We start from the raw sequence: 135,686 nt of genomic DNA, 5'->3' as shown, positions 1-135,686 counted from the left end.
TCTAAATCCTTGTACTTGATTTTGAAGGTCACTAATCACTTGAGACTTTAACTTCAAGGCCTGTTGGAGTGCAAAAATAGTGGCATCCCTATCGGCAATGGCGCTCTCAGCAACCTTCAAAGCTCCCTCCATAGCTGCGTAAGTAGCTGCGTGACGCTGGTGTGTGGCTGCTAAATGCTCTGCTCCAAGCTCAATGGTGGCAATGGCTTGCCTAGACTCCTGCAATATATCCTCAAATAGCCGAAAAAATGATGTAGAGTCCGACCCTGTGGAAGGTCCTGTAACAGTGTCAGGGTGAAGAGAGCTAGCAAGTGGTACAGCTGGTGGGATTGCTCATGGTGGACTGGGCGCATGCCTCTCTGTCGGAGTAGAGATGGTGGGAGTGGTCGCAGCAGGACTAGGCATAGGAGAAGAAGCAACTGCCATTAGGACGTGGGAGCTAGTCACTATGGTAGGGGTAAAAATAGCAGCAGTAGAGAGAGGAACACACACTATAGAAGCCACAGCTGTGACATGCATAGTGTGATCTGCACCACTTGAACTTACCATCGAATCAGTAGCGACCGTATGCGAGGAACGTCGAACAGGTTGCTTCAATCGAAGCTGTTGGCTTTTCGAAACTGGCAGGGATACTAAAGATTCTACTGTATCCTTCACTACCTTTGCCCTCTTTTTCTTTGGCTTTTTAGGGAGATCCATTGTCTGTTCAATCTCTTTCCCTTTTCCCTTAGAGCTTTTATGCCGCATCCACATCCATAGGACTAACAGGTATGTTAATGACCCAGGCCAACATCGGAGCTGCAAAGCATTGAAAGCTAGATTGCACATATTGCACCTGAGCTCTGAATCTTTTTGCCCACGACTGTAAAGAGGTAAATAAAATTTGATGAAAGCCACACGGGATGGTGTGGATGAGGCAGTATAGGCCTTCGTAGTGCGAGAATATAGTAGGTACGTCACATCTGCCCTTGCCCTTGCCCTTGCCCTTGCCCTTGCTGACTTTAGGATCTCTGACCAAAAAGTAATACTTGAAAATGGCCTAGAGCTTTTTATTCCTTGCATAATCAGCATCACTCGTACTAAGTAGCTCTTTGCATGCCTCGATTGTTGCATATTTCGAAAGTTGTGAATAGGTTCTCGAGCTGGTTTGACTGCCGGAAAGGTTGTCATCCCCAAAGCGTTACCAATGCGTGTAGTAGTTAGTGGGTGTCCTCTGACTTTGGGAAAAAACTTGAGAACTGCATGCACCATATCCATGGGAATATCCGAAGGTAGATCAGTGTCTGCTAATGCTGACAGACCTAGCGTATGTAGCTAGTCTTTTGATAAGACTTCTCGAAGAGACGGATGAGGCTGCTGCAGATGGAAGTTCAAAGTGAACTTGGTTTGGGTCTTGGAAGAAGGAGGCCAAGGAATTTGATGACTCAGTACCTGCATGCTGGCTTTCCTCTTCTTTTGGTTCTTTACAACTTCTTCTTCTTCATCCTCTTCCTCTTCCTCTTGTTGCTAGAAGACTCCGAGTCGGAAGCAGAGCCTGAGTCGGACGCCTTGTAATTTTCATCACTGTGATCAGTGGAGGACACATCGGTGAGGCCATGGTTGGAGGTATCCACATCCTCTTCCTCTGCAGAACTTTGAGATGTCTCAGTTGGCCTCTCTGGAGAGAGAGTTTTCTTCTTCCTAACTTGTTTGCTTGTACTAGCCATCGTAAAGCTAGCTACCTGGCTTGGCAGTGTGCAGGGTGAACTCTGGAACTTCCACATTCAAGATGTAGAGTTGTACTTGGAATAAAAAATTTCACAAAACAGTTTGGAAAAGCTGTACTTGGAAAAGCTTAATTACACAGGAGGCTGCACTTTAAAAAAGCGATGATTTTGCAATAAGCGAGTAGGCGGCACTTTCAAAAAAAGCGATGAGCAGGCGGATGGATGCAGGAGGATGAGGGTGGGCGAGGGGATTTGTGAGGACGAGGGCGAGGGGAGTAAGAGGAGGGTAGGTCGAGGGGTTGGGGTAGGGTAGAGGCGAGGGCCGGAGCAGGTAGGGGCGAGGGAGTAAGGGAGGGTAGGGGCGAGGTCCCAAAATAGGAGGAGGGTAGGGGCGAGGGGGTGTGGAGAGGGTAGGGGTGAGGGGGTTGGGTAGGGTAGGGGCGAGGGAGTAAGGGAGGGTAGGGGCAAGGGGGTGTGAGAGGGTAGGTAGGGGCGAGGGGGCTGGGATAGGGTAGGGGCGAGGGGGTGTGGAGAGGGTAGGGGCGAGGGAGTAAGGGGAGGGTAGGTAGGGTAGGGGCGAGGGGTAGGGTGAGGGTAGGGTAGGGGCGAGGGGGTGTGGTAGGGTAAGTAGGGGTGAGGGAAAATTGTGTAGGGGAGAGGGTGGGTAGGGACGAAGCAAGTAAGGGGAGGGTAGGGGCGTCAGTTAAAGTCTTTATGTCAGGAAAGCACCACATACAGGGAACGCACCACTCAATAAGCAGGGCAAAAAGAAATATTGGGTAGGGGCGAGTGAAAAAGCAAAGCTAGAAGTAAGCAAACAGGAAGCAGTAAGTGAAAGCACAAAGCAATATAGTAAGGAGCAACTAGTTGCAGAAGCGGCTTGGAGTCTAAGGTAGAGAGAGAGAGAGAGACATAGAGAGGGAGAGGGATCGAGAGTGTAGATGCTACAGAATTAATAGCCAATGGCCTATTAGGACTTCCACCTGATAGAATTAGAGTGTGGGAGAAGCTACTAATGACATTAGTGTGTGTGAGCAGTGTGAGAGAGATGCGCCAGAATATCGGGAAAATCCATATTCTATCTGATTAGAGTTGTACTCGCCATTTTGAAGAAATCCACAAGGAGAGGGAGAGGGGTCAGTAGAGAGAGAGCTGCAAGCTCTAAGGACCAAAGATAGAGATACCCAGGATACAGATAGACACGGAGATAGAGAGAAACAGGAAATTGATTATCCAATCAATTTGTGAATTCCAATAATTAAAAAGAAAAAATTCGAGAGTAGCTGGAATCCAATTCGAATTATGTCAATGTGAGGTGAGAAGGAGGTTGATGCATGCATAAAACAAGAGAATTTTTACGATAACACAGATTACAACTGAGATGAGAACTTGAGATAAGGTAAATCTGAGAAGAGGAAAAATGGATCGATGGAGAGAGCCGAAAATTGAGACGGGGCAGTCATACAGTTGTATGTGGGAGTTATAACACAACCAGATTCTATAGAGTCAGGCAAGCGAGTGATAGCACTTTATTCTTGATCCATTTACCAGTGGCAAAGGAACGCCTTCCAAAGTGACTAACTGCACAACACCCTGTGGCAAAATCTCTTGTACCTTGAAAGGCCCTTGCCAGGTTGGGATCAACTTCTTAGCTTTCTTCAGATACTTAGCTTGATAGAGTAGCACCAGCGAGCCTTGCATTATTTTCGGCCTTCGGAGATGGCGATCATGCCACGCTTTGCGACGAATCTGCTCGGCTTGGAGAGCATGTGAAGCTAATCTCCTGCTTTCTTCTAACATTGAGAGACGAGAGAGGTTTTTGGAAGCACTCCCAGCTATGACACGAACGCTTCCCACTCTTGCTGAACCTGAGTTGAACTCATATGGTGCAATTGCCTCTAAGCCAAAAGCTAGTTGGAATGGGGTATAGTTAGTGGTTGCCTTGAAGGAGGTGCGATAAGCCCAAACTGTGCCGAGGATAGCCTGAGCCCAAGAGGTTGGATGCAGATGACAAGCTTTCTTAAGACGCGCGATTAGCACTTTGTTAGTGCTTTCAGCCTGCCCATTTGCTCTAGGATAGTAAGAGCAAGATTTGTGATGAAAAATCTTGTAATTCGTGAGGAGGGTGGAGATCAAGTCGTTGACAAAATGACTACCTCGATCACTAGTGACTTCCAGAGGACACCCAAACCTGCAAAAAATATTTTCATACAAAAAATTTGCGACAGTGGCGGCTGTGCAGTCGATGGTAGCCACCACTTCGGCCCATTTAGTTGCATAATCTGTTGCTACCAAGAGATACTTATGATTGCCTGGTTGAGCAGATGGAGTAACTGGACCAACAAAGTCCAAACCCCATCTCTCAAAGGGCAACCACGCCATAGATACCTAGAGAGGGCGATTTGATTGCTTGCTAGGCTTAGGCGCACATCGCTGGCAGACATCACAAATCTTGACATGAGCAATAGCATCTCGAAATATATAGGGCCACCACAAGCCCGTCTGTAAGATTTTTTGTGCCGTGATGTGACAAGGGTAGTGTCCACCTGTAGGACCACTGTGTGCATCCTCTAGAATGTGGTCTACTTCATGAGGGGAGACGCACCTGCGCAACACACCATCTGGCTCGGATTTGTAGAGCTGTCCACCAATCAAAGAGAACGGTCTAGACTTCAACAAGAGTCTTCTTTTTTGCAAGGGAGAAGCATTCTCAGGATATAGGCCAGTAGAGAGGAGATGTAACACATCTCCATACCGTTCTGGGGTTGTGTCCACCTTAAAAAGATGACTGTCAGGAATATCATCATCAACCCTAGTATTGGGCTCACCTGTGTGTATGCGAGAGAGATGGTCGGGCATGACGTGCCGCTTGCCTGGACTAAGAACTACTTCGAAGTCGAACTCCTGGAATATGAGTGGCCATCTCCACACTCTTCTTGCAACTTGGGGTTTATTTAGAAGATAGCGTAGCGCATGATGATTTGTGATGATAGTGAAGTGAACCCCTAACAAGTAATGACGAAACTTTTGTAAAGAATACACCATAGCCAAACCTTCCCTTTCTGTGGTGCTGTAGTTGCGCTCTGCTTTGGTGAGCAGGCGACTTGCATAGTGAACAGGGTGATCCAGGTTGTACTCTTTACTAGGCTGAGTCAGCACAGCTCCCACAGCCAGTTGACTGGCATTCGTATGCACATGGAAAGGAAGAGACCAATCTGGAGCCACTAAAATAGGTGCTTCAGTGAGGCGCTTTTTGAGGTATTCAAATGCTTCAGCCTCAGGTTTTGACCATGTAAAGGGTACTGTAGCACTAGTGAGTCGGGTCAATGGTTGAGCCACCTGTGCATACATTCGTATGAACCTACGATGATATCCTGTGTGGCCTACAAAGCTTTGAACACCTTTCGGATTGATAGGAGGGGGTAACTTCAAGATTTCCACGATCTTCTCTGGGTCTGGTGCTAAACCTTTGGCAGACACCACATGGCCTAGAAGTGTGCCTTCAGTGACCAAAAAGTGACATTTGTTAGGATTGAGTTTTAGCCGTGCCTCTCTGCACTTGAGGAAGACAGCAGAGAGCTGAGCGAGGTGTTCCTCTAAATTTTCCACTGGGGTGGAACATTGAGCACCTGAGAAGGTCGAAAAATCGTCCATGAAGATGCGAAGATGATCCGTAAGCAAAGGACAAAAAATGAGATACACCGCTCAATTGAAAAAAGGTGGAGCGTTTTTCAACCCAAAAGACATTCTAGTGTAGATAAAAATACCCCAAGGAGTCACAAAGGCCGTTTTCAGCTGATCACCTGGATGGATGCCCAACTGATTGTATCCACTAAACCCATCCATGAAACTGTACAATACATGCCATGCTACATCTTCAAGCACACGCTCAATGAAAGGTGTTGGGAAACCATCTGGGATAGTTACCTTATTCAGATCACAGTAATCTACGCACACACGGATTTTGTTGGACTGCTTCTTAGGCGCTATCACCATGGGCGATAACCACTCAGAGTGCTCCACAGGTACAATGATCCCTGCCTCTTGCATTTTTTCCAACTCTGACTTGACCGCCTCAGCATACTTCGGGTTGAGCTTGTAAGCTCGGCCTCTTACAGGCTTAGCCCCTTCAACCAGAGGTATAGTGTGGACACCCAATTCTGGTGGGATCCCCTCCAAATCCTTGTAGGACCAAGCAAAAATATCTTTAAAAGAGTGTATGAAAGAGACTACCTGATTGAGTAATGCGGGATGCTCCCATAACCAAGCTGCTAAGAGGATGTGCTGAGGGTTGTCAGGGTCGCCCAGGTTGACTTTTTTGACAGGGTCAGGAGGTGTAACTGTGGAGGGTACTTCAGAAGCTGAAACATGAGCTGCCTCTTGGAGCTTCGAGACATCATGTGCTGACGTTTGATCAATTGGAAACTCCGCATACTCTTCTTGTAACCATCCAGGCGAAAGCTCATCGAAGGGTAAATCTTCAGACACAGACATAACCGGGTGCTTTAGAGTGGGCGGGGCATCCGACCTGGGAGATGTTAGAGGAAGGGGGAAATCATTGGTGATTTCATGCAGAGGAGATTTTTCCCCCCTTCGGTGATGTGTGATAGGTTTCCCGAGGCCGAGGGCTTCCATAGGAGGATCATCTAAATCTTGAGAATTTGGGGTTGACCCACTTACTGCTTGGACTGGTCCACTGTCTGCTATAGGACTGCTGTCTAGTATAGGACTTGTGACATCTCTGTCCGCCTGAGAAGTTGGAAGAGAGAGTGTTCCCAACACATGTGAGTTTTGAATAGAGACCATATAGGATGGCATCGAGGCGGTAGCTTCCAACCATTGCAGTAGGTCGTCGTCATACCCGTCAGGTGGGATGGGCTACTCAAGGTCGGGGTTGGACTGTACTGACAATGAGCTGTGATGAACCACTAGATCCATACCTCCTTCGAGCCGAATTGGTTGCATGGGGGAGCCAGGGGTATGTATCCACATGGGATCGTTGCCCCAATCATGAAGTGCCTTAGTATGCCTCAACCATGGTCGACCAATCAGCAAAGGAAATCCTCCCTCCACCTGAGGAAGACTGACCACCACAAAATCCAAGCTAAATGTGAAGTCTTGTATCATCAGAGGCACCTTCTCTACTATGCCCACAGTGTAGACTGTCCTCTGGTCTGCCAATGTAACAGTGAATGGAGCAGGGCGGGTAGGCTACAGGCCTAAGGCCAACATAGTAAATTATGGCATCAGATTGCTCCCAGATCCACCATCCACTATGACGCCTGAGAATTGATGCCCAAGAATAGACATAGTGAGATGAGGACTTTTATAGTCGGTGAGGGGAGCAGCTCGATATGAAATCATGTAGGACTCCAAGGGCTGCACAGGTAGGTGCCCGCTACTAGGCCCTGCACTAGGGTACAGAGACTGGATGATGGAAAGGGTGTCACTTCTTAAATTTGCATCAAGTCGAAGCATGTCGTACAGTGACACTTGTTGAAAAGTGTTTTTCAAGATAGACTCTGTTGTGGGCTTGTTTCCTTTGATTAGAGCTTGCTCTGGTATGTTAAGCTTCTGCAAGTCCTCTACTGCTTCGATGAAAGCACCATCAATATCTGATAGAAGCAAGGTAGGATGGCTCTTGATACTACCTGCTCGTTTGTCAGCTACTACTGGAGGTTGACTCATTTGTGTGACAGGAGATGGAAAGATTGGACCACCAGGGAGGCTGAGGCCAAGAGTAGCTCTCTGTGCCCCTGTGAGCACCCCAGCCGGCTCTTCCACTTGCTTCAACCCTTCTTGAGAGGCAACTACAAGAGTGGAAGGCGGTGCCTGTGGAATGGATCTTACTGTGATGAGGTTAAGCTTTGGAAATGTAAACTCCTGTTGGCTTGTGCTTGCAGATGTGGACGCTCGTTGTTTTGGGCAATCCTTACTATAGTGATCCTTAGCTTCAGGGCAATGTCGGCAAGGAGGGGACCCTTCTGGTAAGGGACATTTGCTATGATAGTGTCCATACTCCCCGCACCTGTAGCACAAAATTGGCCTATTTGAGGGGCGAGGTGGTCTCTGCCCTTGCTGCATGGGACCGGAGGCTGACGTCTAGAAGCTTTGGGGAACTGAAGGAGTACTAGCATGATAAAAGCTGGGAGATGCAAAGTTATTGTGCATACCTTGCTGCATAGGAGGTGTTGTCAGCAGAGGTGGCAATGGGTTTTGATGGCCATAGGGTGAGACCATGTTCGATGCAGGTGCTAGCCCTTGTTGGAGAGAAGGACCTAGACTTTGTTGTATTTGCCTCAACCCCTTGATATAGTAGCAATCCTTGTCTTCGTGCCCAGATTTTTCGCAGAAGTGGCAATAAGCCCGAAGGGGACAGTCCTATGGAGGATGCCCTGGAGAGCGGCACGAGCTGCACCATACCATAGCCTTAGTCTCTTGTTGAGACCGAAGCTCTTCTAGCTCTCTCTTGATTTGATCCAAAGCCTCAAGATGTGGGGGTTTCTCCTGGCGAAGAGATATATTTTTCTCCTCTTGAAGAGCACGTTGTAGTTTTAGGGCTTCAAGTTCTCTACGTAAAGAAGTCAATGGATCAGCAGGACTTTCCGGAAACCAGAGGAGGTCTCTATGTGAGGGGAGTTGTTGAACAGCTTCCTAGCCCCCTCTATCCTAGTAGCAGCTGCGATGAACTCCTCCAAAGATGGCATCGGGCCGGAGACTCTCTCGGAGTTTTTGTTGAGAAGTTTTGGGAAGCGCCTTCTCCACCCACTTCTTCACCATGAATTCACTGGGTTGCTGAGGAAGCTTGGCAACCAGAGACTTGGTCTTAGTCATAAGCTCTGCAAAAGTCTCCTCTGGCTAGAGCACCATGTCGGCTAACTCATCCGGGCCTTCTCCTGGTAGTCACCGGGCCTGAAAGCTGCACAGGACTGTTGCCTTAAGGCTGCCCAAGTTGCAAAATGGTTCTCTGCAAACTGGCTGTACCATTTGTCTGCTAAGCCATCTAAGGTGGATGGAAAGAGTACCAAGTAAGCATCTTCCCTGTTAAGACCACGACCCCTACAGAGAGATACAAACCTCCTTGCATGGTCGTTAGCATCTTCTGAAGAGAGTCCTTTGAATGTAGGGAACTTGATGTTTACCTTAGCCAAAATGCTAGCCAACAGCTCCATGGCCCCTTGCTGAGCCTGTAGCTCAGTAGCCTGTAGTAGAATAGGAGAGAGCTTTATTGGAGAAGGTGATATGGAAGATGTGGAAGCGGATGAAGGAATGGGTGATGTGTGTGGAGGGATAGGTGATGAGGTTGATGGACTTCTACTCGGCACCAAAGGTCGTCTTCTGTTAGAGTGCTTCAGAGAGCTCAGTAGTGCGCTTTGACGCTCGACTGACCGCCTTGTATGTGTCATGCAGTGACCACCAATCCAACCAACCGTTGGGCAAGAAAACCTTGAACTGGCTGAAGATTGGTCTAGACTCTACTAGACCAGGCAAGTGACTAGACCAGGGTGGACCAGGGACGAGGAGGACTAGACCAGGGTCGAGGAGGTCTAGACCAGGGATGAGGACAGGTTGGACCAAGGCGAGAGAGGACTAGACCAGTTGGACCAGGCGATAGGAGAACAATGCAAGGCAGGTCGGCGAAGCTAGGCAAGGTAGGCGAAGCTAGATAAACCTAACTAGCTTCAAGATTTGCACCTCACAGAGTGAGATTTCAGTTGAGGTCCCACCGTGATCGCCAAAATGAGAGCACCTGTAGCGAGGATAATGTGTCGTGCTCTCTACAGTGGGTGGTCCTCAATGCAATGTGCATGACAATCTCACTCAAACAGATTGAATCTCCCTCACACAGACTGAACAGAAAGGAAACAATAGACGCCAACAGAGCTCACAAAGACACAACAGCAGACTAGAACATATGACTCGACTATCTCAAAGACTGATATAGACTCTGGCGTGGCAGCACACTCAGCTCCAGCCCAGGACTCACAGGTACAATGGGGGTGTCGAGGCTCAGATGTGCCGGGATGGTGAAGACTGCTCTGTGTAAGACCCACTCTAGACGACTACGTACAAGATAATGCCACCGGCCCAAAACGACTACTCATAGGTACAACCATAAAGAGCCACCAACGGCTCATAAATGTCCAGTCAACTAAGTCTATCTCCAAACTGAGTGGTGGTGGTGACCTGGCCACGATGTCCACTAGACCACCGTCGGTATCCTACCACGTCTCACCCCCCAGCCCAGAGGGTCCGTCCAGTGTGAACCAGACCAACTGTAACTACTATCCAACTGTCTCTCTGTCCTGTGAAGTGACAGTGTAGCCCTGCTACAAGAAGTCTCAATTGGCAAAGACTTTATGGCTCATTTTGCACCCACATAATAATCGATGATCCCTCCCCACCCCCTCGGAAGTCCTTCACTATCATCCACTTTTCAATGCAAAACGTGCTACGTGCAGGTTGAACTCGTGCTAATGCATGCACAAGCTTCAACCCCGCCTTGAGGTATATGCTCATTAGTTTAGAATGAAATTAAAAAATACACAATTTATGATGTTGCCGCCTCTTGTGAACTAGGGGGAGGAGGAAGATGTAAAGCTAGCTAGCTCTTTGTCACCGGACTCGTTTGAACTTGGCCTAAGACCCATACTTCTATATCTAAAATATTGCACAAATAGATAAATGTGTGACTTTTTTAAAATCTTTATCCCTTTTTGGCCAGCTCAAAAAGGCCTTGGTGAACAAGGCATTAGAGAGTACATTCATAGAAGTTTGATAGCATGATATGTGAGATATCACAATATTTTAATTAGTGAAAGAATCTTTTCATTTAAGGACATTTCATTAAATTGTTGTATTATTCTTTATGCTTACTAGACCTACCTTTTCTAATGAAAACAATGAAATAGTATTTTGGTTTAGATTATCACGAGTTTCTTTATTTTATTGTTTTTATTTCACTTTTTTTCTTAAAATGCCAATGTGATCCTTTCACTTTGTTGTTCAAGTGGGTCCGTTGTAACATATAAAACATTTGTGATTACATGTGTATTTGGACAATACAATTTTGTATTAAAACACAACAAAAATGACATGTGATTGTACGCACTCACTAAGACATACTCTTAATTACCCATTAACTTCAGTAGGCCTTCATGACTTCTCACCTTTTTTTAAATATCTCTCTTGATTAGGGTGAAATTAACTCTCCACCTATGTTCACCACGTTTTTTAAAGCAATGCTCAACTTATTTGAGATTTTATAATTAAAAACCACCCAATCTCATGCATGCATACATCATGCCATGAGAACAACATAAACAAGAATCATCTGCTTTTACAAAGAGCTTTAACCATACAAAAAGAAGAATAACCTATAAATTTTTGTCAAAGAAGCCGCGTCCAGGAAAAAAAAAAAAAAGGTATGCCGCATCTCCTCAACAAAGAGGGGAAGCATATCAAAAGAGGAGAAGGTAGCACCTTAGATACACATGAACAAAAGCCCCAAAGGAAAGGTCTAAAGAGTAAGCCGATGCACTCTTATCACAACACACTAAGACAAGAGCCACCAACCCGATGGTGCCACAAAAGCCCGCCACTCTCCCATAGACAATGATCTCACCCCAAACATTTCTTGGCAACATTTATTCCCCTCCATGCGAATGGTGGAGGAATGCCACCTCCTTGGGTCCAAGAAATAGGTGACAAAGTAGGAGAAGGGAGCCACATTCAGACCAGTTATTACAACAAGGGAGCCCCCACTTGAGGTTGATCCCTATTTGTAGGCAATAGAGCCAACCGCATCAACATGACCTCCACTCCTCCGCAGATCTGCTTGAATACCTACCACCATGCCTACCCCCTTAAACCTCCCTGCTCGTGGGTAAGGGGGCAGACCAACCCGCTCAGACAATAGCGGACTTGCTTCACAAAGGATCCTTAAAAAAGGAAATTTTTTAAGCATCACTTATTAATATGGGCCAAATCATGAAGTCAAATTTATTTTTGACAAAAGTTAAGATCCTTCACCTTCTCCCTACATAGACCATTGAAGGACTGGCTTAGAAAAAGGGGAGAATTAGATTACTTAAATCTCTCTCTCTCTCTCTCTCTCTCTCTCTCTAGCACACAACACATACACAATGTACATTCACAAAAAAAATTTGAAAGCTTTACTGAAGGCTAGAATGAGTGAGGGGTGACTTATACTATCTCTCCCTCCCTCTCTCTCTTTCTCTCTCTCTATACTTGTGAGCACATGCATACACACACAATTTTCCTCTCCTTCATCTCCTCCCTCTCTGTCTCTACCCCCCCCCCCCCCCCCCCCCCCCAATCATATAACTATTACATCGTTTTTACTTCATCTAGGTTTCATCCCCTCTAGATAAACATATGCACTATTAAATCTATGGTTTTGTCTCATGAGCCATCTTGGCATTTTAGAGCCAGGATACAACTCTGTGCGCGCGCGTGTGTGTGTGTGGGGATAGTTTCCAACGATGTTAAAATTCTCTTCTTCTTCTAAGACAAACAAGACATCCAAGGGTCGAACAACAATGCCGTAGGAGAGGTGAAGAGAGAGGAGTATTCAGTTAATGTGAAGATGCAACTGCAACTTCTAAGATGGCAAACATCGTAAGAGAAACTCCCCCCCCCCCTCTCTCTCTCTCTCGCATTTAGAATAGTGAGCACATTAGTCCACAAAGACACTAAAGCCTTGCTCTTGGATAGAAGAGAAGAAGAAGAAAATCAGACGCACGACTCTCAATAAAGAAAATTTCTATTAGTGGCCAGACATATATGGCCACACTTTTGTAGTAAAGATCGAAATAATGTTATAGCAACTGTTCTCGGCACTACCAACAAACACACCAAAGTAATCTATCCTTTGTGTAATTGAAGCTTGTATGCCTCTCATGATACCTTTGCTGAGAACCCTCCATCTAAGATCTCTCCAACACAAGAGCATTGCTTAGAACCCCCTATGGTATGCGGAGTTATACACTTCTCTAGCCATCTAAACCTCCTCAAATCTCGTGAGATCCCGCGAGGACTCCAACTCTGAACTCTACATACACAATGTGCTCTACACACCTATCCATGCACGCAATGTGTGCTGCATAGTCTTGATGCTATAGATGATGTGACATTAGCTCTCTCTAAAGCAAAGCTTATGTCCTCTAAGCCTTCTCAAATCTCGTGCAAACTCCACCTTTGAATTGTACATACACAATCTACTCTACACACCTATCCATGCATGCCATACGTGCTCCACACTCTTGATGCTATAGATGATGTGACAATACCTCTCTATGAAGAAAATTTTATGTCCTCATAAACATCTTGAACCCTTAAGGAAAGAAAACCAGAAGGTTAAAAACTCTCCTTCACTAAGTTCAACTTATAACTCCTTTCCTTCTTTTATTTTATTGGAGAGTTCTCACTTTAAAAATTCCCTGTTACCTAGTGATTTTAATACTCATGAGTTTAACTACTATAAACTCCTTACTTCTTTCTTGAGTTCAAAGTTGTGAATTTCAATAATATATTGAATGGTAACTTCTAACCTTTTAAGTTCTTTTTGTGAAAAACAATCACATGTGGCACCTTAGTGCCCAAAATACATAAAAGCACTCCCATATTTGTTAACAAAGTGTCTTTGGGTGTCTCAATAGGCGTTTCAACTCTACGTTTTGACTGAGGGTCCTAAGTTTATAGACCTTGTCATCCTTCCATAGCCCGAGAGAGTTGGATACAATTGACTTGAAAATTAGTGTCGAGTGAGGTAATGTCCCATCATCTATAGTATTGGAACCATGGAGCACGTATGGCATGCACGGATAGCTGCGTAAAGCACACTATGTATGTAGAACTCAAGGGTGGAGTTGTCATAGGATTTGTGGAGGTTTAGATGGCCACACCGAGTCTCAACACATCGCAAGCTTGGGTCATGTCTATCCAAGTGTGAATGGCAAGTAGGCTAGGATTACATAAGCATAGGACTCTTATGGTTGGGTGGACAATTCTAAGCATTGCTCCTGTGTTATAGAGCTCTTAGATGGAGAGCTCTCATCAAAGGTCTCATGAGAGGCGTACGATGCGTATATTACATTTGGCCAGTGGTTTAAAGATCTCTAAAGACAAGCAGGTGACAATTACCTAAGAGGGGACATTACACAATCCAACCACATAGTGTCTATTTATCGACTCATTCGTGTTTCTATGTGTGCGTGCGCGTGCGCACACACACACATCACTTTATATCTGTATGTGTGTATACACATACATGCATACACACACATAAGTATATATATTGCAATAGGCTGGATGCAAGAGGGTAGAGAGAGTTGTTTGCAATAGGAAGGATGAGAGAGTCATGATAGAGATCTACCAACTCAGTCAAAATCAGTGGAACGAGTGATGCTAGCAAAAGCCTCCCATGGCCATTATGAGATACATATGGGAGAAGACCAGAAAGGATGCTCAATTTTTGGCTTACATAAGGCCATAGGGGGAAGTGGGGGTTTTTGTTGCAATTTTTCGGCACCTGGATGAAACAAACCAACTGACACCTCGTGTGTGGAAGGAAGGGCTTCTTTAGGTTTAGGTTTGATGTTGATATTCCTTTTCGTAGAGCTAGGTGTGGCAACTACCCTTTTCAAGCCCAAACATTATCACTCATAGGCTACAAGGGACCGAGTCGAGGTTGGAACCATAGCGCACATCTCTCCTGCCATGGAATGTGTGTTTGCAACTCTGTTTCTCCTACCCCAGGCTACCAATCAACAACAGACTATGTGCGTATGCGTTGAAAATCGAATGGTGGAAAACAACCAATTGTGCATTTGCGCAAAGCTGGGTATTCCGATGGGTGGAGATTGTGGCTTCCACATCGACAGGGGAGATGCTTGTGCACCCTCTCTCTCTCTCTCTCTCTCTCTCTCTCTCTCTCTCTCTCTCTCTCTCTGTGGCTATGGTCACACGAGGCATAGCTATTAATTACTTTTTTTTGATAGGTCACGCGAGCAAATGGGGATAACATAATAGAACTATGCATGTGCTTTTGTAACTATGCCAAAATCAGCATAGTTCCGCAAGGTAACATGGAGCAAAGCATTCAAAGCTGCGACAACTTTATGTGAAAGCTTTGAGTGCATCGACATGGGCTATTGCGATTGGCAATGCTCTCTCGCGAGCGACTCTTAAGCGAGCAAGCTAGGTCCCATCACACCCGCTCACACTAGCTACACACTACTACGACTAGATCTCCAACTGGCTATTACCATGCGAGCTTTCTCTGCGCGTGACCATAGCGAACAAGCCACTGCCTGTTAATTACATGAAGCTTCTACGGATGACTATGCTCACGGGACCACTGCCTTATTAACACAAGTTGGAGAGATGCCAACATTGCCAAATTGCCCTCTCATGCTGTTCGTGAAAGTTATGGCGCGGGAAAATAGGCCAGCCTATCAGGTGCCCAAAAAGTCACTGAAGCTCTCATCAGCAGCCAACCCCCTCGCGGGCGCACGCCCGCGCTCTGTGGCACATACACAGAGAGAGAGAGAGAGAGAGAGAGAGAGAGAGAGAGAGAGGACTCAATTTCCTTCCGTCGATATTGTTTTTGTTCGAATCTGCAGATTCAAGCACATGCAAACACGAGGGTTGAAGACAAAAAGATCACCTCAAGGCTCAAGGTGCGAGCCTACTAGCCTGCGCTCTCTGTCGCTCTCTCTCTCTCTCTCTCTCTCTCTCTCTCTCTTTCACATACACACGACAATCCTGTTCAGCACCTCCCTGTAGCCCGCACTGCCACTTCTGCAGTCTTGTCTCCTCTCTCGTGGGACTTGTTGCTTGCGGGCCGCCCACAACCCCCCACCCCCCCACCCCAACGCAACTCAAACAACACATACACATGGAGCGACACACAATACACCATCAAAACGTAATCCAATACCTTTGCTTGTAAACGTTGACGTGATCTTCATCTTTCTGTAAGATTGTTGACCTGATGCTTACCAGCTCTACCTAGAAAATCGCTCTGCATCTACATGTGCGCTTGTTTAGTAGAGGATCATGACACAATGCAGGGGGTGTTTTCTGAGTCCATTTTATTAGCGGCTCTCATAGACTCATATACTTCACCGGCACCCACTTCGAGCTTCTGTGACCCCGCATTCTTCTCTTGCTTGTGACGACCCAGAGTATTGCATATGTACCTCAGATTTTTATAAAGCTGTTTTAGGTGGAGGTGAATGTAGAGCAATGGAAAAAAGTCCTTCTTCCAGACAGAGCACAGAATCTTCTGGCTTGAGTTCTCTCTTGCACTTTGCTTAGCCGTTCCTTGGCCATATATTTTCTGTCAACAAGCGAACACAATCGCTCTCTTCTTCTGTAGGTATCGTATTGTTGGTGGAGTGAGGTTTTATGCTCTTGGAGAACAACTGACTAGCGACAAGAAATGAGGATAATGCATTTTGGAAACTGAGTGTTGTATGGCATGGTTAATCTGCGTTTTCAATGTGGGGTTTCTTATTGTCTCTCATTAAGAGCTTGGCCTGCGTTTTGAACGTGTGGTTTCTTATGTTTCTTATACATAGTGAAGAAGGCCAAGCGGGTTCATATAACACAGACATAGTGAAAGCAAGGTGTCCACAATTGATCTTCTTAAGCGGATTCCTGGTAACTTGAAGTTTTCCTTAATGACAGTCCTCCTCAAATGAGCGTCATCTCCTAGTTGAGGGTTGGGCTTATAAGATATTCATGCAAGTGAGCCTTGTTGCAATCCCAGCAGTTCAAAAATGCGGAAAAACGAGTCACTGTCTGCCTTTGATGGGCATATCTACACGAGTGAGGATGAGATAATTAGAGGAGGCGATAAGGGTGAGACGTCTGATTCATCATTGTCTCCTCCAGACTCTCCTGTGATTAGAGGGCGATCCCAGGGCTCCTTCAATCAAACGCCGGTCTGGCCTCAAAGCTACAGGTGCTATTCTCCTTTCTCTTTTCTTAGTGGCTGCAGCTTCGCTTGTCTCATGATAAGATAATGTGAATCTGTTCATGTGCAATGTTTCTGATTGGGTTGTTTCTACATAGTTATTTGTGGAAAGCAAGCATTGACCCAATTCATGTACAAGCTTTAGGCCACAAGCCAGGACTGACTGCAAATGAATTAATATTGGAATGTGCTTCCACAGTACAAGGGATAGATTGTGCTCACTGCATACATGAGTGTTTGTCTGCTTTGCCTTCGTTAAGATGGGAAACTGTTACTTGAGGGGATTCATAGCTTATGCCCAAACTGTTCTAGAACCAGCATTAATCACCCTTGATGTGCACTAGTAGACTTCTAGTAGGGTTGAAGTCAGCTTTTTTCTGGTATCTCAATAATACATTGTTCAATCAAATGTTAAATTTTGGCCTCCGTCTTGGTAGACTTTTGATTGTGCAGTCGTATAGGAGAGTCCATACCCGCCTTTTTGTTTTATCACTCCCAAGTACAATTAAATGAAGCATATTTAGGTAGTTCTGTTAGCATGATCATGCTACAGTGCAAGTGCAATGGACCTTTAAGAAATGTGAGGCCAAGTATAGATAACGCCCCAACTTTAATCACACTTTCATCAGATATTTCCTATCGAACTTTCTCGCACCAAATTTTTTGAACTGATTTATTGTGCCTGTTATATTTTTGCCGACTGATATTTTTATTTCGTCCAATGGTAAAAGCTTAAAAAGGTTAGCTCTGACCTATGAGTCCTGAATATAAGGAGAAGTCAGTCTTGTTCATAGTGCAGCTTTTTTGCTAAAAAAAAACAGGTATGTGAGTGACTTAAGTCATCAAACAAGCTCTGTTACATGAGCTTGTACTACAAAGAAAGCCAATGATGAATATTTATAAGCATAGAAAAGAGATCATCGAGGACTGAGTAGACAATGAGGGCGACTTTAAGGGATGCTTTGAATGCTGAGGCCAAGTTGTTCCACTGATAATGGTTGGGCTCTTGTATGCCACCTCGTGGGATTCAACTCTCACATAACATGAACTCTCCTTCATAGGAGAATTTTGTGGTCATTGTTGGAGGACAATGAACTTATATCTACATAGAGAAGGAATCAATAGGGACTGAAAAGATAATGAGAATGACTTCAAGGGATGCTTTGAATGTAGAGCCAAAAGTGTTGTTGGTCATATCAAGTGGCCTGTAGATACATACTGAGTGGAGGCAGTAAAACATCAACATCAAAGTGGGGTTTGTTAAAGGAAGCTTAACAGACTCAGAATTGAAATGGAATTGAAGAGACCTAGACTTTTGAGCACCACATTCACACTATGTGAGACAATGTAACAGGCCGGCACCAGGTGCCAATGGGAAATTTACTTGAGCAGACTTTACAACTGGAAAGAACTGAAGCATTGTTAGCACTTGCTGATGACATAGAAGAGGCATAGTTCCCCTTTGACGAAGGTTGGCCCCCAAATAGGTGCCCCTGGAGGTACTTCTTTATTTCATTAATGTTTGTTGAGATTACAATTGGACTGTATGACCTCACACAACTGATCTTCCCTTGGCCTTCAATTTATAGGCACTTGGCCCAAAGCAGTTTATAAATCCATCTGCTATTTGCAGCTTTACTTAAAAGCATGTAAAACATGAGTTTTTAGTATACTGGTGCTCAAAAAGCTTTTCCTAGTGTAGACTTTGCCATGTCAGCACCGTCCGTACATCTTGCTGTGAATTGTGCAGCGAATTGCGCTGCAGTTCATGGGCGGCTAAACTAATGGCTCTGTCACAGATTTGGAAGCGTGTACTTAATACTTTAAAACTAATTTACCATTTCACGTGGAATTTTGCATGACATAAAAGTGGGAAAAACAATGCAGAAAATCGATATAACACTAGGGACAAGAAGATGGGCTGGTCCCCCCCCCCCTTTGAAGGATATTCTTATTAATTTCTAAACTATTACCAGCACGTGAACCTGAAACAGAATTCATTGATCATGTCCCGAATATTTTTCTGATGCATATAAATGTATGGTTTCATAAGCCTATAGGCTGAAATTCATCATACCTGTAGCTGAGAAAGGATAGCTATGTCTGCTTTGTACTGGGATTTTCAGCGTGGGAGAAGCGCCTACTGATATCTGCTTGTGTAGGGGTTCCCCACAGGAGTTCTCCTTGGCTGAAATGTGCTTCTGGAACGTGTTAAGAGTGTTGAAATTTTCGCGGACAGCCGGCGCGCTTGTCTGAGTGCGACTATTCCCCGCCCACAAGCTCCTATGGCTGCAATCTACCTCCGCCGTGCGCTTCGCTGTCTTTGCATGGCCTTCACAGACACGAGTAAGAAAATCGTGAGGAGAGAGAGAATGTGCTGAACTGAGAGTTGAGAGAGGAGACTCTGTGTGGGTGGAAACTGCTGCAGAACCGGTAGCTCTAGGCCTTATGTAAGGTTGCGCATGCTAAATCCTTGCCACAGAGAGAGAGAGAGAGAGAGAGAGAGAGAGAGAGAGAGAGAGAGAGAGAGAGAGAGAGAGAGAGAGAGAGAGAGAGAGAGAGAGATGGAGATGAAATGAAATGAAATGTTATATTAACATCTTCAAAAGGCCAAAGTGACCTATGAGACCAGAAAGTTACAATGTGATGGATTTGAACAAAGTCCGAGTAACAAAAATAAGAATACCATGGAATCTTAAGCTGCTAGATGTGAACTAAGCAGCGTGATGGGTTAGCCAAATCACAGGAGATCCAACATCGGTCACTGGCGGATCTCATCAATCTCCTCCATGGTCAGTAGTCTGACCGGGCGTCGTGCATGTCGGGCCAGAGTGATCCGAATCCTCTGATGCAGCCTCCTTCAATATTGTGTAGTCCTCCGCAGTCGTGGGCGTCTGGATCTCCCCAGCTCAGTCGCTCGGTTGATCAGCGTGCCTCTGGTGAGAGGCAAATGTGGGCTTTGTTGTGGTAGTAGCTCCTTCGGGTGTCCAATGTCTGCTCTAAAGAAGTCTGTGGTCTGTCTCTGAGACTGGCTAGCCTCTCCTCTCATCAAGTTCTCTCTGTGTCTTCGCAGCTCGAGCAAAACCAAACCCAAGCATCTCTGGTCCTCGTACCCCATGACTCTGGAGAGTAGTCCAAAGCCCTCTCTGAACAAGCAGTGGAAGCGGCCTCGTATCTCATAGTAGACTTGGCAGTGGCATGTGTAGTGCAACTTTGTCTCAGGCTCTATGTGACACAGGGGGCATGTCATGGCCTGTGCTGTATCTCCCAGTCTCCACTTGTAGCTGGTGTGAAGATGTGCGTATCTGGCCAATAGCACATCGTATCCCATGAGTCAAGTGGGTATCCATGTATCTGGGTCTCGTCACAAAACCGTCCTCTGTAATCTGGAGAAGGTGCTCTTTGTAGAAGGCCATCTTCGTGTCTAGCTCATGTGTTGGCTGTATCCATGTCCTCCTGGTGTCTAGCTGAGTCAGGTCCTAGCGGACGAGCTTGGTGATCTTGGACTGTGTAAGAGTCAGAGAGGGTGCATCCAGTGAGTTCTGGAAGGGGGGAAATCTGTCTATGCTGAACCCATGCGCCTGAAACCATGATGTCATCTCCCCATAGTACATACCAGCATGCTGTATCTCCTTGCATGTCTGACTGTCGAGAGGACTCAAGTGCAAGACGGGCATATCTGTCCTTGGGAAGTTCCCGCATGCGGTGTATGAAGGAGAGTGATCTGGTGAGCGCCTCAACCACTAGTGGGGGGGTAGCGCCTCAACCACTAGTGGGGGGGTAGCTAGCTCTGCTCGGATAATGTCACATGGTATTGAAGCCTTGGCTCTAATGAGCCCCGATATCATAGATATCAGAGGCTTCTCCATGTTCCCCCATCCATCAGTGCGACCCGACCTCCCGTGATGATCCAATGAAGGTCCCCATTTCTCAGCTCCATAGAGCAATGCAAAAGCCACCAGAGTGTCAAAGAGCCAGAGCTTGAGCTTCGTTCGAGACTCTTGAAAATGAAGCTGTGAACATATCCTCTCCAATCTACCCAAATTCTGGATGGGCTTTGGTCAATCTAGTCTCTGCTGCCCTCCTCAATGAAAATGTTGGTTTACTAAAGATCACTCCAAGGTAAGTGTAAGCATCTGTATACTCCACTGTCTCTTGGCCGTATGTGAATTTGGGTGCTGACCTCCTGATCCACTGTGGGGTGGTATTAAACACCATAACCTTGGTTTTAACAAGGTTGACAGACAAACCACTTTCATGGGCAAACCCATGCAAAGCATCCAAGTGACGTTGCATCCCCTCCGGAGAGTTAGAGATCAACATAATATCATCAACATATAACAATGGTGGAATCCATGTCCCTGCCAGCTGTGCACCTCTATCACCATCTCTCTCAATAGTCATAAACCTCATCCACCTACATACCAAATAGAGTAGGAGAGAGCAGGCAGCCTTGCTTCACCCCAATAGTGGAAAGAACCGGTGTAGATAGACCCTCTGAGGTGCGTACATGCCCCACTACTGACCTGCATAATGCCATGATCCCCCAAATGAGCTCTGTGGGTACTCCCATCTCCTGTAGTTTACGCATCAATCTAGCTCTGGATACTGTGTGAAATGCTTTGCGGAAGTCCACAAGGCTACAATAGATCCGTCTCCCATGTGATCTGCCCTCCTCAATAATGGCTCTCAGTGTCAGGATATGGTCAAGAGTAGAAAAACCTCTCCTAAACCCTGCTTGCCCGGTTGCGCGTATCCCCTCCTTCTCTGCCCATCTACTTAGCTGCTACTCAAGAATGGATGCGTACAACCGTGCCAATGTGTTTCCAATCATGATAGTGTGATAGTTCTCAGGCTCCATAGGGTCTCTCGACTTGAAGATAGGTACAATAGTAGATAGGCTCCAAGTATCAGGCATGCCCTCACACATGGCACGTTTGAACATAAATGCTAGTAGATCTTTGGCATGCATGAAATGCTCAGCCACTTAGCCATCATGATCATATGCTCTCCCAGTATCCTGTCAATGGCCTTCACCATCTCAGTGGTGAAAAAAGCACTTGTGTGTGGGCATGGATCGGGGGGCTAGGAAGGGGCGGCTGTCCAGGAACTGTGTACAAAGATGATGCGTATTGCCCGAGGCCTCTGTAGAGGTAATGGCGAGGGGGGGGGGGGGGAGAGTGCGCATGAAAGAGCCGCCATGCCTCACGTGAGTCCTGACTCAAGAAAAGCTGGTACAGATCCTGCTCTAGTCGAGCCAAAAAAGCCCTCTTGTTCCGCCGCACTAGGTGTAGGAAGTCATCTGTGACTATCTGTGAGTGATGTCCCCTAAAAGCATCTCCCTCTAAAGTCTGACTCTAGTCTCGCGGCATTCCTCATCATACCAGCTGTTCTGGGGCATGCTCCTAGACGTCGTCTCTTCTCAGGCTGGGTTTGTGTGCTCAGTTTGGGGGTGTGGGTATGCCTCTGCTGCTGCATTATGTAATGTCTGTGTCAGTATAGCAGTAAGCTCCTCTAGAGGTCGCCGCGTCTCCTCAGTGAAAAGGCGCCTATAAATCCCATCTATGTATACAGAGTCCGTCTCTCGCTGAAGGTGTAGCGAGTAGGGACCGTTGCCCGTGGCCTGTGTGCTACACTAAACTGGAAAGAGATGGTCATCGACACAAGGGCATGATGCACTGCCACACCAACAGGTATGGGTCCAACCGTGAGATCGTGGATTCTAGAGATAAAGCTCGGCTGTGCCATGACATAGTCCACTGTGCTGGCTCCATGTCTGTGTCGAAAGCATGTAAAACCTCCCGCATTGGGAAATCTTTGTAGGCCATTCAAGATGGCCAGTCCATGTGTAGTCCCCATGTCTATCAAGTGTCGTCTATATTCAGTATGTTCCACATCCTGTGATAGTCTAGACAGGTCCATTTCTACAACATCCAGCTCTCTCAGCATCTCCTCTGAAGTATTATTAAAAACTGTCTAGTGATGGGCAGTCCTAGCATTGAAGTCCCCTAGAATGATAATGTCACTATCTCTAGAGAACTCCCATATGCCATCATCCAAAATAGAAAAGGGGGACTGTCCTCTAGGTGGTGCATATACTGATGAACTCGGGGAAAAGTAGCAAATAGCAATGTAAGATATTTGCCTGTCTCTGCTCTCAATCTCACCCACATGTACCTAGCCTGCTCATCCCTGCGGGCTATATGCATCAACGGCTGCAACTCCTCCCTGAATAACACTGTCACTCCCCCTGAGCCCCGCCCTCTGTGCTCTGATCGTGTCTCCTGTCTGCAGGCTGTCTCCCATGTGTCCACTGATGTGAGGCATAGACTGTCCAGGGGCCTGATGTGTCTCAGTGTAGAAGATGATGTCTCTCCCAGTAAAACTATCCTCAAAAGCACCCACATCAAGGCGCATAGATCCATGACAATTCCAGGTAGCAACTTTGAGTTTGGTCCCATAGGTCTCGCACCGTCATGGGGAGTGTCGCTCCAATATTACCACTCTTCCATCTCGTAAAAGGCAATCTTACCTTTTTCCCTTGCCGCTCTAATCTCCGGCATTACCTCCTGCATATGAGCGATCATCGAGAGGGTAAAATCATCCCCGAGAAAGATGCCCGTCTTCTTAAGAGTTTGTCTCTTCTTCAAAAAGTCCTTCGCTTCCATGGATGGAAAACGAAGGATGAGTGCCCTTTCTTTCGAGGTTTCTCCATTGCTTCCATTTTTCTTGTTGCCCACTCTCCAAGCTCTTGTGTGCATCGGCTCTTTAACCCCCATCAAAGTCATGAGCTCTTTTACCTCTTCGTCCACATTGTCTTTGTCTTTAAGGCTACAAATTCTCACATGTAAAGCGCGCACATGTCTTCTTTGCTCCTCTTCTAGTGTCAAGTTAATAATGGTGGGCGTGGACGTTGTTCCTTGCCTTTTCCTTTCTTTGCAACCTCAATCCATTTCTCGGCCTCATCCGCCTTCTGTTGAGTTTTTGTAATAACATCCACCCAAGAAGTCCTCATTTCTTTGTGCTGCTCTTCCACCTCTTTGATGGCCCGCACTTGCTCTTTAATGGTGTTGAGTTCGTCTATTACTGAGGGTTGCAATTCTCCCTCTTCAAGAGTGTTTCGTGATCGTATCTCGGTGAGATCCTTCTTGTGTGATGCAATCTCTTGATCTTGGGCCGTCACACGATCTTCTAACTTAGTTATCTTGCTTTCTTGGACCAACACGCTTTCTTCTAGCACCTTTATTGTGCCCAGTAGGTTTCGGTTGATCTTGTTAATGGTTTCGGTCATTTCTTCTTTGCACATTTGAACGACATCCTCTAAGGGGTCAGGCTTTTCTTTCTGCTTCCCTCATGCTTGATGGCCGCCAAAAACAAGAGGGTACGAGAACTTATGGCAGTAGAAACAAGACTGCACTATACGCAAAGGCGTTTCCACATTATGTATACATATTCTCCCACATCAAGCATACATGTGAAACATGCATTTTTGCATACAATTCCCCCCCCCCCCCCCCCCCCCTGCAATTTCTGCAATCTGAAAATTTCCTGAAATTCTGTGATTTTTCTGAATTTTCTGCAGCTCTGTGATTTCTGCAATTTCTGCAATCTGAAAATTCTGAAAATTTCTGAATTTTCTGAATTCTGCGAGTCTCTGAAAATTTGGAAAACTGAAAACCAGCATGCTGGATGTGTGGGCGTGTTTAGGTGTGTGAGTGTGGCTGGGTTTGGGGGGATGGGCTGGGGGAGGTACAACACGCGTGGGTGGTACAACACACACAGAGAGAGAGAGAGAGAGAGAGAGAGAGAGAGAGAGAGAGAGAGAGAGAGAGAGAGAGAGAGAGAGAGAAATGAAATGAAATGTTATATTAAACGTCTTCAAAAGGCCAAAATGACCTTTGAGACCAAACTGATACAATCCTTCTGGATCTAATCCAATGTCTGGGTACAAAAATAAAATGAAGTAAAGTGAAAGATTAAAACTAAAAGACTCAAATCGTCAGCTTGAAAATCATCATCATCATCATCCATGCCCGGGATGCCCGGCATCGGGCGTTGTCTGAGAAAGTATTGCGTCGGTCGTACTGAAGAGCTTCGTCAATGTCCGCCCTGTAATAATCGTATTGGGCGTCTCCCATGTCGTGCTATAATAGTCCCGATTCTTTGGTGAAGCCTCCGTTGATGTCGTAGTCGCCCTCGTAGACGTGGGCGTCTAGCTCTCCCGAGCTTAGTGGCTCTGTCCACTAATATACCTCTAGTAGAAGTGGGCTCTGAAGTCTGTTGCGAAGTGCTCATCCGGCTGCTTAGTCCCTGCTCGAAAGAAGTCGGTGATCTTCCTCTGTGAATGTCTCCCGCTGCTTGGTCTCCTCAAGAGACTTTCCCTGTGTTTGCACAGCTCTAGCAAAAACAACCAAAGGCATCTCTGATCCTGATATCTCATGACTCTAGCCAACTGTCCAAAGCCCCCTTTGAATAGACAGTGAAAGTGGCCTCGTATCTCGTAGTATACCGGACAATGACAAATGTGATGTAACTCTGTCTCTGGCTCTATATGACATAATTGGCATATCCTGGCTTGTGCTGGTACTCTCCTAAATCTTCCAGTCTCAATCTCTTGCTGATGCGATGATGTGCGCATTTGACCAATAGCACATCATATCCCATAGGATAAATGAGTGTCCATATAGGCCGGTCTGATCACATATCCATCCTTTGTTAGTTGGAGGAGATGCTCTCTATAGAAAGCCATCTTCGTGACCAACTCTTGTACCCGCTGTATCCATGTGCTTCTGGTATCTAGTTGAATCAAATCGTGACGTATAAGTCTAGTGGTCGTGAGAGAAAGGGAAGGCGCATCCAAGGAGTACATGGAATGGAGGTAGTCTATCCATGCTGAAGCCATGTGACTGAAACCATGATGTCATCTGCCCATACCAACATGATGTGTGTCCCCTTGTAACGCTAGCTGTCAGGATGACTCAAGTGCTGGCCAAGCATATCTGTCTCTGGGAAGGTCCCATAACTTATGCAGGAAGGAGAGTGATTTAATAAGGGCCTCAACTATGAGAGGAGGTACAGCTAGCTCAGCCCGAATAATCTCATGTGGCATTGAGGCCTTAGCCCGAATCATCCGAGAGATCATAGAGACTAGAGGCCTCTCCATACATCTCCATCCATCATTGCTACCAGATCTGCCCTGGTGGTCCACCGAGGGCCCCCAAATATGAACCCCATAGAGCATAGCTGAAGCCACTAGAGTGTCAAAGAGCTACAGCTTTGTTCGAGGTTCTTGAAACTGAACCTGCGAACACATCTTCTCCAAACCTCCCAAGGCTGCATAAGCTCTTGTCAATCTAGTCTCTGCTGCTCTCCTCAATGAAAATGCCGGTCCACTGAAGACTACCCCAAGATAGGTGTATGCATCTATATACTCCACTGTCTCCTTGCCATATATAAAAGTAGGTGCTGACCTCTTGACCCACTGTGGTGTGGTGTTCAACACCATAACCTTGGTTTTCCCAGGTTAACAGACAATTCACTATCGTGGGCAAATGTGTACAAAGCATCTAAATGACGGTGCATCCCCTCCGTGGAGTCGGAAATCAGCACAATATCATCAGCATATAACAGTAGTGGGATCCATGTCCTTGCCAACTGTGCTCCTCTATCACCATCCCTCTCAATGTAGTCAGCAACCTCATCCACATACATGCCAAATAGTTTAGGAGATAGCGGGCAGCCCTGTTTCACCCCAATAGTGGAATGAACCAAATCATAAATCCCCTCTGGAGTGCGTACATGCCCCACTACTAACATGCTCCACTACTGACTTGTATAGAGCCATGATCCCCCAAATCAACTCTTTTGGAACCCCCATCTCTTGCAGTCTATGCATCAATCTAGCTCTGGGCACTGTATCGAAGGCTTTGCGGAAGTCCACAAAGCATAAATAGAGCCGTCTTCCATGTCATCTCCCCTCAATAATGGCTCTGAGTGTCATGATATGATGAAGAGTAGAGAAACCTCTCCTGAAACCCGCTTGTCTTGTTGCCCGTACACCCTCTCTCCTTGCCCATCTACTCATTTGCTGCTCAAGGATGGATGCGTACAACAGTTCCAATGTGTGTTTGATCATGATAGTGCGGTAGTTCCCAGGCTGGATGGGGTCCCCTGACTTGAAGATAGGTACAATCGTGGACAAACTCCAAGTATCAAGTATGCCCTTGCACATGGCACGATTGAACATCATTGCTAGAAGCTCTGCAAGAAAATCTTTGGCATGTATAAAATGCTCTGCTACCAGGCCATCGTGATCATATGCTTTCCTAGTCTTCATCCTGTCAATGGCTTTCTTTACCATCTCGGCGGTAAAGAAAGCACATGTATGTGGGCATGGCTCTGGCGGATCCGGAAGAGGTGGTTGCCCCGGGACGGTGTAGAGAGATGATGCATACTGACCCCATACCTTCGTAGAAGTGATGACCGGTGGGGGGGAGTGCTCATAACAACTGATATAAATCCTGCTCTAGCCAAACGCCGAGAAGCAATCCATGACTGCCTGTGAGTAATGACACCTAGCAGTACCTCCCTCTGAAGGCGGGCTCTCGTCTCTCTACACTCCTCATCATACCAGCTATTTTGGGCTGTGCTCCCAGAATGTCGGTGTTGCCTAGGCTCAGTATGGGGTATGCCTCTGCTGTTGCATCCTATAGTGTCTCTATCAATATATAAGTGAGCTCCCCTAAAGGTCTTCCCGGATCCTCTGTGCATAAGCGTCTGTAGATACCATCTATGTAGACAGAATCAGTCTCTGAAGTAAAAGTGTATGGAGTATGCATAGGTGTCTGTGCTAGTCAAGCTGTGCTGAACTAGAATGAGACGGTAAACGTGAGGAGAGCATCATCTACTGCTACCCCAATATGCCTGGGCCCGATTGTAAAAGTCATGAATAGAGGGTATGAAACTGGGTTGAGCCAAAACATAATCCACTGTGCTGGCCCCATGTCTATGAGGAAAGTAAGTGAACCCACTCGGCGCTGGAAATCTCTTGAGGCCATTCAAGATGGCGAGTCCATGTGCAGTCCCTAAATTTGTCAGATATCCCCCATATCTAGAGTGCTCTTCATCCTGCGAACACCTACCAATCCCATATCACTGACATCCAATTCTCCCAACATTTCCTCTGAGGTATCGTAGAAAGTTGTCTGAGACTGACCTAGCCTGGCATGAAGTGTCCCAAAAGAATGACATCTCCATCCCTAGAGAACTCCCATATGTCCTAATATCATGTAGAGTGACTCTCCCTTGGGCGATGCATAATGAGATGTGCTGGGGGCATAATAGCATATTGCAATGTAGATTGGCCTCCCTATCTCTGCTCTCACTCTGACCCACATATATCTGGCCGGCTCATCCCTCCGAACAATACGAATGAGGGGTTGGAGCTCCTCCCTGAATAGGATTGCCACACCTGCATATCCCCATCCTCTATGCATTGATCTCACTTCTTGCCTACAAGTAGTCTCCCAATGGTATCCCGTCACCCTAGGTAATGTGCCACCAGGAGTTTGATGCGTTTCTGAGTAAAAAATAATGTCTCTTCCCTTAAAGCGATCCTCAAATGTGCCTACATCTAGCTTCATTGATCCGTTACAATTCCATGCTGCCATTTTAAGGTTGGTCCTTTAGGTCTAGCACGGTCATGCAGTGCGTTTTTCCAACAGCACCACTCTCTCTCCCCTGTAGAAAGCTATTTTCCCTTTCTCCCTCGCCGCTTTTATCCCTGGCATCAGTTCTTGCATGTGTGCTACCTGTGTTAGAGTGAGGTCATCACCCAAAAATATCCGAGTTTGCTTGATTGTTGGTCTCTTCTTCAAGAATTCCTTCCTAGCTTCCAGTGTAGGGAAACGTATAATGAGTGCTCTTTCCTTGGGCCTTCCTTGTGCGAGTGCGCGTGTGGAAGAGAGAGAGAGAGAGAGAGAGAGAGAGAGAGAGAGAGAGAGAGAGAGAGAGAGAGAGAGAGAGAGAGAGAGAGAGAGAGAGTAGACCACAAACACTGATGTAGGGAAAAGGGGGCGATCAGCCCCCCATGACTACCAGAACAAGAGACCTTCAATACAATGATCAAATGATGGAAGTGGGTACCTCCCTGGCCCCATAAACATGTGCCCAAGGGGAGGTAGGGCAATGCCTGGAAAAATCCCCCACGACCCAACAAGAAAAATAAATATATATGAGGGCGCCCGAACAAGGTAGCGGCTGGCCCCAAACTTGACTATGGGTGGCCCACTCGGAGACATACTAGCCGTACAAGTATGCCCTAGATCTATGTGAAGCAGCAAAGTGGTGTAAGTCTAACACTTCCTCTCAGCACCTGATGCTGAACAAACCGCATGAAGCCAAAGATGTGATGAAGATGTCTGCTACGATGTCTTTAGCAGTCTGGGGTGTCCCAATGTCCAAGAGATCTCCAAGAGATAACTTCATCCTCTGTGGAAAACACAAGCCAAGAGGCTGCTGTCCACCCAAAAACGCAACTGCGAGGTGATGAAAACACTGCTGTCCATCGATTTTCAGCGTGATCTTTTGGCTATTGCAAAAAACGTTGGTTGATCGAGCTTGGGGAGAGAACCTTTCAAAAGCGCTGGTCCCATGGAGAGCGTGAAGCTGTTGATACCATGTGAGAGAGAGAGAGAGAGAGAGAGAGAGAGAGAGAGAGAGAGAGAGAGAGAGTAGATCACAAACGTTGATGTAGGGAAGAGGGGGCAATCAACCCCCCATGACTACCAGAACAAGAGACCCTCAATGCAATGATCAAATGATGGAAGTGGGTACCCCCCTGGCCCCATAAATAGGTGCCCAAGGGGAGGTAGGGCAATGCATGGAAAAATGCCCCATGACCCAACAAGAAAAGAAATATATATGAGGGTGCTCGGACAAGGTGGGCGGCTGCCCCCAAACTCGGGCAGCCGAACCAGGTACAACCTAGACTATGGGTGGCCAGCTTAGAGACATACTAGCCGTACAAGTATGCCCTAGACCTATGTGAAGCAGTAGAGTTGTGTAAGTCCTTTCTCATGATTTCCCTTCTTGCCAACTCTCCAAGCACCTGTGTGTGTGGGCTCAGAAATACCCATGCGCTTCAAGAGCTCTTGCACTTCTTCTTCTACTTTTTTAGTGTCTTTGAGACTTGTAACACACACATGAAGAGCTCTAGTCTTTCTCTTTTGCTCCTCCTCAATTGTCATATTGATTATAGTCGATGTCGATGTGGCTTCAGGGCCCCGGCATCTTATCTTTTCCTTTCTTTGTGTCGTTGATCCACGTTTCAGCTTTATCAACCTTCTCTTGTGTTCTGAATAGGTGCTCTGCCCACAAAGAGGTTGTTCGTGCCTTTTGCTCTTCCTCTTCTCGTAGAGTTTTCACTTGCTCCTTAATGCTTTCGAGCTCCTTGATCATTGAGGGTTGATTTTCTGCCTCCTTTGCGGGGGTATTTTTGCAAGCTACAAGGTCTCCCTTAAGTGCTTCGATCAATGTATCCTTTTCGTTCATGCGTTCTTCCGCTTTTGATTTCCAGGATTCAAACATAGCGAGTGCATCGTCTAATCTTTTCTGTGTCATATATTCCATTACATTCACTTTTGCCCTCACAATCGCTTGCATTTCGGCCTTCAATGATGCGTACATCTCGTCACGCTTTTTAAGCATCTCTTTGTCCAATTCTTTCCTTGTATCTACATACATAGCTTTTTTGTAAGTTTCCGCATTTGCATACATCTCTTTTTCAATGTCACCCCTCAAGAGGCTCAACTCTGCCTTAATCATCACGTGTACCTTCTCATATATTAAGTCATCTTTGACTCTAGAGAGTTTCTGTGCTCTCACAGAACCTGGCGATAATGTGCTCTCTCGAAACCTCTCCCTAAATGTTGCTTTTGATTTAGGCGGGTTTCATAAATGCTGTCATCCTCGACATCGATTGGTTGGTCGATCCCCAAGCACCCGAACAAATCCTTGCGATGGGATCGCCTGGGCTTGTGAAGAGAGAGAGAGAGAGTGGCGACCTGCTGCTGTGCGCCGCCTTCGACAGCGCGCATTTTTTTTTTTTTTTCGGGAGGAAAAGAGATTTAACAAGATGCGGGCTTCACCTGGGTCTACTTGCTTGCGTTTATGGACGCTTGTGTGATCTGTGTGTGTTGTGTGTGTGAATTCGTGTGAACCATCCCTTGGAGGGAGAGATTTTCACAATAGAACACTCTCTAGCCATAGAAAACTTCTTCAACGATAGAAGACTTCTATATGAATAGAAAGGGCTGCTTACGAGAGTCGCGATAGAAGACCTTGCTAGAGAGAGAGAGAGAGAGAGAGAGAGAGAGAGAGAGAGAGAGAGAGAGAGAGAGAGAGAGAGAGAGAGAGAGAGAGAGAGAGAGAGAGAGAGAGAGAGAGAGAGAGAGAGAGAGAGAGAGAGAGAGAGAGAGAGAGAGAGAGAGAGAGAGAGAGAGAGAGAGAGAGATGAAATGAAATGAAATGAAATGATATATTGACGTCTTCAAAAGGCCAAAATGACCTATGAGACCAAGCCATTACAACATAGTGAATCTGATACCATGTGCGGAATCAAAAAGAACTGAAACAAATTACAATGTGTAGTACAATGAAAGGAGGAGGGAGAGAGAGAGAGAGAGAGAGAGAGAGAGAGAGAGAGAGAGAGAGAGAGAGAGAGAGAGAGAGAGAGAGAGAGAGAGAGAGAGAGAGAGAGAGAGAGAGAGAGAGAGAGAGAGAGAGAGAGAGAGAGAGAGAGAGAGAGAGAATTGAATTGAAATGAAATGTTATATTAACGTCTTCAAAAGGCCTATATTGCCAAAGTGACCTATCAGACCAGAAAGTTACAATGTGGTGGATCTGATACAAAGCCAGAGTAATAAGATGACAAAATGACAGAAATGACAAAATAAAATACTATGGAATCCTGAACTGCTAGGTGTGAACTAAGCAGCTAAACAGCTAGCTGGGATAGCTAGATCACAGGAGATCCAGCATCGGTCGCCGGCGGATCTCTTCAATCTCCTCCATGGTCCGTAGTCTGACCGGGCGTCATGCATGTCGAGTCAAAGTGATCCGAATCCTCTGATGCAGCCTCCGTCGATGCTGTGTAGTCTTCCGCAGTCGTGGGCGTCTGGATCTCCCCAGATCAGTCGCTCGGTTGATCAGTGTGCCTCTGGTGTGAGGCGACGAGCTCTGCTATGGTAGTAACTCCTCCGGGTGTCTAGTGGCAGCTCTAAAAAAGTCTGTGATATGTCTCTGAGACTGGCTAGCCTCTCCTCTCATCAGGCTCTCTCTGTGTCTGTGCAGCTCAGCAAAAACAAACCCAGGCATCTCTGATCCTTGTACCGCATGACTCTAGAGAATGGTCCAAAGCCCTCTCTGAACAAGCAATGGAAGCGGCCTCGTATCTCGTAGTAGACGGGGCAGTGGCATGTGTAGTGCAACTTTGTCTCAGGCTCGATGTCACATAGGGGGCATGTCCTGGCCTCTGTTGGTACTCCGCTGTATCTCCCAGTCTGGATCTGCAGCCGGTGTGAGAATGTGCGTATCTGGCCAATAGCACATCGTATCCCATGAGACAAGTGGGTGTCCATGTATTGGGCCTCGTCACAAAACCATCCTTCGTAAGCTGGAGGAGATGCTCTCTGTAGAAAGCCATCTTCGTGCCCAGCTCCTGTTCTGGCTGTATCCATGTCCTCTTGGTGTCTAGCTGAGTCAAGTCCTGGTGAATGAGCCTGGTGATCTCGGACTGTGTAAGAGTCAGAGAGGGCGCATCCAGTGATACTGGAAGGGAGGCAATCTGTCTATGCTGAACCCATGCGCCTTAAACCATGATGTCATCTCCCCATACCAGCATGCTGTATCTCCCTGCATCGCTAAGTGTCGAGAGGACTCAAGTGCAAGGCGTGCATATCTGTCTCTGGGAAGTTCCCACATGCGGTGTATGAAGGAGACAGATCTGGTGAGCGCCTCAACCACTAGTGGTGGGGCAGCTAGCTCTGCTCGTACAATAGCACGTGGTACTGAAGCCTTGGCTCTAATGAGCCGCGAGATCATAGAGACCAGAGGCTTCTCCATGTCCCCCCATCCATCACTGCGGCCTGTCCTCCCGTGATGATCCAGTGAAGGTCCCCAAATCTCAGCTCCATAAAGCAATGCAGAAGCCACCAAAGTGTCAAAGAGCCAGAGCTTCGTCCGAGGCTCCTGAAACTGAACCTGTGAACACATCCTTTCCAATCTACCCAATGTTGCATGGGCTCTGGTCAATCTAGTCTTTGCTGCCCTCCTCAATGAAATTGCTGGCCCACTAAAAACCACTCCAAGGTAAGTGTAAGCATCTGTATACTCCACCTTGTCCTGGCCGTATGTGAATGCTGGCGCTGACCTCCTGATCCATTGTGGGGTGGTATTAAATACCATGACCTTGGTTTTACCAAGGTTGACGGACAAACCACTTTCCTGGGCAAACCTATGCAAAGCATCCAAGTGACGCTGCATCCCCTCCAAAGAGTCGGAGATCAACACAATATCATCAGCATATAACAATAGTGGAATCCATGTCCCTGTCAGCTGTGCACCTCTATCACCATCCCTCTCAATGTAGTCAGAAACCTCATCCACATACATACCAAATAGAGTAGGAGAGAGCGGGCAGCCCTGCTTCACCCCAATAGTGGAGTAAACCGGTGTGGATAGACCCTTTGGGGTGCGTACATGCCGTACTAGTGACTTGTATTATGCCATGACGCCCCAAATGAGCTCACTATGTGGGTAATCCCATCTGCTGTAATCTGCGCATCAATCTAGCTCTGGGCACTGTGTCAAATGCTTTGCGGAAATCCACAAAGCTACAAAAGATCCGTCTCCCACACGACTTGCCCTCCTCAATGATGGCTCTGAGTGTCAAGATATGCTCAAATGTAGGAAAAAAAAAATGAGAGAGAGAGAGAGAGAGAGAGAGAGAGAGAGAGAGAGAGAGAGAGAGAGAGAGAGAGAGAGAGAGAGAGAGAGAGAGAGAGAGAAATGAAATGTTATATTGACGTCTTCAAAAGGCCAAAGTGACCTATGAGACCAGAAAGTTACAATGTGGTGGATCTGATACAAAGTCAGAGTAACAAGATGACAAATGAAGAGAGAGAGAGAGAGAGAGAGAGAGAGAGAGAGAGAGAGAGAGAGAGAGAGAGAGAGAGAGAGAGAGAGAGAGAGAGAGAGAGGAGAGAGAGAGAGAGAGAGAGAGAGAGAGAGAGAGAGAGAGAGAGAGGCGAACCCTAGCAGCGCCGCCCTGCTCTGCCGCGAACCCTAGCAGCGCCGCCCTGACCTGCGCGCAACCCTGCACCTTCCGTGACCTGCGCTGATTAGCCCTGCTCTTCCGCGTGAACCTGCCTGCGCGACCCTGCAGTTTGCTGTTGCCTGCGTGCAACCCTATCAGTGCCACTGCCTGCAACCCTAGCAGCCCGAACCCTAATCGCCCAAACCCTAACTGTCCGAATCCTCACTGTGCGAAACCCTAACTATCCTCTGCGCACATCGATCTACTGCCTGAGAGAGAGAGAGAGAGAGAGAGAGAGAGAGAGAGAGAGAGAGAGAGAGAGAGAGAGAGAGAGAGAGAGAGAGAGAGAGAGAGAGAGAGAGAGAGAGAGAGAGAGAGAGAGAGAGAGAGAGAGAGAGAGAGAGAGAGAGAGAGAGAGAGAGAGAGAGAGAGAGAGAGAGAGAGAGAGAGAGAGAGAGAGAGAGAGAGAGAGAGTCCCAGCTTCACCCAGAGTCTTGCTTCTACCGTTTGCCAGTCTCGCCCATTCTTCATGGCGGCTTTGCCGGTCTCGAGTGCTATACATGGCGCTCCATCACCACTTGCCTGTCGCGTGGACTGCACTGGCTACCTGTTGACATGCATTGAATCTAAAGTACACCACTTGGCATAGCATGCCTTGGTTGGTCGGATGATTGGACAGTCTCCTCGATCTTCTATACGAGATTGGTGTCAGACTGCATTGGGCACTACCCAGGGCCGGATCTCGGAGCTTACATTCCATGGTAGGGGCATCTTCATGGTACGTCTTTCAGATCCCGCCACTGCCTCAGCTCTCCTGGCTCGCTCCCCGATACTCTTTGATCGCAGGATGATTTACTTGACGAGGTGGTATCCCGAGTTTTCCACTGAGGAGTTTTACAGTCGACACCTTATTCCCAGATTTCCTCTGACGCTCTCTTTCCCGGATATGCCTCTCCATTTTATTGATGAACATCTCCTTCAGATGATTGCTACTCATTTTGGCATGGTAGTTCCAGGATCCTGCATCTTCTCATCTGGCCCACCTCGCATTCTGGTTTTGGTGTTTGGGGATTCTTCATTACCAGATACAGTTACTATGGCTGTGCGCGACCGCGACTACTCTCTCCGAATGGTAGTCACTGGCCGCCCAGGACAGTGCTTACGCTGCCACGAGATGGGACACTTGGCGCGAGATTGCCCCACCCTGCCACGCCATCGATGACAACAGCAGCCGGCTCGGGGCAGTCATGCTCAGCCACGTGGTCAACGTCAACAGCCGGTTCCTCCTCCTACTAGTAAAGCACCTTAGCAGCCTACAGGCGTACCTCGAGCTCCGACCCTCCCTGTTCATCCCTCTGCTTCAGCTCCCACTGAGGCAGCATGGCAGACAGTGGGTCGTAATCATTCTTTCCGTCCTTGTCAGCAACCAACAGCACAACCAGACCTCAATGTTACCTCTCCTGCTCCCTCTCAAGTTTCCACCACCCCCTTGCCCCCTGCATCTCCTCGCCATTCTTCTTCTTCGCCACAAGATCACTTACCTCTGCTCCCTGCTCCTCCTTCACCTGCAGTTCCCCCACCCGCTCCTTCCCCTCTTCCTGAGGTCCCCGTTCCCATGTAGATGGATCATTCACCGCTACTACCTCTCCCTCCTCCTCCTCTTCCTCCTGTCCTTACTCTCCCCCCTCCACCTTCTGGTCAACCCCCTCCCTCAGCAGCTCATACTTACGTCCCACACAGTTTTCTCAGCTCTTGCCCTCTTTCCTGGGGCTCTCATCGGGCTGAGATGTGCGGTGACTCAGACGGACCATTGCGGGTACAACTCTACCTTATGCATCACAAGACAGGTTGTGTTCCTTCTTTAATTGGCAGTCGCTCTCAGCCTACACATTCCTTTTTCCTTCCATTCCACGCTGCTCAGGAATGGTCTGAGGATCAGGTTCTCCATTTTGTGCATGCCCAGACTATGGCTCAGCTACATTTATGGTTGTCTACTTCCGCTCCTGATGTTTTGTCTCCTCACTATCCTTCATGTATTGGTGCTATGGAGTGGAGTGATGTTTATGCTTGCTATTCATTGCCTATGGTCATTCATGTATCCTCAGATGTGTTGCTTCCTATGTCTATGCGCATTTGGGGTGTCAAGGCTGCAGCATCGGTAGTGCAATGTAAACAAGCTGAGGTTCGCAGTTGGTGCAATGAGACACCATATTTTAGAGAGGGCTTGCGGGTTGCTTTCCTACCGCCTGAAGCTCACCCCTTGGATGGTCCAGCTGCCTCCAAGAAGATGCGCAGTTAGTCAGATACTATACATACTCTTTCATGCAGTCTATGGATTTACATGTACTTTCTTGGAATGCTAATGGTTTAAAGACTTCTCGGGTAAAAGGTTCCCGTAAGCTTTTACTTCGCAGAGATTTACACACTCATGTAGTGGGCACTGTGGATATACTAGTAGTACAGGAGCATAAGATTGCCACTCCTTTTGGCAATCTCATGCCATCGGGCGCCTGCACTTTTTGGGAGCCTGCTCTGGGCCTTCATGGTCAGAGTTGCGGTGTATGCATCTCAGTGGGGCCACGTTACTTAGCCTCAGTTCAGCAGCATGGCACACTTGTCGCTGGCAGAGCAATTTATGTTTCTATTCGGATTCGGGAATCTATCATTGGTTTTATGTCAGTCTACGCACCAACTACCCCTCGGGAGAGGGCTGCTTTTTGGTCCTCCTTGGCTGCTGTTCTACCTGCTGTAGACTCTTGGGTTGTTGGAAGTGACTTCAACAACGTTGAGAGCGACTCTGATTGGCGAGCCACCACACCTCCCGTTCTATCATCCATTTCTCCCGATGAGCAGCCAGCTTGGGATCGATTTCTTCTAGCTATTCAAGGTGTTGACGCCTGGCACATACCCTCTTTTGGTCATCACCCTGCTACACTTCATTACTCTTGGGGGTTTCAGCGACAGCAGGGGAGATTATTAGAGCGACTGGACCGTTTTTACATTGGCCCTTGGGCGCTCTAGGCACTATATGAAGAGGGACCAGCCTCTCAGATCATTTTCCCACATCATTGTTTATCTCCTTCACTAGATCCTCTGCACAGAGACGAGGCTGCCGCATCCCTGACAGTGTTCTCACCACTCAAGTATTGCAGTAGCAGATCCGTGACTTATGGTCCACGGATGCTTCTTATTGTGGACCCCCTGGAGAGTTTCTTGCTCATTGCATTTCTCAGTCTAGTATTTATTGCCGTGATTAGACTGCTATTATTCATCGTCAGTTGAGAGTACGCGAGTCTGATCTTCACATCCCTCTTGGTTCCACTCAGCGCTTGCTTGAGGGGTGGCCTCAGGATGCTTATCTCGTTGCTAGATAGACAGAGCTCACAGAATAGATTCGTCGCGTACTGGAGGCTAGGTCTGAGTTCACGCATCATGCTTCAGTGTCTCATTGGATAGCTAAAGCTGATCGAATGAATAAAGACTTCTTCGTGGCGCATAAAGAACGTCCTCCTAGCACCACTTTGCGGACTTTGTGCGATTCTCAGGGGACACTACATATGCATCCTGATGTTTTTCTTGATATGTCTGCAGATTATTTTGAGACAGTGTTCACTATTGATGTATGCACTCTTGAGGTTTTACTTGCCCGTGAACCGATGTGGCAGCAAACTCGACATCGTTGTACAGACACTATGGCAGAGATCTTGTTGGCACCCTTCACATTTACAGAGCTCCATGCTGCTATAGAGAGTCTTGATCCATCCTCCTGTCCAGGCGAGGATGGTCTCACTAGAGCCTTCTTTTTGACATATTGGGATGTATTGCATATACCACTGTTTCGCGGTTTTCAGGACATCTTTGCATCAGGATATATGCATCCGGCTCTTTGTTCAGGTCTCATATCTCTTATTCCGAACGGGGTGACACCACTCAGCTCCGACAGTGGAGACCTATTACCCTACTCCCTTCGGTCTATAAGATATTAGCGTTACTGATCAGCCATCGCTTGCGGCCGTTCTTACCAGATATTATTCATACTTCTCAGACAGGCTTTGTCATGGATCGATGCATCCTGGATAATATCTTCACTTTTTATGAGGCAGTAGAGTGGGCCAGATCATCTTCTGAACCTCTCGCTTTTTTCATCCTTGACTTCGAGAAAGCATATGATCTTGTTGACTGGGACTTTCTCGAAGGATCTTTAGCCAGGATGGGTTTCCCTTTGAGATGGATTTCAGGTATTTCCGCTCTCTTCAGAACTGCCAGTAGCGCTATTACTATTGGTGGCCGTGTCAGTCGCAGTTTTGAGCTTTCTCGATCTGTCCGTCAGGGATGTCCTTTAGCAGCATATCTGTATCTGTTTGTGGGAGAGACTATGTCTGACTTTCTTCGTACTCAAAGTCATGCATTTTGTGGCTTGACCATGCTAGTACCTACAGCTCCAGACCTTATCGATCAAGAGTTTGCTGATGACACTATGCTCATGTTACGCTATTTGCTACCCGCTCTTGACGCAATGCGAGAGGCCCTACAGGTTTTTTGCATTGCCAGTGGTGCACGCATTAACTGGCATAAATCCTATGGTTTATTGTTTGGCAGTGATGACATACCTACTTGGGGGGTAGCTAATGGTTTCACATGGCTGTAGCAGCCGGGTCAGACATGCAGATATCTGGGCTTCCAGGTTGGATTTGATGTTTCCTCACAGCAGCAGTTTGCACCCGTACTTCAGTCTATTCACAGGAAGCTATGCCATTGGTCTTCACGTCATCTGTCGTTGGTTGGCCGTGCATTGGTCGCCAACCAAGTCATTCTGGCTACAGTATGGTATACGGCCTCTTGTTGGATATTACATTCCGGTGTGATAACTCAGCTCCACCAACTAGTGAGGAACTTTTTATGGAGTGGCACAGATGGGACTATTGATACTCATGCTCGAGTTCGTTGGTCCACGATCATTCGTCCTAGGTCAGAGGGAGGCCTTGGCATTATTGATCCATAGTTACATAGCCGTGCACTTCTTAGCAAGCTTATTGTTCGGGGTCTTTATCCCGGCCAAGAACCTTGGAAGATGCTTCTTTAGGCTGCTCTTTGCACAGTGACTCCACGACTCGGCACTAGAGACGGTCATACTTGGCATTCAGGGTATCGTTTTCTCTTTACGGATGCCCCCTTGTCCACTTCCACCCTCTCACCCTTTCTCCGATCGCTCCTTCAGATTTGGGTCTCCATGCGACGGGCTATCGTACGCTCACCTCCCTCATGTCGTGAGGAGATTGAGCGCAAGCCTCTCATTTGGAATGCTACAGTTCTTGATTCTTCGGTTAATCCACCTCGTCAGCTTGGAGAGAGGACTCACATTGATTGGGCTGCTTGGGACTCTGGCCCTGCTGCCTCTATGGAGTTGTTTCATGAGACACGTATGCTGGATGCAGATTTTGTGGCAGAACATTATGACATTGGTCGCGGGGTGACAGACAGATTGCTGGAGATTGATTCTGCCGTTCCTTCACAGTGGGATGCAGTCATGCGAGGCACGGTTCAGATGCCCCCTCATTGTGGCTGGGAAGGTCTCTTTGATCAGAGCACTCTCTTATTAGTTCGTTTGGACACCATGCTATTCACAGTTGATACTGACAACTCTCAGGGGATTCATGCTAGATTGACATATGCTGCCACTTCTCCACTACTTATCTCCCCCGGCACTCGATGGGAGGCCATACGAGTAGTTGGCTCACGCGAGAAGCGTCGTTGTGTTGACCCCCGTTTTGCTTCCGCTGATGCTGCACTTTGGAGGCTTTGGGTGTGGGAGGGTCGTGCCCTATCGCAGCTTTATTGGGACCTAGGAGAGTGGCATTGGCCTCACTCAGACCCCACAGGTGCACCTGTATCCTTCTTTGAGTACACTGTCAGGATTAGAAGATTAGCACTGATGAGACAACAACCACAACAGCCCACTCGTATGTGTTTCTGGTTACACTCAGGCCTCTCCCATGCCAATCTGCAGCAGTTTTGGTCTGCCATCTGGGATTTACATGTTGCTCGTTGTATTTCCTTTTTCATGTGGATGATTGCTCATGCGGGACTAGCAGTTGGGACTTGGCTAGCTACTATGGGTCATGATCCGTTATGTACTCGCTGCCCTTTGGGCCAACTTGAGTCAACTGTCCACTGTCTTTGGTCATGCTCAGCTTCCCATGTAGTGTGGCTTGCAGTTTGCTCTCTACTCAGCAGAACAGGTGTTCAGCATGGATTTCTCACTTGGGGATCTGTCTCATGGTTGATGCCGATGCCCGGCCCGCATCTTTTCTACGAGGGCTCAGCCACAGATCCAGCCTTCATGCTTACCTCGACTGGTTATCGGCGAGGGACTTTGGCTATGCTACCACAGATTTGGCAGGGGGATACTCAGACACGTGACACAGTTTTTTCAGTCATCACTAGTATTACACTATGGAATATTTGGAGAGCTCGTTGTCTTCACATTCTCAGTGCGGCTCCACAGCTCCTTCAGGATATCCTCACTGCCATTTGGCTGGACATCATTCACACTCTGATTTGGCAATGGGATTCGTCCTCCGGTACATCTCGAGCAGCCGAGGCTCGTCGATTTACCTTCCTTCAGCGTTGGGCAAGATCCCCACTCTTCTTCACACTGACAGGTGGTCAGATTACTTGGCATTATGCCCCTCCTCAGTGGTTTCTCCTCCACTCCTCACACCGACCACCATGAGATTGTTCTAGTCGAGTAGTCACTATAGTGGCTCTCCTCCTTACATTCAGCTTGTACACCCCACGTGAGAGGCTATTTTGGCATCCGCTGGGATTATTTTGTACTCAATAATATATAGCCCTGACTTTTTCCAAAGAGAGAGAGAGAGAGAGAGAGAGAGAGAGAGAGAGAGAGAGAGAGAGAGAGAGAGAGAGAGGAAGGAATCAAAAGGCCAAAATGATCTATGAGACTAGAGCGTTACAATGTGGGGGATCTGATACAAAATCAGATTAACAAAATGAAATGACAAAATGATAAAATAAAAATATATGGCTAAACTGGTAGGTGTCAATTAAGCAGCTAGCTGGGATAGCTAAATCACAAGTCACAAGAGATCCAGTATTGGTCGCTAGCAGATCTCATCAATCTCCTCCATGGTCACCAGTATGACCGGGCGTCGTGCATGTTGGGCCAAAGTGATCCGAATCCGCTGATGTAGCCTCCGTGGATGCAGTGTAGTCCTCCGTAGTCGTGGGCGTCTGGATCTCCCCAGCTCAATCGCTCGGTCGATCAATGTGCCTTTGGTGTGAGGTGACAAGATCTGCTGTGGTAGTAGCTCCTCCGGGTGTCTAGTGTCTGCTCTAAAGAGTCTGTGATGTGTCTCTGAGACTGGCTGGCCTCTCCTCTCATGAGGCTCTCTCTGTGTCTTCGCAACTCGAGCAAAAACAAACCTAGGCATCTCTGATTCTTGTACCTCATGACTTTGGAGAGTTGTCCAAAGCCCTCTCTGAACAAGCAGTGGAAGCGGCCTTGTATCTCGTAGTGGACGGGGCAGTGGCATGTGTAGTGTAACTTTGTCTCAGGCCCCATGTCACACAGGGGGCATGTCTTGGCCTCTGCTGGTACTCCCCGGACCTCTGTATCTCCCAGTCTCAATCCACAGCTGGTGTGAAGACATGCGTATCTGGCCAATAACACACCGTATCCCATGAGACAAGTGGGTGTCCATGTATCTGGGCCTCATCACAAAACCATCCGCTGTAAGCTGGAGTAGATGCTGTCTGTAGAAAGGCATCTTCGTGCCCAGCTCCTGCGTTGGCTGTATCCATGTCCTTCTGGTGTCTAGCTGAGTCAGGTCCTGGCGGATGAGCCTGGTGATCTCGGACCGTGTAAGCGTCAGAGAAATGAAATGAAATGTTATGTTATATTAACGTCTTCAAAAGCTCAAAATGACCTATGAGACCAAATTGTTACAAAATTGAGAATCTGATACCATGTCTGAGTACAAAAAGACTTGAACAAAAATACTACTACTAGAATCCATCCGAGAGAGAGAGAGAGAGAGAGAGAGAGAGAGAGAGAGAGAGAGAGAGAGAGAGAGAGAGAGAGAGAGAGAGAGAGAGAGAGAGAGAGAGAGAGAGAGAGAGAGAGAGAGAGAGAGAGAGAGAGAGAGAGAGAGAGAGATGAAATGAAATGAAATGTTATATTAACGTCTTCAGAAGGCCAGAATGACCTATGAGACCAGAAAGTTGCAATATGGTGGATCTGATACAAAGTCAGAGTAAGAAAAATGACAATGACAAAATAAAATGACGGAATAAAATGCTATGGAATCTGAAACAGCTAGGTGTGATCTAAGCAGATAGGTGCGATAGCTAAATCATAGATCACAAAAGATCCAGCTAGGTGGGATAGCTAAATCACAGATCACAAAATCCAGCATCGGTCGCTGGCGGATCTCATCAATCTCCTCGATGGTCAATAGCCTGACCGGGCGTCGTGCATGTTGGGCCAAAGTGATCTAGAATCCTCTGATGCAACCTCCGTCGATGCTGTGTAGTCCTCCGCAGTCATGGGCGTCTGGATCTCCCTAGCTCGGTCGCTCCATCGATCAGTGTGCCTCCGGTGTGAGGTGGCGAGCTCTCTTGTGGTAGTAGCTCCTCCGGGTGTCCAGTGTTTGCTCTAAAGAAGTCTGTGATCCGTCTCTGAGACTGGCTGGCCTCTCCTCTCATCAGGCTCTCTCTGTGTCTGCGCAGCTCGAGCAAAAACAAACCCAAGCATCTCTGATCCTCGTATCGTATGACTCTAGAGAGTGGTCCGAAACCCTCTCTGAACAAGCAGTGGAAGCGGCCACGTATCTCATAGTAGACGGGGCAGTGGAATGTGTAGTGCAACTCTGTCTCAGGCTCCAGGTCACATAGGAGGCATGTCCTGGCCTCTGATGGTACTCTGCTGTATCTCCCAGTCTCGATGCGCAGCTGGTGTGAAGATGTGCGTATCTGGCCAATAGCACACCGTATCCCATGAGACAAGTGGGTGTCCATGTATCTAGGTCTCGTCACAAAACCGTCCTCGTAAGCTGGAGAAGATGCTCTTTGTAGAAAGCCATCTTCGTGCCTAGCTCCTGTGCTGGTTGTATCCATGTCCTCCTGATGTCCAGCTGAGTCAGGTCCTGGCAGATGAGCCTGGTGATCTCGGATTGTGCCATTGTCAGAGAGGGTGCATCCAGTGAGTACTGGAAGGGGGGTAGTGTGTCTATGCTGAACCCATGCGCCTGAAACCATAATGTCATCTCGCCATACCAGCATGCCGTATCTCCCTGCATGGCTAACTGTCGAGAGGACTCAAGTGCAAGGCGAGCATATTTGTCTTTGGGAAGTTCCCAAATGCGGTGTATGAAGGAGACGGATCTGGTGAGCGCCTCAACCACTAGCGGGGGGGCAGCTAGCTCTGCTCGTATAATGGCACGCGGTACTGAAGCCTTGGCTCTAATGAGCCGCGAGATCATAGAGACTAGTGGCTTCTCCATGTGCCCCCATCCATCAGTGCGACGTGTCCTCCCATGATGGTCCAATGAAGGTCCCCAAATCTTAGCTCCATAGAGCAATGCAGAAGCCACCAGGGTGTCAAAGAGCCAGAGCTTCGTCAGAGGCTCCTGAAATTCAACATGTGAACACATCCTCTCCAATCTACCCAATGCTGCATGGGCTCTGGTCAATCTAGTCTCTACTGCTCTTCTCAATGAAAATGCTGGTCCACTAAAAACCACTCTAAGGTAGGTGTGAGCATCTGTTTACTCCACTGTCTCCTGGCCGTATGTGAATGCGGGCGCTGACCTCCTGGTCCACTGCGGGGTCGTATTAAATACCATGACCTTGGTTTTACCAAGGTTGACAGACAAGCCACTTTCATGGGCAAAGCTAGCAAAGCATCCAAGTGACGTTGCATCCCCTTTGGAGAGTCGGAGATCAACACATATCATCAGCATATAACAATAGTGGGATCCATGTTCCTACCAGTTGTGCACCTCCATCACCATCTCTCTCAATGTAGTCAGAAACCTCATCCACATACATACCAAACAGAGTAGGAGAGAGCGGGCAACCCTGCTTCACCCCAATAGTGGAATGAACCGCTGTAGATAGGCCCTCTGAGGTGCGTACATGCCCCACTACTAACTTGTACAGTGCCATGACCCCCCAAATGAGCTCTGTGGGTACTCCCATCTGCTGTAATCTGCGCATCAATCTAGCTTTGGGTACGGTGTCAAATGATTTGCGGAAGTCCACAAAGCTGAAATAGATCCGTCTCCCATGTGATCTGCCCTCCTCAATGATGGCTCTGAGTGTCAAGATATGGTCAAGAGTAGAAAAACCTCTCCTGAATCCTGCCTGCATGGCTGTGCGTATCTCTTCCTTCTCTACCCATCTACTCAGCTGCTGCTCAAGAATGGATGCGTACAACTGTGCCAATGTGTGTTCGATCATGATAGTGCGATAATTCCCAGGCTCCATAGGGTCTCCTGACTTGAAGATAGGTACAATAGTAGAAAGGCTCCAGGTACGCATAATGTGGAAGCACCTGTGCGTGTAGGCTAAATTTTCCTCGTTTTTGACACCGATCAAGCATGAGGAAGCAAAGTGATAAGGCTGACCCCTTAGAAGACGCAGTTTCAAAATGCAGAGAAGAAATGGTTGAAACCATAGACAATATTAACCGCCAACTTTTAGGGACAATAATAATGCTCGAGAATCGCGTTAATGCCCAAGAAAGCAAGATCGCGGCAATGGGAGATCAGATGACGGCCTAAGACGGAGAGATTGCATCACTCAAGAAGGAGCTCGCCGAGGGACGCTCACGAAACACGCTTGAAGAAGGAGAATTGCAACCTTCAGTCATAGAAGAGCTCAACACGATCGAAGAACAAGTGCGAGCCCTCAAAGAGGGGGAAGAGCAACACAAAGAAATGACGACCTCTTTGGTGGACGTTATCACAAAGACTCAACAGAAGGCAGACGAGGCCGATAAATGGATTGAGGTTGCCAAGAAGGGGAAAAGCAAGGAAACAACTACCTCCACACCCACCATAATTAACCTGACACTAGAAGAGGAGCAAAGAAGACGTGTGCGCTCTCTACACGTGAGAATTTGCGGCCTTAAAGACCAAGATAATGTGGACGAAGAGGTAAAAGAACTCATGGCTTTGATGAAGATTCATGAGCCGATGCACTCAAGAGGAGAGTGGGCAACAAGAAAAATGGGAGCAAGGGGTAAACCTCGAAAGAAAGAGCACTCATCCTTCGTTTTCCCTCTATGGAAGCGAAGGACTTTTTGAAGAAGAGACCAACTCTTAAGAAAACGGGCATCTTCCTCGGGGATGACCTTACCCTATCACAAATAGCTCATATGCAAGAGGTAATGCCAGAGATTAGAGCGGCAAGGGAAAAAGGTAATATTGCTTTTTACCGAGATGGAAGAGTGGTGATATTGGAGCCACGCTCCACATGACGGTGTGAGACCTATGGGACCACACTCAAAGTTGCTACTTGGAATTGTAATGGATCTATGCGTCTAGATGTGGGTGCTTTTGAGGAAAGTTTTAATGGGAGAGATATCATCCTCTACTCTGAGACACATCAGGCCCCTGGGCAGTCTATGCCTCACATTAGTGGATACAGATGGGAGACCGCATGTAGACAGGAGACACGATCAGAGCACAGAGGGCGGGGCTTAGGTGGAGTGGCAGTGTTATTCAGGGAGGAGTTGCAGCCATTGATACACATAGCTCGCAGGGATGAGCAAGCTAGGTACATGTGGGTGAGATTGAGAGGAGAGACAGGTATATATCTTTACATTGCTATTTGCTACTTTTCCCCGAGTACGTCAGTGTATGCACCACCCAGATGACAGTCCCCCTTTGCTATTTTGGACGATGACATCTGGGAGTTCTCTAGAGATGGTGACATCATCATTCTAGGGGATTTCAATGCTAGGACTGCTCATCATCAGATAGTTTTTTATGATACTTCAGAAGAGATGCTGAGAGAGCTGGATGTGGTAGAGACAGGCCTATCCAGAGTATCGCAAGATGGGGAGCATACTGAGTATGGACGACACTTGATAGACATGGGGACTGCACATGGATTGGTCATGTTCACAAGAGAGAGAGAGAGAGAGAGAGAGAGAGAGAGAGAGAGAGAGAGAGAGAGAGAGAGAGAGAGAGAGAGAGAGAGAGAGAGAGAGAGAGAGAAATGAAACGAAATGTTATATTAACGTCTTCAAAAAGGCCAGAGTGACCTATGAGACCAAACTGATACAAAAGTGGTGAATCTGTTACAATGTCTGAACAGTGTGAAAATAAATGTGAAAAACTAAATACAAAGTATTAGATAGACTTCTTAGGAGCATTCTGGGTGTGTGGCTAGAATGCTTCTAATCCTTTGTTGTTGTCTCCTCCGGTGAAGTGTGCTTCTACATCTCGATCGTGGTCGTCTCGATTTCCTAAGCTCAATTGCCCTGTCAATGAGGGTGCCTTTGGTATGAATGTGGGTACTCCTTTGTGCTCGCTGCTGGCCTCTTGCTTCTCCTTCCATTCCTGCTTCTCTCGATCCGAAGAAATCTGTGATCTGCCTCTGAGGCTGTAGTGCTCTTTGTCTTCTCATTAGATTATCCCTGTGCCGATGTAGTCCCAATAGATACAGGCCTAAGCACCTTTGATCTTGGTATTGCATGAATCTATCTAGAGGTCCAAAGCCTTCTTTGAATAGGCAATGGAAACGCCCACGTATCTCATAGTATACGGTGCAATGGCATATGTAGTGTAATTCTGTCTCCGGCTCCATTCCGCATAACTTGCAAATTCTGCTCTCAGGTGGGATTCCCCTAAATCTGCCAAATTCAATTTCCAGCTGGTGTGAGGATGTACGAATCTGACCAATAGCACATCTCAAACCATGAGACAGGTGGGTATCCATGTAGCTCGCTCGAATCACAAAACCATCTTCAGATAGCTGTAGGAAGTTTTCTTTGTAGTCGGCCATCTTTGTGCCCAATTCTTGTGTAGGGTCTACCCATGTCCTCTTAGTGTCTAACTGTATAAGATCTTGGCGGATGATTTTATTAATCTCCGTTCGTGTGATTGCCAGTGATGGAGCCTCAAGAGTGTATTGGTAGGGGGGTAATCTTTCCATACTGAACCCGTGTCTCTGAAACCACGAGGACAGTTGTGCATACCAGCATGATGTATCTCCTTTCATTGCTAATTGTCGAGAGGATTCGAGGGCCAATCTAGTATATCGGCAATTATTTGTATCCCATAAACCATGTATAAAGGACATTGATCTGGTAAGAGCTTCAATTTCTATCGGAGGGGCAGCTAGTTCCTCTCGGGTAATCGCGTGTGGTACGGAGGCCTCAGCTCTAATCATTCGGGAAATCATAGATACCAAAGGTCTCTCCATTGGCTTCCAATTATCCTGATCCACAGATGGTCCCCAAATCTGGACCCCATAAAGCATAGCCGAAGCCACCACAGTATCAAAGAGCCAGAGTTTTGTTCGTGGTTCCTGAAACTGCACTTGTGAACACATCCTCTCCAACCCTCCCAAGGCCGCAGAGGCTCTGGACAATCTAGCATCCGCTGCTTTCTTAAGAGTAAACTTCGGTCCTGTAAATACCACACCAAGGTATGTGTATGCATCTGTGTACTCTACTGTATCCTGGCCATATGCAAATGTAGGTGCCGATCTCCTAACCCACTGCGGTGTGGTGTTAAACACCATAACTTTGGTTTTACCCAAATTTACCGACAGTCCGTTGTCCTCCGCGAATTTATGTAATGCATCTAATTGCCTTTGCATTCCATCTGGTGATTCTGCTATCAATACAATATCATCTGCATATAACGACAAAGGGATCCATGACCGTGCAAGTTGAGCACCTCTGTCACCCTCTCTATCAATGTAATCTAATACCTCATCTATATACATACCAAATAAAGTAGGGGACAATGGGCATCCCTGCTTTACTCCAACGGTGGAATGAACAATGTCGGAATCCCCTTCTGGAGTATGTACATAACCAGTTACTGACCCATATAAGGCCATGATCCCCCAGATAATATCTTTGGGGACCCCTAACTCTTGCATTTTGCGCATCAATCTCGCCCTTGGTACTATATCAAAAGCTTTCCGAAAATCCACAAAGCAACAATACATCCTTCTCCCACTTGCTCTTCCTTCCTCAATAATGGATCTGAGCGTTAGAATATGATCTAAAGTGGAATAACCCCTCCTGAATCCAGCTTGTCCTGTTGCCCTTATGCCCTCATTCTCTGCCCATCTACTCAATTTTTGTTCCAGAATGGATGCGTACAGTCGAGTCAATGTGTGACCCACCATAATGGTACGGTAGTTCCCGGGTATCATAGGATCCCCTGACTTGAAAATAGGTACGATAGTAGATAATTTCCAAGATTCAGGTAATCCTTCACACATGACCCGATTAAACAGACGAGCAAGGACTTCTGAAAGTAGATCCCTTGCATGGATGAGAGAGAGAGAGAGAGAGAGAGAGAGAGAGAGAGAGAGAGAGAGAGCTCCACCCCTGCCCGAACTGCTCCTGCTCGCCCTCTGACCTGCACTAACTTCAGACCTGCGCGGTTTTCAGCACCTGCGTGCCACTGAAACCTTCGCGAGATAGCTGTCCAGAGCATTCTGCACACTCTCTTCGCAACAGGCGGACATCAGCGCTGCAGTTTGTTCAAAATGATACTGGATACTGATGCAATGGCTGACTGCTGGTTCTACTGCTGATGATGCTTGTCTGCTATGCTGAGGATATTGCTGCTGCCAACGCTAGGGCTGAATTCTCTCAATGCTGGAACTGCAACAACTCAGCTGTGCTGCTAGGTTCTGATGGTGATCAACTCGCAACTGGTATCGCTGGCTGAAGATGGTCCTAACTGATCGCTGGACACTAGAGAGAAATGAAATGAAATGTTATATTAACGTCTTCAAAAGGCCAAAGTGACCTATGAGACCTAAAAGTTACAATGTGGTGGATCTGATACAAAGTCCGAGTAACAAAAGTAACAAAATGAAATGAGAATGACAATATGACAAAATGACTAAATGACTACTATGGAATCCTAAACTCCAAGGTGTGAACTAATCAGCTAGCTGGGATAGCTAAAATCACAAGAGATCCAGCATCGGTCGTTGGCGGATATCATCAATCTCCTCCATGTTCAGTAGTCTGACCAGGCGTCGTGCATGTTGGGCCAAAGTGATCTGAATCCTCTGATGCAGCCTCCATCGGTGCTGTATAGTCCTTCGTAGTCACGGCGTCTGGATCTCCCCAGCACGGTCACCCGGTCGATCAGTGTGCCTCTAGCGTGAGGCGGCGAGCTCTGCTGTGGTAGTAACCCCTTCGGGTGTCCAGTGTCTGCTCTAAAGAAGTCTGTGATCTTTCTCTGAGACTGGCTAGCCTCTCCTCTCATCAGGCTCTCTCTGTGTCTGCGCAGCTCGAGCAAAAACAAACCCAAGCATCTCTGATCCTCGTACCGCATGACTTTGGAGAGTGGTCCAAAGCCCTCTCTGAACAAGCAGTGGAAGCGGCCTCGTATCTCGTAGTAGATGGGGCAGTGGCATGTGTAGTGTAACTCTGTCTCAGGCTCTATGTCACATAGGGGGCATGTCCTGGCCTCTGTTGGTACTCCGCTGTATCTCCAATTCTCGATCTGCAGCTGGTGTGAAGATGTGCGTATCTGGCCAATAGCACATCGTACCCCATGAGACAAGTGGGTGTCCATGTACCTGGGCCTCGTCACAAAACCGTCCTCCGTAATCTGGAGAAGATGCTCTCTGTAGAAAGCCATCTTCGTGCCCAGCACCTGTGCTGGCTATATCCATGTCCTCCTGGTGTCTAGCTGAGTCAGGTCCTGGCGGATGAGCCTGGTGATCTCGGACTGTGTAAGAGTCAGAGAGGGTGTATCCAGTGAGTATTGGAAAGGAGGCAATCTGTCTATGCTGAACCCATGTGCCTGAAACCATGATGTCATCTCCCCATACCAGCATGCTGTATCTCCTTGCATGGCTAACTATCGAGAGGACTCAAGTGCAAGGCGGGCATATCTGTCTTTGGGAAGTTCCCACATGCGGTGTATGAAGGAGATAGATCTGGTGAGCGCCTCAACCACTAGTGGGGGGGCAGCTAGCTCTGCTGGGACAATGGCACGTGGTATTGAAGCCTTGGCTCTAATGAGCCGCGAGATCATAGAGACCAGAGGCTTCTCCATGTCCCCCCATCCATCAGTGTGGCCTGTCCTCCCGTGATGATCCAATGAAGGTCCCCAAATCTTAGCTCCATAAAGCAATGCAGAAGCCACCAAAGTGTCAAAAGAGCCAGAGCTTCGTCCGAGGCTCCTGAAACTGAACGTGTGAACACATCCTTTCCAATCTACCCACTGTTGCCTGGGCTCTGGTCAATCTAGTCTCTGCTGCCCTCCTCAGTGAAAAAGCGGGCCCACTAAAAACCACTCCAAGCTAAGTATAAGCATCTGTATACTCCACTGTCTCCTGGCCGTATGTGAATGCGGGCGCTGACCTCCTGATCCACTGTGGGGTGGTATTAAATACCATGAACTTGGTTTTACCAAGGTTGATGGACAAACCACTTTCGTGAGCAGACCTATGCAAAGCATCCAAGTGACGTTGCATCCCCTCCGGAGAGTCGGAGATCAACACAATATCATCATCATATAACAATAGTGGAATCCATGTCGCTGCCAATTGTGCACCTCTATCACCATCTCTCTCAATGTAGTTAGAAACCTCATCCACATACATACCAAATAGAGTAGGAGAGAGAAAGCAACCCTGCTTCACCCCAATAGTGGAGTGAACCGGTGTGGATAGACCCTCTGAGGTGGGTACATGCCCCACTACTGACCTGTATAATGCCATGACCCCCCAAATGAGCTCTGTGGGTACTCCCATCTGCTGTAATCTGCGCATCAATCTAGCTCTGGGTACTGTGTCAAATGCTTTGCGGTAAACAATAGATCCGTCTCCCATGTGATCTGCCCTCCTCAATGATGGCTCTGAGTGTCAAGATATGGTCAAGAGTAGAAAAACCCCTCCTGAACCCTGCCTGCCCGGCTGCGCGTATCCCGTCTCTCTCTGCCCATCTACTCAACTGCTGCTCAAGAATAGATGCGTACAACCGTGCCAATGTGTGTCCAATCATGATAGTGCGATAATTCCCAAGCTCCATAGGGTCTCCCGACTTGAAGATAGGTACAAGAGTAGATAGGCTCCAAGTATCAGGCAAGCCCTCACACATAGCACGGTTAAACATAACTGCTAGAAGCTGTGCTAGTAGATCTTTGGCATGCGTGAAATGCTCAACCACTAAGCCATCATGATCATAAGCTCTCCCAGTCCTCATCCTGTAAATGGCCTTCCTCACCATCTCAGTGGTGAAAAAGCACATGTGTGTGGGCATGGATCGGGGGGGTCGGGAAGGGAGGGCTGCTCAGGAACTGTGTATAGAGATGATGCATATTGGCCCCAGGCCTCTGTGGAAGTAATGGCAGGGGGGGGAGTGCTCATGGAAGAGTCGCCATGCCTCACGCGAGTTTTGACTCAAGAATAGCTGGTATAGATCCTGCTCTAGGCGAGCCAAAAATGCCCTCTTCTTTCGCCGCACTAGGTGTCGGAAGTCAATCTGTGACTGTCTGTGAGTGATGTCCCCCAAAAGTACCCCCCTCTGAAGTCTGGCTCTAGTGTCCCGACATTCCTCATCATACCAGTTGTTCTGGGGCATGCTCCCCGAACGGCGTCTCTGCTCAGGCTGAGTATGTGGGTATGCCTCTGCTGCTGCACCATGTAGTGTCTGTGTCAGTATAGTAGTAAGCTCCTCCAGAGGTCGCCCTGGCTCCTCTGTGCACAGGCGTCTGTAGATCCCATCTATGTATACAAAGTCCGTCTCCCGCGTGAAGGTGTAGCGAGTAGGGGCTGCTGCCCGTGGCTTGAGTGCTACACTAAACTGAAAAGAGATGGTAAACGACACAAGAGCATGATCTACTGCCACATCCACAGGCTGGGTCCAACCTTGAGATCCTGGATATGAGAGATGAGGCTTGGCTATGCCATGATATAATCCACTGTGTTGGCTCCATGTCTGTGTGGAAAGCATGTAAACCCCCCCGCAGCGGGAAATCTCTGTAGGCCATTCAAGATGGTCAATCCGTGTGCAGTCCCCATGTTTATCAAGTGTCGTCCATACTCAGTGTGTTCCCCATCCTGTGATAGTTTGGATAGGCCCGTCTCTGCAACATCCAGCTCTCTCAACATCTCCTCTGAAGTATCATAAAATACTGTCTGATGATCTGCAGTCCTAGCATTGAAGTCCCCTAGAATGATGATGTCACCATCTCTAGAGAACTCTCGAATGTCATCATCCAAAATAGAGAAGGGGGACTATCCTCTGGGTGGTGCATAAACTGACGTGTTTGGCAAATAGCAATATAAAGATATTTGCCTGTCTCTGCTCTCAATCTCACCCACATGTACCTAGCTTGCTCATCCCTGCGAGCTATATGTATCAATGGTTGCAACTCCTCCCTGAATAACACTGCCACTCCTCATGATCCCCGCCCTCTGTGCTCTGATCGTGTCTCCTGTCTACAGGCTGTCTCCCATCTATATCCACTAATGTGAGGCATAGACTGCCGAGGGGCCTGATGTGTCTCATAGTAGAAGACGATGTTCTTCCCATAAAACTATCTTCAAAAGCACCCACATCAAGGCGCATAGATCCATTACAATTCCAAGTGGCAACTTTGAGTGTGGTCCCATAGGTCTCGCTCCGTCATGTGGAGGGTCGCTCCACAATCACCACCTGACCATCTCTGTAGAAGGCAGTCTTTCCCTTCTCTCTCGTCGCTTGAATCTTTGGCATTACCTCTCTCATATGCGCAAGTTGTGTGAGAGAGAGGTCATCTCCAAGGAATATGCCCGTTTTCTTAAGTGTAGGACGCCTCTTCAAGAAGTCCTTCTTTGCCTCCATGGATGGGAAACGCATGATGAAAGCTCTCTCCTTGGAAGTCTCCCCATTTCCTTGCGTCTTCTTCCCTACCCTCCATGCCTTTGTATGAGTAGCCTCACTCCCCATCATGCGGAGAAGTTCTTCGACTTCCCTCGCCACATCATCTCGGTCGTTTAGACCGGTTACTCGTATATGCAAAGCTCTAGTTTTCCTCCGTTGCTCTTCTTCTAGAGTCATGTTGATGATTGTAGGAGTGGGGACATATGTGGATTCTTTCCCTTTCCGTTTCTTAGCGACTTCTATCCATTTCTCGGCCTCATCCGCCTTCTTCTGTGTCTTCGTGATCACATCCAACCACGAAGACGTCTTTACCACATTTTGTTTCTCCTCCTCTTTGATCATCCGCACTTGCTCCTTGATGACCTTGATTTCCTCTATCACCAAGGGCTGGAATTTCCCTTCCTCTATTCCACTGCTTGCTTTATGAGAGAGAGAGAGAGAGAGAGAGAGAGAGAGAGAGAGAGAGAGAGAAATGAAATGAAATGATATATTAACGTCTTCAAAAGGCCAAAATGACCTATGAGATCATCAGATACAAAGTGGTGAATCTAATACAATGTCTGAAGTACAAGTACAAAAAGTATTGAAAGTAAAAATGAAAACTGAAAATGAAGTGTGAAATGTGAAATCTGAAAATGTAGAATAGGCCCTCAATGACAATTTGGGTGTCGTGCTAGAATGCCTCTGATCCTCTAGTGGAGTCTCCGTCGATGTAGTGTGCTCCTGTGTCTCGGTCGTGGTCGTCTCGATCTCCCAAGCTCAGTCGCCTTGTCAATGAGGGTGCCTCTCGTATGAATGCGGGTACAACCCTGTGCTGGTGGTTGGTCTCTTGGCTCCCTCAATCCAAAGAAGTTTGTGATCTGTCTATGCGACTGTCGTACTCCATGTCTCCTCAACAGACTATCTCTATGTCAGTGTAGCTCAAGTAGATATAGGCCAAGGCATCTCTGATCTTGATACCTCATGACTCTATCTAGGGGTCCAAAACCCTCCCTGAATAAGCAATGGAAGCGCCCTAGAGAGAGAGAAATGAAATGAAATGTTATATTAACGTCTTCAAAAGGCCATAGTGACCTATGAGACTAGAAAGTTACAAGGTTGTGGATCTGATACAAAGTCAGAGTAACAAAATAACCTAATCAACAGTACAAAACAAAGATATATATTATGGGATTCTAGATAGGTCGATGTGAGCTAAGCCGAAAAACTAAGCAAAAATGGGCGGCTGGTTGGGATAGCTGAATCACAAAAGATCTAGCATCGGTCGTTGGCGAATCTCATCAATTTCCTCCATGGTTAGTAGTCTGACCGGGCGTCGTGCATGCCTGGCCAGCGTGCTCTGAATCTTTTGACGTAGCCTCCGTCGATGCTGTGTAGTCGTGCGCAATCGTGGACGCCTGGATTTGCCCAGTTCAATCGCTGGGTCAATCAATGTGCCTTTGGTGTGAGACGGGGGGGGAGCTGTGTTGTGGGAGTGGCTCTTGCGGCTGTCCTGTGTCTGCTCTGAAGTCTGTAATCCGTCTCTGAGACTGGTTAGCCTCGCCATTCATCAGGCTCTCTCTCTGTGTCTGCGCAGCTCGAGCAAGAACAAACCCAGGCATCTTTGATCTTCGTATCCCATTATTCTTGAGAGTGGTCCAAAACCCTCTATGAACAAGCAATGGAAGCGGCCTCGTATCTCGTAGTAGACGGGGCAGCGGCATGTATAATGCAGCTCTGTCTCAGGTTCCATGTCACACAAGGGGCATGTCCTAGCCTCTGCTGGTACTCCACTATATCTCCCGGTTTCAATCCGCAGCTGGTGAGACGATGTGCGTAACTGGCCAATAGCAGACCGTGTCCCATGAGACAGGTGGATATCCATGTATCTGGGTCTCATCACAAAACCATCTTCCGTAAGCTGGAGAAGGTGGTCTCTGTAGAAAGCCATCTTCGTGCCCAGTTCTCGTGCCCAGTTCTTGTGCTGGTTGTATCCATGTCCTCCTGGTATCTAGCTGGGGCAGGTCTTGGCGGATGAGCTTGGTGTAACCGGCCTGTTCAATCCAAAAAGGGCGGTAGACTTTACTTTAAACCTTGATTTAGCTTTCACCCATTATTAGTCGTCTATTCTACCTGTGCTATAATGACACAAGAGAGGGGAATGGGATACAGATGCTAGAATGCACGTGTATGAGAAGACCGACACCAGATTGGCCCCTAACTTAGGCGCCCCTTTCGGTATTTCTTTATTGTTCAAAAGAGGGAATAAACGCTGTGGTTCTTTCCAAGCTGCCCCGCACAACCTTGGCTGAATTTTGACTGTTCTGGCCTGATTTCGGCAGCATAATTGTACTAGAACCCTTCACGGTCAGTATTCTCACGCATTAAATGACTTTCCCGACGCATACGGGCACTTTGCAAAACCCCTGGCGAGAATCTGCAGCACGCTGAATTCTCTATTTTCAGCCCTGAAAATGCGCCAGATCGCCTTTACAGCGGTCCCCTTGCGTCCCCGAACCTCCTGGGGGTATTAGGGTCCGTTTAGGGCCAAAACCCTAAACCTGCAAAAATACACAGCAGGCTGTAATTTACTGTTTCGGGCTCCATTTCGCGTGCCGGTCGCATCCGTAGCAAGTCCTCGAGCTCCCGCACCTGTAAGGCTACTTGCCCTTTGAATCGGATGAGATTTCTGGCGTGAAACCTCTCCGAATTCACCTGTACCTACGGGGGGATTAGCCGCTAGCTAATCCAGTACCTGTGCAAGAGGCTCTTGCCTCGGCAATCGCGCATGAACCCACAACTGTACATTGAACAATTGAAAAGCCCACTAGTGGGGCATAACATACTGCCATAGGGGAGAGAGAGGGCAGTGCGTAGCGTGCAGGGCATCACTCCTGGCACCGCACTATGCATAAGAGGGAAAGCAAGCATTCCATAGCTCTTAACCTGTGACCAAAAAACTGAAAATGAGCCTCTTTGCTCTTCAAATTCAGCGCCACTTCTTGTTGCATGAGGAAAGTGCACCAGAAGGTGCCACTTGGCACATTTACAAGCATTTTCCCGTTTCGGGGTTGCCGCCTAAAAATCTCCCAACCGGTTGCCCAGTTGACTTCACGGCAAAGTAAGAAAATGTTCTCCTTGTCATTCCGGAGGTAATGACGCAAACACATTTTCAGGTCCCAAAATAGTAGCTCCCTAAATTTTAGGAGATGCTGCCATTGTATCTTTCTAGGTCATCTGACCCTCTTTGTACACTGTGGCCACATCCAGAACTGAAATGTAGCCTCTGTAGCAAAGGATTCGCTTTGGCTAGTCAATGACCCCACTTTGGCTAACCATAGTTCTTGTCCAACCTTAGTGCTCTCTTGCCCTCAGGCTTGGACTCCCTCTGGACAGTTCCGCACTAGCTATGTAATGCAGGGCAGCTAGATTTCCCGAGGGGCGTTTCCAAAAAGTGAAAGTAAATAGATAATAAGAAAGAAATCAACAAAAAGGATAGATAATAGTCACACGCTGGTGACATACCCCCCTCTTGAAATCTCAAACGTCCTCGTTTGCATCTATGTCGTACATTCTCCTAGTCAACACTGATGTATTCAAAACCTGTCGACACATGTACGACACATACATGCTCATTGTCAACCCTGGTGTATTCAACACCTCGTCGACACATGTATTGCTTGCGTGTGAACCCTGTTCCAATGACATAGTGGTAGCTTTGCACTCTGCCATTGCTTTGAGTCACCAACTTTCCAATGACAAAATGGTAGCTGCACATTTTGCCACTGTGTTATAGTACACGTTGGATCCCGTAACACTTTCGAGCATACCCAAACCGACAATTTAAGAATGCAGTTACACATGTACTCTTTAATAGAAGCAATTGCTGTATCCTTGACAAACTGACAAGAAATACTCACTTCTATAGCACTAAGCACACTTTTGGACATTCCATAAGAGCAATTGCCAAATTGACAATCTGTATAGCTCTAACATTCATGTAACAGGTATTTCATTTGAGCTCACTTTAAATACCATGTACATCATTTGTTTCAAAAGCCATCGCAACACTGACAATCCATGTAGCTTTGAAACTCATGGGGTCAAGGTAGGTTGCAAATCGAAGGCTTAGGTAAAGTGATAACATAGTTGGTGACTCTGCAAGTTCACCTTCTTCCATCCACTTAGCATCCATTGGTGGATAGTTTCTGAACTTTACCAAGTAACGCCTAGCAACCTTGCCTTTCACTTTTCTTTCTTTATGTGCCAAAATCTGTTCCGGGACCAAGATCTCGTCAAGTTCCTCGACTTCCAGCTGATCTTCAGTTGGCATATCTTTTGGCACATCACCCACATAGGGTCTGAGAAGACTCACATGAAACGCATTGTGAATCTTCCAACTGTCAGGCAATTTCAGCCTATATGCAACATCACTGATTATGTCGCACACTTGAAAAGGCCCATAGTAACGCATGCTGAGCTTTGGAAACAGTCTTTCCTTGCCCTTCATCTTCTTTAACCTTGCCTTTTCAAAGCGTAAAAGCACCCAATCACCAAGTGAATATACCACTTCACGACGGTGACGATCAGCTGCTTTCTTTTGCTTTGTCTGAGTCTTTTCTAAGGCCACTTTGACCTTCTTGTACATTTCATCCATGTCCTGAACATACTTATCTGCTTCAAATATCTTGTCCTTTGTATGCAGTATGGGAGGAACTTTCTTGCCACCTTCAACTATCTCAAAAGGTGCCTTGCAAGTTGATGAATGCACTGTATTATTGTATGCATACTCCACCAATGGCAAATACTGCTCCCACTTTCCTTTATGCTCTGACACATAACACTTCAGCAGATCTAGGACAGTAGAATTTGCCTCTTCTGACTGCCCATCTGTTTGAGGATGAAATGACGAAGAGAATTTGAGCGTTGTGCCCATATTCCTAAACAAGCCTCTCCAGAACAAACTTGTCATGCGTGGATCACGGTCGCTAACAATCGACTGTGGCATGCCATGATACTTGAAAATATTGCTCATAAACAAGCGTGCCATCTGATCTGGCTTTATCTTCTTCCTGACAGGAATAAAATGAGCCTGTTTGCTGAATCTGCAAATAATGGTCCAAATACCATCGTTTCCTGTCTGCGTTCTCGGAAGATCAAAGATAAAATCCATAGCAATACTTTCCCATGGTTTATCTGGAACAGGTAGTGGTTGCAATAACCCTGGTGCCTTTTGCCTGTCAAACTTAACCTTCTGGCAAATTAGGCATTCTCGCACAAAGGCATCCACATCTCTTCTCAATGTAGGCCAATAGAAGAATGTCTCAACCGCTTTAACTGTAGCATCGATACCTCGATGCCCTGCATACGGTGGGACATGACTCTCTTCTATAACTTTGCGTCGCAATGGCTTTGTGACACACAATCTGCCATGCATCATCATGAACCCATCTTTGAGAAGATAGTGTTCATGACGTTGTCCATCCATTAGCTGCTTGAAGACCCTTGCAAAATCTTCATCATTTGCATACTGTTCTCTCATATCTTCAAGTTCATGATGATAAGGAATTGACACAGCTGAAATTTGTGGCTTCCTTGACAAGGCATCAGCCACAACGTTCTTCTTGCTTTCCACATGCACAATCTGAAAATGAAACACGGACAAGATATTTGCCCATCGCATATGCTTCTCAGATAACTTTGTCTGTGTCAAGAAGTATCGCAAGGTCTGATGGTCCGTTTGGACAACGAAATCTGCACCTAGCAGGTAGTGTTTCCAACTTAAGAGAGCATGAGTCACAGCCAGTAACTCTTTCTCATAGACCTGCATGGTCATCTCTGGCCCTTGCAAAATTCTGCTCTCATAGGCTACTACCCTGCCATCTTGCATTAGCACTGCACCAATGCTACTACCACAGGCGTCACACTGGACCACAAATGACTTCCTAAGATCTGGCAACACAATAACTGGATCTGAAGTCATCTTTTCCTTTAAGAGATTAAAAGCTGAAATCTCTTTCTGTGTCCATCTAAAGGTGACTGCCTTCTTTTGAAGAGCATGTAAAGGTGAAGCAATCTCAGCGAAATTTCGGATAAACCTTCTGTAATAGGAGCATAGTCCCAAAAAGCTTCGGACATCATGCACCGTCTTCAAATTTGGCCATGATTTGAAGCTTCAACTTTTGCAGGATCCATTCTGACACCATCCTTTGAGACGATGTGTCCCAGAAAGTGGATCTCTTCCAGAAAAAACTCACTTTTCTTTGCTTTGATGAGCAACCTATGACTCCGTAGCTCTTTGAACACAATGGCAAACTGATGCCTATGCTCCTCTTCATTCTTTGAGTAGACTATCATGTCATCAAAGAATGTACCAACAAACTGTTGGTGTGGACGGAAAATTCTGTCCATCATCCTATTAAACGTAGCAGGAGCATTTTTGAGACCAAAGGGCATCACTAAAAATTCGTAAAGGCCAAACATCGTTCTAAAAGCAGTCTTGTGCACATCCTCTGATCTAATGCGGATTTGATGGTACCCACTCTTTAGATCTATCCTGCTAAACATAGCTGCTCCTTCTAATTTGTCCAGAATATCATCAATTCTAGGTATAGGAAACCTATTCTTGATGGTATTCTTGTTCAGTGCACGGTAGGCGATGCACATACGCCATGAGCCATCCTTTTTCTGCACCAACAACACTGGAGAACAGAATGGAGATGAACTGGGCTGAATCAGCCCCTTTTCTAACAGCTCGTGTACTTGGCCCATTATCTCTTTCTGCTGAGCCGCACTAACCCTGTACGGAGGCTTATTTGGTGGGCGATTGCCTGGCACCAAATCTATCGCATGGTCCTCGGGACTCTCTGGCGGTAATTGAGACGGTAATGAATCGGAAAAACAGTCACTATACTGTTGTAAAAACATTGACCTTTCTTTATCTAGCATAGATAAATTTGATTCATCACAATCTGACACTTCACGTGCAAAAACCAAGTATGCAGAAAGATGCTTTTTCATTACAGAAGTAATAGCAGAAGGTGATACAGTGGGAATAGACTCCCCTTTAAGCTTTACATCCAAAATGTGAGTCTTTCCCCTGCTCTGTATAGTGATCTTTTTGTTGTAGGCATCCATGATTCCCTGTACACGAAACAACCAAGGAATACCTAACAACACATCACATCCGTCCAGTGGCATGATGTAAAATTCTTTAGCATCTACATAGGACTGGATATGTAGGCGTAGCTTTCCAATGATGGGTGTCACAGCCTCTGTATGGCCAGGACATGCCAAACCTGCCTCTGTTGTATACCCCATCTCTTCATGTCTGATTCCCAACTTTGAAGCCAATTCTGGGGAAATGAAGTTGGCTTTGGCACCTGGATCAAAGAAGATAAGCACTGTTTGATCTCTGACCTTTCCCCATGCTCTGCAAAGCTCACTTGCATCTGAATTTGGCTTGTCGCCCACCATATCTGGCACTAGACCGACCATGGGCTTCTTTCCTTTCCTGTCCTCCTTGTCTTCAGAATCAGCTGGCCTTTTCTTTGTAGGATAGTTGTAAGCAATGTGGCCAGGCTGCTCACAGATAAAGCATTTGTTCTCTGACCTCAGGACCTTCTTTTGCTCTTCCGACTTGCGAGGAAAACGTCTTTTCCATTTCTTCGCTGGTCCCTTTTCTGATTCAGCCGTAGCTTTGTCTTTCCCTGCGTTGGCTGGCTCCTGAGTCCCTTTTGGAGCCTCCTTGGGAACGTGCTTCTTCGCTGAATTTTTCTTGGCTGATCCTTCCTTGACGCCATATTGAATTCACAGTCTTCTCCCTTGAGCAAACCATTGCCAGTGTTTGCTACCTCGATGAGCTGCCTCAAAGTAGTGACTTTGGTCTTCGTGCAGTATTTTCTCAATCCTTTGGGTAGGCCACAACAGTATTTTTCAATCTGTTCTGTCAATGGCACAAACCTATAGGAAGTTACTGGAAGTAGAGCTTTCCAAAACTTCCGATTGTAATCATCCAGATTTCCTCAAGTGGCAGCATTAAGCTGGTGCCATTTTGTCATGACATCTGCTTCAAAGTCATCAGATAACCATGCTGCTGCAAAAATCTGCTTGAAGTAAATCCATGTGGACGGAGCTTGCCCTTGAAGCAATAAAGTTGTCCACCATTGTCCCGCATTCCTTGTCAAGAAAGTGGCTGCCTTGCGGACCTTTGAAGCCTCTGTAAAGTTTCCCCCTGCATAGGCCTTATCAAACTGCTGGAGGAATGAGAGAGCCTTCTTCTTGTCATCAAACCCTGTAAAGGTCGTGAAAGACACACCTTTGCCACCTTCTTTGTACGGAGTTGGCCTCTCTAGCGGCGTTAAATTGTCATATGGAAGTGACTGAAACATGGGAACACTGTTAGGGTTCATTTGTGTTCTCTGACCGCAATTAAGTTGACCTGGAAATGCCATATTTGGCTGTTGATTTGTAATTCTAGCCATACCAAAATTTGCATGTGGCATCCCAAATTGGCCCTGAGTGCTCTGAAACCCTGGTAGCATGCCCGTGACACCATACATGGGGTTAGGCATCATCGTTTGAGCACCCCCGAACACTGTTCTTGGCGTGTAAAAACTGATTTCCAGGTGCATGTCCAGCTATGTTCTGGAATACCGATCCACCTCCAAAATAGCCAGGGTGTACTAAAGGTGGTGGGAAGACTTGTTGCATAGCTTGTAGGTTGCTTCCCTGCCCATTAGAACCAGCTATAGGCTGCGGAAAGGTTGCGGGCTGAACTGGTACAACATGAAAGATTGGCATCTCAACCACCTGTTCTTGCACCTTAGGCACAGGTTGTGGAGACTGCATGTTCTCCGTGAAGTGTACAGGTGTTTCCATTGAATGTGCAGTATGAATCACCTGTGCTCGAGCCTTAACAGGCTTTTGAATATGATCCAGTGACCCAACTTGCTGAGACGGAACAGGAGGTTGCAGAAAGGCTAAAAACCTCGGGTTTTGCATTACTTGCGTGAACTTAGCCACAGCAGTAGCCAACTAGGTCCTGAATATATCATCATCCGTCTGTGGTGGTCTTGAAGACTCACCCACTTCATGTGTCTGTTGACCCTGTGAAGAGGAAACCTCTTCAGTCACATCATCTGGTCTGTCAGCCATAATTGCAATTCCCTGTGTCTGGTCTATGATCCCCTGTGTCTTCAAGCCAAAACTGACCAAGGCTCACTTCTATTGGAAAAAGTGATTTAATCCCGTCGATGGAACCATGTAACCGGCGTGTTCAATCCAAAAAGGGCGGTAGACTTTACTTTAAACCTTGATTTAGCTTTCACCCATTATTAGTCGTCTATTCTACCTGTGCTATAATGACACAAGAGAGGGGAATGGGATACAAATGCTAGAATGCACCTGTATGAGAAGACCGACACCAGATTGGCCCCTAACTTAGGCGCCCCTTTCGGTATTTCTTTATTGTTCAAAAGAGGGAATAAACGCTGTGGTTCTTTCCAAGCTGCCCCGCACAACCTTGGCTGAATTTTGACTGTTCTGGCCTGATTTCGGTAGCATAACTGTACTAGAACCCTTCACGGTCAGTATTCCCATGCATTAAATGACTTTCCCGACGCATACGGGCACTTTGCAAAACCCCTGGAGAGAATCTGCAGCACGCTGAATTCTCTATTTTCAGCCCTGAAAATGCGCCAGATCGCCTGTACAGCGGTCCCCTTGCGTCCCCGAACCTCCTGGGGGTATTAGGGTCTGTTTAGGGCCAAAACCCTAAACCTGCAAAAATACACAGCAGGCTATAATTTACTGTTTCGGACTCCGTTTCGCGTGCCGGTCGCATCCGTAGCAAGTCCTCGAGCTCCCGCACCTGTAGGGCTACTTGCCCTTTGAATCGGACGAGATTTCTGGTGTGAAACCTCTCCGAATTCACCTGTACCTACGGGGGGATTAGCTGCTAGCTAATCCAGTACCTGTGCAAGAGGCTCTTGCCTCGGCAATCGCGCATGAACCCACAACTGTACATTGGTCAATTGAAAAGCCTACTAGTGGGGCATAACATTCTGCCATAGGGGAGAGACTGAAAATGAGCCTCTTTGATCTTCAAATTCAGCGCCACTTCTTGTTGCATGAGGAAAGTGCACCAGAAGGTGCCACTTGGCACATTTACAAGCATTTTCCCGTTTCGGGGTTGCCGCCTAAAAATTTCCCAACCGGTTGCCCAGTTGACTTCACGGCAGAGTAAGAAAATGTTCTCCTTGTCATTCCGGAGGTAATGACGCAAACACATTTTCAGGTCCCAAAATAGCAGTTCCCTAAATTTTAGGAGATGTTGCCATTGTATCTTTCTAGGTCATCTGACCCTCTTTGTACACTGTGGCCACATCCAGAACTGAAATGTAGCCTCTGTAGCAAAGGATTCGCTTTGGCTAGTCAATGACCCCACTTTGGCTAACCATAGTCGTTGTCCAACCTTAGTGCTCTCCTGCCCTCAGGCTTGGACTCCCTCTGGACAATTCCACACTAGCTATGCAATGCAGGGCAGTTAGATTTCTCGAGGGGTGTTTCCAAAAAGTGAAAGTAAATAGATAATAAGAAAGAAATGAACAAAAAGGATAGATAGTAGTCACACGCTGGTGACACTTGGTGATCTCCGACTGTGTAAGAATGAGAGATGGTGCATCCAATGAGTACTAGAATGGTGGCAGCCTGTCTATGCTGAACCCATGCGCCTGAAACCATGATGTCATCTCCCCATACCAGCATGTTGTATCTCCTTGTATGGCTAACTGTCGGGAGGACTCAAGTGCTATGCGAGCATATTTGTCTCTGGGAAGTTCCCATGTGCGGTTTATGAAGGAGACTGATCTGGTGAGCGCCTCTACCACTAGTGGGGGGGCCGCCAGCTCTGCTCGGATAATGGCCCGTGGTACTGATGCCTTGGCTCTAATGAGCTGCGATTTCATAGAGACGAGAGGCTTCTCCAGGTTCCCCCATTCGTTTGTGCGACCCTGCCTCCCGTGGTGATCCAATGAAGGTCCCTATATCTCAGCCCCATAGAGCAGTGCTGAGGCCACCAAGGTGTCAAAGAGCCAAAGCTGCGTCCGGGGTTCCTGAAACTGAACCTACGAACACATCCTCTCCAATCTACCCAATGCTGCGTGGGCTCTAGTCAGTCTGGTCTCTGTTGCTCTTCTGAGTGAGAATGTGGGTCCAGTAAAAACCACTCCAAGGTAAGTGTAAGTGTCTGTGTACTCCACAGTCTCCTGGCTGTATGTGAATGTAGGTGCTGATCTCCCGATCCACTCTGGGGTGGTATTAAACACCATAACTTTGGTTTTACCAAGGTTGACAGACAAACCACTTTCGTGGGCAAACGTATGCAAAGCATCCAATTGGCGTTGCGTTCCCTGTGGGGATTCGGAGATCAACACAATATCGTCCGCATATTACAAAAGTGGAATCCATGTCCCTGCCAACTGTGCACCTTTATCCTCATCCCTGTCAATGTAGTCAGAAACCTCATCCACATACATACTGAAAAGAGTAGGAGAGAGCGGGCAACCCTGCTTCACCCCAATAGTGGAGTGAACCGGTATTGAGAGTCCCTTCGGGGTGCGTACATGCCCTACTACTGATCTGTATAATGCCATGATCCCCCAAATGAGCTTTGTGGGTACTCCCATTTCCTGTAATCTATGCATTAGTCTAGCTCTGGGTACCGTGTCAAAAGCTTTGTGGAACTCCACAAAGCTACAATAGATCCGTCTCCCATGAGATCTGCCTTCCTCGATGATGGCCCTGAGTGTTAGGATATGGTCAAGAGTAGAGAAGCCTCTCCTGAATCCTGCCTGCCCAGTTGCACGCCTTCCTTCCCTCTCTGCCCATCTACTCAGCTGTTGCTCAAGAATGGATGCATACAACCGTGCCAGTGTGTGCCCGATCATAATAGTGCGATAATTCCCAGGCTCCATGGGGTCTCCTGATTTGAAGATAGGTACGATCGTAAATAGGCTCCAAGTGTCCGGTAGGCCCTCACACATGGCACGGTTAAACATAACTGCTAGAAGCTCTGCTAGTAGGTCTTTGGCATGCATGAAATGCTCAGCTACTAGGCCCTCATGATCATATGCTCTCCCAGTCTTCATCCTGTCAATAGCTTTCTTCACCATCTCAACGGTGAAAAAGACACGTGTATGTGGGCATGGGTCGGGGAGGGGCGGCTGTTCAGGTACTGTGTACAAAGATGATGCGTATTGACCCCAGTTCTCTGTGGAGGAAATAGCCCGGGGGGGGGGGGGGGACTGCTCATGAAAGAGCCGCCACGCCTCACGCGAGTCTTGACTCATGAATAGCTGATATAGATCCTGCTCGAGTCGAGCCAAAAAAGCGCTCTTCTTCCACCGCACCAGGCGTCGAAAGTCCATCTGTGACTGTCTGTGAGTGACGTCTCCCAACAGCACCTCCCTCTGAAGTCTGGCTCTAGTCCGGCGGCACTCCTCATCGTACCAGCTGTTCTGAGGCATGCTCCCAGATCGGCGGCTCTGCTCAGGCTGGGTGTGTGGGTATGCTTCTGCTGCTGCCTCATGTAATGTCTGTGTCAGTATAGTAGTTAGCTCCTCTAGAGGTCGCCCTGGGTCCTCAGTGCATAGGCGTCTGTAGATTCCGTCCATGTATATAGAGTCCGTCTCCCTTGTGAATGTGTAGCGAGTAGGGGCTGCTACTCGTGGCCTGTGTGCTACACTGAATTGGAAAGAGATGGTCATTGACACTAGAGCATGATCCACTGCCACCCCGACCGGTCTGGGCCCAACTGTGAGATCCTGGATACTAGAGATGAGATTTGGTTGTGCCATGACATAGTCCACCGTGCTGGCTCCATGTCTGTGTGGGAAGCATGTAAAACCTCCCGCAGCAGGAAATCTCTGTAGGCCGTTCAAGATGGCCAGTCCATGTGCAGTGCCCATGTGTATCAGGTGTCGCCCATACTCAGTATATTCCATATCGTGTGATAGTCTGGAAAGGCCCGTATCTGCCACATCTATCTCTCTTAGCATCTCCTCTGAAGTATCATAAATCATTGCCTGGTGATGGGTAGTCCTAGCATTGAAGTCCCCGAGGATGATAATGTCACCGTCCCTAGAGAACTCCCATATGTCATCATCCAAAATAGAGAAAGGGGATTGTCCCCTGGGTGGTGCATAAACTGATGTACTCGGGGGAAAGTAACAAATAGCTAGATAGAGGTATCTGCCTGTCTTTGCTTTCAGTCTCACCCACATGTACCTGGCCTGCTCGTCCCTGCGGGCTATATGTATCAGTGGCTGCAGATCCTCTCTAAATAACACTGCCACTCCTCCCGAGCCCCGCCCTTTGTGCTCTGAGCGTGTCTCCTGTCTGTAGGCTGTCTCCCACCTATATCCACTGATGTGAGGCATGGATTGCCCGGGGGCCTGGTGTGTCTTAAAGTAGAAGATGATGTCTCTTCTAGTAAAGCTATCCTCAAAAGCACCCACATCAAGATGCATAGATCCATTGCAATTCCAGGCAGCTACTTTGAGTGTGGTCCCATAAGTCTCGCACCGTCATGTGGAGCGTCGCTCCAGTATTACTACTTTTCCGTCTCGGTAAAAAGCGATCTTGCCTTTTCCCCTTGCCGCTCTAATCTCCGGCATTACTTCCTGCATATGAGCGATCTGCGAGAGGGTGAGATCGTCCCCGAGAAAGATGCCAATCTCCTTAAGAGTTGGTCTTTTCTTCAAGAATGACTTCTTTGCTTCCATGGAGGGAAAACGGAGGATGAGTGCTCTTTCTTTTGAGGTTTCTCCACTGCCTCCATTTTTCTTTATGTTGCCCTCTCTCCATGCCCTTGTGTGTGTCGGCTCATGAATCCCCATCAGGGCTGTGAGCTCTTTTACTTCTTCGTCCACATTGCCTTTGTCTTTAAGACCGCAAATTCTCACATGTAAAGCGCGCACCCTTCTCCTTTGCTCCTCCTCTAGTGTCTGGTTAATGATGTTGTTGGGTGTGGACGTGGGCGTTATCTCCTTGTCTTTTCCTTTCTTGGCCACCTTGATCCATTTCTCGGCTTCGTCCGCCTTCTGTTGGGTTTTGGTAAGAACATCCACCCAAGAAGTAGTCATTTCTTTGTGCTGTTCTTCTCTCTCTTTGATGGCCCTTACTTGTTCCTTGATTGTGTTGATTTCTTCAATTGCTGAGGGTTGGAGTTCGCCATCTTCCACTGTGTTTCTTGATCGGGCTTCGGCGAGTTCTTTCTTGAGTGACGCGATCTCTTTCTCTTGGGTCGTCACTCAGTCTTCCAGCGTGCTTATCTTGCTCTCTTGGATCAGCACCCGTCCTTCGAGGATGTTTATTGTGCCCCAGAGATTGCGGTTCAACTTGGTGATGATCTCCGTCATTTCCTCTTTGCATTTTCGAATGGCATCCTCTAGGGGGTCGGCTTTATCGTTTGTCTTCCTCATGCTTGATCGCCGTCCGCAAGAGAGTTAGCTGTACGTGTGCACCCACCCTAGTAGTAGGCGCGACAGTTGGGCAATTGGGGGAGCCGGCCACAAGGGAGTCACCAGAATATGTGCCCTCAAAATGCTCAACCGTGTGTGTGTGTGGAAAACAAAACAAAAGTGTGTGTGGGGGGGGAGGGGGGGAGGGGAGTGGGAAGTATGGTAGAGAGAGTGGGGGAGGGGGGGGGGGCTGCCTTTGTTCATTCACGCGTCTCGGCGGGCCTGCAGGCGAGTCGAGGGGGGGGCGGGTTTGCAGAGGCAACGCGAGGAGGGGGAGGCACTAGGCGCGGGGCTGCAGGCGGGCAAGGTTTGCAGGCGGGCACAACAGCGAGCAGGGCGGCGGGGGTCAGCGAGCAGGGCGAGGGGGCAGAGCGAGCGAGCAGGGCGGGGACATCAGCGAGCAAGGCAGTGAGAAAGCAGGGCAGAGAGAGAGAGAGAGAGAGAGAGAGAGAGAGAGAGAGAGAGAGAGAGAGATTGAATTATCGTCCACGGAGGTCAGATATGACCCATGGGACCAAAAACAAACAGTACAACGGTGACATTTGTAGCAAATCGCACTGAATACATATCAGTTAAGGACTGAGGGTCCATTGGAAATATGGAAAGATGAAAAAGACAAAAACCTAAGAGGGATCAGCTGTGGGGAGAGCCGATTTGGGGTTTCGAAACTCCTGGATGATGGCTTTACCACCTCGGTAGACTGCCCATTTGCCTTGTTTGCGGGCTTCATGTACCTTCTTGAGCTCTTCACTTTTGCGTTTGAGTTGTAGCGGGGTGAGTTCTTCTGCGATCCAAAACTTGGTGTCTTTGAGAAGACGTGATTGTTGGAGAACCTTGAGCCGACCTTCTCTACTTTCGAATTCAAGGATGGCATGTCCACTTGGTATAGGCATGTCAGGGCCTCTCCAAGTGATACGGCCTATTGCGTTGTGGTCGACCTTGATCGGCTTGAGGGTTTCATTGTGGAAGTTGATGCGTTCCGAGAAGTCGTACTTGGTCGTTTCCCATGCTTGAGGTAGCCCACCAATGCGGATCTTGAGGGTATTTTCTGTTTGGAGTCGTTGTTCTCGAAGCTCTACTGTCACACATGTCTTCACCTGTGCAAGGGTTGCCGAGTGTGTTTCGATGGCCTTGGCTTCGACTTCTTTCACTTTGTTGGTGGCGAGATCGACCATGGAATCAAATCGTGCCTCAAGCTTGCTAAGGCGAGCTTTGAGGTCGCGATTTTCTTCCATGACCCGATCGAGATCTGCTTGAAGGCGTTCGATTCGGTCAGATTTACTTGGCGCTGCTAAAACGGCAGCAAAGCTTGGTCGTGTCTTCGCAAAGCTCTTCGGAGTGGTGGCTTTGGTCGTCATGCTTCCGATGCTAATCTTCTTCTTGTTGAGAGCACACACAAAACTGAGATTCTGTGTGAATCTCTGCTTAGTTAGGGTTTGTATGCCTCGGCAGAGAACTGTGGGCTTGGTTGGAAAAGCAAGGGTCGAGGCTTGTGCAAGAAGCTTGTGCAAGAACTAACCCTTGATTAATTGAAACAAACCTAACAGGAAATCGAAAACTCAAGCTTAACTGAATCGAGTAGTCAAGCACGAGCCAGTCGAGTAGTCGAGCTTGAATCGAGTAGTCGAACAGTCGAGCCAGTGGCGAGCAAAATCGAATGCACTATCGCTGTCGAAGAGATTCGAAGAGATGCTCACTGTCGCCAGAGAATAGATGCTCACCGTCGGGTAGGTCCGAACCAGCAGGTCCGAACCAGGCACTGTTGTCTGCAGGTCACGTGAGGGGAGCTCTGACGTAGTCGGCTGACTGTGTTAAGTGGTCGAGCTTATGTGGGAACCGTCTGAGAATCGATTCTCAGAGAATCGACACAAAGGATTAGATTGTGCAGAGTATCAAAGGTCGGCTTGTGTTGCTTGAGACCGAGAGCGGCTCTTGTGTTGCAGAGCGGGCTTGTGTTGCTTGAGACCGAGAGCGGCTCTTGTGTTGCAAGGCGAGGACGACCACGACCTGTGTTTCTCGAGGTCGGCAGGGCGATGCAGAGCAGCTGCAGGAGACGAGATGTGTGAGCTGGGGAGGGGAGGGCGAGGCTTCTTGCTAACGCCCCCCCACAGGGCTGCCCTCGCCCAGGGGGGGACTGTGTAAGAGAGAGAGAGAGAGAGAGAGAGAGAGAGAGAGAGAGAGAAATGAAATGAAATGTTATATTAACGTCTTCAAAAGGCCAAAGTGAAATGAAATGTTATATTAACGTCTTCAAAAGGCCAAAGTGACCTATGAGACCAGAAAGTTACAATGTGGTGGATCTGATACAAAGTCAGAGTAACAAGATGACAAAATGACAGAATGACAAAATGCCAAAATAAATTACTATGGAATCCTAAACTGCTAGGTGTGAACTAAGCAGCTAAACAACTAGCTGGGATAGCTAGATCATAGGAGATCCAACATCGATTGCTGGCGGATCTCATCAATCTCCTCCATGGTCAGTCTGACCGGGCGTCGTGCATGTCGAGCCAAAGTGATCCGAATCCTCTGATGCAGCCTCCGTCGAGAGTTGCCACGTCATCAAAGGTTCTGATGTTCTCGTAATTGAGGTGCTGACCGGCACGGTGTTTGCTGCTCGCTGATCATGGTCGCACGCACATCTGTCTACTGGGCTGGACTCTGGTTTCGCCTCAGCCTGACCCTGCCTCTTTCTCGGCCTCAGCCCTGGCTACGTTTACCAAGTGCAATCAACTCCCAACTGGTAGAGAGAGAAGAGAGATGAGATGAAATGTTATATTAACGTCTACAAGAGGCCAAGTGACCTATGAGACCAAAAGTTACAATTGGTGAATCTGATAGTGTTTGAGTACAAAAAGTACAAAGAACTGAAAAACTGAAACTGAGACGAAATAGGTGGGGAGGGGTGATGGGGTGAGGGCTTATATAATGGGTTAGCTGATAGAGAGAGAGTTCCAACAATCATTTCGTTTGTTGCCAGTGTCTTGAAGCATTTTGTTAGTAAGTAAAACACGACTTTTTAAGAAGCTATTACAGGATCAAACTGTTGCTCAAATCTGACGATTATTTTCTGTAAATTACAGGCAATCCATGGATGCCTTTAGTAGTTTTGCTTCACCTGGGATCAACTTTCTGAGCCCTGGCATTTCACACTTAAGTGCGTCATACATATCAAGCTCGTTGAGCTCGTTAAAGCGACGGGCAAAGTCTACTGACAAATTGAGTCCATTAACTGCTACCCTCCTGCCAACGAAAGCTGACAAAACTGAGAAACCAATTGATGAGCCCATCCCATCTGTGGCATCAAAGTATCCTTCTTCCAAATCTGCAGAGGCTGCCCATGGTGTACCTCCTGGATGCAGTGCAACACAAGCTGCCTTAAATGGTCAACTCTCATTACTTTTACCTGCATGAATCAAAGTGTCTGAAGCTTACTGTGTTCATGGTTATGGGCTTATGGTTTAGGTATAAATGTGCTTTGTGGAGTAGGAGTTCTTACTACTCCTTATGCTGTGAGAGAGGGTGGCTGGCTTGGCTTGGGTCTTCTATTTGTGTTTGCCATTGTTTCTTGGTACACTGGGCTCCTCCTTCGGCGGTGCCTCGATAGCCAAATAGGGCTTGAGACTTACCCCGACATTGGACAAGCTGCGTTTGGGATGACTGGTCGATTTATAATTTCTGTAAGTAATATTCACATCGACATCTATTGTTCATAAAGAGTTTCAATGCAGGCTGATGCTGAGGTATATTTTAACATGTGTGCCTGCAGATTATCTTGTATGTTGAACTTTATGTAAGTACTTCGAACCTTGTCAGTCCATCTGAACTTTTGGACAATAGATTTCACAAGCAATCATCCTTATAGTTCTTTTGTCTGTATGCAGGCTTGCTGTGTAGAATTCCTTATTCTGGAAGGTGATAATCTGTCAGCATTGTTTCCAAGTGCAAAGATCAGTTTCAATGGGTTCCAGTTGACGGGAACAGAACTGTTCACCATAATGACTGCCATTTTTGTGCTGCCAACAGTGTGGCTCAGAAATCTTAGTCTTCTTTCGTATGTCTCAGGTTACTGTCCATTCTCTAAGGTTCATAGTTCATTGATATGAAGGTTTTAGAAAAGAGGCAGAATGAGCCGCAGAGAGAAAGAGAGAGAAAAAACAGGGTTGAACATACTCGATGACGTGTTCTCCTCTTTTGTCTCATAGGCCATGAGATCCTATATACGGTGGTCCCATCATTGATCACCATCTCTTCAAGAGGCGTTTATGGCCTCTTTCCTGGCTTGTATAGCTCGAGGCATGCAATCTTTTTTGTGCTTTATTTGAATTTCTGTGAGATCATCCCGTTGGTTTACAAGACACTAGTTGTCCGTATATTGAGCTTGCTTGTGAGCTTTCCTCTTCTAGTGTGGCATTGAAACATGCTTCATCCCGGTGGTTTTCTCTTTCGCTGCCTTCTTGACCAATCTTCTTTGGTAGCCTCTAATTTGACCACGATTTTCCTTGCTGACTGGTCCCTAGGCAGCTTCTGATACCAAAGCCACTACCTACTATCTCCACTCTCTTCACCACAGATATGGCAACACGAGCCATACGCCGACTACAGCACCACAGGTCTATTGACCACACAGGACTAAAGAGTGAGCATTTCATTTACGCAGCCGACACCAGAGCCCCGTTAATTCACACATTTTCAACAGGGCTATGGCTAAGGGCCTTCCAGAGGAGTGGACTAGACACACTATTGTACCTATCCACAAGTTTGGCAACACCATGGACCCCCAGGGAATTATGGGACCATCATGATTGGCCTCTATGGAGCAGTACTTAAGGCAGAGCTTAGCTCATATGCAGGGAGGCAGGGGCTTGGGACCCACTCTACAATGGATGACTGAGTTTCTTCCAACATCGTCATCTAAAAACTGGAGGTTCTTTTTGTGCAAAAGCACAAACCAAAGCTGGGGGTTTGTTTCCTCAGGCTAAGCCTTGGAAGCAATTTCCGTACCATGCCTAATCTCGTGTTTATCCTTGATTTCTGTCTATTGATAGTGATGGCTCTTGGTGCATGACCTTTCGTTTCTTATTTATTGGGACCCTGTTGCATATGTCTGCTATGCCTCATTTCATGTGCTCCCTGTTGAGGATATGGCTGACTATGCGACCTGCATTGATTTGATAGAGACCATGATGCTTGGAGGAGCTTGGATGATCCAGGCCAGCATTGGAGACTTACATTTCAGGGTGAGGTACCACATGATTGGTGTTTGGAGGCTCATTGGCGACCTATTCAAGTGGTGGGCTCTTTGGGGAGGCCCGAGGGGCTCTTTCGTTTACTCTGTTTTGAGAGCGGAGGAGGCACCACTTTGGAGATTATGGATTTGGGAGGGATGGATTCCCTTGGCAGAGTGGCTTTGGCATCCAGGTGAGTGGCAGTGGCTTTGTGTACAGATTGATGGGGACCCTGCTTTTTTCTTTGAGTACACTGTTTTCATTGGGAGGTGGATCCTCCTAGGGGACAGCAGCCCCCCAGTGTCCGTGTCTGTCAAAGATATGGTCAGATCAGCGCATATGTTTTTCAGCTACAGTTTTGGCCATGCATATGGAGTATTATGCTATTTCATGTGAACGATTGCACATGCAGGACTGCCTGTGGGCACTTGGGATGCGCATTCTGGTCATGATCTGACTGGCCAGCAATGTACTTTACAACAGGAGTCTTTATGCCATTGTTTTTGGGTTTGCCCGTATGCACTGCCAGTGTGGAGGGCGGTAAGTTGCTTGCTTATAAGAAAGGGCATTCATGGTGGGTTTGTGACGTGGGGGGCAGTTGCATGGCTTTTGCAATTTCCAGGTCACATACTCCCTCCCACAGATCTGGTTTTCATGCTTACATCCTTGGGATACAGACGGGGCACTCTACAGATGGTTCCAGACATTGTACATCAGTCTGACTTTCATCAGTGGGATGCAGTTTTTACTACACTTTGTAGCATCACATTATGGACCATATGGAAGACTAGTTGTGCTCACATTCTGGGCTCACAGACTTCATCAACGTCGACGACATCAACAGTTATTTGGACCGAGTTGCTGCATACTCTTCCAGCGAGTGGGATATTTGAGCAGGCTTTTCCAAGGCAGAGGAATGACTTGAATACTCTTTTCTTAGGACATGGGCAAGATCTTCAATCCTTTCGAGTTTGGATCACGGCCACATCACTTGGCACTACGCACCTCCTCACTTGTTTATTTTGGATCTTCCTACATGCCATTGTGATGTATCATAACACACATCACGTATTCATCTGTTGGGTGATAGGCAATGAGCATCCTAGAGGTCTCTTTGTACACAATATATAGCAATTTTTCCTCCACACACAGAAATGAAAATGAAATGAAATGTTATATCAATGTCTTTTAAAGGTCATCTTGACCTATGAGACCAGAGATTTACATCATAGTGAATCTGATTCAAGGTCTGGATAAAAAGGAAAAACGAAATTAACTAAACAAAAACATTACTAGAGCTGTAAAAGGTGAGATAGCAAGAGCCTGAGAGGTACATATACAAAAGTGGGTGTGTATCTCAGAGAACAGATACAAAATGGTGGATATGTGTATCAAAATCCAGAGATGGCTCGCATCGGTCGTTGCATGATCATGTGGATGTCCTCCATGGTGAGAGTCTGCACAAGGCGTCTCCCATGTCTCGCCAATGTAGATCTAATCCCCTGCTGCAACCTCCTCCCTTGATGGGAGCATCCCCTCATCCTAGACCTCCTGGATCTCCCCAGCTCTCTTGCTTGATCACTTGATATGCCTCTGCTAATGATGTGCCCTATATCCCTCCTCTCTTGCTGGTCTCGTCTCTGCTCAATCTCTCGATGGAAGAACATTGTGATTTGTCTCTGGGTGTGTCTCGCAATGCGTGAGCCTCTCTCTCTCGCGTGACCTGCTGGTGTGACCTGCTGCACCTGCTGAAGCTACGCGAGCTGCACTCAGCCCCAATGCGCATCACTCCCCAGCCCCAGCGTCATTCAAATACAGCAGTCAAAAAAGTGTCCAAGTACAGCAGGCAGTTTCTTTTCAAATATCAGAGCAGATTTCCAATTTTCCAATTTGTGTAGCTTCTCAGAAAATAGCAGGAAATAGCAGATTTCAGACACAACAAAACTTAGAAATTGCAGACTTTTAGAAAACTGCAGGAAATTGCAGAAATGAAATATGCCATGTATGCTTAATGCGGGAACATGTATGCATAATGTGGAAGCCCGGGTGCGTGTAGATCTCCGCAACATTTCGTCTCGTCTCGTTTGTTAGTAATGACCAACCATGAGGAAGCAGAATGACAAGCCCGACCCCCTAGAAGAGCAGTCCAAAAGTGCAAAGAAGAAATGGTCGAGACCATTAACAAGATTAACCGCCACCTTTTAGGTACAATAAATCTGCTCGAAGATCGCGTTCTAGCCCAAGAAAGCAAGATCATTGCACTGGGAGATCGTGTGACGGCCCAAGATGTAGAGATTGTGTCACTCAAGAGGGAGCTCGCTGAGGCACGATCACGAAATACACTTGAAGAAGGAGAACTGCAACCTTCAGTAATAGAAGAGCTCAACACGATCAAAGAGGGGGAAGAGCAGCACAAAGAAATGACGACCTCTTGGGTGGATTGTATTACAAAGACTCAAGAGAAGGCCGATGAGGCCGAGAAATGGATTGAGGTTGCCAAGAAAGGGAAAAGCAAGGAAACAACGTCCACACCCAACATAATTAACCTGACACTAGAAGAGGAGCAAAGAAGGCATGTGCGCTCTCTACATGTGAGAATTTGTGGCCTTAAAGACAAAGACAATGTGGACCAAGAGGTAAAAGAACTCATGGCTTTTATGGGGGTTCATCAGCCGATGCACTCAAGAGAATGGAGAGTGGGCAACAAGAAAAATGGGAGCAAGGGGGAAACCTCGAAAGAAAGGGCACTCATCCTTCGTTTTTCCTCCATGGAAGCGAAGGACTTTTTGAAGAAGAGACCAACTTTGAAGAAAACGGGCATCTTTCTCGGGGATGATCTTACCCTCTCACAGATCGCTCATATGCAAGAGGTAATGCAAGAGATTAGAGCCACAAGGGAAAAAGGTAAGATTGCTTTTTACCGAGATGGAATAGTGGTGATATTGGAGCCACGCTCCACATGACGGTGTGCGACCTATGGGACCACACTCAAAGTTGCTAACTGGAATTGTAATGGATCTATGCGTCTTGATGTGGGTGCTTTTGAGGAAAGTTTTAGTGGGAGAGACATCATCTTCTACCCTGAGACACATCAGGCCCCTCGGCAGACTATGCCTCACATTAGTGGATACAGATGGGAGACCGCTTGTAGACAGGAGACACGAACAGAGCACAGAGGGCGGGGCTCAGGAGGAGTGGCAGTGTTATTCAAAGGGGAGTTGCAACCATTGATACATATAGCTCGCAGGGATGAGCAAGCTAGGTACATGTGGGTGAGACTGAGAGCAGAGACTGATAGATATCTTTACATTGCTATTTGCTACTTTCCCTCGAGTACGTCAATGTATGCACCGCCCAGAGGACAGTCCCTCTATTCTATTTTGGACGATGACATCTGGGAGTTCTCTAGAGATGGTGACATCATCATTTTAGGAGACTTCAATGCTAGGACTGCCCATCATCAGACGGTTTTTTGATACCTCAGAGGAGATGCTGAGAGAGCTCGATGTTACAGAGACGGGCCTATCCAGACTATCACAGGATGGGGAACATATTGAGTATGGACGACACTTGATAGACATGGGGATTGCACATGGATTGGTCATCTTGAATGGCCTACAGAGATTTCCCGATGTGGGGGGTTTTACATGCTTTCCACACAAACATGGAGGCAGCACTGTGGATTATGTCATGGCACAGCTGAGTCTCATCTCTAGTATTCAGGATCTCACGGTTGGACCCAGACCTGTTGGTGTGGCAGTGGATCATGCTCTTGTGTCGTTGACCATCTCTTTCCAGTTCAGTGTGAAAGCGCGAAGCAGAAGGTGCCGGTAGGTGCGTGTCGCGATGTAGTGCAGGATTGGGGCAAGAAGTAGGAGGCGGAGTGCAGCAGAGAGGAAGCGCTAGGGATCGAAGCAGGGAGAGAGAGAGAGCTCACGTTTTTGGGGAAAACTCAATAAGTGAGTTTTGGGTTTTCCACTTTTATTATAAGTGATATAAGTAACGTGTCCAGGTTCAATATGAACCTAGACAAAGTATAAAAATGTACAAAAAAGGGTTATTTAGGCCTTTAACCCAACAGGGCAAGAAGCAGGAGACGGAGTGCATAAGAGAGGAAGCACTAGGGATCGGAGCAGGGAGAGAGAGGGAGCTCACGTTTTTGGGGAAAACTCAATAAGTGAGTTTTGGGTTTTCCGACTTTTATTATAAGTGACTTTAAAAAATTTGTGTCCAGGTTCAATATGAGCTTGGACAAAGTATAAAAATGTACAAAAAAGGGTTATTTAGGCCTTTAACCCAACAACCTTCCACTTAAAGACATAAATGACGTCTTTAAGTTAACCAACTCCCACCAGCTGTATGTAATGCTCATGTTGAGCCTTAGCAAGACTCTTGGTGAGAACATCTGCAAGGTTATCCTGTGTATGGATCTTAGTCAAGGTGACTAGACCATTCTCCAATACCTGTCGTATGAAGTGGTACCGCATATCTATGTGTTTGGTACGCGCATGAAACATGGCATTTTTGGGTAAATAGACAGCACTCTGGCTATCACAACCCAGCACGGGTGTATGAGCAGACATGCCAAGTTCTTTTGCAAGTTTGCCCAACTAAATGGCCTCTTTTGAAGCCTCTGTGGCTGAAATATATTCAGCCTCAGTAGTACTCAATGCTACAATTTTCTGTAACCTAGAACACCAAGAGACTGCACCACCAGCAATGGCAAATACATATCCACTGGTAGATTTCCTGGTATCCACGTCACTTGCCATGTCTGCATCACAATATCTCTGCAACTTTAAGTCACTTTTGCCATAACAGATACACTTTGATTGTGTACCTTTCAAATATCTCAGAATGCATTTGACAACTTCCCAATGCGCTTTGCCAGGATTCGACATGTATCGACTAACAACTCCCACTGCATAAGCAATGTCGAGAGGAGTGGCAACCATAGCATACATAAGAGAACCACAAGCTGATGCATAAGGGATTCCCTTCATTGCTTTCAATGCCACCTCATCCTTTGGGCAATCTGCTTTGGTAAGCTTAGTGTATGGAGGCAAAGGTACCCCAAGAGACTTATCATCATCCATATTAAATCTGTCAAGTACTTTTGCAATGTACCTTTATTGAGATAAAAACAACAATTTCAGCTTTCTATCTCTTTTAATACGCATGCCCAAAATATGCTCTGCATCACCCAAATCCTTCATAGAAAATGCTGAATTTAGCTTACGTTTCAGAGCATCAAGACTAGTCTTATGTTTCCCGGCAAGCAACATGCCATCAGCATAGAGAACAAGTATGATGGGACTACCATCTTCATCCCTTTTTGTATATAAACAATGATCTGCATGGCTGCGTTTAAAGCCTTGAGACAACATAAAAGTGTCAAACTTCTTATACCACTGTCGTGATGATTGTCTCAAACCATACAGAGCCCTTTTCAGTTTGCATACAAGTTCCTCGCGTGTAGAAACTACAAAACCTTCAGGGAGTTTCATGTATATGTCCTCTTCAATGTCACCATGCAAAAATGTTGTCTTTACATCCATTTGATTCAATTCCAAATCAAGCACCGCAACGAGAGCAAAAAGGACACGTAAAGTTATAAGCTTTACAACAGGAGAAGAGATTTCTTGAAAATCAATTCCTTCTTTCTGTGCATATCCTTTTGCAACCAATCTTGCCTTATACTTGGGTTTTTCATCCACTATCTTAATCTTGTATACCCATTTGTTAGGAAGAGCCTTTCTCCCTTTAGGCAATGGCACAAGATCCCAAGTATCATTTGCATACAAGGATTTCATTTCCTCTTGCATCGCAAGCTCCCACTTACTGCTTGACTCACATGATTTGGCCTCTTTATATGTAAGAGGTTCACCCTCATCTGTCAACATTACATGATCCAAAGAGGGGTTAAATCTTTGCGGTTGCTTTCTCAAACGAGTTGACCTGCGTACTCAATGATCTACATTCTTAGGCAACGGTTCTACATCATAAGGCAACTCATTTCAGCTCTATCATGCTGTTGAAAATCATTTTCAGCCAATTCAGGTGGCTGTCCATCCTCATTAGGAGCATCAAAATCAAGTCCTACCTCTTCTGGCTTAAGGTTAACCGGTTGATTATCAATTTCAGCTTGCGGTAATGCATCATGAGGCTCTTTTTCAACATCAATGGGTGGCACGGAAGGCTGAGATCTGACTGTTTTCTTGTCAGCATCAGATTTTGTAGCATTCTTAAGCAATTTTGCCTCATTGAACACTACATCTCGGCTGCGTATTACCTTTCTAAACTGTGGTAACCACACTCTATAGCCCATTTCACCTTCTTCCCCATAACCTTGGAAGACTCCTTTAATGGACTTCATATCAAGCTTTGTTCTCAAGTCATTGCGTACATGAATAAAAGCTTCGCAGCCAAATACTTTCAAATGATCATAAGATGCAGGTTTGCCAGACCAAACCTCCTCTGGAATGTCATTTTTCAGTGTGCTATTAGGAGAGCGATTGCAAATATGAACTGTAGTTTTCAATGCCTCCCCCCAAAACTCTTGGGAAAGATTAGCGGTGGACAACGTGCAACGCACTCTCTCGCATAAAGTACGATTATACCTTTCAGCCATACCATTAGAAGACAGATTATAAGGGACTGTCAACTCCCTTTTAATCCCATTTTCATCACAAAAACGTTGAAATTCAGCAGATACATACTCTCCTCCATTATCAAATCTGAGACATTTAAGCTTAGTACTCTTTTGCGTAGTGACAATAGCATGAAACTTCTTAAAAGCATTAAAAGTCTCACTCTTACTTTTCAACAAATGCACCCATCCTTTCCTAGTACAGTCATCAATGAATGTAACAAAATACAATGCACCACCAAAAGACTTAACAGGCATAGTGCATACATCGGAGTGAATAAGATCAAGAGGATTAGCTTTGCGAGAGACACCAGAGTAATAAGAAGATTTCTTTTGCTTTCCATAAAGACAATCGTTACAAAAATCCAAGTTTTTGCCTTTTATATCAACCCTCTTAAAAAAGGAAAGCACATCAATACCCTTTTGGCTCATATGGCCAAGTCTCTTATGCCACAATTCCGTGTGTGAAGCAACTTCAGCAACAACAAGAAACTTGTCAGGTAAAGCTTTGCATCGAAGATAGTACAAAGTACCTCTTTTAGGCCCTTTTGCAACAAGCATAGAGCCCTTAAGCAACTTCCATGAGCCCCTAGCAAAGATGGTAGTATAACCATGTGCATCTAACTGGCCAAAATTTTCTTAATGCCTGGTACAAACCTGACATCATTCAACACAAGCTCTTTATCATTGTTAAGAGCCAAACGCATAGTACCCATTCCCTCAATATTGCAAGCAAAATTATCACCAAGGTACACCTTGCCATAATTGCCTGCAGTATATGTAGCAAAACACTCCAAAGATGGAGTCACATGAAATGAAGCACCAGAATCCACTATCCATGACTGGGATAGGCCATCATTAGCATTGAGCAATGCATTAATGACATCTTTCTTCGAGATAAGCATGTCTTCTGCATTAGCTATCACCAAATTTGAGGGGCATGAAGCCGCAACCAAGATTTCCTCAATGTCTGACAACTCCTCAATGACCACACTAGAGGATATATTTGCTTTCTCAGCATCCCTAGAGGAACCACCTGCTGATTTTTCCCCTTTCTTCTCATCTTTCTTCTTCTTATCTTGCGTTTCCTTCTTCCTTTCCTGCTCTTTCTTGAAATACCTGCAATCGGGTTTCTTGTGACCCTTTCTGCCACATTGATAACAAGTGACATCCTTATCCTTTATCTTGCTCTTACTTCTAGTTTGAGTCCTGTTGCCCGTATCACGCTTTTGATTTCTACCTCTTGCATTGTAGGCAGAACTGCCACCTTCCCCATTAGACTTGCGTCTAATCTCTTCATTGAGAATAGACCCTCTCACACCGTCATACGTGAGGGTGGGACTGTTGCTCAAAGAGACAACCAAGGTTTCCCAAGTATCTTGCAATGTCATAAGCAAGAAAATAGCTTTCAGCTTATCATCGAATTGCTGAAGCCCACTGTCCTGCAACTGACTCAACACACCTGTAAAAGCACTCAAATGCTCAGAAGCTGACTTCGAGTCATCAAGCTGCATATTCACCAACTTTCGCATCAAATGCACCTGGTTCACAGGCGTGGGGTTTTCATAATTGGACTTTAGTTTTTGCCATATTGCATAAGCAGAGTCCAAACGCTTGATGTCCTCCGTCCAAATGTCATCATTGATAGCTATTTTGATGTAGGCCATAGCCTTCTTATTCAACCTGGCCCACTCTTCGTCAGACAAACCTGGCGGCTTATTCTCTTCCAATGCATCTTCATAATGCTTTAAGAAAAGGATACCTTGCATGCGTTCTTGCCAGAGGTCGAAGCCTTGACCATCGAACCGTTTGATTTCCATCAAACTTTTAGTGTCAGATGCGGAAGAGGAAGAAGCCATTTTAATTCAACTACAAGTGTGTGTACAAGGGAGATGCAATAGGCTGAAAATTTCAGCAAATAGGAGCAACCACAAGACTTTGCATACGATAGACCACAATTTCTTTACATGAAACTGTCCAAATCTGAAATTTCTGCTGAAAAGTGCAATTTCAAGCACCTGTACTCAGCTTTTCACTCAATTTGTCGCGACAAACATCAATACATGTGATCCCACAACTTTGGTACACCTGCGTATTGCTGTTTTGACCTGCTATAACCTGTAAATCACCTGTTTTGACCTAAAAACAATCTGTTTTCGGTTGTTTTGGCAGTTTTGGTGACCTTTTCGACTCTAGAAGTGAAATTGATCGCGGGAGAGCAATTTTAACTCGCTGTCCAGCAGACTGCGCAGTGCTGTTTTGAAACCCTAGGGCTCTGATACCAATTGAAAGCGCGAAGCAGAAGGTACCGGTAGGTGCGCGTCGCGATGTAGTGTAGGATTGGGGCAAGAAGCAGGAGGCGGAGTGCAGCAGAGAGGAAGCGCTAGGGATCGAAGCAGGGAGTTAGAGAGAGCTCACATTTTTGGGGAAAACTCAATAAGCGAGTTTTGGGTTTTCCCACTTTTAGTATAAGTGACTTTAAAAAATGTGTCCAGGTTCATATTCAACCTGGACAAAGTATAAAAATGTACAAAAGAGGGTTATTTAGGCCTTTAACCCAACACAGTGTAGCACAGAGGCCACAGGTAGTAGCCACTACTCGCTACACTTTCATGCGTGAGACAGACTGTGTATACATAGATGGGATCTACATATGCCTGTGTATAGAAGAGCCAGGGCGACCTCTAGAGGAGCTGACTACTATATGACACAGACATTACATGATGCAGTAGCAGAGGCATACCCACACACCCAGCCTGAGTAGAGACGCCGTTCTGGGAGCATGCCCCAAAACAGCTGGTATAATGAGAAGTGCCGCGAGACTAGAGCTAGACTTCAGAGGGAGGTGCTTTTGGGGGACATCATTCACAGACAGTCACAGATTGACTTTTGACACCTAGTGCGGCGGAAGAAGAGGGCATTTTTGGCTCGCGTAGAGCAGGACCTATACCAGCTATTCTTGAGTCAGGACTCACGGGAGGCATGGAGGCTCTTTCATGAGCACTCCCCTCCCCCTGCCATTACCTCTATAGAGGCATGGGGCTAGTATGCGTCATCTCTATACACAGTTCCTGGACAGCTGCTCCTTCTCGACCCCCCGATCCATGTCCCCACACGTGTGCTTTTTTCACCGCTGTGGTGAGGAAGGCCATTGACAAGATGAAGACTGGGAGAGCATATGATCATGATGGCTTAGTGGCTGAGCACTTCATGCATGCCAGAGATCTACCAGCAGAGCTTCTAGCAGTTATGTATAACTGTGCCATGTGTGAGGGCTTGCCTGATACTTGGAGCCTATCTACTATTGTACCTATCTTCAAGTCAGGAGACCCTATGGAGCCTAGGAATTATCGCATTATCATGATCGGATACACATTGGCATGGTTGTACGCATCCATTCTTGAGCAGCAGCTGAGTAGATAGGCAGAGAGGGAGGGGATACGTGCAGCCAGGCAGGTAGGGTTCAGGAGAGGTTTTTCTACTCTTGACCATATCTTGACACTCAGAGCCATCATTGAGGAGGGCAGATCACATCGGAGACGGATCTATTGTAGCTTTGTGGACTTCCGCAAAGCATTTGCCACAACACCCAGAGCTAGATTGATGCGCAGATTACAGGAGATGGGAGTACCCGCAGAGCTCATTTGGGGAGTCATGGCATTATACAGGTCAGTAGTGGGGCATGTACGCACCTCAGAGGGCCTATCTACAACGGTTCACTCCACTATTGGGGTGAAGCAGGGCTGCCTGCTCTTCCCTACTCTATTTGGTATGTATGTGGATGAGGTTTCTGACTACATTGAGAGAGATGGTGATAGAGGTGCCCAGCTGGCAGGGACATGGATTCCACTATTGTTATATGCTGAAGATATTGTGTTGATCTCCGACTCTCTGGAGGGGATGCAGGGTCACTTGGATGCTTTGCATAGGTTAGCCCATGAAAGTGGTGTCAACCTTGGTAAAACCAAGGTCATGGTATTTAATACCACCGCACAGTGGGTCAGGAGGTCAGCGCCCGCATTCACGTACGGTTAGGAGACGGTGGAGTATACAAATGCTTACACTTACCTTGGAGTGGTTTTTAGTGGACCATCATTTTCATTGAGGAGAGCAGCAGAGACTGACCAGAGCCCATGCAACATTGGGCAGATTGGAGAGGATGTGTTCACATGTTCAGTTTCAGGAGCCTCGGACGAAGCTCTGGCTCTTTGATACTTTGGTGGCTTCTGCATTACTTTATGGAGCTGAGATTTGGGGACCTTCATTGGACCATCACGGGAGGACAGGTCGCACTGATGGATGGGGGGACATGGAGAAGCCACTAGTCTCTATGATCTCGTGGCTCATTAGAGCCAAGGCTTCGGTGCCACGTGCCATTATCCGGGCAGAGCTAGCTGCCCCCCCACTAGTATTGGAGGCGCTCACCAGATCCGTCTCCTTCATACACCGCATGTGGGAACTTCCCAAAGGCAGATATGCCTGCCTTGCACTTGAGTCCTCTCGACAGTTAGCCATGCAGGGAGATATAGCATGCTGGTATGGGGAGATGACGTCATGGTTCCAGGCGCATGGGTTCAGCATAGACAGATTGCCCCCCTTCCAATACTCACTGGATGCACCCTCTCTGACTCTTACACAATCCGAGATCACCAGGCTCATCCGCCAGGACGTGACTTAGCTAGACACCAGGAGGACATGGATACAGTCAGCACAGGAGTTGGGCACGAAGATGGCTTTCTACAGAGAGCATCTTCTCTAGCTTACAGAGGACCGTTTTGTGACGAGGCCCAGACACATGGACACCCACTTGTCTCATGGGATACGATGTGCTATTGGCCAGATACGCACATGTTCACACCAACTGCGGATCGAGACTGGGAGATACAGTGGAGTACCGGCAGAGGCCAGGAATGCCTCCTGTGTGACATGGAGCCTGAGACAGTGTTGCACTACACATGCCACTGCCCCGTCTACTACGAGATATGTGGCCGCTTCCACTGTTTGTTTAGAGAGGGTTTCGGACCACTCTCCATAGTCATGCGGTACAAGGATCAGAGATGCTTGGGTCTGTTTTTGCTTGAGTTGTGCAGACACACAGAGAGTGCCAGTCTCAGAGAAGGATCACAGACTTCTTTAGAGCAGACATCGGGCACCTGGAGGAGCTACTACCACAGGAGAGCTCGTCGTCTCACACCAGAGGCACACTGATCGACCGAGCGATTGAGCTAGGGAGATCCAGACGCCCACGACTGCGGAGGACTACACAGCATCGATGGAGGTTGCATCAGAGGATTCGGATCACTTTGGCCTGACATGCACGACGCCCGGTCAAGCTATTGACCATGGAGGACATTGATGAGATCCGCCAACGACCGAAGCTGGATCTTTTGTGATTTAGCCATCCCACATAGCTGCTTAGCTCACACCTAGCGGTTGAGGATTCTATAATATTTTATTTTGTCATTTTTTGTTACTCTGACTTTGTATCAGATCCACCACATTGTAACTTTTTGATCACTTTGGCCGTTTGAACTTTGAAGACGTTAATATAACATTTCATTTCATCTCTCTCTCTCTCTCTCTCTCTCTCTCTCTCTCTCTCTCTCTCTCAGTAACCCTGCTCCATATTGTTGAATCTCCAGTGGATAGAGGCCAAGGCATCTTTGATCCCGATATCTCATAACTCTAGATAGAGACCCAAAACCCTCTCTAAAGAGGTAGTGAAACTTTGAAAGTGGCCACGTATCTCATAGTATGTTGTACAATGGCATATATAGTGAAGCTTTGTGTTTAGTTCTCTCTGACACAACTGACACAACCTGACCCCAGCTGAAATGCCTCGATATCAGCCAGTCTCAATCTCCAACTGATGTGATGATGTTCGAATCTGTCTGAAAGCACATCGTAATCCGTGGGACGAGTGAGTGCACAGGTCTAGATAAGAACCCATCCTTTGCGAGCTGGAGAGAATGCTCTCTATATGTAGTCATCTTCGTGTCCAGCTCTTGTATAGGCTGTGTATCCATGTCCTCTGGGTATGCAACTAAAACAAATCCTGTCTTATAAGTCTAGTGGCCTCCCTCCGTGAGAGAGAAAAATGAAATGAAATGAAATGTTATATTAACGTCTTCAAAAGGCCTCCCTGAGAGAGAGAGAGAGAGAGAGAGAGAGAGAGAGAGAGAGAGAGAGAGAGAGAGAGAGAGAGAGAGAAATGAAATGTTATATTAACGTCTTCAAAAGGCCAAAGTGACCTATGAGACGAGAAAGTTACAATGTGGTGGATCTGATACAAAGTAAGAGTATGACAAAAATGAAATGACAAATGTCACAATAAAATACTATGGAATCCTAAACTACTAGGTGTGAACTAAGCAGCTAGCTGGGATAGCTAGATCACAAGAGATCCAGCATCGGTCGCTAGCGGATCTCATCAATCTCCTCCATGGTTAGTAGTCTGACCGGGCGTCGTGCATGTCGAGCCAAAGTGATCCGAATCCTCTGATATGGTCAAGAGTAGAAAAACCCCTCCTGAACCCTGCCTGCCCGGCTGCGCGTATCCCCTCCCTCTCTGCCCATCTACTTAGCTGCTGCTCAAGAATAAATGCGTACAACCGTGCCAATGTGTGTCCAATCATGATAGTGCGATAATTCCCAGGCTCCATAGGGTCTCGTGACTTGAAGATAGGTACAATAGTAGATAGGCTCCAAGTATCCAGCAAGCCCTCACACATGGCACGGTTAAACATCACTGCTAGTAGATCTCTGGCATGCGTGAAATGCTCAGCCACTAAACCATCATGATCGTATGCTCTCCCAATCCTCATCCTGTCAATGGCCTTCCTCACCATCTCTGCGGTGAAAAAAGCACATGTGTGTGGGCATGGATCGGGCGGGGCGGGAAGGGGGGGCTGCTCAGGAACTGTGTACAGAGATGATGCGTACTGGCCCCAGTCCTCTGTAGAAGTGATGGCGGGGGGGGGAGGGGGGGAGAGTGCTCCTGAAAGAGGCGTCATGCCTCACGTGAGTCCTGACTCAAGAACAACTGATATAGATCTTGCTCTAGCTGAGCCAAAAATGCCCTCTTCTTCCGCCGCACTAGGCGTCGGAAGTCAATGTGTGACTGTCTGTGAGTGATGTCCCCCAAAAGCACCTCCCTCTGAAGTCTAGCTCTAGTGTCCCGGCATTCCTCAGCTCCCCGAACGGCGTCTCTGCTTAGGCTGGGTATGTGGGTATGCCTCTGCTGCTGCATCATGTAGTGTCTGTGTCAATATAGTAGTAAGCTCCTCCAGAGGTCTCCCTGGCTCCTCTGTGCATAGGCGTCTGTAGATCCTATCTATGTTTACAGAGTCTGTCTCCCGCGTGAAGGTGTAGCGAGTAGGGGCTGCTGTCCGTAGCCTGTGTGCTACACTAAACTGAAAAGAGATGGTCATTGACACGAGCATGATCCACTGGCACACCAACAGGTTTGGGTCCAACCGTGAGATCCTGGATACTAGAGATGAGGCTCGGTTGTGCCATGATATAATCCACTGTGCTGGCTCCATGTCTGTGTGGAAAGCATGTAAAACCCCCTGAAGCGGGAAATCTCTGTAGGCCATTCAAGATGGCCAATCCATGTGCCGTCCCCATGTCTATCAAGTGTCGTCCATACTCACTGTGTTCTCCATCTTGTGATAGTCTGGATAGGCCTGTCTCTGCAGCATCCAGCTCTCTCAGCATCTCCTCTGAAGTATCATTAAATACTGTTTGATGATGGGCAGTCCTAGCGTTGAAATCCCCTAGAATGATGATGTCACCATCTCTAGAGAACTCCCATATGTCATCATCCAAAATAGAGAAAGGGGACTATCCTCTGGGTGGTGCATACACTGACGTGCTTGGGGGAAAGTAGAAAATAGCAATGTAAAGATATCTGTCTGTCTCTGCTCTCAGTCTCACCCACATGTACCTAGCTTGCTCATCTTTGCGGGCTATATGTATCAATGGTTGCAACTCCTCCCTGAATAACACTACCACTCCTCCTGATCCTCGCCCTCTGCGCTCTGATCGTGTCTCCTGTCTATAGGTAGTCTCCCATCTATATCCACTAATGTGAGGCATAGACTTGCCAGGGGCCTGATGTGTCTCAGAGTAGAAGACGATGTCTCTTCCCCTAAAACTATCCTCAAAGGCGCCCACATCAAGTCGCATAGATCCATTACAATTCCACGTGGCAACTTTGAGGGTGGTCCCATGGGTCTCGCACCGTCATGTGGAGCGCTGCTCTACAATCACAACCCGGCCATCTCTGTAGAAGGCCGTCTTTCCCTTCTCCCTTGCCGCTTGAATCTCTGGCATTACCTCTTTCATATGCGCAAGCTGTGTGAGAGTGAGGTCATCTCCAAGAAATATGCCCGTTTTCTTTAGTGTAGGACACTTCTTCAAGAAGTCCTTCTTTGCCTCCATGGATGGGAAACATCCGATGATTAGAGCTCTCCCTTTTGAAGTCTCCCCATTGCCTTGTGTCTTCTTCCCCACCCTCCATGCCTTTGTATGAGTAGCCTCACTACCCATCATGCGGAGAAGTTCTTCAACTTCCCCTTCCACCTCATCTCGATCTTTTAGACCGGTTACTCTTATATGCAAAGCTCTAGTTTTCCTTCGTTGTTCTTCCTCTAGAGTCATGTTGATGATTGTAGGAGTGGGGACAGATGTGGTTTCTTTCCCTTTGCCTTTCTTAATGACTTCTATCCACTTCTCGGCCTCATCCGCCTTCTTTTGCGTCTTCATGATCACATCCATCCACGAAGACGTCTTTACCATCTTTTGTTTCTCCTCCTCTTTGATCATCCGTACTTTGATGACCTTGATTTCCTCTACTACCGAAGGCTGGAATCCCCCCTCCTCTAGTCCACTGCTCGCTCTATCAGCAAGTTCTTGCTTGAGAGGTGAGACCTCTTCTTTAAGTGCTTTGGAGTCCGCCTTAAGTGCTTGTAGCTCTGCGTGCAGGTCTTCTTTCTCTTTCTTCCACTTTGCGCCTTCGTTGAGAAACATTTGAAGAAGGTTGGCCTTTTCTTTCCACCATCCCTCCATATCTGCTTTCCAGTCTTTCATCTCCCTCTCCATTTGTGTAATCCGCTTGTTTGTAAGCACAAAGGTTGCCTTCGGATGGGGCTTACATACCGGCGAAGCAGTCATGACCTCCATCAAAAATAAAAATACAACTGCACTTCTGCCAAGTCAACCCACTATGTCCACTATGTCCACATCACACATACATCCCTGTCCCGCATAATGCATACATGTGTGTTCCCCATATCAATCGTACATTTTTGAGATACAACATACAACAATAGGGGTATCCATATCCCCGCCAACTATGCTCCTTTGCCACCCTCCCTCTCCATGTAGTCTGAAGCCTCATCCACATACATGCCAAGAGAGTGGGGGATAGTGGGCAGCTCTCTTTCACCCCAATGGTGGAGTGAATAATCGCTGACATCCCCTAGGGCGTACGCACTCGTCGTGTACAAGGCCATGATCCCCCATATGAGCGCTACCGGCGCTCCCAGCTCCTGGAGTCTGCACATCAATCTGCCCCTCGCAATTGTACCAAAAGCTTTGCGAAAATCCACAAAGCTACAATAAATCCTCCTCCCACGAAATCTTTCCTCTATAATCATAGCTCGTAGTGAGAGAATTTAATCTTGGGTGGAGAAACCCCTCTTGAAACCAGCTTGGCCTGGTGCTCGAATGCCCTCTCTTTCTGCCCATCTCCTCAACTCCTACTCAATGATGGATGCATATAATCTGGCTATTGTGTGTCCAATCGTGATAGTACGGTGATCAATTTGTATGCCCCGGGCCTTCCAAGAGCAGTATACATGAAAAGCTTCAAGTTTAAAAGCATGTGGACCCAAAAGCTAGAGCTAGAAGCTGCCAACGCGATTTGCGGAAATCCGTACGGCTTGCCACGTCAACAGCTTAAAACGCGGACGTTCGTACAACTACCATGCCATCATCCTTCCAGGCAAGGTTTTTTAATCTCGTGTCCCTTAGGCCCCATCCAATAGGGTCCCATAAGTTGGTAGAAACTGGACATTTTAAATTGGGCCACTCGGCAAGACTTGAAAGTTGGTAAACTTCTTTTGCATCTTTCACTAGGGATTTGACCCCTCTTTGTCTGAACTCCGGAGTCAGTCCTTAACGTCATGCCACGTCATCACTTTGTGACATACCCCCCTCTTGAAGGAATTGTAATTGAGTGTAATCGCCCTCCATTATGCATGCAAAAACAAACATAGGATAAAAACTAGTTCAGTAAACCCATGAGAGAGGGAGAGAGAGAGAGAGAGGGAGAGATGAGATGAAATGTTATATTAACGTCTTCAAAAGGCCAAAATGACCTATGAGACCAAAAAGTCAATTGGTCAGAGAGAGAGAGAGAGAGAGAGAGAGAGAGAGAGAGAGAGAGAGAGAGAGAGAGAGAGAGAGAGAGAGAGAGAGAGAGAGAGAGAGAAATGAAATGAAATGAAATGTTATATTAACATCTTCAAAAAGCCAAAATGACCTATGAGACCAATCAATTACAAAATAGTGAATCTAATACCATGTCTGGGTACAAAAGAACTAGAAAAGAACTAGAAGTGGAACAAAATACTACTCCTACATGAGAGAGAGAGAGAGAGAGAGAGAGAGAGAGAGAGAGAGAGAGAGAGAGAGAGAGAGAGAGAGAGAGAGCTTTATTTACGTCTTCTAAAGGCCGAAGTCGGCCTATGAGACAAATCAATGTACACCTAGTGGTAGTCCGGGTGTCTGGAAAAGAAAATACTTAAAATAAAATGCTGAAATGAAAGCTAATCTAGAACCGGGATGTGCAGTGTGGTGGTATGATGCTAATGTGTGGTGGTATGGGTATATATGGCTCTGGCACCGCAGATACCGACCATATGAATACATGGCTGTGGATGTAGCTCTGTCACAGCAGAAAATGACTACCTCGTGCTGAGTGAAAGTAAAAGTGTGAGGGCATACCCGTATCAGAGCTGGCTAGTAGTGTGTAATGGGTGATGGGTATAAAAAGTGGTACATGGGGGGGAGGGGTTGAAAAACCCGATGTAAGTGGGTGCTCCAATGTGTGGTAGAGCGGGCCCTCTCCAGCTCATGAAGTGTACGGATCCTCAGTATATCCTGCTGGTATAGACGGGGCCGTCGGTATCCTGACTCCCGGGGTTGGCGTCGTGCTCGCTGTGCCTCTGCCTGCTCGAGTGTCAGCCCAGTCGTCGTCGGCGGTGTGGGATCCCCTGAAGTCATTCTCTGGAAAAACTGAGTGATCGTCTGCTGAACACCTCCAGTGTCATGTGGTCCTGGTCGTGTAGACTCCTCACGTATGTGGAGTGCTCCTGTGATGAAATGGCCCACATGAGTCTGGTCTCTCCTCCTCATGCATGTCTGGAGAGTGCCCTCAATCCCAAATCTCTGTCTAAGCTCTGAGTAAGCTGGGCATCGTAGCATGAAGTGCTCCTCCGGCTCCACCTCTGTCTGACACATTGGGCAAGTCCGGTTCTCTCGTGGTATGCCTCTGGCTCTGCCCCGCTCAATCTCAAGCTGGTGTGATGAGACTCGGAGCTGGCCGATGGCTACCCGTAGGTGATGTGGCATGTACTGCTGCATATACTGAGGGGTGTCTATGAAGCCCTGATCTGATATCTGGAGAAAATGCTCATGGTAGTGGAGCATTTTCGTCGGTAGTGGCTGCCTGGGGCTGATCCATATCCTCTCAATGTAAATATGCGAAATCTCCTGCTTGATGATCCTATTCCTCTCTTGATGAGTGAGAGTATAAGTAGGTGCATGGATGTCATACTGGAGGGGTGGTAGTCGATCTATATCAAGCCCATGTCTAGTGAACCACTCGCTGGTCTGTGCATACCAAGAAGAGGCATCTCCCGCCAGTGCCATAGACTGTGATGCCTGTAGTGCTCGATAGGAAATGCGGTCCCTATCCATACTCTGTAATCTATGTAACAAGCAAACCGTCTGAAACAATGCCTCTACTAGCATAGGTGGGACTGCTAGCTCTGCTCTGACTATATCATGTGGAACGGACGGCTTACTGCGGATCATCCTGGAGATCATTAGTACCTGTGGGCGCTCTATCAAAGGCCGGATTGAGTCTGCCAAGCCAGGTCCCCATATGGCTGCCCCATACATAAGAGCCGGTGTAACCAAAGTGTCAAAAAACCACCCCTTCGTACGGAGCTCTTGAAAGTGTGCCTCGTGGCACTGTCTCTCCATCTGTGCGAGTGCGGAGTACCCCCTGGTCAGTCTATCCTCGCTGCGCACAAAAGTCATCAAGCCCAAGTAGATGCTGACGCAGCACCTCTGATGACTCTGATATGAGTACAATATCATCGGCATATAATAGTATATGGACTGTGGTGCCACCCATCTCCACCCCATCACCTCCTCTATGCTGAATAAAATCCACTATCTCATCAATGTAGAGCCCAAAGAGTGTATGGGAGAGTGGACATCCTTGTTTCACACCAATGGTGCTAAACAAGGTCTCTGTAGTGCCTCCTGGACATCGTACTCGCCCACATACTTGCTCATAAAGTGTATATATGCCCCATATCATGTCCTCCTCAAGCCCAAGTGAGAGTAGTCGCCTGAAGAGTCGCTCACGTGGCACCGTATCAAATGCTTTGCGAAAGTCCACAAAGCAACAGTAAAGCCTCCTCTTCCTCTCTCGTGCGTGGTCGATCAAGTAGCGTAGCGTGAAGATATGATCGATGGTAGAGTATGTGCGGCGGAACCCAGCCTGTCCTGCAGCTCGGATGCCTGCTGCCTCTGCTCTGGTGCTAAGCTCCTTCTCTAAAACCGCACCATAGAGCTTGGCCAACATGTGGCCAATCATAATAGTCCTGTATGTGTTGGGATCCATGGTGTCTCTAGACTTGTGTATAGGTACAATGATGTGCTGTGTCCACGAGTCTGGAAATCCCTCCACAAGTGTGCGGTTAAAGAGATGAGCTATGAAAGGTGCCAAGGTCTCTCTCCCATAAATCAGATGCTCGGCCTGTAGCTGGGTTTGGTCTCGAGCTCTACCATGCTGTAGATGCCGGATGGCTCGAGCTACCATATCTGATGTGAAGAAGGACGAAGTGGTGGGGCGTAGTCCTTGTGGCAGGGGTATCGGTGGTTGTCCTGGTACCTGGTAAAGGTCCTATACATAGCGGTACCATGTGTTCGGGTCCTCGATCGATGTCGGTGGCCTGCGCTCGCGGATGCGGCTCCATGCCTCTGCACTATCTCGGCTCATGAGCAAGTGATATAAGTCCCAGTACTGCTGCTCCTCCCATTCCCGCTTTTTACGGCGGGTGAGAGACTACATTTGGCGCTGAGCCTGGTGGTCTGTGAGTACCCCGCGGGCCTCATCCTCTCTGAGCTGACGTCGTAATGCTCTGCAATCATCGTCATACCAGCTGTTCCGTGGCATGGAACCTGTGCGGGGTGCATGTGTGCGTGTGTGGTGAGGGAAGCTCTGAATGGCAGATGTGTGAATCATGGAGGTAAGATCTGATGTGAGTGATTCTAGGGGGGCATGTGGGTCGAGAGATAGGAGATGTGTGCAGAGATGGTTTGCATAGACATGAGAGAGCTCGTGTGTAAAATGAATAGTGGTATGTGGCTGTGTGAGTGGGGTGGGTGTGTGTGACAAATGGGAGGTGAGTGTGAAAGTGAGGAAAGTGTGGTCTGCGCCGATAGGACGTCTCCCAACACTGAAGATCGGAGAAGCTGGGCCCCCAGAAGACTCCCAAGAATGTAGTTGACAGTACTCTCTCCCCCCCCGTGAGGGAAGCAAGTGAGCCCGCTCGAATCTGGCCACCTCTGCATCCCGTTATAAATAACGAGATGATGTCGGCTACCAAGCTCTAATAGGTGACTGCCGTACCTGGTGGTATCCTGCCCTGAGTCTGCTGACAGTCTGCTAATCCCCATCTCCTCTGGGTCTAAACTGCTCATAATCTCTGGGTGGTCCATATCATAGAGCTCGCACTGCCTGGTCTGGGTGCGCCCGTTGAAGTCTCCCATAAGGAAGACCTCTCCGAGTGCTGAGTAGCGGAGTATGTCATCTGAGAGTGGTGTATAAGGGGAATCCCCTTCCCGTGCGTGCCCATCAGTGCTTGCATATGAGGAGCCTCGTGGTGGAAAGTAGCAAATGGCGATATAGACCCAATGCTCGCAGTCTATCTCCAGGCGTACCCATAGAAAACGCGCCTCCTCATCTCGGCTCACAATCTGTATATGACTGCTGATGGAACGGCGAAATAATATGGCCACCCCACCGGATCCTCGTGAAGTGCCGCGGCGAGTGGTAGCTCGAAAGATTGACTCCCATCTGAAGCCTACAATGGCTGGTAGCCCCCTTTCAGGGCTCTCATGGGTCTCAGTGATGCAAAGGAAGTCGTGGTCCTCTATAAGCTCCTCCAGTCTGTCGGGGCGAGTCCACAATGACCCATTGCAGTTCTACACTGCTCCTCTGAGAAGTATCTCCGGTCTCAGCGGCGTCCCATAGGCCGCGTGCCCCTATTTCATGGGGCGCCCATCCACAAAAATACGACCATCTCTGTAGAAGGCCTTTCGGCCCTCTCTCCTTGCCTGTAATATCTGAGGCATACAGGTACGGCGGTGCTCGACCTGCATCCTCGTCAGATCCTCGTCGATGTAGATGGGGCTGCCTGGAAGCGTGCGGATCAGGACTCGCTTTCGAAAGAAAGCGACTCTCTCCTGCGGGGACTGCATCTGCAGCACCAAAGCCAGTGCTCTCGAGGAGTCCCGTCCTGCTCTCCATGCACGGGTGAAGGGCATGGAGAGAGAGAGAGAGAGAGAGAGAGAGAGAGAGAGAGAGAGAGAGAGAGAGAGAGAGAGAGAGAGAGAGAGAGAGAGAGAGAGAGAGAGAGAGAGAGAGAGAGAGAGAGAGAGAGAGAGATGAAATGTTATATTAACGTCTTCAAAAAGGCCAGAATGACCTATGAGACCAAACTGATACAAAAGTGGTGAATCTGTTACAAAGTCTGGGTACCTTAGTACTAAAGTACTAAGTGTGAAAATAAATGTGAAAAACTAAATACAAAGTATTGAATAAACTTCTTAGGAGCATTCTGGGTGTCTGGCTAGAATGCTTCTAATCCTTTGTTGTAGTCTCCTCCGGTGAAGTGTGCTTCTGCATCTCGGTCGTGGTCGTTTCGATTTCCTAAGCTCAATCGCCCTGTCAATTAGGGTGCCTTTGGTATGGATGTGGGTACTCCTTTGTGCTGGTTGGTGGTCTCTTGCTTCTCCTTCCCCTCCCGCTTCTCTCGATCTGAAGAAATCTGTGATCTGCCTCTGAGGCTGTAGTGCTCTTTGTCTTCTCATTAGATTATCCCTGTGCCGATGTATTTCCAGTAGGTAAAAGCCTAAGCATCTTTGATCTTGGTATTGCATGACTTTATCTAGAGGTCCAAAGCCTTCTTTAAATAGGCAATGGAAACGCCCACGTATCTCATAGTATACGGTGCAATGGCATATGTAGTGTAATTCTGTCTCCGGCTCCATTCCGCATAACTTGCAAATTCTGCTCTCAGGTGGGATTCCCCTAAGTCTGCCAAATTCAATTTCCAGCTGGTGTGAGGATGTACGAATCTGACCAATAGCACATCTCAAACCATGACACAGGTGGGTATCCATGTAGCTCGGGCGAGTCACAAATCCATCTTCAGATAGCTGTAGGAAGTTTTCTTTGTAGTCGGCCATCTTCGTGCCCAATTCTTGTGTAGGGTCTACCCATGTCCTCTTAGTATCCAACTGTATAAGATCCTTACGGATGATTTTATTAATCTCCGTTCGTGTAATTGCCAGTGATGGAGCCTCAAGAGAGTATTGGTAGGGGGGTAATCTTTCCATACTGAACCCGTGTCTCTGAAACCATGAAGACAGTTGCGCATACCAGCATGATGTATCCCCTTTCATTGCTAACTGTCGAGAGGATTCGAGGGCCAATCTAGTATAGCGGCAATTATTTGTATCCCACAAACCATGTATAAAGGACACTGATCTGGTAAGAGCTTCAATTTCTATCGGAGGGGCAGCTAGTTCCGCTCGGATAATTGCGTGTGGTACGGAGGCCTTAGCTCTAATCATTCGGGAAATCATAGATACCAAAGGTCTCTCCATTGGCTTCCAATTATCCTGATCCACAGATGGTCCCCAAATCTGGACCCCATAGAGCATAGCCGAAGCCACCACAGTATCAAAGAGCCAAAGTTTTGTTCGTGGTTCCTGAAATTGCACTTGTGAACACATCCTCTCCAACCCTCCCAAGGCCGCAGAGGCTCTTGACAATCTAGCCTTTGCTGCTTTCTTAAGAGTAAACTTCGGTCCTGCAAATACCACACCAAGGTATGTGTATGCATCTGTGTACTCTACTGTATCCTGGCCATATGCAAATGTAGGTGCTGATCTCCTAACCCACTGCGGTGTGGTGTTAAACACCATAACTTTGGTTTTACCCAAATTCACCGACAGTCCGCTGTCCTCCGCGAATTTATGTAATGCATCTAACTGCCTCTGCATTCCATCTGGTGATTCTGCTATCAATACAATATCATCTGCATACAACAACAAAGGGATCCATGACCCTGAAGTTGAGCACCTCTGTCACCCTCTCTATCAATGTAATCTGATACCTCATCTATATACATACCAAATAAAGTAGGGGACAATGGGCATCCCTGCTTTACTCCAACGGTGGAATGAACAATGTCGGAATCCCCTTCTGGAGTACGTACATAACCAGTTACTAACCCATATAAGGCCATGATCCCTCAGATAATCTCTTTGGGGACCCTTAACTCTTGCATCCTGCGCATCAATCTGGCCCTTGGTACTGTATCAAAAGCTTTCCGAAAATCCACAAAGCAACAATACATCCTTCTCCCGCTTGCTCTTCCTTCCTCAATAATGGCTCTGAGCGTAAGAATATGATCTAGAGTGGAATAACCCCTCCTGAATCCAGCTTGTCTTGTTGCCCTTATGCCCTCATTCTCTGCCCATCTACTCAGTTTTTGTTCCAGAATGGATGCGTACAGTCGGTTCAATGTGTGACCCACCATAATGGTACGGTAGTTCCCGGGTATCATAGGATCCCCTGACTTGAAAATAGGTACGATAGTAGATAATTTCCAAGATTCAGGTAATCCTTCACACATGACCCGATTAAACAGACGAGCAAGGCTTCTGAAAGTAGATCCCTTGCATGAATCAAATGTTCTGCTACTAGACCCTCATGATCATATGCTCTTCTTGTCTTCATCTTATCAATGGCTTTTTCCACCATTTCCGTAGTAAAGAAAGTACTAGTAGCAGGGCATGGCTCTAGCGGATCTGGTAGTGGAGGCTGTCCAGATACCATATATAATGATGTTACATATTGACCCCAAATCTCAGGAGAAGTAATCGTCGGAGGCGGTGAGTGCTCGTGAAATAAGCGCCAGGCCTCATGTGAGTCCTGACTCAAGAAAAGCTGATATAAATCCTTCTCCAGTTTGGCTAAAAATGCCCTTTTCTTGCGACGTACTATACACCGAAGAGCAATCCGAGACTGCTTATATGTGATGATCCCAAGTGTAAGCTCTTTTTGTACCTGGGTTCTCGTCTCTCTGCATTCCTCGTCATACCAACTGTTCTGAGGCATGTTCCCAGATCCTCTCTTTGGATCAGGTTGAGTATGTGGGTATGCCTCTTGTGCTGCTCCATGTAGTATCTCTGTTAACTGAGAAGTAATCTCCTCTACAGTATATACTGGCTCGGCTGCCCACATCCTATTATAGATCTTTGCCACATATCAGTCTCTGGTGTGAAAGTATATCTTGTGTGTGTCTTCTTCCTTGGTACTAGAGAGAGAGAGAGAGAGGGAGAGAGAGAGATTATATCACTCCTGTTTTCAGCTGGAGGTGTTATTGCATCTATTTTGGTGGTGCTATGTGTAATCTGGGTTGGAGTTATCGATGGGGTTGGCTTTCATAAGAGTGGTCCCCTGCTGACAATATCTAACATCCCAATATCAATTGGCCTCTATGGATTTTGCTATTCTGGTCATGCTGTCTTTCCAAACATATACATTTCTCTGAAAAAGCCTTCTCAATTTACAACAATATTAACGACAAGGTATGTGAACTTGCTGCAATCTTATTTGTATATATATAACCTGGAGAGTTTTGTGCCCAGTATTAAGAGGGGAAAAAGCTTCTGCTCATGTCTAGCTTTATCATCTGCACAACCATGTATGGAGGAATGGCTGTCATGGGGTTCACAATGTTTGGAGCAGAAACCCAATCACAGATTACGCTCAATTTGCCAAAGAATCTAGTGGCTTCAAAGATTGCACTCTGGACAACAGTAAGCTTTATTGCTTCCTAGTAACAGGAAGTTCTCTCCTTTGAGTTTTACAAGACACTGACTCGGGCATTAACTGGTTACAGGTGGTCAACCCATTCACTAAATATCCTTCTCAAAATCGCCTCTGTTTTTGGTACAATAGCATAGCGCTATAGATGGTAACATCAAAGGGGTGGTTATTTAAGGGGCTCCTCTCCAACTCCGGATCCATCTTTTATAGAGCTTGCTGAAATGTTATTATTGGACAGTTGTGAGCAGCTTTATATGTTTGTTTGAAATTTCATATTATGAGTGTCTGCATGCTCAAAAAGTATTATTTTCTCATGTTAATTTTGAATCTCCTGTGGCTATTTGACATCTCCCTAACTGTGATGGTAATTAACGTATGCCCTGACGATAACCCCTGTTGCCTTGAGCCTGGAGGAGTTGTTTCCTTCGTTAGGCTACTCCTGGAAAAGCTACGGGATGTCAATGAGCATTCGTACTATTCTTGTGGTATCCACTTTGTGTGTGGCACTTCTTGTGCCTTTCTTTGGTAAGTCTTTCCTCGGCATCATTAAAAACATTATTCATAAGTTTGTTTACAAACCATGCAGAGGATATCGATTTAGGTGTACAAAGAGGCTTTTGCATGTATGATGCACACATATATCTATGTACACAAGTTGATAGACATTACCTGCAAGCATTTTATCAAACTCATTTCAATTATCACCTGTTTGTTTTGTGAATGATTTTGTGCTTTTTTTTTTAGTGTGCCGCAATTATTTGAAGTATAATGCTGTTCATGTTTTTGCTACGTATGAATACAGGGTATATGATGTCGCTAATTGGCTCCTTGCTCAGCATGTTAGTGGTAGGTCCATCAAGGCTTTGATCTAGGCAATGTTAAGAACGTACAGTTTTATGGTTTCAAGGTCTTTTTTTTGGCCTTGCAGTGCTTGATCCTTCCTGCTGCCTGCTTTCTAAAGATAGCAGGTAACACAGCAACTTTATTCCAGGTAAAATGTTATTTTTGTTGCATTATGTAGAGATAGTTGTGGGCCTCTCACAGTAATCACATAAGTTAGCGCACTAAACAGTGGCAATGTTTTTGCAGAGGATGTTTTGTGTGCTCATAATTGTGATAGGGATTATATGTGCCATCACTGGTACATATGCATCCTTGGTTGGCATCATTGAAAGCTTTGGTACTGGTTAAGGGAAAAGTGAGCCCCCGCTTCTTGTGGACAAGAGGCAACAGTGATAGAGAGATGGAAGATATCATAATCTCTACAAAGTGCATGGCGGACCCATTTCTCTGAAGTTCACGTTCCACTACAACTTCTGGGTGTATCGGCATCTACGCATTTGATGCTGTTGTTTTGTAAGAAAGGGGTCCTCATATACCTTGTAGAGTCACGAGAGCAGGCAATCTCTTTTGGCTAACTGCCTTTTTAAAAAAATTGTTTTTTGTTTGTTTATGAGCTCTGGCACATAGCTTTTCAATGCTCTGTTTTGTGGATGTTAAGAATTAGCGAGCAGAATTCCAGAATCAACTCTTTGTTACTTCATACAATCTGAGTTTTGAAATGTGTTCATGGGATGGAGGAGATACAGCCTCCATCTTTAAAGCTGTGTGCCAATAAAACTCAAGCCCTTGAAATCGTCTCCATTCTCCAAGCAAGACAAGTTTTGGAGTTGGGCACAGTGCTCTAGACTTTCGATAACTTCAATCATAAGTTTTGCCCCTTGTAAAAGCAGGAAAGGGTTAACCTCAAGCTGATTTTTAAGCTTTTGACTTTCCCAGAGGATATTTTGGCACCAGCTATATAAATGGAGAGTAAGGATTGGAAAATGTCCATAGTCAACCAAGGTTCATCCTTTGCATGAAATGTTTTCTACTTATTCCTTGATTTTTAGGTCTTCATTTTCCACCTACATTGGTGCCACATGGATTGATGTCCAGAATTATCATTAACAGAGTCCTAACGCAAAGTGGATTTTGCTCACTATGCAGTATTTGAGCTGTGATCCTCGCATATCCATATCAGGAAAATGCTAGAAGTCAATGTTTCAATCAATCCCCCGCAACAAGTTATTATAAACTTATCCCACTTCCTTGAAATTGGCTAGTTGCTTACATCCTTTGTTTAAACTCTTTTACAGAGAAATTTCCTTCAATCAATATCCTGGGCTTGGAACAAAGATGGGTAAGATTCAGAAATAGCACGGAAGGAGCATGTTGACAGTGAGGATACTGGCAAAACTTGTTAACGTGAACTCAGGACCCCGGCACTGCTAGGAGTTTTGATGGTATGAGCTGTGGCATGGTGTGCTGGGCATGACAGATGCCTATGATCACCTGCCACTTGCGAGGGGTCAAACTGTGGTGGTGTATTCACAAGAGCTGTCTTAACAAAACATGCTGTGTGCGATTGCCATGTGGTAGGAGAACATATATGTGGAGACTCCTTGCATCTTTTTGAGCGTTCTTTCAGATCCATTGCATCAATTTGCAAATCTTTCCCTGATGGGACTATTTTGCAAGCTTCAATATCGTATAAACATGGAATTTGATCTGTCTGGTACAAATGCTGACACCATTGTGGCCCGTGGGTTCCCAGCATGGAACAATAGCCATCAGGTAATCGGCCCCTTCAGTAGTGCTTTTGTAGAATTTTTTTTTGCACCAAGTAGGCAGGAGAAACTTAGGAATCTTAGAAGATTGTACGTTAGTTTAGTCACATGGTTTGAGTACAGAACTGCCATCAATGCCTCTGCTGAGACCTACAGCTACAAACTTTGCTGTACAATGCTCACTATTGTTCCTCGATTCATGCTATAATGTTCTTCCAGGGCACCCAACTCATTCTGAGCCCGTAAGTCTTACCTCTGCAAATTGGTCCTGGCTTTTGTCTTCCCGGGCAGATGGCATCATTGATGTTACTTGTATTTACCTGCAAGCCTGGGGTTACATGCACATAGATTCCTCTCCCCAGTTTAGTGGCACACAAGGAAGAATGCATATCATGTTGCAAGTAGGTTGGCAGATGATAAGAGAACTTGGAGCAGCAGAACTGGCATGAACGCTACTGAAGAAAGTTGAGGAAGTGCTAAGATCATCTTTCCACCAGCAGGCATAATAGATGGTAGGTGCTCTTGCTATTGCTGAGGTGGGTGCAAAGTCTCTAAGAATGTTGAGAGTGGGCATTTGTAACCACCCTCTTCCCTTCTGAAGGATTGGAAGCGTGCTGGATTACTGCAAAAGATCATCTGCCTTTTGCAAGTTTGCATGCAGTGCAATTCGTACATTGCAATATTGGCTCTTTGCTAGGCATGGAAGAACCCTATAAATGCATGCATAGTGCAACTAAAATAGAACAGGTGTTGTATGTGCATCATCTTGCATTTTCGAAGGCAATTAACAAGTTTATGTGTGCAGCTGACGAGAAATTCTTGGAGAGAAATTAAAGGGTGTGCATAAAGATCATAATAAGGTTTTGTGTGAGAGCCTAAAGAGCAAAGTGGGCATGTGTATGAAAGGCAAAAGGTTGACAGTTCTACTCTACTAGAATGGCCAGAATTGGAAAGCGTCTTAATGGTACAAAAAAAGAGATGAGGGTTTTACGTCAAAACAAGGGAGGCTTGTTGTTACAGTGTATTCATAGTATGCCCATTGTCTGTGAATCATGTAAGGTAATGCAAGCATGGGAGGTAAATGCAACTGAATGGAATGAGATTATAGTTTACACTACGAACACGTTGTCTTCAACACGTCTCCTTATGAACTCCATTGGGAAATGAGTGAGGACTTATCTAAGTTAATTCATAAACTAAAGCAAAGTTTTTGTAATAATTTACATTCAGCGGAGAGAAGCCAGAGTACCTATCCTTTTGAAAACGATTTCAGATTGCTTAATTATTTGAGTCTCTTAGAGAGAAGCACTTGCTTTTTTTGTAAATCTGCTTCGATTAATTTACAAGTGGGAAACCTCAAAGCAAGGAAAACCCACGAAAAGAAAGGGATACAAAAGACGGAGCACTATAAGGCTCCGAAGGCTAGAAACAGTCAAAGTAAATCCTGTAGGCATCAAGAGTGATGTCTCCAGCTTCATAGGCAAAATGCAACGCTTGACCAAGAGATAATTTGAAATAGGGAAAAAGCTCAACAAAAGTGCCTTGGAACATTAAGGAGTTCCTATGATGCTAGATGGCCCACATAGTCCAAAATCTGACCCAGGTGAAGAAGACCGCAAACTGAGATTGTGGTGACCGAAGCACCCCAAAAAGTCAAAATCGTCTATGAAATGAGCCGGAAGGAAAACGTAGTCGAAGAGCAGTTGACACTTGCCGAATGAAGGCTCTGGAGTGACGACAACACCACAGCAAGTGTGACACGGTCTCCTCAGCTTCAAGGCATCTGGGGCAGCGGGAAGGCGCAATATGCCGAGCATGCAACACACTACCAACAGGTAGAGCTCCCACCAAGCACCGCCACAAGAAAACACGTTCCTTCAAAGGCAGATGACTCTGCCAAATGTGAGACAATGCGTGTTGCCACCACAAGGATGACTCGGAAAGCGACCACAGCTGATTACCCCGATGCATAATCCATACATTAGACTGAAGAATGGCATAAACACTGGCAGTTGAGATGCAGTCCAATCTGGTAGTAGCCAGATTCCAATCAGAGAAGCGAGAGTCTTCATCCAACGGAGGAATGGGCGAATGAGCAGCAAGCATGTTTTGAATCTCCCACCACAGAGGAGAATAGTGAAGACCCAACCGAAAGCGAGAGACGGCATCAGCAAAAGAAAGAACATAACCCGAATCATCAACCACCTGATGCACCTGACAGATTTCTTTTTGGGAAAAAGAATACGCTTGGCGAGGGGACCGTTGAACGAAAGTCGAAGCAAAAACCCTGCTCCAATGCAGACTCTCCAAGCGAAGAGAGTTACCCCCAGAGGATTGTCGACCATCTCAAGCCAAATGTCAAGTGACCACCTTCCAATCAACAATTAGAGAAGAAGTAAAGGGACATCCAGGAATGTGTCCTTCAAGCTTCCCAAAAACAACATCCCAATAAGTCAGTTGCCAATGACCAAAACAAGGGGTGACAATGTGCGCACATAAATGTGTGACCATGAGAGCCTACGGTTGTTGCTGCTCCACCAAAACTGGCAACAACATAGCTTTTCGAGCCAGAAGATGACGTCTCAAGTCCAAAATATTCAACCCTCCAAGCCGCTTGGGAGAAAACAGCTTGTCCAGATAAAAGTCGAATGCCCCTCTTGGTAGACAAGGTCCGCCAAAAATGTTCTAAAATATTGGACATGAGAGACTGCAAGCGCAACCGAGGCCAGATAAAAGTCGAATGCCCCTCTTGGTAGACAAGGTTCGCCAAAAATGTTCTAAAAATTGGACATGAGAGACTGCAAGCGCAACCGAGGCCAGGACAACAAAGGCAAGTAAAACTGCACATAAGCCACAAGGATGCATTGGACAATCCTGAGACGCACATGAAGTGGCCACGTGGACAATTTTCAATAATTGAACTTGGAATGTAGACGTTGGAAGCACCCCAATCCGTTTTCTTCATAGCGATACATTCCAAACCCAGCGGAATAAACCAAATGGTGAACCAGAACATGGGAGGAACAATCTCCCCAGGGCACCAATATCCTATGCCAGTCACACTCTTACAAAGGCAATAGCTGGATTTGCAAAAGTTAACTTTGAGGACCTGCTGCCAATCCAAAACAAAAGTGAAGAGTATGCATAATCTGTTGTACATCATCTAGTTATTACGAGGCAATGAACAAAGAGTCATCCGCATAAGCTGACAGCAAAAACTGTCGACCAGCCATGCAGCCTACCAGTGGAGGTCAAGGAATCCAAGTACATAAACAAGAGATGAGTAGCAATCGCATAAAGCAAAGCACTCAGAGGGCAGCCCTGCCGTACCGATCGTCCCAAAGGCCAAGATTCTTTGAGAGAACCATCCAGCAAGCCTGCAGAAGTACTGTTTGTATACAAGAAAAGCACGACACGCGAGGTTATCAGTAATTTGATGTCTCGGAATGAAGCCGTATTGAGATTGATGCAAGCCTTCATGTAGAAAGCATTTGAGTCGGTTAGCAAGCATTTTTGCCATTAATTTATACCCAACAGGCATAAGTGTAATAGGCCACAATGTGAAAATTCTTCACACAATGCATGCTTAGGGATCAGCTTGAGCAAACCTTCTTTCCAAGAGCGAGGTTATCAGTAATTTGATGTCTCGGAATGAAGCCGTATTGAGATTGATGCAAGCCTTCATGTAGAAAGCATTTGAGTCGGTTAGCAAGCATTTTTGCCATTAATTTATACCCAACAGGCATAAGTGTAATAGGCCACAATGTGAAAATTCCTCACACAATGCATGCTTAGGGATCAGCTTGAGCAAACCTTCTTTCCAAGAGGAGGGTAATTCCTGTTGTTCCCAAGCTGTATTCATCATGAATAATAGAGACAACTTCAAATAATCCCAGAAAGACAAGAAGAATTCCACAGAGAGACCATCCTAACTAGGAGCTCTCCATCGACCTAAATCAAGCAAGCTGGCATACAATTCCGACTCAGTGAAAACAACTTCCAAGTCTTGAGCCTGCCGCAACGAGAGAATGGAAGTAACATGCGATAGAAACACATGAAGCGCTTGACGAGCTTCTCTCGTGGGAGAAGAAGGGGCCTCAAAAATCTTGCCATAATGAGAGCATAGGGCTAATGCTAGCTCTCGAAGAGTGGAGGTCCACTCCCCTGACAGTAATTTAACTCTCCGTATAGTTTGAGATTGCCTGGAGTGATGCAAATGCTTAAAGAATTGTTTAGAAGCACATCCTTTATCTGCAAAAGCTTGTTGACGAGCTCGAGTCTGCCATTTGGCCAATTTCCTCTCATCATTGTGCCTTAAGATTGCACAAGCAGAGAACAACTCAGTCATTTGAGCATCAGCAAGAGAAGAATGATTAGCCAAGTGCATTAATCGGCTACAAGTATCCTTTGCCTGGTTAACCTGTTCCCTTATTTGTGATAAATAATCCCTGCCATAATCCTGTATAATTGATTGAACACGCATAACAAAACGAAACCATGCTATGTCCAAGTCAACATACATCTGGGATAGCAACGGCGGGATGATATTCACAATCATAGTGCGAAAAGGCTCATGCTTGAGATAAGCATTATTGACATGCAGAAGTCTTTTCTTGGGTAGGCGATCATTGACACCAAAAGAGCCAAAACGAAGTTTCAAGCATACGGGAAAATGATATGAGAGACACATAGCATAATCAATCGTCATCTCGCATACAAAGTCATCATATTGTTGCATGTGAAAAAGATACCAGCGATCCAGCCGAGCGCGATACATAGATTGAGCATTGTGCTGAAAAGTAAAGCCTGGATCAGTCGCATGCAAAAAGGGCCACAAATCAAGCCCATTACAGGTCGACATAAATTGGTCCCAAGATTGCCGTTCGATATGAAGCATGTGAGAATGGAAAGTAATATTATCCGCAAGGTTTGGTGCATTATTAAAATCCCTGCAGAGAAAGGCACTGGAACGCCAACAATAAGATGAAATAGCACTCCACAACCGTGCTCTATCTGCAGAAGTTGTGTATGCATATAATCCTCCAAATTCGAAAACTTCTCCATTAATAATACATTGGATGACCATCCATCTCCCAGCCGGGTCATTAAAGACCAAGGTTCGGAAGAGTTCATGTCGAACAAACATAAGCACTCCAGAATGGCCAGTTGATCCTGCATAAGCTATCCAGTAGCCCGCAAAGTAAGAAGTCTGTCCTGCAAATTGATGCTGATTATGCTCTTGAAGAACCACGATGTCTGCTTTACATGTATGTACATAGTGCCAGGTAAGCCGCCACTTGTCGTGATTGCATAACCCACGCACATTATAGGAGATGCAATTCAAAGAACTATGCATTCTATATGGTATATACATTGGACGAGAAAACATGGAAAGAAAGGGGGGAATAAAACTCAAGTACCAATGTCCATCAACACATCCTCCCTAGTTGAAGGTGCCTGAGAAGGCGGGTCAATACCTGGACCTGGATAATTGAAAGGAAATGCACCTTGTGATGAAGAAGCTTCTCCAGTAACAACCTCCTTGTAAGAACGAACTACCTTGTCCCAAGCTTCAACCAAAGAAGTGTTGTTTTCAAGGGAGTTTTTTCTGAGCAACATTCTTCAAGGGAGGCACATAATTACGAGAAGATGCCGGAACACGAGGTGTAGCAGCTTTGACTGGTTTCTTGGGCACTATCCAAGTTTGAGAGGTCGAAACCTGTTCTTTTCCCTTGTCTTTAATATTTGGAGAAGTCGTAAGTGCAGACAATTGTACTTGTTTCCCCTTTCCTTTAATGGCCCCAGCTGAGGAGGAGGAGGAGGTTGAAACTCCTTTAGTTTGAACCTCAGTAGAAGGTTTCGAAGGTGAGCGAGGTTGAGGAGCAGGGACGGATGAAGGAGGTGGTTGCAGATTTGGTTCCGAACATTCGGATTGCATATGACCAAATTTGCCACATCGAAAGCAAGAATTCGCAAACTTGCCCCATTTAAGCTTAAAAGGGCGCTTTCCAAACACTGTATCCCCAGAATCGATCGAAATACCTGTTGGTGTGGGAATATCCGTGTCCCACAAAATACAAAAACGGTTTGTGTTTGCCTCCAGCTTAGGAGGGCAAATGACTTTTCCTAACTGATTAGCCAACAAAGGAAGAAAATGACGCCAAGTGCGAGGAAAGTCGACCACCTCAACCCAGACGTGACACTTGTGACGAATGAGACTCTGATAGTCCTTGGTAATAGCCCAGGGCAGCACATGAGTCATCTGCGTATTGAAGAAAAGAGGAGACATTTCAAGCAGAGCATCCCGAGCATCCATGTCAGCCAGCAAGACTTCGTAGAACCCTCGTGCACCAAAGTAAACCCCTCGGACTGCTTGCCGTTTGAGTAGGAAATCAACCCATTGGCCTACATCCTGAGCAGTAGGCATTCGACCCGGGCAAAAAAGAATCAGAGCGTTAAGTGCATATTGAGCAACAAGATCCATGAGCTCCTATATAGGGATGCACACTTCCATAACAGGAGCGGATCCTTCCTAGGCTTGATGTGCATCCTCGAAATCCTCATGCAAACATTCTTTGATAAGACTCAAAGCATCCATCTCCGAAGTTTCCATGGCTTTCCGACACTTATATATACACTGATCAGTGGAATCCATGCGAAGCTCTCACACACACACTCTCTTCTTTTTTTGGGAGTTTTTGATATATGACTGCTATATACACAGGCAGACACACACACCAGCTAGCTGTACAAAAACACACACCCCTCTCTCGCACACAAGACGACGGAAGGACCGCGTGCAGGCGAAATCAAACTTCCACTCCCGACGCGCTGTGAAGGGCCTGCACAAGGTAGATGTTGTGCAGAACAGTGTCGCGCGACAAACGAGGCCGAAGGATTCACCACACACCCAAATCCCCCACAAGCGTACACACACACACACACACTCGACATAGACACAAATACACCGCAAGGTGGCTGTGATGCCACACACACTGCAAACCTGACCAGCACGAAGGTGACTACTTCACACACACACCCACACTCACTCTCACCCTAAAACACACACAGAGGCGAAACCTGTACAGAGCCAGTGAGGGATGGCTGCGCCAAGGAGAAATAGATGCGACGAAACACACACACAGACACACTCACACACCCCCACGCAAACTGACAGGAAACCCTTGCTGAAGCCTGCCCGCTGCTGAGGCTCTCGTCAGCTTTGATGGGCCACGTGCAGGCGAGGGCAAACTGCAGCCACTGGCTCACTGTGTAGAGGTTGCGCAGGGCAGAACTGTGCGACAAAGGAGCAGCAGAAGGGTTCCCGACACCTCAGAGATTCACTGGTGCGCGCACCACGTTTCACACACACACACACCCCCGAACACTCACACTCACCTTGCTCATTCACACGCACACACACGCACACACACACACACACCCTAGCTGGCGCACGAAACTTGTAGCAGGAGTGCGAAATGCAGACTTGCACACACCAAAGCACTTGCACTCATTGCATTTGTCATTAACTCACTTCTAAAAGAAAAGAAAGCTTGGGCACTCAAAGGTGGAGGGGAAGGAGCATGTGCAGCCTCATGCATAGTAGCCTCTACATCAAATGTTCATCAACATTGTTATGCAACTGATGCATGTCCTTGTTGTGGTAGTAGTAACCATACACCCTTCAACTGCACTACCACATAGACAAGAAGAGCAGCACCAAGGACACGGGCAAGGCCAAAGTTGATGTAGCTGAGACGGCAGGAGGAGAAAATGACCACGTTCAAGTATGATTTTGATAGGGATATATATATATTGAGAAGGCACTATGCAAAGAGTCCAACCTTTTAGCTACATGATTCTTACTATCATTGGCATAGTTGAACATCCAAGATGTATTGTCACCTACAAGGTTTGGGCGGCCAATGATGTCTTGAAGATGCGCTAGGCATTTGAAGCATCCCTTTGCTCTTTGCCTTGAAGAAAGGTGAAATTCGTGACTAGATTGCAAAGGTTACTTACTGGGTACTTACTCTAATAAATGGTGGTCCCTAGTCTAAGAAGTTTTAAAAGCTTATGTTGCAGGTACAAATAGGCAATATGCTCTCTCTCTCTCTCTCTCTCTCTCTCTCTCTCTCTCCCCCCCCCCCCCCCCCCCCAATGAGTCCAACACTAGTCCGATAGAGCTTTAAGGTCTCTTGGATTGTTCCTACTATGTTAAAGCTTTTCAAGCATGTGCACTAAATGACTTAAGGAGAGAGCTTGATCCACCACCTATATAAGGACGTGGTGACCTTGGATATTTGATGTTAATATGAACGATGAGGCTAGCAAACCTAGAGACTTAGTGCTAGTAAGCAACTATTACAAAGGACATCTCTAGGAGATTATGGTAAAAATGAGTTGCTATTATGAATATGCTAGTGATGAAGCCTCTCCCAAGTTTGACAATGAACCCTTTGAGAGCTAGAACCCCAATGTGGGGTGGCCTCCACCTCAACCTCTAGGCGATGGGAATGTTGTTTCTAATATAATGGCAATCATTCGATGAGTAATTGTCCTTAAAATAAAGAGAATACTTCGATGGCTTCACGATATAGTGTTGAATGCCGTATCGCTCACTTGACCCACAACTACCCACATAAGCCCAAGGAGGATAACCTTTCCACAATTTGCTGCAAGTATTGACTTCTCCATCTACTTTGAAAGAAGACGAGGTAGCATCTTTGAGGGTAGTCACTCGAGCCCAAGCTAAAGCTCAACCTATGCGAGAGAATCAAGAGCATCCTTCACTAGATCATACTTCTTCTCACTTCTAAAAAGAAGAGGACACAAACGAGATAGGAGAGCTAGGCCTACTCATTTGGAACCTCCTACTTCCTAAGTGAATATAAACTCAAAAAAGATATGAGAGACTATAAAGAATAAGATTAAAATAATTGAGGGAGTTGTCGACGTCTCTACTATTAAATTCGCAAGTTCTGTATAATAGATTAGCTAGATGATGGCCTAAATGTTGCCACCTAAATGCTCCCAAGTTGGCTATGGATGCTAGGGTGACTCACAAAAGGCCAACATGATAAATTGAAGGAATATCTTTGTGATTCCTCTACACTTATTATTGAAATATCCTACGTAATCAAGATATGTAAGGTAGTAAATGCTTAAAGGTAAGCTTCCTTACAATCTAAGTAGCTAACTGCATCCAACATTTTATATTAACAAGCTAAAAAATGTTTTTAATCTAGTTTCTTCAAAGGTTTTGGCACAACCACATGCAGTGCACATGAACCGTAAACGATCTTGGCTATATGGACAATGATGAGGCATGAAACATGTCAAAAGGTTAAGGTTATGTTGAATGCCATTAGAAAGGATCCATTTGCTTAGGAACATTATTAGGATATTACCATGAAATTTCCCATTATGTTTTTGGGGTTAAGTGAAAGATAATGTCACGTAGCTAATAAAGGCACTCATTGGCCACCCATAGTGATAGTATAGCTCAATTGAGCACCAAGAACAACCCCACTAGAGAGTGTATATTGAGTGTGTTCGAGGTTTAGGATGAAGGCACCCAGTATTGAGCGCCCATGAAGGCTAGTGTGGATACGTAGGCTACCACTATATAGGCATGCATTGAGGTGTTATCCTCATTATATGATGCATATCATGTGGGGTGCTTAGAGAACTCGCTACTGAGCCCAAGCTCCTTACCTCCTCCTCCTCCCTTGGCCATGGCATAGATTGTGGTTGTGTTACCAACATGTAACATTTCACCTCACAAAAGTGCTCTACTTTTTGTTTTGATGTTTTTTTACAAGTAATGCCTAATTTTTGCACGCGCACATGCGCGCGCGCGCGCACACACACACACACACACACACACACACACAGAGAGAGAGAGAGAGAGAGAGAGAGAGAGAGAGAGAGAGAGAGAGAGAGAGAGATGCAATATTAACTTACTTATGTATGGAGAAGGCCTAAAAGGCTTATGAGACCAAAAATTTACATCATCATCGTATAATCCACATGTCTAGTATAGAGGATTCAAAAGACAAAGGTAAGGGTAGTAAAATGTGCAAAAATAAGTGAACTAGTTTCTAACTGCCATCGTAGCTACCAAAGCATGATCTCTTCAATGGGCTATCCCTGTAAGTAGCATTATATGAACTATCTCAAGGGCTACTACAACATGGCATTGATATATGGATATTACCTTAGCATCCATGGGATCTACCAAAGATTATATTTTATTCTTATAAAAAGAGGCTCTAATCAATGTAGGGTGTCTGGCATTTAGTTATTCATAATGTTATGGCCTATGACGTTCGGTTATCTCCTCTCTCTCTCTCTCTCTCTCTCTCTCTCTCTCTCTCTCTCTCTCTCTCTCCCGCATGCCACAAAATCCACTGAGCATGTGGTGCACTCGACGCTCCCAACCTGCAAAATTCCCCGTAGCTATGCCATCTATTGCAGACACAAAAGGTGTTGTTGTTACCCACTATCGATATTGTGAATTGCTGATAGTTACTATGTTGCTCTCAATTGTGGTCCATCAATGTCATAAGTTATTGATGCCATCAATGGCAGTGTCGTCAAGCACATCCTTGGGATACATGAGAAAGAGTTTCTTGTAGTCATGCATGCTCTTAGTTCGTGTGAGAATTATCCTTTGGGCACTCTAGTAATCATTTAAATGGATCATCAAAGTATCAAGTACTTCGGACTCAAACAAATTTAATTGAGAAACAAATGAGGTGGAAAGTTTTTCTTTTGCAATTTCATTCTCATATTGCTCACGATTGTGGCAACCACAATCAAGTACCAAATGCAATTTCCCATAGACCTAAGGCTAATTATGTGTCTATAGCATGTCACCATGAGCTTAACATTGTGGTAGATGAATAAGTTCCTCTTTCATCATCGATTTCTCTGGGAAGGCACAAGGTTCATTTGCATTGAAAGATGAATTTCTTCTCTATGGAAACAGCCTATGTCTCACTCAAGCTTTATGGAAGAAATTAATGCAAGAGTCACATACTCTTCCTTATGTAGGGTATTGTGGACTTGTAGCTACCACTCATGATGTAGAGACATTTTTGTTGGTCATCAATTGAAAAGGATATTCTGGAGTATGTCTATTACATCATGATGTGCCAGAAAGTAAAATATAATAGAGGGAAGCAACCATGTTTAATGCTACTACTACCAATACCTACCACATAAAAGTATAGCCATGGATTTCTCCTCTACTTATTGTTAAAGTTATAGCATCTCAAGTGAACAACCCAATGTGATCCCAATAATTTTTTTGGCTTTAGGTATTTGATTTACATATTTTTCAAAATCTTGGGTAGGGCAATTTACTAAGGGGGTACTTAAGGGCCCCCATACTATTATATAAGCAACACCTTGCCCCCATTGTAAATCACTAATTCATTGCCCAATTGGTTGGTTCCTCTCTCTCTCTCTCTCTCTCTCTCTCTCTCTCTCTCTCTCATATTCTCCCCTTTCCTTTGCGCTTTCGCATCGTCAAATTTGACATGGTACATGAGCCCTTGGCTCAGTGATCCCAAGGGAAGAGAATTGGCACTGCAGAGAATAAAAAATATAAGAAGCTCTAGGTGGAAATTTTCTAGAATGCAGGTAAGGGAAGCATCGGGACATGTGGTTGATGGCATTCTAAAATGCTAATCAAAGTTGGATAGATCCGTGTTTCTAAAGCATTTTGATAGGCGTGCAATTTCAACGATCCTTTGTAGCGCATATTGAAACGCTGCCGATTTTGAGTCTCCTTTGGATAGGCATTTTGAAGCAAGAACCTCCTTTTGATAGCAACAAGGGCTTCATGTAGAGTAGGCTTCAAGGGCATTGGAGAGCTACTAGACGCGAAGTGTTTTGAAATGCTATGCAATTTGAAGTGTGCCCAAAAGTCTTTAAAACTAGGTAGGTGGCCTCCAATAGGAACCAAGAACAACACCAACTAAAGGCTATGAAAAGTGTATCAACCAACACCCAGTTAGCTGCACCTTTGCACGAACGAAGTTCTCAAGAAATCCATCAATTGTTTGGCTCGAAATTGTGAAGCCAAAAGAAAATGCATGAGTTTGCTAGAGAGCAAAGGCATGGTGGTGGCCGCAATGTACCACAATGCCATATTTCTAGTCAGGTGGCCATGGTTGCAACTAGCTTCACCCAGGGAGAGGCTTGTGAGTGCAAAGAGGGGCCAAAAGTGCATCTTGAAAATGATTTGGACCCATGTATTGGAGTTTAAGTTATCAAGATTTGAATTCGTTGGTCGGAGTTCAAGGCACACGCGACTGGCAATGAACCAACATGATGTATAAAACACTATGGATATATGCACAAATTTATTGTTGTTGGCTGGATTATGGGCATGATGTGCTTCAAAGTTCATTGTCTAGGAATGCTTGAACATGATGTGTTCCCAGTTCACAAATGGAGATCCTTGGATGTAGTGGTCTATAACTCAATCTTCTATGAGGAAAAAAATGCTCAAGATGGAATTCTTTTAAGGTAAAAAGATTAGTGATTGCATAATTGATGTGTATGTAGTGGATGGTACCTCTGTTTTGTCAAAGTCTTGGGTAAGGCAATTTACTAAGGGGCTTAAGGGCCCTCAAGCTACTATATAAGCAACACCTTGAACCCATTGTAAATCACTAATTCATTGCCCAATTGGTTGGTTTAGAGCTCTCTCTCTCTCTCTCTCTCTCTCTCTCTCTATCTATCTACACACACACACACACACACACACACACACACACACACACACACACACACACACACACACATATATATTCAATTGCGTAGATTGGGATTCGTACACACGTGTACGTGTGTGCACGCATGCACACACACAATATACTCTCTTGCTGATAGCTTCTCAAGAGCCGGCAAAGAGAAAAGTGGAATCTCCCTCCTCTCTTCTCCCTCACGAGAAGACACTTCCCAAAAGTGGCACCCTTTCATTTCTCATTTTTTTTTGAAAGTGATTTTTAAAGATCAACCTTAGTCCTGAGAGAGAGAGAGAGAGAGAGAGAGAGATTTCTCTCTGTATTGTGCAATCCAAGAGAGAGACTTCATTACGAATTGGAATAGGGAGAGATCCCTTGTTACTCAGTGAAGTTAGATACAATGTTTCAATTTTATAGAAATTGCATTGTGCAGGTGGAGCAGCTTGCTCTAAACCGTGCTACATGAAAGAGTGTGTGTGTTTTTATTTCATGTTTAACTATGATTTATAAATATGTAGGGTTGCCTATGAGATTGAACTCGACTTGTGCTCTTTGACTGTGATTGCCATCACGATCGTAGAGACGAGCGTTTTGATGTAGACTTTTTTCTCCAAAATTTGTAGCGTGTACTCATTTCCTTGTAAATTGATATTTCTCTCTCACACAATATTGCCCCCCTCCCCCCCCCCCCCCCCCCCCCCCCCCCCCCCCCCCCCCCTCTCTCCCCAACTGATGTAAATTTTTGGGCGAACGCTTTTTGGAATCGAGCGAGCAAATTTTAAAAGGATTCTTGATGGAGTCCTCCTCTCCGTCCCTCTATCTCTCTGTGTGTGTGTGTGTGTGTGTGTGTGTGTGTGTGTGTGTGTGTGTGTGTGTGTGTCAAATTTTTATTTCACTGGCCTCAACTCATACACATGAACACTCATATGCAACTACCAAAATACACACTTTTAAAATATAGTGATCTACATTGAGCAATAAGTTTAGAAACCAAGCGAACATGATACATACACTAGAATCATTTTCAAGAAGCCAACTTAAATGACTTTCATTACAAATAATACAATTGAACTTGGACCTTTTAGAAAAAGTGATGAATAACATTGGAAAAAATGCTAGGGCAACTCATGTAAACTGATATTTAAAGGCCTCAAAATAAGTACATGTGAGTCAATGAATACATCATAGGTGAGGGGGGCAATAGAAGGAGGGCGGAGCTAGAATGCTCCCGCTAGAAACAAGGGTCGTGCCAATGTTGGCCGTCTAGAAGCGACATTCACGACAAAAGGGAAGAGAATGTTAGAGGTGAGAATCTAGAAAGGGTAGCCAATAGCCATGGGGAGTTAGAATCAAGAAGTACAATGGGTATTATAGGTGAGGATAAAAGGAAGCAACAACCCAATGATGGGGCAGTTTGTGTGAGTGTGTGGTTGCCCTAAGCACCATTGTAATGAGTAATGTTGTGCCTAGACATTATATGGCCCAAGTCCATATCTTGTACACATTTTTTTTTTGATAATTATGAATGAGAAAATGATGTGTTGGTCTACATTTGTCCATGTCATTCTGTCACCTATGTGTCTAGTACTGGCATAGTCATGGACTATAGCTAGAATTGGCTAACCCGTTCATTCAATACTATTTAAGGGTGTTGTATGCTTTAGGAACAACAAGGATCTACTAGATTGTCTGAATGATTGACTACTACTCTTTGCCTTATCAATTGGAGTGCTTCTAGTGGAAGGTGCATCATTAACTAATCTTCCAACTTTTCACTGAATTTGAGGCAACATCTTTATGTGACCTTTCTATGCTCTAATCTCTTTCATAGGCTTCATTTGCATCTTTGACTCGTTGAAGATAATGTGTGAACTACGAATGAATTTATGAGATTTTGGGTGCCAAAGATGATATTCCATTTCTCCATCTGCACCATAACCAAGGAAAATACACGTGTGACTTTGGTAACCTCTTTTGAAACTCCTTTGGCACATGTGCATATCTAAAAACACACAAACAATCATAGTGTGGCTTCCTTTTGAATGAGGTAATTCAATGGCGTGCTAGGTGATTGATTAATGTTGTTGCACTGCTATCAAAATAGTTTCCATTCAAAAATCTTTGATCAAATTTTTCATAGAAACATTGTTGTGACTCTCTCTTCAATCATGCAATTCATCCTCTCAATTAAAAGTCAACAAAATATTTGAAGACGATCTCTCTGTCATTATCAATCCTTAAACTCTTGAGCTTCTTGCCACATTGGATTTCAACTAACACTAGGACCTTTTAAAACATAGAGAAGACATCATCCTTGAGTTTCAAAGGATACACCCACACTTTTTTAGTAGAAAGTCATGAAGTAACTAACCACCCTATAGACTTGTCAGCATAGGATCACATACATCACTATGGACAAGTTCTAGTGGATCTACTCACTTTCTATTCAATGATGAAAACTATGTCCTAATTTTTTTTGAAATAAATTCATTGTTCACACATAGAAAAGTAAAAAAAACTTAACACAAGTAAGTAATCAAAACATTGCCAATGTTTTCATTCTCCTTTGGTTCATATGGCCTAGTCGGCGATGGCACAACTCATTAGATGGCAGCTCACATATCAATATGTAGTCTTCTTTTACACACGTCACATACATGGAGTACAAGGTACCATGTTTTTGCCCTCTGCGAATTACATAATTTCCCTTTTTGATGACCCAAGAGCCGTTCCCAAAGATGAGATTGTAACCCAAGTCATCTACCTGCATTGCTAAAATCAAGCTCTTTGCTAGCTTAGGGACATGTCTGACATTTCTCACAATAAACTACATGCCACCATGTGGTGAGACCAATCTTATATCTTCAACACTCACAATGTCAAGCTCAGAAGTAACTGAGCTTCACTATGCCCTTTGTGTGTGCATAAGTAGAGAAAAAATCTCTATGTGGTGTCACACAAAAACTAGTACCAGAATCAATGACCCAATTCTATGCATTAGCGACATCGTCTGTAACAAGAGCATATATAATAATGTTCAAACTAAAAACCAAAACATCCAATGGATCAATCCTCTCAAGGATATTTGGAGTCTTAATAGACTCGACCATGTTGATTTCATCTAGCTTTGCTTTGTCCTTGCCATCACTATTAAAATTCTTGTTTTCTTGAGACTTTTTATTGTTTGTCTACAAAATCCTGGAATTGTTCTTCAAGTGTCCTTTTTTGTGGAAATGATAACTCTCAATGTTATGCATAGATCCTTTAGATTTACTCCTGTGGGAAGCTTACGATCTTTAATCTTGCCAGGATCGGGATTACGACCCCTCTATCTCTGTGAAGTAGTAACATAAGCATCACCTTGCTCTATGTTTGTGGCTTGACATGTGTTTATCCAGTGATATCACGTGGGTTGCCATCCAATTTCCATGTATATGGTTATGTATACACTTGTGGCTACTTGTTGAGAGATTTGATCTCTACTACGCACACATATGGACACCCGAGGTGATAATAGGCTTCGAATTTGAGGTCAGCCTATCAAAGAGTAGCATTGGTGCAGGATCCGGCTTTGATGTTGATGCTTTTAGACCTGGATCTCAACTTCAAATTCACTTTGTTTATAGGTTTCTCACAGGCTCATGTGAGCTCATAGAGGGAATGCGTATATCAAGCACACACACGTGTCTGCATTGGCTTTGGTTTGGTGGATTGGCAATGACTACAATTTCAACATCGAGCAATTCTGGAGCACACACCTGCTTAGAGGCATAGATCTTGACATCGACATTATAGGTGGTGAGCGTTGGATCAATAGCTAAGGACCACTTTGCGATCGAGGAGTAGTTTTTTCAGTGATGATATCGTAGGTGGTGACATGTTTACAAGGGGGCATCTTTGTGAGGTCCCCACCCCGTCGTCTCAACAACGGATTTGATGGTAAACCTGGTGGCCACTAGATCTATAGCGGAAGCAAACAAAGTGGTCTGGGTTCATCTAGCGGACGATCTCTCATCACAAGGTGAATTGAGTTCGAGCCTACTAGCAAGGAGATCTAGCTCCACCTAGCAGGGGAAGCGTGATTTAACCTATGTAGCGATCCTAAGACCCACCTTCCAAGAGGAGAGAAACCTCGAGTGCCTTTTTCCCCATGTTTCAGAGGCACGTACTCTCGAGATTTCACCGCTCTAGGGGCAATGAGTATTACTAATATCGAAGTAAGCACAATGGGGACAGAGAGTTCCCGACCCATCAGGACCACCCATCTCGTAGCCATTGGCAACCTGAGCCAAGCCCCCACTTTCCACCCCCACACTCACACTTCTTTGTGTGACCTAATTACTACCACAAAGGTTGTTCAACATAAAGATTCCTTGTTTAATTCCGAATCACATTGTTCGTTAAGACATCCCTTCAACCAGTATTGCAAACAGTACCAAGACAGAATTCTAGTAAAAATTCTACTCAAACTTATTCATAAAAGTTCCAATGTTCTGGAGGTACAACATCCCCCCTCCAGCGAGAGTTCACTCCTCCCGTTGTCGCCTAGCTGCCCATACAACTAGGTATGTCCACCGCATAGAAAGCACGTCACGGACACTCCCACCGCATAGAGAGCAAGATGTGGGTTCCCACCGCATAGAGAGCAAGTCGTGGGTATCCACCGCATAGAAAGCAAGTCGTGGATTCAAGAGCCCTTAACGAGGAACTCTGCCCCCTGTGATCAGTAGGGGGGTCAGGACTGATTCAACATTGGAATTAAAATGAACATGTCGAGCTAAATTTTCCCTAGCAGACATTCTTTCCTATTGCAGACAGCATACCCATCAAACATTACCTTCCTACTTTAGAACTTAATGTACAATGATTTCAATGCCGAGGTTTCCGTCGGATTTCTCCAACATGTTTGGGGATATGAGAATTCCTAACTAGCGTATGCAATGTTAATTTAAACAACTTGAATAAAAATATGATCTACCTCTTCCACTTCTTCATCGATGGCCTGTGAGATGGCCGGTATTTGTTCCTCCATAGGAGATTTCCCCTTTCCGTTGACATTACTCGTTCCTGCCTCGCGATCGTGGCACCACCGAAGCGCGTCTTCTTAACCGGGGCCATTTCTCACTACTTTAAATGATTAGCTTGGAGAAAGAGCTAAGGTTCGCAAGCATCATAACAGTCCAATGGGTAGATTAGTGACATCAATTAATTTCTCCTATCTGAGAGATCTAGATTTCTTTCATAAAGCAATCATTAAGGATGGCACATAATCCTATGGGAACCGGCTCTAAGATAATTATTCGGCTTACATGATTAAGAATAATAGGATTTCACTAATGGAATTACCAGTGAGATGAATTAATCACGATTAATCTCTTTCTAGCAATTAGAGGGTGCAGAATCATCGCATGCATAGGTGTGAGAAAAACCACCTCTTAGAGACTTAATGACAGATTAATCTTACCTTAATTATATCTTAATGCATAACAAAGATGGATCTAAATCAGCTACAATATCAATGCGTGATAGAAAGAGTGATTCTCATCAATCTACACAATTACCAGCTTATCGATTAATTTCTATGCTACCTAGAGAGAGAAAATTCTAATAATCGTGCACTAATCATTAATTAAGAGTGATGAATGGCTGATAATTCAGCTATGGGATGATGATTACATAATAGAATATGGTTAAGGAGAATTTAGAGAGTAGTCATAGAGAATTACGACTAGGAATAAGCATAATAGACGAGAAATTTAGATGGTAATGAAAAAGGATTTGCAGAAAGCATTAATTAAACCGTGGTTACCGTGATTAAGGGCTGATAATCCTCTCGATTCTCTGATCTAATCGAGCTTCTTGAGGCGAGAATTCGACAGCACCTCCCTCCTTGCTTCCCCTTCAAAAGGTGTGTGTTCCGGTAGCACCGTCCCAGAGTGTGTGTAGGTGTGTGTGTGTGTGTGAGCATATGTGTGTGTGTGTGTGCAGGTCTTTAAATAAACCTGCTCAAGCTGAAAATCGATCTGGGTTGCTAAATGCATCTGGGAGCTTCTCCAGTTAAGCATGGCAAGTCTAGTTCCCTGCCCACCAAGTGTCAGGTTGGCTTGGTTAACTGGTTCTGAGACTGAGCTGCTGGCTTGGAAACTCTCCCAGGACTCCCACAAAGCAAGAGGGCTCCCCCTAGCTGCTAAAGTTGATCTAGAGTGGGTTGGAACCTGTTCCCACACAGTCCCGGACCCCCAGTACCTCCCCGGACAATTTTTAGAAAAATTGGTTCTAGGCTAAAACGAGTCATACGAGTCGGATTTTGATGCCGAAAATTGCTATAGCAAGCTCTAACTAAGGCGTACTGGCCCGAGTACCTGCCATATTTAGCAGTCCCCGGGGTCCAAAAATGCATTTTTTTTGTAATTCGGGGTACGGGTGTAGTTTTTCGAGACGATCAGAACTGGACGGGTCGGGTGACCAAAAACTTACTATTTTTGGAACTTTTTTACAAAAATTATTTTAATTCACATTTCGGAGCTTTAAAACATTCTAAACATCATGGCACTGACAAAATGTGGAAAACTGCTAAAAATAGTAACTTATTCCATTATTTTCATTTTAAGGTACAATGGTGTTCTTTTTGATCGGGGTCGGAGACCTTACAACCTCCCCAACGTGAAAAATTGAGATGTCCTCATCTCAAGAATGTTCTTGGGTAATCCTTTATAAGCGTTGGTTCGTCCTCCCAAGTTGCATCTTCTTCAGGGTAATCCTTCCACTTTACCAGATGCTCCGTGATAGTTCTGTTGCATAACGTCCTTTCCCTTGTTTCCAGTACGTAGTCAGGTTGGAGCTCAAGAACTCGTGCTGACATGACTATCTGATCTAAGTCCAGGAATTGATCAGGGTTAGGAATATAGGGTTTGAGTAAGCTGACGTGGAATACATCATGAACCTTCAAGTTTGCAGGTAACTTTAGCTTGTAGGCTTGGTCACTCACAACCTTAACGATCTCGAATGGTCCACAATACCTTGGGCTTAGCTTCTTATATCTGCCTAGAGATAAGTTGCTTTTCTTTGGTCGGACTCGTAGAAAAACCTTATCTCCTTCTTTGAAAGTTCTTTCCGAACGGTTCTTATCTGCATAGTGCTTCTGTCTATCTTGAGCGGCCTGAATGTCCTGGCGAATAGCCCTAGTCTGTGCTTCCATATCCTCTAACATCTTTCTAGAGGCTTCTACCCTGATGGTTGGATCTGAGAAGTTCAGTGGTGCTAAACAGTCCTGTCCATAAAGAGCTTTGAAAGGTGACATTCCAATGCTTCTGTGTTCGGAAGAGTTGTAAGCATACTCCACCAAAGGTAGATATTGTAACCACTTCTTTGGCTCTTGCGAACAATAGGCTCTGAGAATGTCCTCGATGACTTGATTAACTCTCTCAATTTGCCCATCTGTCTGTGGATGATATGCTGTACTAAAGGCTAATTGTGACCCAATAGATTGGAAAAGAGAAGTCCAAAATTTTGATGTAAACTTGGCATCTCTATCACTGACGATACGCTTGGGTAGACCATGTAACCTAAAAATCTCCTTGATGAATACCCGACTAACATCTGAAGCAGTAAAGGTTGTCTTTACGGGTATTAGATGAGCCACTTTTGTGAGCATATCAACAACCACGAAAACAGAATCATAACCTCCTGTAGAAGGTAATCCTGTAACAAAATCCATACTGATGCATTCCCATTTCATCTGGGGTATGTCAAGAGGTTGAAGTTGCCCTGGTAACTTGATTCTTTTGGCCTTTATCCGCTGACAAGAAAGAAATTGCCTCACATAGCGAAGTATGTCCCCTTTCATTCCAGACCAAAAATAACTCCTCCTGACAACATGAAGATTCTTAGCATAGCCTGGATGTCCGGATGTAGGGCTATCGTGCGCTTCATACAAAATGGCCTTCTTTAAGGCTGGATCTCTGGGTACATAGAGTCTATGTCTGTAGTAAAGACATCCTCCCATAAGAGAGTAATCTTTAGCTTTAGGCATCTTATTCTGCTGGACTAGAGATACTATACGTTGGTACTCTGGATCTACCAAAGATGCTTCTTTGATTCTATCCCAGATAGGGTTATTTGGAATAGAGATAGCTCCGAGAAAGGATTTTCGGCTAAGACCATCTGCAACTGCATTTTCATTTCTTGGTCTATACTTTATGTCAAGGTCATATTCTTGTAATAGCTCTATCCATCGTCGTTGTCGCATATTGAGTAAAAATCCATTTTAAGCTCTTGTGGTCTGTAACCAGCTGAAACTTGCGTCCGAGAAGATAATGTCTCCATAACTTCAGCGCATGAATAACTTCTAGAAGTTCCAAATCATGAGTAGGATAATTCTTCTCATGATCTCTCAGCTTTCGCGAAGTATACGCCACTGGTCTTCCTTCTTGAGTAAGAACTCCGCCTAGAGCGAATTCGCTAGCATCGGTCGCTACTTCAAATTCCTTACTGAAATCTGGAAGCTTTAAAATAGGAGCTGAGACCAAGAACTCCTTTAGTTTAGCAAAGCTAGACTCATGCTCGGTCTTCCATTCGATCCTCATTCCTTTCTTCAGGAGTTCCGTCAAAGGTGCATCAATACGTGCATAGTCCTTGACAAAAATCCTGTACCATCCCGTTATTCCAAGAAATTCTCTTACTTCGCTGACGGTGGATGGTTGAGGCCAATCAACGATGTCCTTGACCTTGTCTGGGTCCACTGAAATCCCCTCAGCTGATATGACAAATCCAAGATAGTGGACTTTAGGCAAGCAAAAAGCGCACTTTCTCTCTTTAGCGTAAAGTTGGTGTTTTCGGAGAAGATCAAGTACTTTGCGAACATGTTCTTCTTGATCTGCCTCGTTCTTAGAGTAGATCAGAATGTCATCAAAGAAAACCAAGACAAAATCATCCAGGTAAGGTCTGAAAATATCCTGCATAAGTCGATTGAAGCTTGCAGGAGCATTTGTTAGACCAAAAGACATTACTGTGAACTCGTAGTGCCCATACCTAGTATTGAAAGCCGTCTTTGGAATATCTGATTCCTTGATCCTGATTTGGTAATATCCTGACCTTAGATCTATCTTCGTAAATATTTTGGCTCCGTGGAGTCTGTCCAAAAGTTCGTCAATCCTTGGAATTGGATACTTGTTCTTGACAGTTACCTGGGTCAGTCCACGATAGTCTATGCATAGCCTTAAGGTTCCATCCTTCTTCTTCTGAAAAAGAACTGAAGCACCCCAAGGAGAAGTACTGGTTCGAATGAATCCTTGCTCAATGAGTTGCCTAAGCTATTCTTTGAGTTCGATGGCACATCTTATAAGGTCCTTTTGAGATAGGTTCACATCCAGGAATAGTTTCAATCTCATGATCTACCTCTCTGTGTGGTGGAAGATTCGTAAGGTCTTCAGAGAATACATCATCATACTCCCTCAACCAGTTTGGTCGAAGTGAGGTATCTGATTGGTCCACTTTATTGAGTTTAACCGCATAAATTTGCTGACCCTTCCTTAGTCCCTTCAAAAGTCTGCTGGCCTTAACTAGAGTAGCCTTAGGTCTCCCATTTTCCCCCTGGATTAAGGCTTCATTACCCAAGTTATCTATAAAGGTAAAGTTTCCTTGTGCACAATGTATGTGGGCCCTATTTTGCTTTAGCCATTCCATCCCTAGTATCCCATCAAAGAATCCTAAGGGTAGGGTTCGAAATTGGGCAGAAGTTGGGTGTCCCCCTAAATCAAAGTCAATTTTGCCTACAGAGTGTTGAGATACTACCTCCTTGCCGTTTGCTAACTCTACAACTAGCTTGCTTGTTGGATACTTATCTAGCTTTAGCTTCCTCATGCATCTGGGCGAAAGAAATGAAAGAGTACTACCACAATCTATAAGGAAATTAACTTGTTCACCTCTGAGAGATCCTGGCGTATGAATGAATGCGTATTGCTCGAAACCATTGGGATTGTCAATTGCAGCATGTAGGGTTGCTCTCTCCACTGTTTCATCACCCACACTTGGTTGTACCACTGCGGCATTCACTCTGGCGATAGCTCCACGCCCTCGCCCTCTGTTCATCCTTCCTCGTCCTCCTCTTCCATTAGCTTGGCCATGCCCATGGGTATTCAAGGGTATGGCATTGGCTTTGGTTGCCTGAATGTTCCTGGGGCAATTGGATCTATAATGTCCATGCTCGCCGCAACCATAGCATCGAACATCGGGGAACTCCATGGTTGTGGTGGTAGCCACAATAGGGCGCTGGTTATACGCTTAGTTGGCTGGTCTGTTATCCCAAGTAGTGGTCCTTGCCCTCTTTGCCCAATGATTTCTCCTGTTCTGATTAGCCCTTTGTACTTCGAGAGCTAGAGGTTTGGCTCTCAACAAGGCATCCTGTAGCGTCGTCGGCCAGAGAGCTTCCAACCGAGTATTCAGGGGATCGATTAGACCTTAGCAGAACCTTGCCACCTGTTGTTCCAAGGTCATCTTAGGAGCATATCTCGGAAGAGTGACAAACTTTGCATAGTATTCTTCGACATATGAATTCTGCTGCCGAAGTGAAAAGAATTCATTCATCCTCAAGGTTCTATAGGCAGGCGGTAAATAACGCCCCATTATCGCAGCTTTAATGTCTTCCCAGGACTGGGAAGATCCCTTAATGTCCATGTCCCTGCAATGTTGCTTCCACCATATCTTGGCATCGCCAGTTAAGCGGAACATCGCAAGCATAGTCTGATTTACGGGTTGGGTCCCCGCAGCTTCAAAGTAATCGTCCATGGCTTCCATCCATACTTCTGTATCTCTCTCCACATTTTCCCCCTCGCCCTTAAAGATCGGAGGTTGGGCTTGCTTAAGGAGGAGCTTCTTCTCTTGCGCTGCCGAGTACAGAGCAACAGGCGGTACCTACATGGATTATACGAATTCTTGATACATTACTTGGATTTCAAAATAGACACGAGACTTTAAATAAAATTCAAGATTCTACTTTATCAAGAGACAAAGATTCAGAGACAAAAAGCATTTTATTGATGAAAATTTATTACAATTGAAACCCCTCAAGGTTTAGGATAACTGATGATCAGCTTATTACATGGATTTATGGATTGCGTATAAAATACGCCTAGGAGATGGTATTCACGTGATGCACTACTTTATTCGTGTAATAGTTTCTATACTCATTCTTGAGTGGATAATAAACTAAGATGTCAAGCCGGAGTTCTGGCTTCAGTAATCCAAAGGTTTTGACTCGGTTCGCTGGGATCACGTTGGTGACCTTCTCCAAAAGCCAGTCGTTGATGGTTTGATTGGAGTTGTCTGAAACAGTCTAGTCCAATCGTGTAGGCACCAAGTAGAATATCTCTATTACTCTCAGCTCTTCTCCCCAACGTATCTTCTTCAAGTCGGTAGCCAGGCATCCTAGCTTCCCAGCGTTGATGTAGTAAACCCCTCCTGGAAATGTCCTATCAAGTTCCCATCCTCTATCAATGCGAGTGGAGTGTGGCGTATAAGCCTTCAACAGTATCTCCATGACATCTCGCCTGAACTAGTAAACTAGGGATCTTCGAGCTTGCTCATAAATAATCTCAAACACTTGGAACTTCCAATATTCGAGCACGGGGTCTTCCTGCAACACCAATGCAAGGAATTCGGATCAACTACCTATATACTTTCAGTTCCTTTTAAATGTTCAAACAATACGACTTTATTTCCCAGCCTAACCTAGGCTCTGATACCAGGTGTGAGGTCCCCACCCCGTCGTCTCAACAACGGATCTGATGGTAAACCTGGTGGCCACTAGATCTATAGCGGAAGCAAACAAAGTGGTTTGGGTTTATCTAGCGGACAATCTCTCATCACAAGGTGAATTGAGTTCGAGCCTACTAGCAAGAAGATCTAGCTCCACCTCGCAGGGGAAGCGTGATTTAACCTATGTAGCGATCCTAAGACCCACCTTCCAAGAGGAGAGAAACCTCGAGTGCCTTTTTCCCCATGTTTCAGAGGCACGTACTCTCGAGATTTCACCGCTCTAGGGGCAATGAGTATTACTAATATCGAAGTAAGCACAATGGGGACAGAGAGTTCCCGACCCATCGGGACCACCCATCTCGTAGCCATTGGCAACCTGAGCCAAGCCCCCACTTTCCACCCCCACACTCACACTTCTTTGTGTGACCTAATTACTACCACAAAGGTTGTTCAACATAAAGATTCCTTGTTTAATTCCGAATCACATTGTTCGTTAAGACAGCCCTTCAACCAGTATTGCAAACATTACCAAGACAGAATTCTAGTAAAAATTCTACTCAAACTTATTCATAAAAGTTCCAATGTTCTGGAGGTACAACATCCCCCCTCCAGCGAGAGTTCACTCCTCCCGTTGTCACCTAGCTGCCCATACAACTAGGTATGTCCACCGCATAGAAAGCACGTCATGGACACTCCCACGGCATAGAAAGCAAGACGTGGGTTCCCACCGCATAGAAAGCAAGTCGTGGGTATCCATCGCATAGAAAGCAAGTCGTGGATTCAAGAGCCCTTAATGAGGAACTCTGCCCCCTGTGATCAGTAGGGGGGTCAGGACTGATTCAACATTGGAATTAAAATGAACATGTCGAGCTAAATTTTCCCTAGCAGACATTCTTTCCTATTGTAGACAGCATACCCATCAAACATTACCTTCCTACTTTAGAACTTAATGTACAATGATTTCAATGCCGAGGTTTCCGTCGGATTTCTCCAACATGTTTGGGGATATGAGAATTCCTAACTAGCGTATGCAATGTTAATTTAAACAACTTGAATAAAAATATGATTTACCTCTTCCACTTCTTCATCGATGGCCCGTGAGATGGCCGGTATTTGTTCCTCCATAGGAGCTTTCCCCTTTCCGTTGACATTACTCGTTCCTGCCTCGCGATCGTGGCACCACCGAAGCGCATCTTCTTAACCGGGGCCATTTCTCACTGCTTAAAATGATTAGCTTGGAGAAAGAGCTAAGGTTCGCAAGCATCATAACAGTCCAATGGATAGATTAGTGGCATCAATTAATTTCTCCTATCTGAGAGATCTAGATTTATTTCATAAAGCAATCATTAAGGATGGCACATAATCCTATGGGAACCGGCTCTAAGATAATTATTCGGCTTACATGATTAAGAATAATAGGATTTCACTAATGGAGTTACCAGTGAGATGAATTAATCACGATTAATCTCTTTCCTAGCAATTAGAGGGTGCAGAATCACCGCATGCATAGGTGTGAGAAAAACCACCTCTTAGAGACTTAATGACAGATTAATCTTACCTTAATTATATCTTAATGCATAACAAAGATGGATCTAAATCAGCTACAATATCAATGCGTGATAAAAAGAGTGATTCTCATCAATCTACACAATTACCAGCTTATCGATTAATTTCTATGCTACCTAGAGGGAGAAAATTCTAATAATTGTGCACTAATCATTAATTAAGAGTGATGAATGGCTGATAATTCAGCTATGGGATGATGATTACATAATAGAATATGGTTAAGGAGAATTTAGAGAGTAGTCATAGAGAATTACAACTAGGAATAAGCATAATAGACGAGAATTTTAGATGGTAATGAAAAAGGATTTGCAGAAAGCATTAATTAAACCGTGGTTACCGAGATTAAGGGCTAATAATCCTCTCGATTCTCTGATCTAATCGAGCTTCTTGAGGCGAGAATTCGACAGCACCTCCCTCCTTGCTTCCCCTTCAAAAGGTGTGTGTTCCGGCAGCACCGTCCCAGAGTGTGTGTAGGTGTGTGTGTGCACTGTGTGTGTGTGAGCATATGTGTGTGTGTGTGTGTGTGTGTGTGTGTGCAGGTCTTTAAATAGGCCTCCTCAAGCTGGAAATCGATCTGGGTTGCTAAATGCTTCTGGGAGCTTCTCCAGTTAAGCATGGCAAGTCCAGTTCCCTGCCCACCAAGTGTCAGGTTGGCTTGGTTAACTGGTTCTGAGACTGAGCTGCTGGCTTGGAAACTCTCACAAGACTCCCACAAAGCAAGAGGGCTCCCCCTAGATGCTAAAGCTGATCTAGAGTGGGCTGGAACCTGTTCCCACACAGTCCCGGGCCCCCGATACCTCCCCGGACAATTTTTAGAAAAATTGGTTCTAGGCTAAAACGGGTCATACGAGTCGGATTTTGATGCCGAAAATTGCTATAGCAAGCTCTAACTAAGGCGTACTGGCCCGAGTACCTGCCATATTTAGCAGCCCCCGAGGTCCAAAAATGCATTTTTTTGAAATTCGGGGTACGGGTGCAGTTTTTCGAGACAATTAGAACTGGACGTGTTGGGTGACCAAAAACTTACTATTTTTGGAAATTTTTTACAAAAATTATTTTAATTCACATTTTAGAGCTTTGAAACATTCTAAACATCATGGCACTGACAGAATCTGGAAAACTGCTAAAAATAGTAACTTATTTCATTATTTTCATTTCAAGGTACAATGGTGTTCTTTTTGATCGGGGTCGGAGACCTTACAATCTTGCTCGTGTGCATTATTGCAGATTACAGGTGTTATTATAGGTTCTCTATGCTTTTTTGAGAGTTTATGATACCACATGCATGTGGCACTTATTTATGAAGTTCGTGGTCCTGTTTGAGAGATTGGGTCTCTAATGTACATGCATACAACCTAGTTGGCTTAGTACAGGCAGATATTTACAAGTATTTTGATGTATATAGCTATGCTTACAAGCTGTAGATTTATCCACACTTGATTCTTTACAGTGACTTTTGCAACAATTTCACTTTGGGAGGATGTATGCATTGACAAATTGCATTTTTTGTGAGCACTTGGAGTGCTAGTGAGCTTTTTACAGAGTATTTATCCCCACAAGGATTTTGTTTTATTGCTTGCACTTGTTGGCACCTGTTGTGTGTGGGAGTAGCGACTAATCACTTATGTACATTAGAGGGGGGAATGGGAAACACACCCATCACGCATACAAATGCCTCTCTATAGCTCAGGGCATTCATAGCACCCATGTCCTATCAGAAACACCTTCAAAACAACCGACTCACACTAGCAATCCACCATTTGCACACCAACCCAGCACACACACACACACACACACACACACACACACACACACACACACACACACACACACACACACACACACACACACACACACACACACACACACACACACACACACACAGAGTTACACACATGCTTGAAAAGACCACCCTTCAACACAGACACACGACGATGGCTTGTTCCATCACTTTTGATGCACGTAACACCTCTATCTCACTCTCTTTGAAAACCACCACCGATTCGGGGGGGGGGGGCACACCCACACGCACTATTGACAACGTATAGAAAAGCACAAGAGCAAGATAAAAGAGAGGGGGGAAGAGGAAAATGACACGAGGAGGGGGAGTGGCTCAATATTACTTAACAAAACTTTGTTACAAACATTACAATGCCGAAACAACGAGCATCACACAGAAAAACAACCCCTAGGGCTTTTCACTTGGTTCTCACAAATCTTGACTGTGCAAAAAAGCCCCTCAAATGACTAAAAAAACTTATTTTATAGAGGTACCATAACAACTTTGGAACCTTCTTCTTGTTGGTCCACTTGGGTGGCCCAATTTAGCATTTTTTGCGGGGCGGTGCCCGTTTTCCATTTTTGTCTTTCATTCCCTTGGGCTTTCAAATCTTGGGCACTAGCACTAGTGCTCCTACCATTTTCTGCTCATAGATCAAATCCACACCCTATAAATCCACCATCCTTGTATTGCCAGCTTCAAACCACGAGAACCCTGCCAAATTTCCTCTTCCTAGAGACTGCGAACTGACCCTCGAGATACGGGCAAAAGTCATATGATATCATCTCCCTGGCAAATGCACCTGACTTTGACTAGCCGTATCTTAGCAGCAGCCGAGAATCCGATCGATGAGCCATGAATCCCTGCTAGCTACACATAATGTACACTACCTTCTAGAACCCTGGGAAGGACAAGAAAACTCCGGTTGACATGCTTATCGAGACGGTCAACTTGCCCCACAACGAGCCCTTGACAAATATTCAATCTACTGTAACTTGCCCATTCTAGCTCGAATTGAGGATCCGACAAGACCAGCATTTACCACAACTTGAGCACTTAAATTATATCCCTTGAAATTAGCTTTGACAAAATCTTTGCACTTGCCCTATCCTTTGGGAATCTGCAAAGCCTTCCAAATTGGAACTGCCATAACTTTCACTTTAGAGCTCCTTTCGAGGAACCGTGTGGACCGGCTTGTAGAACACCTTGAAGAACACATCCCAGGGCACAGTTTGAGTACTTGAGACACCTCAATATGCCAACCCAATTGGCCCTCATTGGAAAACTTTTGGCCTAAGAAACCGCATCAAGCATACATCCCCAATGCCCTTTGCCTGCCCAGGACCTTCATACCTGCTTTACCCCTTTAGCTTGCACTTGTAGGCACCCATAGCCTTGATTTAACCTACTCATAGCACCAACCCACTTTGGTTGCACCATCATTGCCCAACCCCCTTGTTGAACATTTATGTTTAACCACAAGCAAGCTTCTTGAACTTGAAAACTACAACTCCATATTAAAACCCAAGCAAACTGAAAAAACATTACCATATGTACAAGGTATGTACAATGCTTCGTCTCCATGACACACCACTCTTCGTTAGGTGGTTTGCCCAACCCCCTTGGTTACAATCCAATGTAGGTACTAAACTCCTGTCAAAGTACGGTTTGATCCGCACCCCATTCACCCTGTGCGTAAGAAGCTTACCATTTTCTCTCTCTCTCACTAGTTGATAGGTCCCATTTGAAAAAACTTTATGCCCCTTGTATGGGGCTACCCACTTCTTTTTGATATTTTTGCTGGAAAGTGAAATCCAAGTAGCTTTCATACTTCATCACTTGGTCTCTGTCCTGTATCTTCTTATCTGGTAGGCAATGATTGAACTTCACAACTCACTTCTCTCGCTGCTTCACATAATATTCCGTTGCTACCTCCTTGTCCATTTGCAAAGCTTTAAGACTAATAATTTGATCCTACAAAACCTCCTGCTGAGTGGCATTGACTCACCACATACCCTTTAAAGCACCTAGTTGTGCATGCACCGGCAACACTACCTCTTTACCATAGACCAACTCAAATGGAGTGAAAATTGTAGCCACCTTGTAGGATGTCCTATATGCCCATAAACACTTCTCTAGATTAGCCTCCCACTTTGCTTCCTGCTTGTATACATACTTTGTCAGCATCTTGATGATTTTCCCATTGACACTCTCCACTAGACCATTGCATTGGGGATGATAGGGTGAGGAAAACCGATGCTGAATGCCAGCCGATGTTTGCTCTCTTCATGACACTGCTCCAACACCAAGCCAGTATCCTCTTTGCAGAGCTCTTTTCTTAGCACTCTATCTCGACCATAAGTCATCAGGTCTTCACCTACCAATGTGAACTTGCGGGCATTTTGCACAACCCTCCTCATATGTAGCTTGGATAGACCCTTTGGACACTGCCCTATACTAAAAAAAATCCTGTAATTCCTTCAAAGATTCCTTACTTGTATAAGTGACTGTGCCACATATAAGCCTAGATTGAAACAATACAGTTTATCCTTGGAAGAGTACTACTCACCATAGAGCAGCATGTAGCCCTTTTTTGTCAAGGCTTAAGAGTACCAATTAGATTGCGATTAGAAGCCATGAAACCTACCACTGTGCAAGATTCCTTACTACAATCTAAACCCTTAATGAAGGAGCAAGGAATTAGAAGGAGAGTGAGTAGAATCTAAGTTTTAATGGTGCTAGACAACCAACAAGATTTCCCAATAATAACGGACACACAACTGAAGCAGACGAATGGCACGACCCTTTTGGGCATAATGGTGGAGGAGGTGGGTGGACAAGGTAGAGGGTGAGGAAGAGCAGCTAGGGCCCTTGGAAGAGGTCAAGGTAGGAGCACTCATGCACATGTAGCCATAGGAGAACCTACCCTTGGTGAAGAAGAAAGAGTAGCTATTTATGCAGCTATTGACAACCCTTGAGCTCAAAGACAATTTGATGTTATTCAAACACAAGCCACCCATCAAGGTAAATCTTTTAATCTCCTCATCGAATGTGGTAGTACTCATTCTTTTTTATCCCCAAAATGCTTGCAAAAGTTGAACCTGAATAAAAAACAATTTAAACCTATGACATTAGAATTGGCTAATGGGAAAAACATGGTATCTTGACATTCTGTGGGGACCCTTGATTTTGAACTAGGAGGGAATACTATTTCAGATTTCTTTAGGACCCTACCAGTTGGGATGTACGATGGGATTCTTGGGATGGATTGGTTATCTAGAAATCAAGCTAGCATTCACTATGGCCAAGGTAGTTTGAGCTTTAGAGATAGTCAGAAAAGGCAAGTCAAAGTGGAGGGGAAGAATGGGATTAGTTAAAGAAAACCGTATACTCTAAGGTATGAGAGTTGGGAACAAGAACATGAAGTGCACCTAAGGAAGGTGCTAGATATTCTTTGAGAAAATATTTCTATTTGAGAACTTACCATGATGATTTGAGTCACATCCTAAAGGATGATAGGGAACCAAGTAATGAAGATTACCATGACACCCTTGACACTCAAGACTACTTAGAACTTAGTGCAAATGATGAAAAATCAAAAGGTCATCAAAGTGATCTTGAAACAAAAATGTTTCGGCCAAAGATTGTGAGAGATTATTGGGACCAGTTGTTAGATATACTTCCAGAGTGGAATCATTATGATCCAATAGTTGAAGGATGTCACAATGGCTATTACAGAGTACATTACATTGGAGCCATTAGAATTTATTACACTTTTGTAAATTTTTGAACCTAATTTTTTTTTAGATTTAGACTTTTTAATTCATTCGCTATTCTTTCTCCTACTCTCTTGTCTTATTCTCAAATGTCTAATTTATTTTGCTAAGAGGAACGTCAAGCAGACTAGAGTATTGTACTAAGAATGAATTTGGTTGATATGGTGCAGTAAGTTACCATGCCTCCTAAAGGAAATGCGATGGCTGCAAACATCAATTTGCCAAATGCACCTCAAAAATAAATAAATTGATAGAGACACCAATGCTATGCTCCGCAAGTCTCAACCTGGGAACTTTAGCGGGGAAGGCAAAGATGTAATCAAAGTTCTTGAAGATTGTATTGAGCGCATGGATGACTATTTTGATTTGGCTCATTCATCTACAGAGAACAAAGATATCATCATCGCTAAGTTCAAATTAGAAAAGACACTGTATTGAGAATAATGTCGACCCTAATGCACCAACTTGGGATTATCTCAAGACTCAACTAAAGAAGAACTATCAGAACATAGTATATCATTTGGACCGTAAGAATGAGTTTCTTGATTATATACAAGGAACCAGAGATCTGAAGTCATATTATCGACATTTCTTGACTCTTGTTGAATATGCTGCAACATGGATGAATTAAATAGTCAAAATAACACGATTCGTGTCAGGGTTACATAATCCTATGAAGACCAGACTTTAGAGCTTATGGCCTATAAAGTTTGTGGATGTCCTTGATCTGGGCAAACCTATTGAGCTAGAGTTATAAAATAGTCGGAAGAGGCAGCCACAACCTATGCCTGTTTGTGAAATCAAAAGACCCCGTCTTGAGGAGGAACGAAGGTCTAGGAACTCACAACAAATAAGAGAGAACTTATTGTGTATGAAGGCCATACGAGATCATCTATGTTATACTTGTCTTGATCCTAACCATCAATCTAGAGATTTCCCATTGAACAATTCAAGATTCACAAGATTGGTGGACAATTTTGAATCCAAAAACTTTAACCCAAATCGAAACTTCAAAAATTTTAGACGTAGACTCAACATAACTTCAACCAGCATAACTTTAATCAGAATCACAGACAGCCTCAAAACCAAGGGAACTTTAGACTAGGGAATCCACCTTTTGTTTGAAATAGACCACCCAAAAACAACAACAACAACAACGACAGGAAGGGTGTCGTTTTTCACCCATGTATATGTGTGCTTGAGACAAGTTGAGTACGGGTCAAGTTTTTCAAGAAATATTCTAAGTGACCATACCTTGTCTTAAGTTTAAAGATGCTTGTTTGTTAAAGATTGCTTTTTGATACTAATTTCAATACTCGTTTTGATGAATCACTGTGCTAGAAAGTTAAAACGAACTATTGTTTTAAATGTCAAAAAATTATGGTAGTAATTTAAAAAATCAAAGAAGCATGTGTGAGTATGGGGTGGTAAGTGGGGATCGACTAACCATGGATGGGTGAAATTGATTAGTCAGGTAACTATCCATTCTCGCGTACTAAACATTAGAAGACTTGTTCATTGGAAGACCAGTCCACCAATAATTGTGCCCTCACTCATGTAGAGAGAAAAAGGCATTGGATGAGGATACCTTAGCCCATTTGCAAAAATTATAGGGCATAAAAAGTTTTTTAGATTTTGTTATGTTTTTGTTTGAGAGACAGGACTAGGTCTTTTTTTTAGGGCTATAGTCCTAAGCCATCGCCAATGGCAAATTTCTATTCCTTGGATTTTTCTCAAAGACTTTAGTTTCTATAAGGCATAGAGACTTGTCAAGGACCCCATCTCGACCTTGGTGCTAGTGGGTTGGGGACTTCTCACTTGGTATCAGAGCATGTGTAAATTAAGATCTTGAGCCTAGAAAAAGTTTAAGGTGTTAGGTTGAAATAAGTGGTTTTTGAAAAATCAAATTAAAGATGTGTATAATTGAAAAGAGGGAGAGAAATAAAAGAGAGAATTATCTCCATCTTTGCAGGATATATAGTAATCTATGTCTAATTTTCTTAATTACCTAATTAATTAGGAAATAACCTCTCTCTACTATAAATTACATTTTTATATACTATTAGACTGATGATTACTTAAATTTTAATTATGATTAGTAATCAAAGTAATTATTATATACTATTAGACTGATGATTACTTAAATTTTAATTATGATTAGTAATAAAAGTAATTATTAACCTATATTAGAGCTGAGATTGATTAATTTTGGCCTTAATTTAGGGAAAATATATCAATTAAGTTTAATTAATTACAATATAATTTCCAAAGCTAGTGCACAATCTTAAGAGTTTGTGGAAAATATATCATAATTTTTAAATTAATTTTAGTGTTTAATTAATCGATTGTTTTTCTAATTTTTAGCCTAAAACTGAAGGGAAAATTAGAAATATAGCTTTATTAAGCATGGAATAATTGTTAGAGAGCGATATAAGTGTTAAGAACCTATGATATTTAGCTCATAGTTTTTAATTATTTTTAGTAATTATATTGGCCTAAAAACCATATTTTTGGTTGAAAATTAATCAAGATAATTAGCAAGCATGCTTAGAAATTAGTGAGATAATTATCACAAAAATATATAAGTGTTAAAAACCTATGATAATTAATTCATAATTGGTTAATTAGTTTTAGTAATTATCTTGGCCTAAAATCCTATTTTTGATTGAAAATAAATCAAGATAATTATGAAAATTCTAAAAAATTAATGAGATAATTATTGTAAAAAAATCTAAGTGTTAAAAAATTATGATTATTAGCTTATAGTTAGTTAAGTTATTTTAGTAATTATCTTGGCCTAAAAACAATGAGGATAAATAGTATATCCATTTATAAGTTTTTGTGATAATTACTAGAGGTATAATATCTTGTTATAAAGTTGAGATAAATATATCTTCATGAGATAATTACTATAATAAATATTAAGAAAAAAATAAGCCATTTTTGGAATAATTAAAAGAGGAAAATTAGGAAAGTGCTTGGAAAACTATAAAATAATTAGTAGAGCCTAGAAATCTTATAAGGAAGCTAGGATAAACAATATCTTACATATATAAATAGGTACGGAATTACTATGTCAAGAAGTTACTAATTTTGACTACAACTTAAAGAAAAAAAGCTGACAAATTAGTTTTCAAAAATTAGTCTTGGATTCTTATGACTAAATGAAATTATAAAGAGTTATGAGAATGATATCAATCCACAAGAATCTACCTATAAAACTACAAGCAAATAAATTACCCTAGGCTTTTAGTGAAAAGGGAAATTTGATTAATTCATGGATCTTATCTTTCCATTGCACACTAAGTAATACACTCTCTATTGTGGGCCTTGAGCTTCCTTCATCTTCTCTAAGTTGTGTGTGTTTTCCTACAACCCTAATTCCAACAATTGGTATTAGATCAAGTTGCGTCCTTTGGGTCGCCAACATCTCCGGCACACACCTGCTCACTCTCTTCAATTTTTGTGAGCTTTGGCGAGCATCAGGAGGTTGACAAATACTTTGG

At 45.5% G+C, this 135,686-nt stretch overlaps 2 protein-coding genes across 12 annotated transcripts; one reads left to right on the top strand and one right to left on the bottom strand.

Moving 5' to 3' along the window:
* The first annotated feature begins 15,255 nt into the window (after positions 1–15,255).
* On the top strand, positions 15,256–99,387 carry LOC147440239 (amino acid transporter AVT1C-like). 11 transcript variants are annotated; one of them, XM_086530027.1, is made up of 14 exons: positions 15,256–15,409; positions 16,313–16,394; positions 16,507–16,698; positions 70,711–71,012; positions 71,093–71,307; positions 71,397–71,420; positions 71,512–71,692; positions 97,474–97,693; positions 97,789–97,924; positions 98,008–98,027; positions 98,308–98,459; positions 98,737–98,780; positions 98,863–98,925; positions 99,024–99,387. In XM_086530027.1, exons 3-14 carry the CDS (start codon positions 16,514–16,516, stop codon positions 99,123–99,125), a joined length of 1,644 nt encoding a protein of 547 aa, XP_086386153.1. In that variant the 5' UTR covers positions 15,256–15,409; positions 16,313–16,394; positions 16,507–16,513; the 3' UTR covers positions 99,126–99,387. The 11 variants fall into 11 exon arrangements, with proteins under 11 accessions (XP_086386153.1, XP_086386150.1, XP_086386154.1 ...); XM_086530024.1 differs by having other exon boundaries at positions 16,504–16,698; XM_086530028.1 differs by lacking the exon at positions 15,256–15,409 and adding an exon at positions 15,492–15,706.
* Positions 68,082–69,163, bottom strand: LOC147440240 (uncharacterized). Its single transcript, XM_086483491.1, has one exon. The coding sequence runs from the start codon at positions 68,983–68,985 to the stop codon at positions 68,251–68,253; it is 735 nt and encodes a 244-aa protein (XP_086339617.1). The 5' UTR covers positions 68,986–69,163; the 3' UTR covers positions 68,082–68,250.
* Positions 99,388–135,686: the final 36,299 nt, after the last annotated feature.

The sequence above is a fragment of the Adiantum capillus-veneris genome, chromosome 15 (genome assembly GCF_014529385.1).
Source record: "Adiantum capillus-veneris isolate H3 chromosome 15, ASM1452938v2, whole genome shotgun sequence".
In the NCBI taxonomy this organism is placed as follows: Eukaryota; Viridiplantae; Streptophyta; class Polypodiopsida; order Polypodiales; family Pteridaceae; genus Adiantum; species Adiantum capillus-veneris.
This window is presented reverse-complemented; position numbering and strand designations above follow the sequence as displayed.

Excerpts from the sequence above, each read along its gene's own strand:
- LOC147440239 (XM_086530027.1), top strand. The coding sequence starts at position 16,514 with ATGCGGAAAAACGAGTCACTGTCTGCCTTTGATGGGCATATCTACACG. Across the intron at positions 16,699-70,710 it reads GTCTGGCCTCAAAGCTACAG|GCAATCCATGGATGCCTTTA; the intron begins GTGCTATTCTCC and ends TGTAAATTACAG. Across the intron at positions 97,925-98,007 it reads AGATTGCACTCTGGACAACA|GTGGTCAACCCATTCACTAA; the intron begins GTAAGCTTTATT and ends AACTGGTTACAG.
- LOC147440240 (XM_086483491.1), bottom strand. The coding sequence starts at position 68,985 with ATGACGACCAAAGCCACCACTCCGAAGAGCTTTGCGAAGACACGACCA.